This window comes from Mytilus californianus, unplaced genomic scaffold, assembly GCF_021869535.1.
Source record: "Mytilus californianus isolate M0D057914Y unplaced genomic scaffold, xbMytCali1.0.p SCAF_6, whole genome shotgun sequence".
In the NCBI taxonomy this organism is placed as follows: domain Eukaryota; kingdom Metazoa; phylum Mollusca; class Bivalvia; order Mytilida; family Mytilidae; genus Mytilus; species Mytilus californianus.
The window spans coordinates 84,887,998-85,032,176 of record NW_026262712.1 but is presented as its reverse complement, the minus strand read 5'-3'; the positions used below and the strand labels follow the sequence as shown (position 1 = coordinate 85,032,176).

Below are 144,179 nucleotides of genomic sequence, written 5' to 3'. Positions count from 1 at the left end.
AGTATTTTTTGAATAGGTAAATTCATGGCAATAAGTAAAAAATCGTCATGTAAGGGCAATAAATCTTTTAAGAACGAATAACCAATTCCAGTCACAGTTACTTGTTTGAAGATTTTCTCATGCTGGTCTTGTTACTGCTGTCTATACTTTCTGCTTATCTGTTATTATAATATAATAGTGATCATGAACAAAATCAAACAATCATAAATATTAATATGGAGATTTCAATATTCGTTGAGAAAATTAATCAAAATATTCATTTTCAAAGATTGAATAGCTGATTATTTTTGCTGTTCCAAGGTGATACTAAAATGCTTTATTTGTAAAAATAAATCATTTAATGGCAATAACTATAAAATTTGAAATGTTTAGCCTTAATAGATGTTATTAGATCTTGAAATTCTGAGCAATTTTTACCTTACGAGAATTTCTTTACTATGACACAATGTACCGTGACAGTTCTTCAAGACAATTTAAGACAATTACTTGCATTTTACAATTATATCTATTTTTAGACACGACAGTCATGTTTTTGAATAATCGACACAATTTTTAAACTGTATATTCTAAGCTTGGTCTATATGGAACAGATGTTTTCAGAGAAGACCATTTTTTCAAAGGTCTTTTTGAGCTAAAATGGTTTGCTTGCACATACTGGTTGTTCATTTTTATCCGTTGGATACTAATTTTGTTGATTTCGTTGGTATAAGTAAACCACGAGTTTCAATGTTTAACGAAGTACCAAATTTATTTTGGCTTATATGCAGACTTTATAATTAGCAAAAACACGAAATCAAATATCCCTGAAAATTCAATTTTGTCTGAATCCATGACAATAATATCCATCAAAACAAACTGAATCGACAGTAAACTCACACCTTTTCAAAACGGGGGATATTTGAAGCTATTGTTTTATTCTAAATAGAAAATCCTTGTACTATTCGAAGATCATAACAATTTTGGGATCAAGGTCATGCTTTTCACTCTAAATGACGTCTTTATACTAAATCTTTTGGATGTTGAATGTGTACTGATTGATATTTTAGATACATGATGTTTTTATTAGTTGAAATAGGTTTTGAACTAGTAGTCAGTAAGTGTATTTTTTTTTGCGGGGATGTGTAAATAACCTGCCACGTCCAGTCTGTGTTTTTGTTCCTTGTTTTTCTGCTTTGTATTGATCTGATGAGTCAAGCCCTTTTCAATTGATTTGTATAGTTGTTCACATGTGGTGCTGTTACACTATTGTCCCAGGTTAGGGGTATGGTTGGGCGCCCGCAAATATGTTTAACCCTGCCATACTCTGTATGTGCCTGTTATTGAGTGGTTGTCGTTTGTTGCTGTATATCATATTTGGTTTTTGGTTTATTGTTTTGTACATCAATCAGGCCGATTGTTTTCTTGTCTGAATTGATTTACATTAGTCATTTCGGGTCCTTTTATAGTTGACTATGGGGTATGGGTTTTGTTCATTGTGGAAGGCCTTACGATGACCTATAGTAACTGTTGTTAACTTCTTTGTTAGTTGGTTTCTGGTTGGGAGTTGTCTCATTGGCAATCACACCACATCTTATTATTTTTATACCAATGTTAAATACAAGAAGTTTGAAGCACTAAAGCAATAACATTGAGAATGGAAATGGGAAATGTGTCAAAGAGACAACAACCCGACCAAACAGCAGAAAACAGACGAAGGCCACCAAAGGGTCTTCAAGTATGTAAGTGGCTTATAAAGTATGGAGATGTTATGATCGTTTGGAATATTTTATTTGATAAATTTTTTTGACGAACTTTAGGTTGACTTACCGTACCACGTCTTTCGAATTATTTTATATGAGTGAAATGATCTATGATTATCATAGCTATATCATAAATGTGTTTGGTTTGTTTGTTCACAATAAAAAATGTTTGAAAATACATCATGGTAATTGCAGATTGTTTTATTTGTGTAGGACAGCTTTTTGTAAATATGAAATGTTTGACTTTACTGATTTTTACTTGAGTAAGAGAGAGAGAGAGAGAGAGAGAGAGAGAGAGAGAGAGAGAGAGAGAGAGAGAGAGAGAGAGAGAGAGAGAGAGAGAGAGAGAGAGAGAGAGAGAGAGGGGGGGGATTCCAAATTCGAACAACTTCAACGAGGAAAAAGTGTAAAAGTGTTTTGTGCTGATGCGACGTTAAGCAGTTACATATCAATCAACCAATCAGTCATCTTGTTCTACAAGTAAAACTCATCCAGTTGTGAAACTGATTCTTTTTTGATACTTGATAAAACTTATCACAGATACCAGACTATTAAATCATTACACCAGAATCGTGATTTGTTTGCATAAGACTCTTCAATGGCATTCAATCCCCCACTAACTAGTACAGGACTTATAACTTATTGTTCTGGTGAATGAACATGGTTTAAATAGGAGTACCTCCTCCCGTTTAACAGACAGAACGTTTAAACTAGAAAATAGCAGAAATCAAAAACATTACAAATGAATTTATTTATTACGGATATGTCGTATATCTTTGTCAAGTATAAGTTGTATTCGATTTCCTGACTTTGTCACACAATGAAAAATACGTTATGCGAGATGATTCATAAATCCAGTCTTCACCAGTTATCATTAAAGTACAAATATGTAAATGTGTATCCGGGCGTGAAAAACTTTGTTACTTTATAAAGGATACTTTTCATTGACGACAATCTGTCCACATTTTATTGATAATAAAACTTGAATTATGATGAATGCTAATGATCATACATACGACGAACCTACTGAAGAGAGAGTATATACACAACTTGCATCCATTTCAGGTGATTATCGAAAGTATGATGACTTAAAACCATCAAGATCGTATCACTCATATTTTGAACCTCAACCAGATCCTAAACCAAATTATGTATGCAAAGATGTGAAAATCAAATTTTGGATAGCATTCACTACTGTTATTATCATAGGATTAGTAGCTGGGCTGACGTACATTGTGATTCAGTCTCGCTATAATACAGAAGTATGTTTTAAATCTAACAACAGAGGAAATTCAGGTTTTCGGGTATCAGAAATTAGGACAAAATGTCCAAATGACTGGAAGACATTCGATGTGTGGTGTTATAAAGAATTTTCAGAACGTCGAACATGGTTTCAGGCACGTGATTATTGTCGAAGTATCGGAACTGATCTAGTTAGTGTTCATAACGAAAGGGAAACCAATTTTCTAATTACTTATTTTACACAGACTTTTCAGTGGTTAGGACTCAACAATTTTCAAAACAATGGGAAGTATGTCTGGAGTGACGAAACAATTTTGAATTATACTGATTGGGGAAAAAACGAACCGAATAACTTCAATAATAACGAGAACTGCACACACCTTTTTAGTTTAAACCCTAGAAAGTGGAATGACAACAACTGTTTTATGTCGTTGAGATTTATATGCAAAATGCAAATTCATCCAAGATGTGGGCCTGGGGATTGGATATATTACAATAATTCTTGTTATTCATATGATACATTACTTGTTGTTGATTTTACAGAGGCCCGTACATTTTGTAGGAACAATGGTTCAGATTTAGTTTTCATTGGGTCTAAAGAGGAATATAATTTCATATTAAGTCAAACTTCTAAACACCAAGGTGCTGATTTTTGGATTGGATTACAGAAACAAAGGAATCAGACATACAGATGGATAGATGGCAGTCATCCTACGTACCTCGCCTGGGGTATAGATGAACCCAAAACAGATAATAATTCATGTGTCAAATCATCTACTATGTATGGAAATTGGGAGGGTGATAGTTGCAGCAATCAAAATCGGGTTGTTTGCGAGAAACAATTACTTAGAAATAAATAAAAAATATCACTAGTTAGAAAACTGAATATTTGTACAAAGTTTTGAAAATCAAAAATATATTTTACTGATGCATACTCGTTTTTTACTTGAAATCTTAAGAAAATTTCTCGTTAAGTGATCACAATATGACGCAATGTTATTGAACGAAGACCATTACATATTTCATTGTGTATCAATGGAATAAATAGTTGCTAAAAGTAATACAACGAATACATTTGAACGGTAAGCGTTTCTTCAGCTGTAAATGCATGCTAGATAAAGAACGCCACGAAACAGTTAAACTATGCACCATGACTGTGTATAACAACAATATATTTCCTTTGAAGATGAAAAACAATGACGTCGAATCAAATAATAAACTTGGTATCTTTGGTGTTTTGCCGGAATCTTCTACCTGAAAATAATAATTTTGCAATATGAATTAACCATCATTACTGTAGAATCGAAAATCTGAGTTAAGATATAATCGTATGGTTCAAATGGATTTAGCCATATACTAATGGGCGTGTACCTAGTTAACTAAACCATATATTTTTGGTTATTGTTTGTCTTTGTTAGTATGTTTTATACTTTCAGAGGAGTCTTGGTTAGTGGTTTATGTGATCTGTTGTACTGTTCAAAGGTAACCAAACTGATCAAGGTGTAATACCATTAAATCATAGTACGTCACCTCTGGTTGCATACGAAAACGTGTCAAAAAATATATTCCCATGAATCTGACAGTTGTAGGAAATTAATCCTACATTTCATTGCAATAAAAATGATTCTGAGTCATAGACATATATCTTGGGTTTTTCAAAGGACCATTTTTTTTTATTTGGTGTTTCGATAGAATATTTTGGAAACTTGAGGTTACATGGTTACTAAAGCTTGAACACAGGAAAAAAGGGGTGAACATTTGATTGGTTAACTTCCAGTGATGGTTATCATCTTATATGCAATGAAATGTTATGTGAAATTTTGTCTGTAGTACTGGACAGGATAAAACTTTACTCATGCCAAGTATTTCTTTATTTGATACAAAGATAAATTCTGCACAATCTTTTGAAAAGTGCAAATTTAACAACGACTAATAGGGAAAAAACAATGGTTGTATTATACTTTAAACACATATAAGCCCTGCCTGATATCAAGTGGGCAGACTGATCTTGGTTTATCAACCTAATTGCGTTCATATATCGGAGGTACTTGATTATCAGATTAATACTTGGCCTCTTCCATATCGACCCGATTAACATTCAGGGACTCCCATATGAGCCATAGGATTTATTGAAAGGTCACTGATTCATCGGTTTGTATATATCGTATTATACATATTGAGAAGATATTCTAAAGTTTGTTAAGCTTGTGTCTTATCCTTCATGCTCAGTAACCCCTTTTAGATTGCATTTAATTGATAAATTTAACAACACTTACCGTTATTTTGATGATATTTTTTCTTTAAATAATCAAGAATTTTCTGAATACTCTGCCGAAATTTACCCATAGGAACTTACTTTAAATAACTCAAATATAAACGGTAATTACTGTCCTTTCCTAGATTTAAATATTTCAGTTTTACACGGGAAACTCTACTAAATAATGTACGACAAAAGGGACGACTTTATTGTTAATTATCTTTTTTTTGGATGGTGATTATACACAAGAAGATGTGGTATGATTGCCATTGAGACAACTCTTCACAAGAGACTAAAATAACACAGTTATAGGTCACCGTACGGCATCCAACAATGAGCAAATCCCATACCGCAGTTGGAAAAGGCTTAGCTCATCAGATGGAAACAAAATATAAAAATACTTCTAACAAAAACACAGAGTGCATGTGGCCGGGGACTTGTACATCCCAACAACAAACAGACACAAAGTACAGATCTGAGAGTACTCAGCTAGTTTAAAGCCAATAACAACTAATAAAAAAAAATCATGCATCTAAGACTAAATAATCAATCAGTACACATCCAACATCCAATGAATTTAGTGTAAAGACGTCATAAACAGTCAGAGAAAAACATGATCTTGCACAATGCCAAGATATAGGTATCTACAGATTGTAGAACCATGAATGTGCATATGAATATAACCATAATATTTAGTTTACTTTTAATTTACTGATAACAAAATCAATATTAATACCAATAAAAACAATATTCAAAGATCTAATTACAGTGTGGAATTGATAGTTTGATTTTAATTTACTAATAACAAAATCAATATTAATACCAATAAATACAATATTCAAAGATCTAATTACATAGTCGAATTGATAACCTTTTAGAATAAGTTTATTTAATAGATCGATAAGTTTACCAGGATCTAAATTCACGGGCACGGTAAACAACATCTCCAAAAAAAGTGGAATGTGCTATCCCGTTTGAAATAAGTTTTCTACAGGTACAACCAAACTTCAAAACCAAATCTTTATATCTATGGAAGAATTGAGTAAAGGTGTTAAGTAATTTGTGGTAACGAAATCTCTGACTTAATAATTTACCAGTAATATATAGATTACTTTCTTTAGAATACAAAACGTCACAACAGACACGAGCATAGCGAACGGGTTGTGATATATAAACACCGTAAGATGGTGCCAAAGGAACATCACCATCCAAAAAAAATAGAAAAAATTTACAATAGGGAAATGAAAGTCGTCCTTTTTGTCGTAAATTTTAGTGTGGAGTTTCCCGTGTAAAACTGAAATATCTAAATCTAGGAAAGGACAGTTATTACCGTTTATATTTGATTTATTTAAAGTAAGTTCCTTTAGGTAAATTTCGGCAGTATATTTGGAAATTCTTGATTATTTAACGAAAAAATATCATCAAGATAACGGTAAGTTTTGTTGAATTTATCAATTAAATGCAATTTTGACGTGTCTTTACTGAGTTTGGTCATAAACTGAGATTCATAACAGTACAAAAAAAAAGTCTGCTATTAAAGGGCCGCAATTAGTGCCGATAGGAATACCTAAAACCTGTCGATAAACTTTGTTGCCGAAACGAACATAAATATTATCAAGGGGAAAATTAACAGCTTCAATCATCTCATCACACATCCAGTAAGTATATCTAGCATATTTACCTTTCTCATTAGAGAAGAAGGCTTTAAATGAGTTGCAGCAACTATATTTCCATTCAGATTTACTAAACGACCATTCAATTAAATAGGAAAACTTTTGTTTGATAAGATTGTGTAGAAGTGTAGTGTAAAGAGTTGAAAAGTCAAAAATGGCAACAGAATCAAAAGGACCATCAAAAGCACGTAATTTATCGAAAACATCCAAAGAATTTTTTACACTCCAAAATAGGTAATTCCACTATTTCATATATAAATTCATTGATAGTATTTAAGGAACTAGTTAAAAGCACTGAACGATTAGTTGTAGAACACTTAATAGAAGCCGAGATGAAACGATATTTTACTGGTTTTTTGTAAAGTTTAGGTAACCAATGCATAGTAGGAACCTTCAAATGTTCAGAAGAGGCCTTCAGCTGTGATTTGGTTATGATATGTCTGTTTACTATATGACTCTCTGTGGAGTGCACGGACTTGAAGGAATTTTAAGTTTTTAGGAATGTCCGTGTAGTATTTACGGCATACAATCACCACATTGTTGGCTGCCTTGTCGACTTGAACAAACACAAACCGATTTGAAAGTTCTTGAAATTTATTTCTTATTCTAGAAATAGGCGTATTATGTACTCTGAATTATTTTCAGAATGTGATATTCGAATATCCACAACATTCATACATTTATTTAAATAAGAATCAAGAGACTCTTTATCAGATTTTCCCGGTGTACACAAATTTTTACAATACGATGAAAAAGGGTCTTTTGTGACCTGACGATACTGTTCACAATCTATTTTAGATGGAGGACGATATTCTGGTCCTTTTTTTCAAAAGGTAAGTTTCCTTTGGCACCATGTTAAGGTGTTTACAGTATATATCACAACTCGCTCGCTATGTTTTGGATTTCAATGAACGTAATCTATGTATTACTTGTAAATTGTTAAGTCAGGGATTTGGTTACCACAAATTACTTAAAACGTTTACTAAATCCTCCCATAGATACAAAGATTTGGTTAGGAAGGTTGTCTGTCCCTTTGGAAAACTCATGTCACACGGGGTAGAACATCCTAATGTTTAAGGAGATGATGTTAGCCGAGCCCGGAAATTTAGATACGTTCCGGGTAAACGTATTCCTTTGAATAATCTTATTCTTTTGTCATTCGGTCTCTGGTTGAGAGTTGTCGCAATAGCAACCATACCACCTCTTCTAACTTTTATGTATTTCATAATAATAATATTTTAATCAGATCTGAGAGATATTTTCTACACCTAGTAGTACGATTAAACTGTTAAACAAAGGAAACATTTCTAAATATATATCTTCTAATTTGCGACATAACTAATTAGATATAATGATATTTTCTTAATGATAGCAAGTAAGGGACGAATAATGCATTTGCAATTGACGATTTGGACATGATTGAAATTTAAATATTTCCCGTAAACCAGAAAACAAATTCTTTTGAAATAATTATGAACAAAAACATTACGAGTGTACTATAAAGATGAAAGATAGTTCAATCACGTCAGTGTTGTTTTCTGGACGTCGTCACGGAAATGTACATTTGTAATTTAAAATATTGATAAAATCTTAAATGTCACACTAGTGATAAATGTACATATATTCAAGTCTGGGGCGCATTGTACAAATGAATGTTGTTTGAGGTCAACACTATGTCCGAGAAAATAGATGTAAAAAATATTCAGCGATCAATCAAAAACCATAAGTAAAAAGGACCACGAACAAAACGAAAACAAATCGGCATGACAAACAACAGTCAACTAAACGCTTAACGTAAAACTATACACCACGAACCCCACCAAAAACAAGGGATGATTTCAGGTATTTCGGAAGAGTTACCAGTTCATACTTCATTTGTGACACCCGACATATTACAACTTGCAAGTTACAATTCGACGATAAGTCGCAATCTATAATGTCATTATCGATGGAACGAAAAGGGTTGTAGATATGACAAGTGACAATATCAATAGCAATCAGCCAAATCATGATGGCGTCCATAAACGTTCGAAAGGACGACTTCAACTTTACCATTTAGAAACCTTGGTTCAATAAAGACTTTGTCTACATATTACAAGGAAACATATATCAAGGAAATTATGATAGGAATCGGAAGCAGCAGAATATTGTTACCACTAGGTGATGTGTACTCAATATGCTGATGGTGGTAGAATTTTGATACATAGAGATATGAATGGGAAATTAAAATCCTCTCTTTTGACATAAATTTTAGTAATTGTCAAGTTTAGAATTTCAAATTGTTTGGCATTGAACATCACTGATGAGACATTTATTGTCGAAACGTGCATCCGGTGCAGTAAAATTTGTACCTTTAATGTTATCACTACCATTGGGTCGATCAATACCTTTGCTGGTGGACTGTTAGTCTCCGAGGTTTTCACCAGCCCAGTAGCCAGTACTTCATAAAATTTTGCCAAAATATTTACTTTGACCCTTTGACTTAAATATAAAAATTTCTAAAAACTTGAACCACACACTTTATCGGAAAAAATTCATTGTATATATAGCAGTTTGACAAACACAAATTTTAATCATTGAGAAGCTTAATATTTCCTTAACGATAGAACGTGATTAAAACGTCCAGCTGATTTTTACAGAGTTGTTTCCCTGTAGTGTTATGTACCACATTAATTAAATAAGTCACATTAACAATTTCTGTATAATATTTGAATAAAAATTTGTACTATTCTGAAAGAAACATGAAATTACTTTTGAAATTGCTCTAATTACAATATGCAGTACTAAAGAAACCAAGGCAGCCAAATAATGTAAAATTCTGATTTTGGAACATTATTATGTTTTTTCGTTGTATGATTTGACATTAAGGGTTCTCCATTAGTTTTTCAAGTGTATTAGCTTATCAGTTAACACACAGGAGTCAGTTTCACAAAAATAACTTGCGACTACGATTGATCGTAAGTCAAGAACAATTCAGTATACTTACGATCAATTTTAGTCGTATGTTTTTTTGTGAATCTGCCTCTTGGTTCTTTAGAAAAACGTAAGGAATAAGTTTTTTTTCTATATTTATTATTTATCATTCTGCTGCATGATGGCATAATGATTCCTTTCGGGATATGCAATTTATAAGAATCTACCGTAAAACAGAGTTTTAAAGAGTCATGGACATACAAATTTCGTCTTTGTTGTAAAAACAATTCGTCCCATATTGTGATACAAAATAAGTGAAAACTGTACTATCGGCATTGATGATATGGCATATATGAATTGGAGGCAATATCAGTTTAGCGATGTTCATATGAGATGGAATTTTAAAATGTTTTTTTTTTAACAGTGAAACTATGATTTTCAAAATAAGAGAAAGAAATTGATACTTTCGAAATGTACAATCATGTAATAAATGTTTACAAATACATAGTATGGCAACAATAGGCTGAATAGTGATAATCAAGAAATCCTGAAAAATATCAAAATTGTTCTCTACTGAAAATCTATTAGTGGTATGTACAGGCATGACTCATTGTTGTAGAATGACCCTCGTGAATTGTATTGCTTCAAAAATCATAATAATATAACACACAAAGAAAACTTGAACTAAGATGAAGAAAGCACACGCAGTTGTCTTAATGAATATTTAATTACTCGGAAAATGTGTATCTCTTCAATAATGTACTAGTTAAAACCCTTTACTACAGACAACACAATTGGTAAAAAGAAAAAAGTAAAATAACAAAAATACCGAACTCCAAGGAAAATTCAAAACGAAAAGTCCTTTATCAAATGGCAAAATCAAAAGCTCAATCACATCAAACGAATGGAAAACAACTGTCATATTCCTGACTTGGTACAGGCATTTCCTTATGTAGAAAATGGTGGAGTAAACCTGGTTTTATAGCTAACTAAACCTCTCACCTGTATGACAGTCGCATAGAATTCCGTTATATTGACAACGTTGTGTGAGCAAAACAAACAGACATAATAGGTAAATATGTCAAAAAATGGGGTATAGCAGTCAACATTGTGTTATAATCTTAATCACTACAAAGGTAAATAACTATTTCAACAAAGATTGTGCAACACGACTCCTTTAAAAAATCGAGAATGAACTCAGGTCCTCCGGAATGGTGAACAGTATTTTATTTAAATGTCTTTGGATTCAATATTGTCACATTTTGTGTTTTTGTAAAGTTCGTTGGTAGTTCCAGAGAGCTGTTGTAAGTCAAATATCGCAAAATGTCAAAAGGAAGCCGAATTGCGGGTTGAATTTCCATCTCAACTATATAGTGAGGTATATAAAAATACACTCTTTAGCTAATAATGTCACGATAAGTACCTTTGGTCAAGATAATTCAAATTGTAAAGTAACAGTTTTGATGCATGCCACACGTGTTTGCGTATGAAGGCATACCTATTCTGATTGATCATTATCACGTGAAAAGTTAAAAAAAAGTACTAAGATGAATATCTAATTTACAACAAAATTTCGGTAAACTTTGCGGTCGTATATTGCAATTGGTATGACGTTGGCGTCGTCGTCGTCGTCGTCGTCGTCCGGCGTCGTCGTCGTTGTCCGAAGACACATTGGTTTTCGCACTCTAACTTTAGTTTCAGTGAATGGATCTCTATGAAATTTTACCATAAGGTTCAGTACTACAAAAGGAAGGTGGGGATTGATTTCGGGGGTTATGGTACTAACAGTTAAGGTATTAGGGGCCAAAACTTCCAGACATAACTTGTGTGTTAGTTTATGGATCTCTCTGACATTGTACCACAAGGTTCCATATCACAAAGGGAATGCTGGGATTGATTTTGGGGGTAATTGCCTCCAAATTTTAGGAATTAGGGGCCAAAAAGGGACAAAAAACAAGCATTTTTCTAGTTTCATGACAATAACTTGTGTGTAAGTGTATGGATCTCTATGAAATTGTACTACAAGGTTCCATATCACAAAGGGAAAGCTGGAATTGAGTTTGGAGGTAATTGCCCAAAACTTTTAGGAAAAAGGGGCCAAAAAGGGATCAAAAATAAGCATTTTTCTAGTTTCCAGACAATAACTTGTGTTCAAGTGTATGGATCTCTCTGAAATTGTACTGCAAGGTACCATACCACAAAGGGAAGGCTGGGATTGATTTCTGGGGTAATTCCCTGAAAAGTTTAGGAATTAGGGGCCATAAAGGGGCAAAATAACAAGCATTTTTCTAGTTTCAGGACAATAACTTGTGTGTAAGTGTATGGATCTTTATGAAATTGTACAGCAAGGTCCCATATCACAAAGAGAAAGCTGGGTTTGAGTTTGGGGGTAATTGCCCTTAATGTTTAGGAATTTGGGGCCAAAAAGGGACCAAAAAACAAGCATTTTTCTTGTTTCCAGACAATAACTTGTGTTTAAGTGTATGGATCTCTCTGAAATTGTACTGCAAGGTACCATACCAAAGGGAAGGCTAGGATTGAGTTTTGGGGTGATGAATCATAAGGGGGTTCAAAAAATTTGGGGGGTGGATTTTTTTTCCCTTTTTATTCTTTAAAATTTTCAATTTTCAATTGGTTATTTCTGATTTATATATAAAAGCAAATAATAATGATATGGTTTGAATAGGTAAATTAAATTTTTTTAAGTTATTAGACCACATTCATTCTGTGTCAGAAACCTATGCTGTGTCAAATATTTAATTACAATCCAAATTTAGTGCTGTATCAGGCTTGAATGTTGTGTCCATACTTGCCCCAACTGTTCAGGGTTCAACCTCTGCGGTCGTATCAAGCTGCGCCCCTGCGGAGCATTTTATTATTTTTTTGTCAGAAAAAAGGGATAAGCTCAGAATATTTCAGCATAGTGTCGTCGTGTCTAGCTTGAATTAGACTGTCCAACACTATATTCAATAAGTATAGTATCCTTTTAGTGCAGTACAATGTTAGCTTGAGATTCACCATTGAACATAAAAACAAAAACACAACGTAAATAACGGTATGTGCAGAACTGCAAATTGGTTTCAGCTCACCTCACTTTAAGTTAGTAATTATCATTTACACACAGTTTATCATATATTCATTTATGGTGCGTTTAGTGGACCAGATAAATGAAGTACTTGTATATTTAAAATAATTTTAAAATGTTTGAAGTATAAATTAGGCATTCCAACTAAATTTTAAAAGATTTAAAATGGAATAGCAGCTGTCCCAAGTCAAGAGCCTGTTATTCAGTGGTGGTATTTTGTTGCTGTATATCATATTTGTATTTCGTTCATTATTTTGTACATAGATCAGGCCGTTATATATATGATTAGTTTTCTCGTTTGAATTGTTTTACATATGTCATTTCGGGACCTTTTATAGCTGACTATGATATATGGGTATTGCTCAGTGTTGAAGGTCGTACGGGGAGCTATAGTTGTTAATTTCTATGTCATTTGTTCTCTTGTGGAGAGTTGTCTCATTTAGCAATCATACCACATCTTCTTATTTTTATATTCATAAAAAAAATGCATCATTCTGTTACTTCACACAGATTTCGAATACAACAAAGGCATACGATTTTTCTATTTCGTTTCATTTTGTATTAGGTACCTTGAGCAAAGAGAACAACAAAAACACAAACAGTTTTTAACAATATTGAACTGAGTTATGCCGCTTTGTCAGACCAATATCACTTTAAACAACTGAAACTGAAACTGACGATATTAGAAAATTACACAATTTTTTAATTTTCGTCGCCTCAACCCGCCTCATCATATCTTTACAAAACTTTAAATATTGTTAGAATATGCTACCATAATATGTTACGATATTTATCGTGAACGTTGCTTCTCTTTGCGCTCTGCATAGTAACATTCAAACCCATCAGTTAAAAAGTTAAGATACAAACATTATTGGAATGTCTATATAAATACTACCTGATAATGTACGAACAGATTTCTATTTTTATGTTTTTTGGGGGGATTACGATGATAATGTGCAATAGACAATATCTAACTGAAATAGTTATGTACAGCAAATTACGCCAACACAGGCGATGCTCAAATGTTCCATAAATTAAGGCGACAGTAGTTTACCGATGTTCAAATCTCATAAATCGATTAGGAACAGACAAATCAAGGTAACAAACAAAAACCATAACAACATAACCATATCTTTCAATTTACGATCAGGTAATCTGTGAGTCTCTTTTACCAACTTTTCAATGACAATAAGCGACCAATTCGTTTTTGGATAGTAATGACAAACCTTAATAATCGTTAACTTAAGAGGAAGAAAATACCAAAATCATAAGTGGAAGAAAAACAGACAATATTCTGGTCAAAAAGAAACACTACGAGCCACAACATGAAATATGACAGGATTGTGGCTACGACGATTAGATCATATGCGTTGTCATCTTTGTCACAGATATTCAATAACGGTCTTCCAAATCATAATGGTGTCAGTTAAGACTTCGTATGGATGACTTCAACTTTACTATTAAAAACCTTTGATTCAATAACTTCCTTGTAAACAGCAACCCTATATCCAGGAAATCATAATAGGAAAAGCAAAATTTTAAAAATCATATTAACTTGGAGGTATATATCCTTTTCTTGATTAAAGTCTTTATCTTGAATAAAAATATATCCTTATAATTCAATAAAGGCAACAGTAGTATACCGCTGCTCAATAGTCATAAATCGATTTAACTGAAACAAATCCAGGTCACGATCCAAAACCGAGGGAAACACATCAACTATGAGAGGAAAACAACGGAACAACATAAACACTGAACTGCTACAAAAACAAACGCCAACATACATAGAAACGGACTATTTGATAACAGGACGTTTTAAGAAAAAATGGTGGGTGCAACCTGGTTTTATGGCTAGTCAAAACTTCCGCTTATATGGCAATGTTAAAAATACCGCTAAAATGACATTACGTGACAGGAATACATTACAACTAAACACAAGAACACCAATCCTTATTTTATTTTGTATCGGTTATTTGTGACATTTCATTTTGACCTGAATGCAATGCCATTATGGTATATGGGTAAAGCTATTTAGATTCAATATTTGTTTTGTCTTCATCTTTCCTCCAGATCCGGGATTTTCAGCGTATTTACAAACATTTGTGGGATATTTATAAGAAATTGCTGTTTCACTTCGTCTTTCTTATATCTTCATGCACCATAAAACATGCCTGAAACAGAAAACGTCTAGATATCATAAGTATGTTAATATTCAGCAATAATGAAATTACAATCTTTTGAATCGGTTGATGCATACTTCCCTATACAAAATAGACTTTAACAACTGTTGTAATTACTTCTTTAGGGTTGTCATACGGTGATACTGGATTGGTTTATTACAAATAGTGATGTGTTGATAGGAGTAGCTGGTGGAATAGCATGTTTTGGGGTAAGTTTGATGTATTCTATTTTTTATGAAAAAAAATTCAAAAACGAAAACATTTATCCCTTTAAATATACATGTAGACTATAAAGATGAGAAGATATTATTAGAACAACAAAACATATATTATGGGTGATGAATTAAAAGTTTGCAGATAAAGAGGAAATCTTATTACACAAAAATGTGTACATTATTATAGTTTGAACCTTAAAGGAATACAAAAATACCTTTATAAGTGTTATAAAATACATGAACATTGATTATACCAAATATTTTAAGATTTTAACCCCATCTTTTTTCATTACTGAGTCTTTAAAACATCCATGTTAAATCTGCTACAGAAAGTCATAAACAACTCTTTACCGATACAGATTGACTCCATGGCATTAGTTAAAAGCGATTAACAAAATATTTCAAGTCAAATCCTATGACATGATATTCGGGATTGCCTTCCATTGATCATACATAATATGCTAGGCACTAATAATTTAAGCATAAAAACATACATATATTTTTGTTATGTTATTTTTAACATGAATGCACTGTCACTATGAATTATACATGTAATTGAAATATTTTATTTTGATTCTTATTATCAGATTTAACATAGAGGTTTTATAAGATAAGGTGTTGTATGTACTTTTCAATTGAAAATATCCAGCACCAACATATAGACATTTTATTTTTTTTTATTTCCTTTCATTTTACAGATTCTTGGAATAATATTTGCTTCTATTTTGTGCCGGAACCGGACAGAATATTATGACTGGGAATGATAATGGTTTACTGTGTGTTCACTGTTAAGTGTATTTCTATTGTGAGAAATATTCTTTAAATTTTGCTGCTGCAATATACATTGGGCCGAAATTTTGTACAGCGATATCAATCATCAGCAGTAACAATTGTTGCTATATAAATGGTATTCTAAGAGACTATTTGTGAACACAAAAATATTTTGTGCAAGGCATTATAATTTAATCTTTTGATTATATATGGAACAAAATGTTAACATACTAATGGAATATTGATACTCAACAAGCATTATTCGTCGAACTTCATGTAGTACATTAGATGCCTTTGTTATCAAAACTATACGTAATATTCCTATTTGTGTAATATCAATGGAAGGCAGATGTCTTGTGTTTAATTCAGGATACTCGGTTAAAAAACCGATTGTCTATTCGAAAATGATTTTTTTATTGTTTTGCTTTACACTGTTTTTGGTTAGTTTCGCCATTACATGTAATCCTTCTAGTATGCTTGGATGGATTTTTTCAACATAAATATAACTATTCTATCATGCACTTTTATTTAATGCTCTAAACATTTATGTTTTTGGTTTTGAACATTACTAACGAAGAACACGTGTTATTCGTTTTATTAGTATATATAAAATGATAATTTATTTCATAAAAATTCATAAGAGGTCTTATTATTAAAAAAATATATTAGGATACTTTTCTAATAAGGTTTTGATTAACAAAATATCTTAATAATGTTTTTGGTCAACCTATCTTCTTACGAATCAAATCCTACACATAAAATGCCCTTTTGATATCCTTATAGAGATTATATGTTATATAAACAGGTTATTAGTTGAGTTTGAATTTAATTTTCCTAATGATAAAAGAAGATGCAGGATATACGCCGATGAGACATCAACCCAGCACCGGAAAACAAAAAGTATGAGGTGGTCAACATATGGTGTTCAACAATAGGCAAGTGTGTCTATAATATAATAAGCTCAAAATCAGCAGACCTTAAAAATGTTTTATATTCAATCGAAGGAATATCGAAAGGTCTACTAGTTTAGGGAATCGAGAGATGTTTTTTTGTTAATTTGTTGTACATATATATTTCGTTTCCTATTCCGTAATTTGTTTGACTGCCAACGCCCATGACAGTTAGAAAACCAACGGTATGATGCATATAGCATCAATTCTCAAAATAGATACATCGACTTTGTTCGGAACAGATCGTAAAACGGTGACATTTTACGTTTGACACCATAACTGGTATTTATAATAACCTTTATTCCTTCACAAATTTGCATAAATGTGTTTTATTCAAGATACAGTTTGTAGAAAGAATTTTTGTACTGCTTTGTAGCAATTTATAGATTCTCAAGTAAATGCAGCACCCTTGGTTTCTAGAATGGCTTTGAATACTTTTGTTTTTTGCAACATTTTTTATATACATGTACATATATCATTTTCGTCAGAAGATATATTCATATAGTTTTCAGGTTTGATATGCAAGTGAAGGCTCTGATTTATTTTCAATAAATGTTTGCAATACGGTGTTAAATAAATCTTAATTTATGCAAATTTGACGTTGTAATTTGAAAAAAATGTTATGATCTTATGTTAGACATACAATGTACTAAGGAACCAAGTTATTCTTTTTATCTGATGACTGACACGTCGTTCTTATATGGAGACCATATTTAAGAAAAATATGTACCTGAGCACGACTGTACCAATAAGTGGTAAACAGTTGACTCACCATGGTCTCAACATTATTTTGTGAATACCTGACACTGTTTTGCAATTTTTATTCACAAAAAGTCCCGAATTTAAAGATTTAAAACAAATTGGGCTTTCATCTTGCTTAAGATCTTTTTATGATGTTTAATACACAACAATCAATTTATCAATTAGTTCCTGCGTTATGTCTTTAACACTGCTATTTGCTTTGTATGTTTTTAACACGAAGTTCTTTTTCCATCTTCGACTCTCGGTTGCTGCTTTGGTGTATTCTTACTTTCTTTTAGAACATTCAAAAGTACGTTTTATTTCATTCTGAATGGTTAAAATCGAGACACAGCTTCATACAAAACGCTATCGTAAAGTTCCGCTGCAAAATTTTGGAGACAATGCCCAGTAGACAAACAATAAAAGTAGAACAAAGACTGACAGCACCATGACCAAAATGATAAAAACAAACACACAACATTTCACAAAATATTACAATTAAAAATCGATGTTGAACTCGTTTGCTCCGGAATAGTCAGCATATTCTACTCAATTAATGACACAGATAACACAGTAGATTGGCCACTTGATATAAACTCATCATAGATACCAGGGTATTACTGCTATAATGTACTTGATATCCTGACGAGTAAAAAGTAAAATAACAAAAACACCGAACTCCAAGGAAAATTCAAAACGGAAAGTCCTTTATCAAATGGCAAAATCAAAAGCTCAAACACATCAAACGAATGGAAAACAACTGTCATATTCCTGACTGGGTACAGGCATTTCCTTATGTAGAAAATGGTGTATTAAACCTGGTTTTATAGCTAGCTAAACCTCTCACCTGTATGACAGTCGCAAAGAATTCCATTATATTGACAACAATGTTTGAGTAAAACAATGTTTGAGTAAAACAAACAGACATAATAGGTAAAAAATGTCAAAAATTGGGGTACAGCAGTCAACATTGTAATATAATCTAATCACTATAAAAACAAATAGCTATTTCAACAAAGAAAAACAAATTAGCATAAAGACACTCTATTAACAAAGTACATAAGCAAAAATAAAAGATAAGAATACAAAATTGGCCATAGCACAATAACACAATGGCGGGATGTATAAGTACTGAGCCACGCCAAAAGTATATTACCAAAAATGAACTTAAAAGTAAAGGTTAAAAATATACAATGACATATAAAAAGACCACTATAACACGTAAAAAGTTATCAAAGGTACCAGGATTATAATTTAATACGCCAGACGCGCGTTTCGTCTACATAAGACTCATCAGTGACGCTCAGATCAAAATAGTTATAAAGCTAAACAAGTACAACGTTGAAGAGCATTGAGGACCCAAAATTCCAAAAAGTTGTTGCCAAATACGGCTAAGGTAATCTATTCCTGGGATAAGAAAATCCTTAGTTTTCGAAAAAATTAATTAAGACGATAAACAACGTCAGTACCTAGAATCTATACTTTAAGACCATCATGTATTATTTCTGAACTTGATACGGAATATTTATCAACAAAGTCTTGGTATCTTCCAATGAACCTATTTAGAAAAAGGAAGAGATGTTCTTTGACATAACCTTGGCTCATCAACTTTCTGCTCAGACACTGGTGACGTTTCATAAAGTCAGTCTGAGTAGCAGTTGCAAGCTCTTGAATACTGAATGAGTTGGGAAATGTGTATCCCATATGCAGATAATAAGTGTAAGTGTTAAAAAATTGTGATCGAGATACCCCTATCTCTATCACAATTTTAAAAGACTTTTCAACAATGTTTTTACGTATTTTGTCTCTTTGTAATCTTAGAATATTTATGCATCAGTTATTATGCAAAGCAATTAATGAATGGCTATTATTTATTTTGAATTTATTGAACCATAAAATTAATTTTTGACTCTTCACATTGAATAATCCGCGAAGCGGATTATGTAAAATGTGAAGAGTCAAAAATTAATTTTATGGTTCAATAAATTCAAAATAAATAAAAGCCATTCATTATAAATAAATTTCTATCAAAGAGTTTTTTATATTATTTATATTAACAATAACAACGTACACACATGTTGGCGTATGAATACAGAACGTGAGAGTGGGCGTGTCGCCATAAAAATTGACAACATTGAAAATAAAGGTAATACTTTTAACCAATCAGAAGACAGTAAATACACCAAATGTATATGATTAAAAGAATCTGTCCAAATTGGAAAGTGAGAAAATACCTTGTTATTGAACACAGGGGTCAAATTTATGTTGCGGAAAATGATGACAAAAAGTCGGCATTTAATTTCGAAGATGAGAATTAAGTACTCAAATATCTGCAAAGGCATTCAAAATTTTAAGCAGACCATTTTTAAGTTTAAAGTTTTAAGTTCTAATATCGATTTTTTTAATTTTTAGGTGAAAATACGATTTTTGAAATAAACAAAAATTGCAAAAAAAAAAAAATCGCGTTTATGCCTTAAATCAATGTTTTGATAAGAAAATAACACTCTGTAAATTTTAGACCAATTGGGCAATTATTTACCTAGATACAGTGTGTACAATTTCATTATATATGAAAAATACATTGCCTTGTATCGTTTCTTTTGTTGACTAGTATTCATTGAAGGTACACAACTAGAACCTTTAAAAGTAAAGTTGAGGTCATCTTTTTGAATGATTTTTACGGATGCTTTCATGACTTGGTATGACACCGAGTATGTACCTTTCACAAATACAATAATCCGACCCTCCTATCCTCCTTCAGGACGTTTTAATGCACTTTAACTACCCAAAAGGGGGAAGTGTAATTAGAGAAGCTGGAACTGCTTACTATTCCATTAACATGAAGGGACATGTGGCGTTGTGTTTTACTACTTTCGATGGTCACTTCTCAATTAACCTTCACTAAAAAAATAATACTGTGTTTATGTTGCCCTAAGCGACAGTGAATCAATCAAAGTCTGCTGAAACAGTATAGATGTTCTTCAGTTTCTGGAACAAAAAGATAAAAGTGCTGTTTGGTGTACATATTGAACTTTACATACAGTTTTAGTTCAGTTTACAAGATATATGAGGTTTTGGGGTTTTCAAGTGAAATAAAAAAATCTCCCGTTTTTCGATGACCGTCCTGTTGATATGTAATCTGGAACAGTTTTGTCTTTTGTCGTTTCTTGCGCGGGAAATTTGCTGGATATCCATCTGCATTGTCAGCCATTCGTTCATTTAGAATTACAGGTAGAACAATGGGCAAGAATTATATATTCATGAATGTTTGAAATGTCGTTCTTTTCATCCCAGAAACGAAAGATGGAAACTTCAGAATAAAATTCAATATAGAAATCGGTTTCATTTCAAATGGCATGCAATAAAAAAGAGGAATAAAACGAAACTATCATAATTAATTACTGTGAAATATTTTTTAATTACGTTCAAATTGCTATGATTTATTGTGACTATAAGCTATGCTGCAGTTAAAAAAACTGACTATACGGTATGGTTTTGCTCATTGTTGAAGGACGTACGATGACATATATTACATCCATGTCATTTACACTCTGATAGATAGTTGTCTAAGTGGCAATCATACCACGTCTCCTTATTTTTATATCGACAAAGCTGCACAAGTTTACAAATGTTCCTTTTAATATGGTCATATGCTTTGATTACTCAGAAAATAACGCCAGTTTAAAAGTTTTATTTGAACAAAGCTCCGAATAAGTCGGTTCGTTTCCATTTTTGTGTTTGAGGCGTTTGTGGCCTTATTAATAAATAAATGCTTGAGGAAAAAGAAAGTAATATTCTTGAAATTTAAACACTGGTCGATTATTAAAAAAAAGAATGTCTTCTATGTATTTTAATACTATCATTAATCTAAAGATAATAGTATATTTTACAATATCTTGAAATATTCATATCAACATAACAAGCAATAAACTATTTAAGCTTTTCTGTTTGATATAATTTTCATTTGAAGTATGATATGTTTACTGGAAAGTTAACACAATATGTTTGATCTGTGTTTAACAAAAATATTAAATGCGTTTATAAAATTGTTTTGCTGAAGCATGTCAACACTCTGATGTTATCATTTCAAGGCATTCAATGTTAACTTGAAAGTTAACATTATATGAATGTGTTTGATGTGCGATTTAAAAAAAAGGAATAAATATTTAAAGGGCATACCCAGTTTTTTGGTGAGGTGATGTACGACTATTAATCAAACCAAAATGGATCGTCAATGTTTGGTTTTCCATTCGTTTGATGTGTTTGAGCTTTTGATTTTGCCATTTGATAAACGACTTTCCGTTTTGAATTTTCCTTGGAGTTCGGTGTTTTTGTTATTTTACTATTTTCTTCCTTTGCTTTTTATGCCATTGTGCTGTCTGTTTTTATTAGACTAATGATTTTCGATGGCCTCCTTGGTGTTCTTTTCTCTTTTTTCCAATGGTTATTGTACAGTTTTTTTTTATCGATACGTTAAAATGTGTTATCAACAAAATTTGATCATAATTTCAGTAAATTTAGGTAGTACTAGTTTACCGATGCTCAAATCTCATCAATCGATTAAGAAGACAAATCAAGGTATCACACACTAAAAATTGTTTTTTTTTAGAGAAACATAAAAATTTAGAATAATACATTAAACTATATCTGGAATGAAAAAATAGATAATATATGATGATGGTTATAAGCTATGTACACGGAGGTTTAAGTATGCTTTATATTGAAAGTCGTGTTGAAGCATTTAAGATGTCATGGATATATCGAATATTAAATAAAGATATTGCCATTAAGACGCCAATACCTATTAATTTAGGCAAAAATAGTTTATTGATATCCAAATCTCATAATTCGATTTAGAAGATACAAATCAAAGTAACAAATAGAACCTGAGGGAATCGTATAAACTCTAAACGGAGCGGGAGCAGGTGCGCTGACAGGGTAACCCAGGCGGATACCCTGTTGAAATTGAACAACAGAAATGGAACACTTTATTAGTGAAAGTGAAAAAGACCAAGTTCGTATATCTGTTTCTATGGCCTTTAAAAGTTAAATGAAGGTGCATAATTTAGGATTTTTATGCGTCTTATATATGTGTTTTACTTAAATTATAGTATGGAGCTTCGACATATTTGTTATCTTTTAAATTAAAGACAAATTTTTACAAAACAGTCGATTGTGGTAGGTGCAACTACATGTGGATCTTTTTTGTGCATAAGCATAAATTCCGCACAAAAAAAATTCAACAGAAAGATAAAAAAATGATCTTTTTAAAGAATAATTTGCATCTCTGCCACCGGCGACAGTTTTTTTGGGAAAAAATCCTAAAAATGGGCAATAATTTCATCGAAAAGAGAAAGTCAAGTACAACTTTTAATGTTCAGGCGTTCAGGCGATTTTGTGTTGACTATTCTGTCTTGAAAACGCATAAAACAAAAATATTTGATACATCATCTCGCTTCAGATTCCATTTTTTTTTTATATATATTTAGGGTACAGGTTGAAATAATAGTTTTAAAATTCACAGTACTAAAAAAGGAGATATATGGGTCAAGCAAACTACCTTTCTAATGAGTCATAACAAGTCATAACAGTAGTTGGGTTTGAATAATAAATTTTTACTAAAAGTACTTGACGACAGACTTTACAAGTGAAGTGGATTTTGAAAATGCATAACTTCAAAAAAACTTGTGTGTGTGTGTTATCTAGAGTTATTAGTCTTTTACCTCTAAAATTGTAAGTATGCCCTTCCACGAGATATTTAATTAGAATTTTTCAATTTTTTTGAACTTTTCGAAAATTCCCCCTGACAACCGATCAGACAATAGTTTTAATTTGACTAAAGGCATAAAAGTACATTAAATGATGCCCGATAGCCAGTAGATACATTTGTCTTTTAAAATACAACCTGCATAAAAGGATCGTAATGATGCTATGTGGATAAATTTATCTTTTTTCTAGAGCTAAATTGACAGCACATCGTTCCTACAATGGCTTTCATTTTTACGATTGTAAAAACTAGGAGGCGTAATGGGGAGATAATTTTGACGAAAAAGAATCAAGATTGAACCGTATCTCCTGTCATGCCAATCCATACTCAGGCAAAATGTCACAAGCCATAGAATTACAGATAAGACAACTGGTCTGGTATTTGAAGACGTAATACTGTGAAAACTATAAATCACTAAAACTTATTTGTTGGAGCCTTTGTCAAATTTACTACTAACTACAAAAATTTATTTTTGCCGTCTTTGTCAAATTCACTATCGACTACAGCTAATATTTTTGTGCGTCTTTGTTAGATTTATTTGTATGTTTGTTTGAATGTTTTAGTCAGTTGAAATGTATGTCTGTGATGTATGTTTACACAGTTTTGGCTCCTGGATCCCAATTTACCTATTATGTCTTTTTGATAATCTCACCAAATTTTGTCAATAATACTCGAGTGACATAAACCATAAAACTTCATTTTTGATGCACACACCTAACATACGGCTAAATCATATACCATTCGAAAGAGTATCTTTTTTGCCCGGTCGTCAAATATTCGTACGGTGCAATTTCTGTCAAATCACATTAAAAGGTCAAGGACGGACAATTTCTTATTTTACAAGACGTCAGCATTTTTTAATATTTTATCTTCTAAATAATAAAATTCTGTATTGAAATATGAAAAACTTTTAGAACAGAGACTATTAGTCAATTATCAAACGCACTTTAAGATATAAATGACGTATTTTTAATAAATAGCGCCTTTTCCCATAAATTCCAGCTAAAATGATAAAAATGAGGGAAAACCAAATATTTGTATGTGATTCAATTGTTAATCACCATAAAACCAAATAACATATTTCATTTAGTGCTTAGGAAGTTTTTGACATCATAGAATTACTGCAATCACGCTTCTTGTTGATTACACAGCCAATCATAACAACCAATTCAGTTGCCCAAAAAAACCACCAAAAATCACCATCTGCAAAAAGCTGTTCTACGTTAAAAAAAATTGTATGTAGTCAATTTTAGGTTGAAGAAACACATTAAAAAATGCAAAAATGTTTGAAGGAACTAATGCATACGGGATGCATGCTTTTAATGACGCTAAAGTTTGATATTTCAATGTGTAGTTTATTTGCCAGCCTATCAAAAACTCTTCTGTCTTATCTTGTTATTTTGTTTTTAATTTTAGTATTATCATTCTTGGCTGATTCAGCTGCATCGTACATTGGCGAAAAAACTATACACAATTATATTCTAGGCACTGAAAATGTTCTGTGTGCTTGTCCGAAGAAGGAAACCCTATCAAACTACGTATTTTTCTTTTAAAACATTGAAATATTGCAGTTACATGCAGTTGCATGTTGTATTTTGCAAAACCTTTCGGAATTTTAGGTCTTCATTGCTCTTCAACTTCTCACTTTATTTAGCCTTTTTAACTTTTTTGATTGTACACTTAAGTGTCTTTTGTAGACAAAACGCGCGCCTATCGTACACAAGTTAAGCCTGGTATCTAGGATGAGTTTATTTACAATCACTGGGTCGATGCCACTGCTGGTTGGGGTTTCCTCCCCGAGGGAATCAGCACTTCTGCGTTGACATTAATTATCACTGATATGGTCATAATTATAAATTAACTGTTTACAAAACATTGCATATTTTGAAATACTACAGATTTTCTACCCCAAAATAGATTTGTCACACTTACATTTCAACCAATCATCACCAATATAGGAATAAGAAGATGTGGTATGATTGCCAATGAGACAACTCTCCACTAGAGACCAAATGACAACTATAGGTCACTGTACGGCCTTCAACAATGAGCAAAACACATACCACATAGTCAGTATCACTAAGAACTTTTTTTTTAAAAGTAGGCATTTTCTGACAAAACATAGCATTTTTCATGTTGATGCGTTAAGCCCTCGGCTGATGACCTGGCAGCGATATTTTTTTACGATTTTCACACTTTATTTTCATACTACAGGAAAACGAGACTAATTGTATTCGCGTTATTTCTCTAATCACATTGGTTGTCAAAATTTGTTGGTTAGAAGTTATGTCCTATCTCTTTTTCCAAAACTAAATTATAAAGGAAACCCAATCAACTTTATCCAAACAATCACATAAATAAGAACCACCTTTTTTATTTCTTCATTCCAATGATGTGCATGCTATAATCTGTTCGTTTGGTTTTCTAATGGTGCAAAGATCTCATAACTGCAATAACTGTCTGATATTAGTTGACAAAAACAACCATACAAAATAGTATGTTTAAATGTTAGAAAAACAAGCGTAAACAATGAGATAACTTAAAAGCAGGACTGTAATGATGAATTTGAATTCCTTGCTATTTAACTCTATTTGAATGTGTTAATCATGAATAAAATTACTTCATGTACAATCTACATATGTGCACGTCAAAACTTTGAACTTACTAAAATTTATCAAGCGATGTAGGAGGAGTATTGCTCATCACAAAGTGTTTTTAGTCTAATGGATGGACATATGAATGGAAAAATACCCAAACAAATGGGCGTAGGGACAAGATGATTCCTACATTTCCGATAAATACACATATAACACCTTGACCAAAGCGTTAAATGAAGGACAGAGAAACAACAGTCCTCATGACACTACACCGAAATGTACGAACACTAACTTAAACCGGGGGTAATTGAAGTTGCTCAGGAAGGGTTTTCTTCCACAATATCAATTTTCAGTCATATTTGATAAAACAACTAATATAGTATGTAATAATGTGCTAACATAAAGAAATAGCCGGATTTGTGATTGTAAACAGTATTCATTTGAATATTGAACGAGAATAAGCTTCTCAACACGTCTTCCACTTTCGACAATCGAACAAGCATATTTTTTCTGTATATACCTTGTATATTCCTTAAGCACCTTTATTACCTCTTTTTTAAATATGGTAAATTATTATCTCGTAATATTGACAACAATCGATGTGTTATCTAAACAATGAAAAGCAAAATAATCCCTATTTGCTGATGGTGGTATTTAGGGCAACTGCAAAAGCTTCATTAAAAGGCTGATTCCTGACCATTATTTTATTAATTGAAGATTGAAATGACGAAAACAAATCCCTTTACCAATAAACGATAAATTTATTTAATTTTTGACCTATTAATGTTGATACTTAAAGAAATACATATCATTCGAAATTTGTATTAGCTGATTAATGAATACAAGCATAAGATGCATACTGTCGAGCAAAGCTTTCTTTATTGGTTTGATGTGTTATTGTCATTGTCACTACATAAGTTTAATTTTTTTTTATATAATAGATACATTTTTAATAGTATAATATCATAATGATGTTATTTTTCCATTAACCAGCATACAACATTTGATGCTGAGGTAATATCTCATGTTAGTCATACTCATAAAAAAAGTGGCAGCAAAAACAAAGAGAACAATTACAAAAAATTATATAAGTCGAAAAACCAGATAATTTCATTGCAAGAAGAAAAAACAACAAAAAGAAAAACTATATTCTACAGAACACTACCCGGAAAACTTATGACTGAGCATTACTAATCTAAAAAAAACCTGGAATGAAATCAGGTACACTGGAATGGTAGGCAGATCCTGATCCACTCGTGGCAGCCATAATGTTGATCATGGCTAGTGAAAAGTTTGTGTAACGTCAAAATTCGGTGATGTTACAATGGAGGAAGGGAGGACATGATTTTGGCAACAATTTAGTTAATGGAGTTTAGTTCTGAATTGACCGTGGTCACTTTTTATACTTAAGTCAAGATATGAAGCCGACAAACTGTATATGTTTTATCCTTTATTTCAAGTTCGATGGGATGCGTTCAACATAGTCACCAAACTTTGAATTATTTCGTGAGAGTGATTCATATATCTAGCGTGAATGTAAAAGGTAATACTAACTTCTTGCATACTTCTTGAGTAACTCCTCTCGGAAATCTGCCTCCCATAAAACAGGTCAATTAAAAGAGGAACATAGTTGGTTCCAATAGGAAAGACGGTTGTCTACTGAAGATGCTGCCTTCAAACGAAGCACCTATGTTCTCAATCTTAAAGCTTTGAATTTCGAATATAGTTTCATTTTTGTTTAACAAAACACTTTTATCTTGCAATTTAATAAAATTTGTAGGAACATAAGTTTTAAGTCATACGGCCATGGTTGATTTCATTACTTGGTGTCCATCGTCGTCCTTTTTTTTTTTACACTTTCTCAAATATTGTCACGTCTGAAAACAGGGGACCAATCTCTACCAAACTTGAACTGAATAATTCTTAGGATGTATTATATTAAGTCTGTGTTGTTTGCCTAAGTCATTTATCAATATGACCACTCTGTCTAGAAATAAAACATACGGATGAAAGGAAATTAATTGTTTTCTATCTTGAAAACCATAATATATTGAAAATCAGTCGCCAGAAAGCTATAAAAATGATCAGCACTACAGATATATGTTCTGCACAGGCGAAAGATTCAGGCTATCAGGATCCGCTTGTTCATTTCGAGTGCAATTTTAGTTTAATGAAAAAAAAACTCTTATCTTTAAATGGAGCAAAACATTTTCTCTCGAAAATACGATACAGATGATGTAGCTACTTTTGAATATTTGTTACATTTCAACTGTCAAAACTCTTATCCCGAAAAAAAAAGAGTGCGTACAGAAATTCGACCTGTAGCTGTTTAAAAAAAAATACGTACAATTACTACGCCACTGCCAGCACTCGGTCCTTAAAAAACGGCTCTCTACACAGAGATAAACTAAAACTTATCAACACTCAATTAGTTTAAAGCTACATGTTAATAAATGTCTTGCAAATTAGGGCTCTATTCTTAGTTTCTTAATTTCTGTGGTTACTACTCAACAAACATCTTACGTTTTTAACTCGTAGTAGCTTTTAATTATGTTAACACAAAGCTTTAATTTATTTCCTTATGCAAAATGCTATTTTTGATCTCTAAATCTACTGCAATGCAAAATCTTAAGGTTATACTTATATGTACCAATCATTTTATTGATAACTTTGAAGGCTCTAACATAACACATTTCTGGGCTGCATTTACTTTCCATACTGGCGCCCATAACTTGTGTCAGTCAACATATCTAAAATATGAGTTCTTCAACTTGGTAGCTACTTGTTTCACTGTTGGTTAATTTTATCAGATAATCATCTTTTCCTGCATTGTTATTAACAGGTTTTAGCTTTAACCTTGTTAATGAACCAGCACGCCATTCTCACAAGTGACAAAAGTAATGATAAGATTTGTAACTGCGATCACAGTAATAACCATAACACCTAATGCACAACAAAATGCAAAATCCAGCTGTGTGTAATGATATAATATAAAAATAAGGAGATGTGGTATGATTGCCAACGAGACAACTATTAACCAAAGTTCAACTAAGTTTTTTTTCAAATAAATATTACCGGATCCGATTGATATATGTATTTTTCTAAGTCAGAAAAAAATACTTTTCTTTTTAGCTGAAGTTTGTTGTATATTTTAGCAATACAAGCAATCGACAAAATGTAAAAGTACATTTAACAATTTGCACAATATATAACATGTAAAGGTACGACAAATGAATTGAAAATATCAGCTGTAATTCGGATATAAAGCTTTCATATGGAGATAATTAAATTAGCCAACAATATAGCTTTAAAAGCTATAAAACTGATAGCTATTTGCATATTTTAATTATCTTTTATTACATTGATCATCTTTATTAGTTACACATACGTCTGTATGTTAGCCTATTTTTATTTAAAGTAGATTGCAGCTTAATGTCAATCAAAATCTATGTAGCATATGTTTAGTAGAAAACACAATTTACACAATATATCAATTTCATTTCAGGAATAAATATTCTTTATAGACAAAACTTAATTATGGAGTACACGATTCGATAAGAATAAAAAAAAAGGGATGGTATATCTCAATGAGACCACAACAGATACATGTATCCTAAAGACATATAGAGTATTTTTGTTTAAGTTAAGATGACAAAACATAAAGAAAACACATAAGTTTGATATATATTATCAACAAACATCTTTGAAAGATTACATGTAGTAGCTACATAAGCACCTTCGTTAAATTAAACGTTTGAAACAGATTTTATTTATACACGACACGTGCCTGTATCAAAATATTTATCAGATTCGCTCGAGTCCATAATTTTAAAAAGCCTAATACATTCAACAATAAAGACTTCAGAATCTACCTAAAAAGAAATTTTAAGGCGCCATCCAGATGCTCGACAAATCAAAATAGTTTTAGTACAATTACATAAATTAAACATATCCTTGAATTTGACAGTTGAAGGAAATTAATCCTACATCTCATTGCCGTAAAAAATTCTGAGTCATAAACATATACTTTGGGTGTTTCAAAGCACCATTCTTTTTTTATTTGGTGTTTCTATAGAATATTTTGGAAACTTGAGGTTACATGTTTACTAAAGCTTGTACACAGGAAAAAAAGGGGTGAAAATTTGATTGGTTAACCTCCAGTGATGGTTATTATCTTATATGCAATGAAATGTTATGTGAAATTTTGTCTGTAGTACTGGACAGGATAAAACTTTACTCATACCAAGTATTTCATTATTTGAAACAAAGATAAATTCTGCACAATTTTTTGAAAAGTACAAATTTAACAAAGACTAATAGGGGAAAAACAATGGTGGTATCACACCTATTAGAGGAAGCTGCACATGTACCTTTGACCTTGTATGTACTCTCTTTTGTTAAAATTTCATGCTATTTAAGTGAAATATTACAAAAATGAAATATTCTGAGTGGATTGAGTTTCAAAAACACATTTAAGAGAAAATTGCCTTGAAATAGGACTCTACCATGAATATTAGTAGACAGAGCAAGCCATAATTCGTGTTTTGGGGAGCTTTTTCTGACTTTTTCTCCTGATTTCTTACATTTTGCTATAATAGAAAACTTTTCCTAATTCATACTTTAATATATATACAGTTATAAGTGAATAAATTATTTTTGAAGTAGTAACAACACATTATTCACTAAAGGGTAAGCTTTTTATGTCCCTCTCTGGAGCGCGGCGTAAATTTAAATTTTACGTAAAGACTTATTGAAACCTCTATGGAGTCAGTTGACTTTTATATGTATAGTTCAATCAGCTTGAATACTTCAATTACTCATTTATCATCACATTTCTTTCATAAATGTGTGAAATTTACCCCGCATTTGGATTTATTGGCCTAAAAAGTTAAAATTTTGAGGAAATGAGAGGTATAAATGGACCAAAAGGGACCTTATAATGAAGACAATGAGATCCATTAGTGGTATTTATCATCCTAGAGTCATCTTTTGTATCATATTCAACTGTTTGTGGGCAGATGAGATAAATATATGATCATTTATTGGTCCACACTATATTCTATCATGATGCGGCTTGATTTGGGTTTTTCGAAGAAATTTTGCTCGAATCGCTGTAGATGTCGTCTTACATTATACTAGACTTTTCTCAAACTATTGAACTGATTATGACAAAACTTGATAGTAATGCTTGAAATAACTAGTATTACAAAGGAAAAAAATCACATTAAGTTCATTCAACAAAAAAACCTTCTTTAGGAAATACCACCAAATTCTAGTACGTCACATCCCGTTGCATACGAAAAAGGTTCGAAATAAAATATTCCCTTGAATTTGACAGTTTGTAGGAAATTAATCCTACATTTCATTGCAGTAAAAAATTTCTGAGTCATAAACATATACCTTGGGTGTTTCAAAGCACCATTCTTTTTTATTTGGTGTTTCTATAGAATATTTTGGAATCTTGAGGTTACATGGTTACACAGGAAAAGAGGTGTGAAAATTTGATTGGTTAACTTCTAGTGATGGTTAATATCTTGTATGCAATGAAATGTTATGTGAAATTTTGTCTGTAGTACTGGTAGTACTGTAGACAGAATAAAACTCTACTCATGCCAAGTATTTCTTTGTTTGAATAAAGAAAAATTCTGCACATTTTTTTGAAAAGTGCAATTTTAACAAAGACTAATAGGGAAAAACAACGGCGGTATTACACCTAGAGAAGAAATTAAGTGTTTAATTTGTCACATTTAGAATTAAATAAGTAATAGCTTTCTAACTAAGTAACCTTTTATATGAGCTGCGTCGGATAAAAATCGACCTTATGCAACTGGCGATAGTTACACCATGTACATATACATGCATTACGTGTACACTATGATTGATTGGGAAATAAAATTCTGACATTTAAGGTTCTTTCAAAATATTCAAATCAGAAACGGTTCAAGCATTTGCATGCAAATTTCTCCGTCGAATAAAGCGTACTACATGTATATGTTTTTATTTGCATAAGGTCGATTTCTATCTGACGAAGCTCATATATAAAGTTTGATTTTGATTAAGTTATAACAAATGTAACATCTATAAAGGTAATTTCTTCTAGCATTATTTGCTACTTTTTTTGACTTTTCTGTTTTAAATGCTCTTCAACTACGTAATTGATTCGGCCTTCCAGCTGTTATGATTTAAACGTCATTGATGAGTCTCATGTTGACAAAACGCGCAGCTGGCGAACCAAATTATAAACCTTGTATCTTCGATGGGTCTTATGTAGACGAAACGCGAAGCAGTATGTATTACACCACATGCTTATCCTGACTTTGATTAGGCATTGTATTGTCATGCTAAAATGGGCACATAGTCATCAAAAGTCATTTACAACTCTAGTGCCATTCTACTTTATAATACATCTACGGGTATAGTTTATACAATTCATGTTCTTTGGTAAATTGCAATTGATGAATTCACCTCTAGATACGTTTTGGGTAGTTGGGTTGCTGCTTCATTGGCATATACCGAAAAATCTGTTTGTTAATACTGATGAAAGACTGTAATAATAATTTAGACAAGAATTGAGCAATCTCAATTAGTAGTGAATATTTTCAGAACGTTTCATATGCATCTAGTCACCTATGAATGGTTGTCGAACGAACGACCAGACATATTGATCTATCCACACCCCTGTGTAATAACAACCATTAAAGTGAAAGTTTTACATTTAAGCTGATTTAATCTAACAAAAGCTACATTTGCATCTCTGTATTATTTTTAATTAAACATCAGATTAAATAACATGGACATCCACAAAAAAGATGATTTCTTATGAACAATTGATATACAACTTATTTTGTAATATATTTATTTTTGATTCGTTAGTGTATTTTGATACGACGATGTCCACGCTAATAACTTATTCGCTCTTCTTTCTGGTTTTTTTTAACGCATCCATGTTCTAATCCCAACAAAGCATAAGGTAAACTTGCGTGACTCCACAAACGTTGTATTTTGAGCGAATCTGGGATTTAAAATCATTTTTTTTGTAGGAGTTCTTCGGTATGCAAATAAATCTTCTTTAAAGTTATTCGATGTGTATGTTTGAATTGTTTAAATCAAAATTGTAGCCTTTCGAACGTGTCTGATATGTCATCTATTGTTTTAAGAATATAAATAGTTCTTTCATGGTACATATATATCGATGGATGGAAAAATATTAAAAATTGTATTCCATGTTGACACAACCAAAGAGCATGAAATGAAGGAATTCTGTCTTCATGGAATATGACAACACAGTGGAACTTGTCTACATATAGTCCTGTTTGAATACAAAATCATCAATATTCCAAGATTCTTCTTTCACACAAGAATGCTCCTTTAAAGTATAACCATACATCATGCCATTTATAGCCATCATATCTTTTCATACCAATGGTTTCTCCAACGCCATTTAAAGTCATATCAGGCTGAGTGGGGTGCCAATTAAAATAAGACATAATTGACCCATCGTTATAGTACCAATGTAACTCTGCTGTTCGATGATATCCTTGGAACATAATCCATGAAGTAATTTCGAACTGATCTAGAAAATTAAAACAACGACAGCAGTAATTTACAAGCAATATCCTTTAACTTTACGTTCCGCTATATAGATGATGTTCTCTCACTAAATAATACAAAATTTGGTGACTATGTTGAACGAATCTATCCCATCGAACTAGAGATAAAGGATACTACAGATACAGTTAAGTCTGCCTCATATCTTGACTTACATCTAGAAATTGACAATGAGAGTCGGTTGAAAACAAAACTTTACGACAAAAGAGATGATTTCAGCTTTCCAATTGTGAACTTTCCATTTCTATGTAGCAACATTCCAGCAGCGCCTGCATACGGAGAATATATATCCCAATTGATACGATATTCCCGGGCTTGTATTTCCTATCATGATTTCCTTGATAGAGGATTGCTGCTCACAAGGAAGCTATTAAACCAAGAGTTCCAAATGGTGAAGTTGAAATCATCCCTTCGTAAATTTTACGGACGCCATCACGAGTTGGTTGACCGTTATGTAATAACCATTTCACAGATGATATGGGATATGTTCCTTATGTCGTAACTACAGTACACTTCCCTTTTCACGAATGTGACCTACCGAGTTAGACTATTTACCGGATTTGTAATAACATAAGCAACACGACGGGTGCCACATGTGGAGCAGGATCTGCTTACCCTTCCGGAGCACCTGAGATCACCCCCAGTTTTTGGTGAGGGTTCGTGTTGCTTAGTCTTTAGTTTTCTATGTTGTGCCATCTGTACTATTATTTGTCTGTTTGTCTTTTTATTTTTGGCCATGGCATTGTCAGTTTGTTTTCGATCTGTGAGTTTGATTGTCCCTCTGGTATCTTTCGTCCCTGTTTTATTTGTTTTGTTTTGTGTTTTGTTTTTTTCTTGATTTATTGTTCTTATTATATTGAATGATGCATTCATATCAGGAGACACATTCTCTGTCGATGTATCCTGTCTCGCTCCATTTTGCAATTAACGCATCTGTTAATGTTAATTTACAGTAAATTTATCTTTGACGAAAAACTACAGTCATCTCTTATGTTCCACACTTTAATGGGATCTTATGTACATAAGTCTATTTATATACATCAAACAGAATACTGACTATTTATTTGTCATTCGGACGTCAAAACTGATTTAATATTTAAGAAGGAAATGTTTAGTATTACATTCGTTTTTGATTTGTTTTCAAAACAGTAGAAGTAGACAAGGAACTATGTATAAAATGACTTATATTTGAAAACATTAATGTTAATATTAAGTAGTGAAATTGATTCCGTTAATGCTATTTCTGTTTGATAATTATGTTTATTTAGTCAGTTTTAATCGTGTGTCGGATTGCTAATAGTTGTTACAATAGTTAACTCGTTTATTAGAAACAAAATAAAAACAACACACATTTTTTTTTTAATTCTGGAATTATGAGGGGGATAGTGGTTAAACTTCAGACAATATTATATTTTAGGATCATTTTTACACTCCTCAGTTGTATTTGCGGTAAAATTCCTATGTATAAATAGTTATTTAATATTGTGGATACAGACCAAGACAAAACGTAATAGAGAAGGTAAATATTTCGAATCATTATTTATGAAAAAAAAAAACTGATTTTAATCCGATTAATAATAATCTAAAGCTTGTTATAGATATTATGAAATAAAATGTTAGGATTGATAAGAATTAAACTATTATATTTATAAAGTCTACATATATCAAAGCATAAATATGAAACTTATAGAAAAGATACATAACATGAGTTTTAAAAAATATACTTTTGGGTTTTATAACCAATAACTAGAAAAAGTCTAAGATTTTGAAATTTCAACACTATAAATCTTAAACAGAGTATTTTTTTTAATGTCGAACTGATAAGAGACGGTGTGATAGATTTGAGGGAAGTCGATTCAATTACTGCATGGTCTCGAAGGTGGGAATCGATGTATGGTTTGAAGACAAAATATCTTCAAACGGGTAAAAAAAAAACGAGATTGAAACAAGTTTTCTTTTTAAGAAATACAAACCAAGAAAATCTGCAATATGTTGTTGTTTCTTCTCTGAATCAATTTTCATAAGTTCACCTCCTTCATTTTCACAGATAGGACTATAATCAGCATATGATAAGGAAGCGTTTTCCGGGTGGAGCTTGTAGCAACTGTTAAATATTTTGCTGTACACATAGCCAGATTCTCTGGAACAGCGTTCTAATGAAGGAAAATACACAATATGTTTTACACATTTACGTGTTTATACGGTCTCCTCAATTTAAACACTAGTTTTATAAAACAAATAAATAGTTCAGGTTACTGTAAATTCAGAAATAATGCGTGCATTTATAATTGCGAATCATTGACTACTGGTAAATATGCGCAATTTAATTATTGCGATTGCAAACATTTTATGAAGGAAAATTACTACTGAAATTATGAATGCGAACCTGATACTGTCTCATTGTTTTCATCAATATAAACATTACAATGGTTTTTCAATTTACAGTATCCAAATTTAATCAGGAAAATACTGCAATGAGACGAAAAAATATAATGTTTTGCATAAAAGAGACATGTTTAATAGCAAAATTGATACAATTGTTGTTTGCAAATATTTTTCCCTCAAAAACTTTATTGTAGTCTACTGCTCCATCGCTGATTATAGTCAAAGTTAGGACAACAATAAAACTGTTTATCCTTCCGGAGTACATAAGGTCAATCCAGATGTAAGGTTGGGTACATGTTTGTAGCGTTTTAGTTGTCTGTGTATTTTGATGGATTACTGTCTGTCCATACAAATGTACACAAATAAAGGATATTTAGTTGGGATCAGTGTTACCTTCTCATTAAAACTGAAAGTATGTCTCTGGTGATGACATAGAACAGTTGTAGATGTTGAGGAAGCCAGGAGCGGTTATTTGTATTCCCCCTTTAGGAAATATTTTACATGCTAGGTTTGAATATAGCAGTCTTGGATTTATGAAAGTTATATCTCCATGTTTAAATCATAGTTAATCAAAAGCATATTGATTTTATTTAATCTTGTTAAGTAGTATATGAATTTTATTTTCAATAATTAAATAATTGATACTGAGAAGAAAATAATTATAAGTTCGATGAGCAGTTTTAGGTGTGTATAGAAGGTAAATATTTGGAATACAAAACGACTAAATCAATTTCTTAGATAAGTGTTGTTACCGGAGTTTCACCTTATTATACAATTGTATCTTTTCATACAAATGGGTTTTAGTTTTGTAATGTTAAATTTTATATACGCTAAGGCCGTATAATATGCATATGCACGAGCGTAACGTTTAGCTGAGATATGTTAACGCAATACGATCGATAAGTGGGTATATTATTGCAGAGAAATGGGAATTTTTGTCGCCTATATTTATATCCACGTCATTCAGACTCTTAAAGATAGTTATCTCTTGGGGAATTATATGACATCCACTTATTTCTATATTTTTGTGCGAGTACATCCACATTTGGTAGTGTTAGTTAGTTCTGCAGTTCTGTATGCGAATCCACGCTCAGGCAAAATGTTACAATCGGGAATAGAACACAATAGGTAATAGGACAGATTATACCACTATTTGGGTATCTGAAGATCAAAGGCAGGGACATCATGGCACTAGTATGTGAATACATAGACATGGTGTATCGGTCAAGCAATTCGTAATGGTGCCGATTTCAGTCGTTTTTCCACATTATATCTATTTGAGCAGCTATGAGCAACTATAGGTCATCGTACAACCTTCAACAATGCTGACAGCTTATTACGTATAGTCAGTTATATAAATTTGTCTGAACATTTGTATTAAGTCTTCAATATATCACGTTTGAAGCAGCATAACAAAAAGGACTTTATCTGAATAATAAATTCCATTAATGCTTTGCCTTCCTTTCTACTATCGTCTTTTTTGGCAACTTTTCTTATGTCAATTCCATTGTAATAGCTATATTTTTGTCTTACTTAAATGATTGTATACAGTACAGCCGAGTATAAGTATGTCGACAAGTAACACTAACACTTATTCAGATACTTAATGCTTATATACCTTATTTAACAAACGTTTCTTACCGTCTAAAATTAGATAATAGTTCCACCCAGCAGCACTTTGTCCTAATGCTGATGGTCTCTTTATGTATCCAGTGTTAATGCAAATGCACTTTTGCGCAGCTCCATTGTAAAACATAGACATTGACTCATCTATCATAACACAATGCGATGTGCATGCAGCAAGACTTCCATGACCTAGTTGAAAAATAGGTTCATCGATGAACCAATCTTTCAAATGTACTTGATTTTCTCCTTTCAGGACAGCTGTACCCTCCAACCAAGGAAAGAAAATCAAACTGAAGCAACATAATAGCATTAATGCGCCTTTTTCTAACATCCCCTTTTAAATCAAACAGCTTAATCAATGTAAATGTTATATTTTGTATCAATCGGTTTCCGAATAAACTTTCAGATCACATTAAATTGATATATAAGAAAGTGGTCGTAGTACGCTTTGTTTTTATTTGAAAATAGTTCATGTGCAATCTAATTCGACATTAGACACATCCCCGCGAAATGTTATTCTTTCGCTGATTGGATATTTATGTCTTTGAAATTGTCATTGAGAAACTCTTCGTTTTTTTAAAGAATTTATATGAAAGCTATCATTTACGTTAAAAAAGAGTAAATGAAATGTGAGAAGGGATTACAAAGGCTTATACTGTTACCAAATGATTTTCATTTTAATCTAATTTTTTTGAATAATTATTGTTAAAACTAAACGTAATTTGATATAGATGTGTTACTTACTTTTCAATTTCCTGTGCTTTAAAACATAGAAATACTTTTAGTTCAAGTCATTACTAGATCGTATTAAATACTAGTGAAATATTACAATGATTTAAACCGAAAATCTTATTTTTGCTTATAGATATTTCGATGATTCAATTCCGTTTACAATGAACCTTTTATTTCTTACCTTTCCATCAAAAGTTTATTTTTCTGTTCATGTGCCCAGAGTGTTTTGCTCTAAAGGAGTTTGAATTTTTATTTTTATTTGTACCGAAAATACCAATTTCGTTCTTCATTTAGACCTTATATCTATGATATTTTTGACCTTATGAAGGTTATTTCAGAAATACGTATTGAACGCACCAAAACCAAGTTGTATCAAATGTTTAAAAAAAAAAAAAAATTAAATATCACGAAGAAACTGATGCTATTTGATTATCTGTCTCAGAGGATATCATCTGTACAGTAGCCGATGCTTCGATATTGAAACCATACTCTAGATTTCAACTTTCACGTAATGTTTTTCAATCGGTACGCAAGTGGGATTTTGACTGCAAATTACAAATAAAAAAAAATCAAAATCACATTAATCCGTAACCTATATTATAAGAATGAAATCCCAAAGCAGTCTGATATAGTGAGTGAGCAAACAAGAATAACAAAAGTACCGAACTACAAAAAGCACACATTCGTTCAGAAACATTAACATAAATCTTCATTTGTTTTTTCATTTCATTCTTCTTTTCTGCGATTACCCTCTGTTTATAGTGGGGTTGTAGTTACTTAATCTTTAGTTTTCTATGTTGTGTTTTCTTAACTTGTTCGTTTTTTCTTTGTATTTTGGTTTATAGCATGGCGATGTCAGTTTATATCGACTTATGAGTTTGAATTGCCCACTTAGTTACTTTTTCCTCTTTTTTCGTTACGACTATGGATATAGTGTTTGGGAAGTTTGCAATTCAGGTAAAATACTTATGTACGATATGTCAAACGAACACTTCATTACTCCGTACAACGATAAATCTATAACAATTGAAATAAAAAGTTAAGAGGATGGCATCTTCCCTGGGATGTACACACAGCTGAATTTACGATTTTCACAACGAGTACTGATTCGGATGTAATCTTGATTTAAAATGTCAGACACAGTAGTCACCAAGAACAATTTGTCGTCTGAAATATCTGGTGTCTCATTATATCAAGATGCCACAAACAAAGGCAATGCTCAATTCAGCTATAAGACATATTTTACTTTAGAAACACTGTGTAAAAATCTGCAAAACCTGTTAAATTTTGATGCCTTATTCACCAGTAATTTGACTTACACAGCTGAATATAGGTGGCACGGTAGTATTTACATTCCTGCAGAGTTCATGTTGCTTTTTTGTGTACTTAAGACAATGTATCTGAACACTGTGCTGAAGGTCGCCTCCGGGTGCGGGAGTTTCTCGCTGCATTGAAGACCCATTGGTGGCCTTCGGCTGTTGTCTGCTCTATGGTCGGGTTGTTGTCTCTTTGACACATTCCCCATTTCCATTCTCAATTTTATTTTGGGCAGTGTTAGAAAGTGGTGAAAATTATAAAAAGGCTATCATTATCCATATGGGTCAGGAAATACTACCGGGAGTTACAATGATCTGAATTAGAAATCGACTAATCTTTTTTCCGAATTAGAATGTTAATTTTCCGGGTTGGTGTATGTCAGTGAAACGAAAGGCAAAACTAAACAAAACAAACGGTCGCAGATAAGACATTAACAACAATGTTCGTTGAATGTGATGAATATTTTCAACTTTTCTTATTGGCGTAGACACAGTCATATCATCGTAATTATAAATCTCTTACTTATCATTTTGTCTATATCAATGACCCACCACCATATATGCAGAAGCTGTTTGATGTTCATCAAATTTTTCTAATTTCGAGCCCTCATTCTGTGTTTTGAAACCCATATTACAAATCCCCTTTTGAAATATTATAAATTTTACATATATATTATCTTGGATATTGCCCACTACAGATTTTTCAGACCAGCTAACATTGCAAAAGATATATGCAAGCTTCGGGAAATACCTTAGACGAATTAGATTAGAGACAAAAATAAAGTATTATGAAAATTATGGAATTTGTTAAACAAAAAATGCAATTGGGGTATTATGAAATGGAATTACAATACTTTTTAGTGTGCAAAATTTTACTACAGTTTACAAAATAGATCTACTGAAAACTGATACCACAAAATCCCATGCGAATACGATCAAACAAATGAAATAGTTATACATATTTCATCCTTATACACACCCAATGAAATAAGCTTGAGTGTTTATTTAATTTTTCATCTTTATATGTTGTGCTCAAAATAGTATACCCCATAGCCATCATAGCTTAAAGAATTAGAGCTATGCAGAGGAAGGCAAACGTGGAAGTTTTAAATTTGATTTAAATTCAACCTAAAGGTGGCTCTAAATAATTTGGTCTGCTGTATAAAGGACATTTTATCAACGATAAAAATATAACACAAGAGATACATGTTTTATAAACTGATCTCTTAAGCATAAAAATTGTAACTGTGGCAACATTATTTTTTGTATTTGTCAGGAATATCTTTGGTGCGATATTTATTGGGATCACCACCATTTTGTCCATGTCTGTTAGCCTCTTGGTCTTTAGCGGAATCAGCAGCAAATTCATTGTATCCTTCGTCACTTACTTTCCCAATTATATTTTTCCCTTTTTGAAATGCAGTTTGATATGTCTCTCTTGCATCACTAAAACATAAGAAAAAAAAAAAATACAGATACAGTTTAAAAAAAAAAATTTTCTTACGTATTTTATATTCTTATTTTAATTGAGGTGGACTACTCATTATCGATTTTTTATAATATAAATAAATATCACAGATGAACAGGCCTTGCTAGATTAGCAATCATCAAACATCGTTGATTGCTGTCTGCCAAATTTGCTTTGGTTTATTGTTTAAGCATATAGACTTTAAATTCATTTTCTTCAACAAAATATGTGATCTTGATTTCAATAACTGCGAGTACTCTTCGATCGGGATGTTTTGTGTTTTTGGTTTTTGGTTTTTATGCTTAGTACCGGTCTGACAAGTGAAGCCCTTTCCAATGGGTTATTGTTGTTATTATGTTGTGTTGTTACACCACTGTCTAAGGTTAAAGGAAGGGTTAAGTGCTCATAAACATGTTAAACCCCGCCACATTGTTTATGCGCCTGTCCCAAGTCTGAGGACTGTAATTCAGTGACTGTCGTTGGTTGTTATCTGCCTCACTATTTTTCAGTTTGTTGTTGTTAGCATGAACCAGTCCGTTAGTTTTCCTCTTTTTTATTCACATTTCGTCCTTTTGAAGACTTTTATAGCTTTCTATACGGTATGGCTTTTGCTCATAGTTGAATGCCGTACAGTACCATACAGTTGTTTACATCCTCGTCCTTTGGTCTCTGGCGGATGGTTAACTCATTAATATTAACAATCATACTAAATCTCTATATTTTGATAAATATGATGTTTAAGGGAAACACTTATATAATTGTAGGTACATGGAATTGAAAAATATATATTTCCAACTAATAGAGTTATGATCTTTTTCTTATTCAGGTGAACATAATGTCGTTGGTTCATGTCTGTCATATTTATTTTTCGTAAACTGTTTTGTTATAAATTAGGCCTGTAGTGTTCTCAATTGAATTGTTTCATATTTTTCATGTCGGGGCCTTTTATAGTCGACTATACGTATGGGTTTTTCTCATTGAAGGCCGTATGGTTGCCTATAGTTGCTTACATCGACTTCATTTAAACTTTGGTGGATATAGTTGCCTCATTGACAATCATACTACATCTCCTTATTTTTATAATAATGACATTATTCTATTTCTCAATTATTAACACCATTCATATAGTCTTCTCCCTGTTTCGCATTTAACAAAATTCTCCAACGCAGAACTCATATCCACGCCGTTGTTAAACCGTGCATTGCAATACTTGCCTGGTGGGGTATTATATAGATTTTATCAGTGTTACTTTTATTGAAGTATTGAACCGAGTGGTTGAATGATCTATAATAGAGTTTTTGCGAAGGATCATTTTTCATATTTCACGAGGATATAGTTACCTGATATGCTTTGCCGCTGCTTTACCACCAGGACCATGTTGTGCTGCCTTGTAGTTGGCTTTTGCATGAAAGTACTTGTCTGCACCTTTTGCGCTTTTGTCATCCTTTACCATTTGTTTAGTGGCTGTTTTCATTTCCCTAATTATATATTGATATGTTATATATCTTATACGCAATTTTAGACATTATTTCAAGTTCTAGGCAACAGATATATTACACTCAATTTTTTCTCAGCGGTCACAAAGCTCGTCGTCGAAATCAACATTATTTTGAATCAGTAGTCCACAATTCCGACAATAACGTACAATACTCTTTGATGTTTTCAATAGGACTTCTTGTACTAGTGACAGTTTGACATGCCTTCAAAAAATGAGCGGCATGTCGACGTACTTTAAATATGCGTATTGTAATATATTGTAATATTAAAGGCTCTCTTCGAAAAAACAGGGAGTGGAATGCCCATTGATTAATTAAGGGGGACATCAAAAAATGATAAAATTAGTCCATTACATAATGCGATCTCGATCATTCTAAAGCTCATGTACAAACGTATATGTTAATTAATATAATCACTCGGTGTTGGAAGTTCAGTTTCGTCACTTTTCGTGCTTGTCATGAGAAGATATTTAAGGGGTTTCTATTGTTATCTCATAAAATCAAATAACGACATATTCCATCTCAACCTGAGAACGAGTTGCTCATTTTCTTCTAGCAATGTTTATCTGTTGTTAGATGTTGTACTTTTAATGCTATTTTTAAACGCAGAGTAAAAGTTTATATGTTTGGTGTAAAAATGTTAAGTCATTCATCTTCAAAACAAGATTTCAGAAGGTAATGGGAAATATCAGAGAATCATGATATTAATTTAAAGAAAAGAAGAAAACCCAACACATCTTTGATTAAGATTGAAAATGCAACTGATTAAAAGTCAAATTGAACTCTAAAATTCTTTATACACAAAACAAGTACACCACTGAAATATCTCAAAATGTCCGAATAGAGCCCGTTCTTAAACGCGCACTGGACATAATTTTTATATTTCTATTCAGACTTTCTACGTTTTATCAACCGTTAGTGAACAATTTTTGAAGGTTATGAATCCGTGGCTTCATTACATGTTTAATGCAAAGCAAATTGAATTAACATTTTTGTTTTGTTTAGAAACTACAGTTACTTGTGTGCGAAATAATTTTAATGAAAGCTTTCTGAAGGTATTTGATAGAACGCCCACATTCATGAGGGCGTGACAAATTTTCACTAATGTACAATCAGCTTTTCTGTCTGACGTGCGGTGCTGCTTGAACAGTGTAAATGACATTGTCATAGTTTTATGACATTGTCTAAGAATATAAAGAGACTATTTAACTATACTATTGTGACTGTGTCATCCTGATTCAAAACTTAATTGATTTAGAAAAAGTGCTTTGCAACCGCTGAGAAAAAGTTGATAGATATAAGAAGATGTGGTATGAGTGCCAATGAGACAACTCTCCATCCAAGTCAAAATTATAAAAGTAAACCATTATAGGTCACAGTACAGTCTTCAACACGGAGCCTTGGCTCACACCGAACAGTAAGCTATAAAGGGCCCCAAAAAATTACTAGTGTAAAACCATTCAAACGGGAAAAACAACGGTCTAATCTATATAAAAAACGAGAAACGAGAAACACTTATGAACAACATCAACAAACGACAACTACTGAACATCAGATTCCTGACTTAGGACAGGTGCAATCAAATGCAGCGGGTTTAAAAGTTTTAATGGTACCAAACCTTCACCCTTTTTCTGAAACAATAGTGTAACATCACAACATAGAAAGACACACTATAAAATTTCAACTGAAATAGCTTAACTCAATCAAAGGACATATTAAGGTGTAATACCACCAAATCATAGTACGTCACATCCGGCTGCATACGAAAATAGGTCTAAAAAATATTCCCTTGAATTTGACAGTTGTAGGTAATTGATCCTACATTTCATTGCAGTAAAACATTTCTGGGTCATAAACATATATCTTGGGTATTTCAAAGCACCATTATTTTTTTATTTGGGGTTTCTATAAAATATTTTGGAAACTTGAGGTTACATGGTTACTTAAGCTTGTACACAGGTTAAAAAAGGGGGAAAATTTGATTGGTTAACTTGCAGTGAGGGTTATTTTCTTATATGCAAAGAAATGTTATGTGAAATTTTTTCTATAGTACTGGACAGGATAAAACTTTACTCATGCCAAGTATTTCTTTATTTGAAACAAAGATAAATTCTGCACAATTTTTTGTAAAGTGCAAATTTAACAAAGACTAATAGGGGAAAATCAATGGTGGTATTACACCTAATATGGGAAGCTGTACATGCACTTTTAACCTTGTGAGTACTCTCATGTGTTAAAATTTCTTGCTATTTAAGTGAAATATTATAAATAATGAAATATTCTGAGTGGATTGAGTCTCCAAAACACATTTTATAAGAAAATTTCCTTGAAATAGGACTTTACCATGAATATTAGTTGACAGAACAAGCCATACTTAGAGTTTGGGTGAGCTTTTTCTCCTTATTTATTATATTCTGCTATACTAGAAATTTTTTCCTAAGAAATACTTTAATAAATATATAGTTTTAAGTAAATGAAATTATTTTTAAAGCAGTAACAACAAATTATTCACCAAAAGAGAAGCTTTTGATGTCCCTCTCTGGGATGCGGCGTAAATTTAAGTTTTACGTAAGGACTTATTGAAACCTCCTTGGAGACAGCAAACTTTTATACGGATAGTTCATTCAGCTTGAATACTTCAATTAATCATTTATTATAACATTTCTATCATAAATGAGTGGAAGTTACCCCAAAATTTTTATTTATTGGCCTAAAAAGTAGAAATTTTGAGGAAATGAGAGGTATAAATGGACCAAAAGAGACCTTATAAGGAAGACAAAGAGGTCCATTAGTACTATTTATCATCCTAAAGTCATCTTTTGTATCATATTCAACTGTTTTTAGGCAGATGAGATAAATATTTGATCATTTATTGGTCCACACTATATTCTATCATGATGCGGCTGGGTTTGGATTTTTAGAAGAAATTTTGCTCGAATCGCTGTAGATGTCGTCTAAAATTATACTAGATTTTTCTCAAATTATTGAACTGATTATGACAAAACTTGACAGGAATGCTTGAAATAACCAGTATTACAAAGGAAAAAAGTCACATTCAGTTTATTTAACAAAAAAGTCTTCTTTAGGTGTAATACCACCAAATCATAGTACGTCACATCCGGCTGCATACGAAAATAGGTCTAAAAAAATATTCCCTTGAATTTGAAAGTTGTAGGTAATTGATCCTACATTTCATTGCAGTAAAACATTTCTGGGTCATAAACATATATCTTGGGTATTTCAAAGCACCATTATTTTTTTATTTGGGGTTTCTATAAAATATTTTGGAAACTTGAGGTTACATGGTTACTAAAGCTTGTACACAGGTTAAAAAAGGGGGAAAATTTGATTGGTTAACTTGCAGTGAGGGTTATTTTCTTATATGCAATGAAATGTTATGTGAAATTTTTTCTATAGTACTGGACAGGATAAAACTTTACTCATGCCAAGTATTTCTTTATTTGAAACAAAGATAAATTCTGCACAATTTTTTGAAAAGTGCAAATTTAACAAAGACTAATAGGGGAAAATCAATGGTGGTATTACACCTAATATGGGAAGCTGTACATACACTTTTAACCTTGTGAGTACTCTCATGTGTTAAAATTTCTTGCTATTTAAGTGAAATATTATAAATAATGAAATATTCTGAGTGGATTGAGTCTCCAAAACACATTTTATAAGAAAATTTCCTTGAAATAGGACTTTACCATGAATATTAGTTGACAGAACAAGCCATACTTAGAGTTTTGGTGAGCTTTTTCTCCTTATTTATTATATTCTGCTATACTAGAAATTTTTTCCTAAGAAATACTTTAATAAATATATAGTTTTAAGTAAATGAAATTATTTTTAAAGCAGTAACAACAAATTATTCACCAAAAGAGAAGCTTTTGATGTCCCTCTCTGGGATGCGGCGTAAATTTAAGTTTTACGTAAGGACTTATTGAAACCTCCTTGGAGACAGCAAACTTTTATACGGATAGTTCATTCAGCTTGAATACTTCAATTAATCATTTATTATAACATTTCTATCATAAATGAGTGGAAGTTACCCCAAAATTTTTATTTATTGGCCTAAAAAGTAGAAATTTTGAGGAAATGAGAGGTATAAATGGACCAAAAGAGACCTTATAAGGAAGACAAAGAGGTCCATTAGTACTATTTATCATCCTAAAGTCATCTTTTGTATCATATTCAACTGTTTTTAGGCAGATGAGATAAATATTTGATCATTTATTGGTCCACACTATATTCTATCATGATGCGGCTGGGTTTGGATTTTTAGAAGAAATTTTGCTCGAATCGCTGTAGATGTCGTCTAAAATTATACTAGATTTTTCTCAAATTATTGAACTGATTATGACAAAACTTGACAGGAATGCTTGAAATAACCAGTATTACAAAGGAAAAAAGTCACATTCAGTTTATTTAACAAAAAAGTCTTCTTTAACACCATTGAACATACACTGAACAAATAAATTTGACCTATGACACAATGTAAATATAAAATAAATAAACTAAGGGAAGAATAATAAAAGTAACATGTTATATCGGTAAGAAATGTTAAACAATTAAAGAAAAACAATATGCTCGAGTATATTTGTGTGCTCATAGTAGAAGGACTATTATGAACAACCTAAATGCCTTATTTTGTTTCTGAAAATCTTTCTTCGCCTTAATCTTGTAATTGTTTGATAGATCTCTCTAATAGATTGGTAGCATTTACTCATATTGCAATAATGGAGGACAGTCGCCGATATTAGAATCTTGGACGGCATGATTTCTATGCCAGTATGTTAACTTCTATGAACTTGCATTCAGTAATGCCTAGTATTTTTTTTATACAGTATTACATTTGTTCTTTTATTGTTTTAATCGCATCTGTGATTGTTTTATCTATCACCACATTAGTGTAAACAATATATTTTTTTAGATATACATAAAAGTATTTGTACACTTACCGTTATCAGATTGTTACAAATATACGTGTATTATTGAACGATACTTTTATGATACGTTTTTATTCCATAAATCCAGATTCATCAACACTTACGTATATGTGTTGTGCATCTCTTTTGCGCCATTAACGTATCCTTTGACATACGTTTTTACTTCTTTCGCTTTTGTGTTAACATTATCAATGGCTCCACCAATTGCCCCTTTCACTTTATCAATTACGCTTGCTTTTGGCTTTTCTTGTTTCTGAACTGACTTTGTCGCTGATGAAGAAACGGACTGACTGGAACTAGAACTTCTACTACCACCCCACCAGCCACCGCCACTTTTACGATTTGTTTTTGAAGAACCAGATCTACTCAATGACTTTGATGAGTCGCTACTTCTAGAACTAGAAACGAGAACTTCCACCTCCTCCAAACCAGGCATGTGTGTCATCAGCCCAAACAACCAGGAGTACGACGAAGGTCAGTAATAGTGCACATTTCATGATTAAAATCTACTAAAAAATGGTTTTTAATTCAAGTATTACGTTTGTCAAAATATCATTGAAGTGAGTAATTACTAACATTCTTCAATCGCCAAAATAATGAATGAGGAAAAAATCACCTTTCTTAAAAGATATGGAATGCTTCGTAAACTTGTTTTAACTGTATTTATTTTTATGTGTATTTTTTTTTCGCAGGGCAGACTTTATAATTGCATTTCATACGTATTTATAAGTTTTGTTTGTTCATTTTCTGAAACTTTAATTTGGGTTTCAGTTTTTTGACAAAACAAATAATGACTTTACAGAAGAACCATGAAGCAAAGGTAAGCGCCAACAATGCTGAGGGTTATGAATTAGAATGACACGCAATACGCAATACTTTAGTTTTGAATTACTTTTATTCTACTGTAATATATTGGTTCAAGAAGCATTCCATTGCTAACCACAACTTCCTTGTCATATAAACTCCTGCATTCAAATTTAAAGAGCAATTATGGTAGTTTAGTCAGATGTTAGTAACTGTTATAGTATTAAATGAATTGTACTTCTATCTTTCATTATTCTGTATACCAATAATTGCTTAGCCTTACTGTACGGGCTATAGTGTTCATAAAATATTAAGGTTCTAGCTCCTGGATTGGAATGTTCCTGATAAATGGAAATGCATATCAACAATGTGAACGCATACTATTTATAAATGTTATCCATGATCATGTATACGACATCTTGAAATTAATTTCTTAAAAAAAGAAATTACGATAAGCTTCTTATACGATCAGACAAGTAACAGTCAGTGCACAAAACAAAACGCAGAAAACTAAAGATTGAGCAGCATCAATCCTGCACACTCCTACACAAAACACACTTCGAAGAAAACCTGTTTACCTTTTAACTTAGAAATATATACTTAGTGTAAGGACAATATTGGTCCTTTTAATATTCCAAGATTAAAAATATACTTACTCCTGCAGATATCTTCATAACAATAGTCGAACTTATAATTGTTCATATTTATAAAGACTCAGATCCGTGATATTTTGTGTATCCTGCTTATTTCCCTGTAAAATGTTTCTGAACGTGACAACGTTCCTGTATCTCTGGTTTAAACGCGCCCCTTTTCTTACGTAATTAAAGATATTGCAAAAAGCATGTTTGACATGATAAACAAAAATAAGTGTGTCTTACGTAACTGATATGTTTATTACTATATGTATAACAACTATTGTGGTTGTATTATTTAATCAACATTTATACAAATGCTTTCAAAAAAATGGTCCCGAAGGCGTTACAAATTGTGTTTTGAAATTTAGAACAAAATCATTTTCATTGTTCAAAACGAAAATTTCTTGATGGATGTTTTAGTTATACAAATGAAAGGTATGGAAAAATATGATAGATAATATGTGGTTTACTACTCGTAATTCGAAGGCTTGATGCTGGAAGGCCAGTTGATCTGACGGTCAATAATCCAAATTGAAAACACATGCGAAGGATTTAATTGTTTCTATGTAAAGTGCTTAATATAATTCACATCTTGGATGCATTAATTTGGAAAAAAATATTTAAAGTCTTCCAAATATCAAAGGAGAAGTGAAGATAACAATGGGATATTTAAACTCATTATTAGAAGACAAACTAACAATGCCTAAAAACGAAAAACGACCGAAAGACAAAAAAGTCTACACAACACACCGTAGATAGTGGAGTGACCAAGCCAACAAATTTTCAACTTTAATGGACCACCCTAACTGCAGGCTAAATTATGAATTTTCGTTTAGAGAAATGTTTAAACTTTAAATTTTGCATGGTCGTAGAATCGAAAAATGGTAAAATTTTAGGCCAAAGTTCCGAAGTTGAGTTTTTCCTTAGTGTAAAAAAAAAAATCACAAGGGGTTATAAAAAGTCAGGAAATAATATCTGAATTGTGAAATAGGCAAGATATTACTCCTTTAACGAAAGAATAAACAATAGCAGTTCACTTTCGAGTCAATTTGAAAAAAAATGTAATCACCAAATGCCAATTTTCAGGGAAATTCAGTTGGGCAACAATAAAAAGGCAAAGACAAAACAGGAAATGGCTTTCAATTGATATTTTGTACATTGCATGTACATTTAAAGATATATTTCTGGTTTTTACGTGGTTTCTAAAGAAAGATTCGAATCTATTTTGTTTTTGTTTAATTATATACCGGTTGCAAGCGGCAAATCTTTCACTAAGCAACTGAATAAAATGGTTTAAATGAAGTACTGATAGGTAAACATATATTTTTCTGTTGTGAACATTGAGATTGTATGGACTGGAATTTTGACATCAGCAGCCCACTATGAAATCCTCAGAAAGAGTTGCTGCAAGGTTCCTTTAAATGCAAAGTGCACAACATTTTCAGAAAACAGGGCTTCACATTGTTCCTCCCTGGGTTTAAACATTAAACATAGTCAAAGATGTAACCACCATGCATGAGTTCTATTGTAATATATGTATACGAAATAATTTTCCAATATTTCTGACTTTACATAATTTGTTCAGACATCGTTTTCGTCGTCGTCTTCTTCAGAAATCGCTTTGTGAGTAAGATGATTTCTACTTCCTTCAGACCCTCCACACGATCAACTACTTGGACAAGTCGAACTCCGTGTGTTGCATACACAACTTTTATTTCAAGCACTTTACCCTTGCATGTAAAACAAGGTCTTGAAGGAAATATGATGACATAGGTCCCTCGACGAAAACCGGTATGTGTTCTCAATTCTTAAAGCAAATGTATGATCTTTATAAACAGTAAAGAAATCGTCAATGCCTTTTGTGCTTTTGGATAAGACAAAACCTGAACTTCGACAGTCAAGGAACGCCGCCCATACTTTTGGTTCAATGCTTTTTATACAGTTTATGTTTCTCTGTCAATTGAAAAATGCTTTAAATAAAGGAGACATGAGAGCATCAGAGGGCAGCATTAAATCTGGGATACTACGTTTAAACTGTTCGCAAATAAGAATATGCTTCCTGTATTTCGAGCATAAACTCCAGAGTCAACACATATGTCATATAGCCCAGCTGAAGTCATTAACTTACTAACTGTTGTTATAAAAAAAAGATGAAAGCTCATGACATTCTCATATTCTTATAATGTGAGACTATAAAACGTCTGCCATAGACCATATTTCTTATTAGGCATCAGCATGCAATTGCTGGCCAAACATTTGCACATGATTTTGCTGAACATATCCAAACGTTATTTCATAGTGGTATATATAGTAAAATGTTGCTATGTTTGGTTTATGTGACTAGAGCATAAGGTAGAAACGTATATACAAATTTGCATTCTGATTGCCTTTTGTGAAAGCTGGTCCGAATTGGGGAAAATGTTTTCATTGTTTTCTGCAGAAATAGGTATTGGATCTAAGTTTTGTTTGAAATACGTTGGATAAATATCCAAGACTTGTCCGAAGTATCGATTTTTTCCTTAAAACAAACTGAATCTTCCCGTAAGCATAGGGAAAACAACGTCTATAAGTTGTTTTAGCTTGTCGATTGGTAAGCATGTCATAAGATTGTTATTAGAATCATCAAACGTCAAAGATCTGTCTAGTTCAAGTTAATTTTAAAGGAACTTATGATAGCTTTTGAAGTGTCTGTTTTCTACTGAAAGACAGCCATAAGTTTGGAGTGAAAAGTATTTTTACCATCAATTGTCCCAGCATTGATGTCAACATTAAAAGCTCCCGCTTATATTATATGAACACCTTCAAATGCAGCAATACCATAAGACAAATATGACATGTATGGATTTTGCCTATTTCCTAATTTCCTAAGCTAGTGAGATATTTCGTACTTCGGAGTATCATGCACGAAAGTCATGGGAATTTTGATTGCCATTTACATTATTTTTTTTCAAAACTGTAGTTGTAATGCCAATTTTAGCTGAAATGATATAAAAAAAATAGTTGCTTAATGTAACTATACATTCTGCTTTTGCTAAGACTTTAGACATCTTGTCGTCAGGAAGTTCAGAAGTAAATACCCTCACCATTGTAAGCTTAAACATCAACCAACTATCCACAACAACAACTTCTTAAGCAAGCAAGGAGTGTTGTATGGAAAATTAAATTGATATTTCAGATGTTGTTGGGTAAGTCCCATTTGCTGTTTCTAAGGACTACATTTAAGTAGGAACTATAGAAGCGGCTGCATGTAATGTTTGGTCTCTATTGCTAGTTAGTGTCTCAATTTCAGTTTTAATTTCTGTCAGTATTTATCCATATTTTACATGGTTAGCTGCCTGAAAGGCTTCCGAAATCAGTGAAATACCGAACCCAACATTTGATTCTCCCTGCCCTTTTTGTTTTCCGTATAACGATTGATTTTGCATAATGTTTTTCAAACTTACACGGTAGTTTGGCTGAATCGTACTTTTTTTTCAATTCATGAAGTAGGAAGCATCAGTATTGATCAGTATTTTACCAAAGGAAAAGACATGACAAAAGTCTTCAAGGATAACACAAAACAAGCAATGAGAAGCCTTCTCGTACATGTAAAGCATTCAACTCATCGTTAAATCTTCTTTCTTCGGATTGCTAAGTTGAAAAAAATAACAGAGCAAGCCATGTAGTAAAGGGCCTTGGTTTTAAACTCTTGTGAAAATGGAGTGACTTTATTTTTTAAAGTCGTTTAGATAATTTTATTATTTTTTGGAGCCCTTCGTCAGATTCAGTGAAACGTAGAAATTTGTCGCGTTTGTTGGTTGACCGTTATGGAATAACCGTTTCACAGATGATATCGGATATGTTCCTTATGTCGTAACTACAATACCCTTCCCTTTTCACGAATGTGACTTACCGAATTAGACTATTTACCGGATTTGTAATAACATAAGCAACACGACGGGTGCCACATGTGGCGCAGGATCTGCTTACCCTTCCGGAGCACCTGAGATCACCCCCAGTTTTTGGTGGGGTTCGTGTTGCTTAGTCTTCGGTTTTCTATGTTGTGTCATCTGTACTATTATTTATCTGTTTGTCTTTTTTTTTTGGCCATGGCGTTGTCAGTTTGTTTTCGATCTATGAGTTTGACTGTCCCTCTGGTGTCTTTCGTCCCTCTTTTGTACCAGTTGGGCTTGCAGAACATGCTACATGTAGCAGTCAAGTCAAAAGGCAAGGGCATTTATATGGTCAGAACAGAATAGGATATATAATAAAAATAAACTTGCGAAGATGTCAGCATTAGTGGACTACTATATACGTAGAGGTGTAATACCACCATTGATTTTCCCCTATTAGTCTTTGTTAAATTTGCACTTTTCAAAAAATTGTGCAGAATTTATCTTTGTTTCAAATAAAGAAATACTTGGCATGAGTAAAGTTTGATCCTGTCCAGTACTATAGAAAAAATTTCACATAACATTTCATTGCATATAAGAAAATAACCATCACTGGAAGTTAACCAATCAAATTTTCCCCCTTTTTTAACCTGTATACAAGCTTTAGTAACCATGTAACCTCAAGTTTCCAAAATATTCTATAGAAACCCCAAATAAAAAAATAATGGTGCTTTGAAATACCCAAGATATATGTTTATGACCCAGAAATGTTTTACTGCAATGAAATGTAGGATCAATTACCTACAACTGTCAAATTCAAGGGAATATTTTTTTTCGACCTATTTTCGTATGCAACCGGATGTGACGTACTATGATTTGGTGGTATTACACCTAAAGAAGACTTTTTTGTTAAATAAACTGAATGTGACTTTTTTCCTTTGTTATACTGGTTATTTCAAGCATTCCTGTCAAGTTTTGTCATAATCAGTTCAATAGTTTGAGAAAAATCTAGTATAATGTAAGACGACATCTGCAGCGATTTGAGCTAAATTTCTTCGAAAAATCCAAACCAAGCCGCATCATGATAGAATATAGTGTGGACCAATAAATGATCAAATATTTATCTCATCTGCCTACAAACAGTTGAATATGATACAAAAGATGACTTTAGGATGATAAATACTACCAATGGACCTCTTTGTCTTCCTTATAAGGTCTCTTCTGGTCCATTTATACCTCTCATTTCCTCAAAATTTCTACTTTATAGGCCAATAAATAAAAATTTTGGGGTAACTTTCACTCATTTATGATAGAAATGTTATAATAAATGATTAATTGAAGTATTCAAGCTGAATGAACTATCCGTATAAAAGTTTACTGTCTCCAAGGAGGTTTCAATAAGTCCTTACGCAAAACTTAAATTTACGCCGCGTTCCAGAGAGGGACATAAAAAGCTTCTCTTTTGGTGAATAATTTGTTGTTACTGCTTTAAAAATAATTTCATTTACTTAAAACTATATATTTATTAAAGTATTTCTTAGGAAAATTTTTTCTAGTATAGCAGAATATAAGAAAAAAGGAGAAAAAGCTCCCCAAAACTCTAAGTATGGCTTATTCTGTCAACTAATATTCATGGTAAAGTCCTATTTCAAGGAAATTTTCTCATAAAATGTGTTTTGGAGACTCAATCCACTCAGAATATTTCATTATTAGTAATATTTCACTTAAATAGCAAGAAATTTTAACACATGAGAGTACTCACAAGGTCAAAGGTGCATGTACAGCTTCCTATATTAGGTGTAATACCACCATTGATTTTCCCCTATTAGTCTTTGTTAAATTTGCACTTTTCAAAAAATTGTGCAGAATTTATCTTTGTTTCAAATAAAGAAATACTTGGCATGAGTAAAGTTTGATCCTGTCCAGTACTATAGAAAAAATTTCACATAACATTTCATTGCATATAAGAAAATAACCATCACTGGAAGTTAACCAATCAAATTTTCCCCCTTTTTTAACCTGTATACAAGCTTTAGTAACCATGTAACCTCAAGTTTCCAAAATATTCTATAGAAACCCCAAATAAAAAAATAATGGTGCTTTGAAATACCCAAGATATATGTTTATGACCCAGAAATGTTTTACTGCAATGAAATGTAGGATCAATTACCTACAACTGTCAAATTCAAGGGAATATTTTTTTTCGACCTATTTTCGTATGCAACCGGATGTGACGTACTATGATTTGGTGGTATTACACCTAAAGAAGACTTTTTTGTTAAATAAACTGAATGTGACTTTTTTCCTTTGTTATACTGGTTATTTCAAGCATTCCTGTCAAGTTTTGTCATAATCAGTTCAATAGTTTGAGAAAAATCTAGTATAATGTAAGACGACATCTGCAGCGATTTGAGCTAAATTTCTTCGAAAAATCCAAACCAAGCCGCATCATGATAGAATATAGTGTGGACCAATAAATGATCAAATATTTATCTCATCTGCCTACAAACAGTTGAATATGATACAAAAGATGACTTTAGGATGATAAATACTACCAATGGACCTCTTTGTCTTCCTTATAAGGTCTCTTCTGGTCCATTTATACCTCTCATTTCCTCAAAATTTCTACTTTATAGGCCAATAAATAAAAATTTTGGGGTAACTTTCACTCATTTATGATAGAAATGTTATAATAAATGATTAATTGAAGTATTCAAGCTGAATGAACTATCCGTATAAAAGTTTACTGTCTCCAAGGAGGTTTCAATAAGTCCTTACGCAAAACTTAAATTTACGCCGCGTTCCAGAGAGGGACATAAAAAGCTTCTCTTTTGGTGAATAATTTGTTGTTACTGCTTTAAAAATAATTTCATTTACTTAAAACTATATATTTATTAAAGTATTTCTTAGGAAAATTTTTTCTAGTATAGCAGAATATAAGAAAAAAGGAGAAAAAGCTCCCCAAAACTCTAAGTATGGCTTATTCTGTCAACTAATATTCATGGTAAAGTCCTATTTCAAGGAAATTTTCTCATAAAATGTGTTTTGGAGACTCAATCCACTCAGAATATTTCATTATTAGTAATATTTCACTTAAATAGCAAGAAATTTTAACACATGAGAGTACTCACAAGGTCAAAGGTGCATGTACAGCTTCCTATAAAGAAGACTTTTTTGTTAAATAAACTGAATGTGACTTTTTTCCTTTGTTATACTGGTTATTTCAAGCATTCCTGTCAAGTTTTGTCATAATCAGTTCAATAGTTTGAGAAAAATCTAGTATAATGTAAGACGACATCTGCAGCGATTTGAGCTAAATTTCTTCGAAAAATCCAAACCAAGCCGCATCATGATAGAATATAGTGTGGACCAATAAATGATCAAATATTTATCTCATCTGCCTACAAACAGTTGAATATGATACAAAAGATGACTTTAGGATGATAAATACTACCAATGGACCTCTTTGTCTTCCTTATAAGGTCTCTTCTGGTCCATTTATACCTCTCATTTCCTCAAAATTTCTACTTTATAGGCCAATAAATAAAAATTTTGGGGTAACTTTCACTCATTTATGATAGAAATGTTATAATAAATGATTAATTGAAGTATTCAAGCTGAATGAACTATCCGTATAAAAGTTTACTGTCTCCAAGGAGGTTTCAATAAGTCCTTACGCAAAACTTAAATTTACGCCGCGTTCCAGAGAGGGACATAAAAAGCTTCTCTTTTGGTGAATAATTTGTTGTTACTGCTTTAAAAATAATTTCATTTACTTAAAACTATATATTTATTAAAGTATTTCTTAGGAAAATTTTTTCTAGTATAGCAGAATATAAGAAAAAAGGAGAAAAAGCTCCCCAAAACTCTAAGTATGGCTTATTCTGTCAACTAATATTCATGGTAAAGTCCTATTTCAAGGAAATTTTCTCATAAAATGTGTTTTGGAGACTCAATCCACTCAGAATATTTCATTATTAGTAATATTTCACTTAAATAGCAAGAAATTTTAACACATGAGAGTACTCACAAGGTCAAAGGTGCATGTACAGCTTCCTATATTAGGTGTAATACCACCATTGATTTTCCCCTATTAGTCTTTGTTAAATTTGCACTTTTCAAAAAATTGTGCAGAATTTATCTTTGTTTCAAATAAAGAAATACTTGGCATGAGTAAAGTTTGATCCTGTCCAGTACTATAGAAAAAATTTCACATAACATTTCATTGCATATAAGAAAATAACCATCACTGGAAGTTAACCAATCAAATTTTCCCCCTTTTTTAACCTGTATACAAGCTTTAGTAACCATGTAACCTCAAGTTTCCAAAATATTCTATAGAAACCCCAAATAAAAAAATAATGGTGCTTTGAAATACCCAAGATATATGTTTATGACCCAGAAATGTTTTACTGCAATGAAATGTAGGATCAATTACCTACAACTGTCAAATTCAAGGGAATATTTTTTTTCGACCTATTTTCGTATGCAACCGGATGTGACGTACTATGATTTGGTGGTATTACACCTAAAGAAGACTTTTTTGTTAAATAAACTGAATGTGACTTTTTTCCTTTGTTATACTGGTTATTTCAAGCATTCCTGTCAAGTTTTGTCATAATCAGTTCAATAGTTTGAGAAAAATCTAGTATAATGTAAGACGACATCTGCAGCGATTTGAGCTAAATTTCTTCGAAAAATCCAAACCAAGCCGCATCATGATAGAATATAGTGTGGACCAATAAATGATCAAATATTTATCTCATCTGCCTACAAACAGTTGAATATGATACAAAAGATGACTTTAGGATGATAAATACTACCAATGGACCTCTTTGTCTTCCTTATAAGGTCTCTTCTGGTCCATTTATACCTCTCATTTCCTCAAAATTTCTACTTTATAGGCCAATAAATAAAAATTTTGGGGTAACTTTCACTCATTTATGATAGAAATGTTATAATAAATGATTAATTGAAGTATTCAAGCTGAATGAACTATCCGTATAAAAGTTTACTGTCTCCAAGGAGGTTTCAATAAGTCCTTACGCAAAACTTAAATTTACGCCGCGTTCCAGAGAGGGACATAAAAAGCTTCTCTTTTGGTGAATAATTTGTTGTTACTGCTTTAAAAATAATTTCATTTACTTAAAACTATATATTTATTAAAGTATTTCTTAGGAAATTTTTTTCTAGTATAGCAGAATATAAGAAAAAAGGAGAAAAAGCTCCCCAAAACTCTAAGTATGGCTTATTCTGTCAACTAATATTCATGGTAAAGTCCTATTTCAAGGAAATTTTCTCATAAAATGTGTTTTGGAGACTCAATCCACTCAGAATATTTCATTATTAGTAATATTTCACTTAAATAGCAAGAAATTTTAACACATGAGAGTACTCACAAGGTCAAAGGTGCATGTACAGCTTCCTATATTAGGTGTAATACCACCATTGATTTTCCCCTATTAGTCTTTGTTAAATTTGCACTTTTCAAAAAATTGTGCAGAATTTATCTTTGTTTCAAATAAAGAAATACTTGGCATGAGTAAAGTTTGATCCTGTCCAGTACTATAGAAAAAATTTCACATAACATTTCATTGCATATAAGAAAATAACCATCACTGGAAGTTAACCAATCAAATTTTCCCCCTTTTTTAACCTGTATACAAGCTTTAGTAACCATGTAACCTCAAATTTCCAAAATATTCTATAGAAACCCCAAATAAAAAAATAATGGTGCTTTGAAATACCCAAGATATATGTTTATGACCCAGAAATGTTTTACTGCAATGAAATGTAGGATCAATTACCTACAACTGTCAAATTCAAGGGAATATTTTTTTTCGACCTATTTTCGTATGCAACCGGATGTGACGTACTATGATTTGGTGGTATTACACCTAAAGAAGACTTTTTTGTTAAATAAACTGAATGTGACTTTTTTCCTTTGTTATACTGGTTATTTCAAGCATTCCTGTCAAGTTTTGTCATAATCAGTTCAATAGTTTGAGAAAAATCTAGTATAATGTAAGACGACATCTGCAGCGATTTGAGCTAAATTTCTTCGAAAAATCCAAACCAAGCCGCATCATGATAGAATATAGTGTGGACCAATAAATGATCAAATATTTATCTCATCTGCCTACAAACAGTTGAATATGATACAAAAGATGACTTTAGGATGATAAATACTACCAATGGACCTCTTTGTCTTCCTTATAAGGTCTCTTCTGGTCCATTTATACCTCTCATTTCCTCAAAATTTCTACTTTATAGGCCAATAAATAAAAATTTTGGGGTAACTTTCACTCATTTATGATAGAAATGTTATAATAAATGATTAATTGAAGTATTCAAGCTGAATGAACTATCCGTATAAAAGTTTACTGTCTCCAAGGAGGTTTCAATAAGTCCTTACGCAAAACTTAAATTTACGCCGCGTTCCAGAGAGGGACATAAAAAGCTTCTCTTTTGGTGAATAATTTGTTGTTACTGCTTTAAAAATAATTTCATTTACTTAAAACTATATATTTATTAAAGTATTTCTTAGGAAAATTTTTTCTAGTATAGCAGAATATAAGAAAAAAGGAGAAAAAGCTCCCCAAAACTCTAAGTATGGCTTATTCTGTCAACTAATATTCATGGTAAAGTCCTATTTCAAGGAAATTTTCTCATAAAATGTGTTTTGGAGACTCAATCCACTCAGAATATTTCATTATTAGTAATATTTCACTTAAATAGCAAGAAATTTTAACACATGAGAGTACTCACAAGGTCAAAGGTGCATGTACAGCTTCCTATATTAGGTGTAATACCACCATTGATTTTCCCCTATTAGTCTTTGTTAAATTTGCACTTTTCAAAAAATTGTGCAGAATTTATCTTTGTTTCAAATAAAGAAATACTTGGCATGAGTAAAGTTTGATCCTGTCCAGTACTATAGAAAAAATTTTACATAACATTTCATTGCATATAAGAAAATAACCATCACTGGAAGTTAACCAATCAAATTTTCCCCCTTTTTTAACCTGTATACAAGCTTTAGTAACCATGTAACCTCAAGTTTCCAAAATATTCTATAGAAACCCCAAATAAAAAAATAATGGTGCTTTGAAATACCCAAGATATATGTTTATGACCCAGAAATGTTTTACTGCAATGAAATGTAGGATCAATTACCTACAACTGTCAAATTCAAGGGAATATTTTTTTTCGACCTATTTTCGTATGCAACCGGATGTGACGTACTATGATTTGGTGGTATTACACCTAAAGAAGACTTTTTTGTTAAATAAACTGAATGTGACTTTTTTCCTTTGTTATACTGGTTATTTCAAGCATTCCTGTCAAGTTTTGACATAATCAGTTCAATAGTTTGAGAAAAATCTAGTATAATGTAAGACGACATCTGCAGCGATTTGAGCTAAATTTCTTCGAAAAATCCAAACCAAGCCGCATCATGATAGAATATAGTGTGGACCAATAAATGATCAAATATTTATCTCATCTGCCTACAAACAGTTGAATATGATACAAAAGATGACTTTAGGATGATAAATACTACCAATGGACCTCTTTGTCTTCCTTATAAGGTCTCTTCTGGTCCATTTATACCTCTCATTTCCTCAAAATTTCTACTTTATAGGCCAATAAATAAAAATTTTGGGGTAACTTTCACTCATTTATGATAGAAATGTTATAATAAATGATTAATTGAAGTATTCAAGCTGAATGAACTATCCGTATAAAAGTTTACTGTCTCCATGGAGGTTTCAATAAGTCCTTACGCAAAACTTAAATTTACGCCGCGTTCCAGAGAGGGACATAAAAAGCTTCTCTTTTGGTGAATAATTTGTTGTTACTGCTTTAAAAATAATTTCATTTACTTAAAACTATATATTTATTAAAGTATTTCTTAGGAAAATTTTTTCTAGTATAGCAGAATATAAGAAAAAAGGAGAAAAAGCTCCCCAAAACTCTAAGTATGGCTTATTCTGTCAACTAATATTCATGGTAAAGTCCTATTTCAAGGAAATTTTCTCATAAAATGTGTTTTGGAGACTCAATCCACTCAGAATATTTCATTATTAGTAATATTTCACTTAAATAGCAAGAAATTTTAACACATGAGAGTACTCACAAGGTCAAAGGTGCATGTACAGCTTCCTATATTAGGTGTAATACCACCATTGATTTTCCCCTATTAGTCTTTGTTAAATTTGCACTTTTCAAAAAATTGTGCAGAATTTATCTTTGTTTCAAATAAAGAAATACTTGGCATGAGTAAAGTTTGATCCTGTCCAGTACTATAGAAAAAATTTCACATAACATTTCATTGCATATAAGAAAATAACCATCACTGGAAGTTAACCAATCAAATTTTCCCCCTTTTTTAACCTGTATACAAGCTTTAGTAACCATGTAACCTCAAGTTTCCAAAATATTCTATAGAAACCCCAAATAAAAAAATAATGGTGCTTTGAAATACCCAAGATATATGTTTATGACCCAGAAATGTTTTACTGCAATGAAATGTAGGATCAATTACCTACAACTGTCAAATTCAAGGGAATATTTTTTTTCGACCTATTTTCGTATGCAACCGGATGTGACGTACTATGATTTGGTGGTATTACACCTAAAGAAGACTTTTTTGTTAAATAAACTGAATGTGACTTTTTTCCTTTGTTATACTGGTTATTTCAAGCATTCCTGTCAAGTTTTGTCATAATCAGTTCAATAGTTTGAGAAAAATCTAGTATAATGTAAGACGACATCTGCAGCGATTTGAGCTAAATTTCTTCGAAAAATCCAAACCAAGCCGCATCATGATAGAATATAGTGTGGACCAATAAATGATCAAATATTTATCTCATCTGCCTACAAACAGTTGAATATGATACAAAAGATGACTTTAGGATGATAAATACTACCAATGGACCTCTTTGTCTTCCTTATAAGGTCTCTTCTGGTCCATTTATACCTCTCATTTCCTCAAAATTTCTACTTTATAGGCCAATAAATAAAAATTTTGGGGTAACTTTCACTCATTTATGATAGAAATGTTATAATAAATGATTAATTGAAGTATTCAAGCTGAATGAACTATCCGTATAAAAGTTTACTGTCTCCAAGGAGGTTTCAATAAGTCCTTACGCAAAACTTAAATTTACGCCGCGTTCCAGAGAGGGACATAAAAAGCTTCTCTTTTGGTGAATAATTTGTTGTTACTGCTTTAAAAATAATTTCATTTACTTAAAACTATATATTTATTAAAGTATTTCTTAGGAAAATTTTTTCTAGTATAGCAGAATATAAGAAAAAAGGAGAAAAAGCTCCCCAAAACTCTAAGTATGGCTTATTCTGTCAACTAATATTCATGGTAAAGTCCTATTTCAAGGAAATTTTCTCATAAAATGTGTTTTGGAGACTCAATCCACTCAGAATATTTCATTATTAGTAATATTTCACTTAAATAGCAAGAAATTTTAACACATGAGAGTACTCACAAGGTCAAAGGTGCATGTACAGCTTCCTATATTAGGTGTAATACCACCATTGATTTTCCCCTATTAGTCTTTGTTAAATTTGCACTTTTCAAAAAATTGTGCAGAATTTATCTTTGTTTCAAATAAAGAAATACTTGGCATGAGTAAAGTTTGATCCTGTCCAGTACTATAGAAAAAATTTCACATAACATTTCATTGCATATAAGAAAATAACCATCACTGGAAGTTAACCAATCAAATTTTCCCCCTTTTTTAACCTGTATACAAGCTTTAGTAACCATGTAACCTCAAGTTTCCAAAATATTCTATAGAAACCCCAAATAAAAAAATAATGGTGCTTTGAAATACCCAAGATATATGTTTATGACCCAGAAATGTTTTACTGCAATGAAATGTAGGATCAATTACCTACAACTGTCAAATTCAAGGGAATATTTTTTTTCGACCTATTTTCGTATGCAACCGGATGTGACGTACTATGATTTGGTGGTATTACACCTAAAGAAGACTTTTTTGTTAAATAAACTGAATGTGACTTTTTTCCTTTGTTATACTGGTTATTTCAAGCATTCCTGTCAAGTTTTGTCATAATCAGTTCAATAGTTTGAGAAAAATCTAGTATAATGTAAGACGACATCTGCAGCGATTTGAGCTAAATTTCTTCGAAAAATCCAAACCAAGCCGCATCATGATAGAATATAGTGTGGACCAATAAATGATCAAATATTTATCTCATCTGCCTACAAACAGTTGAATATGATACAAAAGATGACTTTAGGATGATAAATACTACCAATGGACCTCTTTGTCTTCCTTATAAGGTCTCTTCTGGTCCATTTATACCTCTCATTTCCTCAAAATTTCTACTTTATAGGCCAATAAATAAAAATTTTGGGGTAACTTTCACTCATTTATGATAGAAATGTTATAATAAATGATTAATTGAAGTATTCAAGCTGAATGAACTATCCGTATAAAAGTTTACTGTCTCCAAGGAGGTTTCAATAAGTCCTTACGCAAAACTTAAATTTACGCCGCGTTCCAGAGAGGGACATAAAAAGCTTCTCTTTTGGTGAATAATTTGTTGTTACTGCTTTAAAAATAATTTCATTTACTTAAAACTATATATTTATTAAAGTATTTCTTAGGAAAATTTTTTCTAGTATAGCAGAATATAAGAAAAAAGGAGAAAAAGCTCCCCAAAACTCTAAGTATGGCTTATTCTGTCAACTAATATTCATGGTAAAGTCCTATTTCAAGGAAATTTTCTCATAAAATGTGTTTTGGAGACTCAATCCACTCAGAATATTTCATTATTAGTAATATTTCACTTAAATAGCAAGAAATTTTAACACATGAGAGTACTCACAAGGTCAAAGGTGCATGTACAGCTTCCTATATTAGGTGTAATACCACCATTGATTTTCCCCTATTAGTCTTTGTTAAATTTGCACTTTTCAAAAAATTGTGCAGAATTTATCTTTGTTTCAAATAAAGAAATACTTGGCATGAGTAAAGTTTGATCCTGTCCAGTACTATAGAAAAAATTTCACATAACATTTCATTGCATATAAGAAAATAACCATCACTGGAAGTTAACCAATCAAATTTTCCCCCTTTTTTAACCTGTATACAAGCTTTAGTAACCATGTAACCTCAAGTTTCCAAAATATTCTATAGAAACCCCAAATAAAAAAATAATGGTGCTTTGAAATACCCAAGATATATGTTTATGACCCAGAAATGTTTTACTGCAATGAAATGTAGGATCAATTACCTACAACTGTCAAATTCAAGGGAATATTTTTTTTCGACCTATTTTCGTATGCAACCGGATGTGACGTACTATGAGTTGGTGGTATTACACCTAAAGAAGACTTTTTTGTTAAATAAACTGAATGTGACTTTTTTCCTTTGTTATACTGGTTATTTCAAGCATTCCTGTCAAGTTTTGTCATAATCAGTTCAATAGTTTGAGAAAAATCTAGTATAATGTAAGACGACATCTGCAGCGATTTGAGCTAAATTTCTTCGAAAAATCCAAACCAAGCCGCATCATGATAGAATATAGTGTGGACCAATAAATGATCAAATATTTATCTCATCTGCCTACAAACAGTTGAATATGATACAAAAGATGACTTTAGGATGATAAATACTACCAATGGACCTCTTTGTCTTCCTTATAAGGTCTCTTCTGGTCCATTTATACCTCTCATTTCCTCAAAATTTCTACTTTATAGGCCAATAAATAAAAATTTTGGGGTAACTTTCACTCATTTATGATAGAAATGTTATAATAAATGATTAATTGAAGTATTCAAGCTGAATGAACTATCCGTATAAAAGTTTACTGTCTCCAAGGAGGTTTCAATAAGTCCTTACGCAAAACTTAAATTTACGCCGCGTTCCAGAGAGGGACATAAAAAGCTTCTCTTTTGGTGAATAATTTGTTGTTACTGCTTTAAAAATAATTTCATTTACTTAAAACTATATATTTATTAAAGTATTTCTTAGGAAAATTTTTTCTAGTATAGCAGAATATAAGAAAAAAGGAGAAAAAGCTCCCCAAAACTCTAAGTATGGCTTATTCTGTCAACTAATATTCATGGTAAAGTCCTATTTCAAGGAATTTTTCTCATAAAATGTGTTTTGGAGACTCAATCCACTCAGAATATTTCATTATTAGTAATATTTCACTTAAATAGCAAGAAATTTTAACACATGAGAGTACTCACAAGGTCAAAGGTGCATGTACAGCTTCCTATATTAGGTGTAATACCACCATTGATTTTCCCCTATTAGTCTTTGTTAAATTTGCACTTTTCAAAAAATTGTGCAGACTTTATCTTTGTTTCAAATAAAGAAATACTTGGCATGAGTAAAGTTTGATCCTGTCCAGTACTATAGAAAAAATTTCACATAACATTTCATTGCATATAAGAAAATAACCATCACTGGAAGTTAACCAATCAAATTTTCCCCCTTTTTTAACCTGTATACAAGCTTTAGTAACCATGTAATCTCAAGTTTCCAAAATATTCTATAGAAACCCCAAATAAAAAAATAATGGTGCTTTGAAATACCCAAGATATATGTTTATGACCCAGAAATGTTTTACTGCAATGAAATGTAGGATCAATTACCTACAACTGTCAAATTCAAGGGAATATTTTTTTTCGACCTATTTTCGTATGCAACCGGATGTGACGTACTATGATTTGGTGGTATTACACCTAGATGTATTCCGGGAATAACACTTATCCGCTCCAATTTGACTTTTATTGTTAGAAAAAATCTATTTTTAACTTTTAGAAAAAACACGATAAAATATCTTTTTGGCAAAAATTTATCAGTCAAAATCTTATTAAAACATTGTTGAATAAACCTTTTATACAAAAATATCAATACTAACATATTTACTTGGCAAAAACACGAACAATAGTATGATGAATTTCTAGGTGGCACGGTAGTATTTGCTTCCCACGTTTTAGGTTGCTCCTTTGTGTACCCTACTTAGGTGAATACTTATGACACTGTGATTGGACATTGAAATGGATTATCAACCAGAAACATTTTTTTCAAGTATTTTAACCAATAATGAGTATGAAAAATGCCTATTTTTAAATCTAACTATAGACATAAATTTTTGACAATTTTTTAAAAATATTACATTTACTGCGGCCAAATATGATGTAAATGACTGGTTCCCTTAGACTGGTGACAATAGCTAAAAAAGTAAACGGTCATGATGGTGTTTCTCATTTATTTCTGAATATCTGAATGAAAGTACTTCAAGTTACAGTAGGTTTTGGGTCTTGGGGAGTGTTAGAAAGTGATGAAAATCTGTAAAATGTTACTATTGTCGCCTATGGCAGGGAAATACTACCGTGCCACCTTAACCGAGATACATGTCTCCAATGTTGTCATGGTAATTGCCGCTGTATTCAAATTCTTTTCTGTTTTTTTATACATGTAGCCTAAGTCATTAATTATGGAAGCATTCTTTGAAAACATTTTACTTGAATTATGCAGAAAAAGCTCAATTTTACCCCTCGGCAATAAATGCATGCAGTGGAATGGTGCCTGTTCTGAAGCTGGCTATGGCCGAAAGAGAGTAACCTGGCCAGATGGAAAAAAAACTGTTGAAAAGACTCATAGACTTGTATATATGGCATACAATAAAATATTACGTCCTCATTTACAAAATAAAAATGAATATGGAGAACAATTAGATGTCAGTCATCTATGCAACAATAAGAAATGTATCCTAATTGAACATCTTGTGCATGAGCCTCATTGTATAAATATGAACAGAAATGAATGTTTTAAAAATGGAAACTGTTCAAAACTGCACTATCCGCACTGCATGGTATGATACAAAAGGTATTCCTATGATTTTTTAGCCTTTTTTGTGTACGCTTCATGATCACCTCTTGCTGTGTCGGCCAGTTTTTGTCGAATATTTTTTTGGCTCTCAAGTAGCATACCCTTCTCATATTTATTTACCTCCTGATTTTTGGAGTATAAATCAAATTTTGCTTTAGATTTTTGTTTCCTTTTCTTCATATATTTAGCTAATTTTTTATATTGTTTGTGGTTCTCATATATTTTTTGTTCTTGCTGTAGGTGTGTGTGTACTTTTGATCCAGCTGTGACCGGTGCACCAACAGACAAGCATAAAGCCATCACGGATTCACCCGGCCCATGGTTTGCTGAAGATACAGCGCCAATCGCCCTGCCTTGGAAATTTTTACTGAACGTATTACTTCTAGGTAAGGAACGCCTTATAATTCTGTTGACGCATTCAGATTTTTGGGTATTTGTTCCAAGCTTAGTGCGCTCTAACTCTTTTGGGCCGAGTCTATAATTTATACATTTTCTTAATTCTGTCTGCTGTTTTATAGTAAGATTTAATTTGAAGGTTTTAGGCAAATAGATGCTTTTGTTGATCCATGGATCTTCTATCCCCTTGCAAACAAAGGAATTTCTCTTACAGATGCAATGTTTACTTTGATAACAAAGAATTATAGCATCAACTGTGTGAGACAGCTTTCTTTTAAAGGTTTGGAAATTCCCATCACAATGTTTTAATGCAGATTTATATTCAGCATGACATCTTTGGCTTAGATCTAATGCAAATCTGCCAATAAGATCATCTCGCTGTTTTTTAGTCCTAGCCGGCATCAAGTTTGTTAAAATTTCATTTTTCTTTATATGTTTTCTGTGATTGTCAGAAAAGTGTCGTGTATCTATTAGATGCTCTGGTGTTAGTTTTGAATCATAATCAGATGCCAATTGCTCAGCTGCTCTATAGGCACTGCTGTCAGGATCTGTAGTGATGTGTCTTACTTCAAAACCCTCACTGTACAGTTTTGTTAAACTCTCGCTTGCACTCCGCTGCTCGTTCCCAATGCTTTCAACCATTTGTAAATTTTGTGTGCATTTACAATTTTTGTTGTTGATATTTTCATTGCTATGATCCTTCCCATGACTGCACAGTTTATTTTTTGTGACAAGATTAATTACCAGCTTTTTATCTGTCATGTTTTCAACAACAACATAACAACTTTGGGTTGCTGGCTGAAATGGAGTTTTACCAATACCACTGTATAGGGGATTATTATAACATCCGTCGCCTTCAACATCAATATGAGATTCTGGATGACCCCGCATTTTGTTAATTGTTTTGAGTTCAGTTCTTATATTAGCCATATCAGCTTCATTTTGAATTTCAATCTTTTCGATCACTTTGTTGGCAGAATTTTGCATACCCTTTGTTGAAGGAGCAGGAATATTGCCGCTCAATAAAATTTTTCGAAGGCCTGAGGAACCCATTGAAACTTGCGAAAGTCCAACTTGCATGCCATAATTAATTGCAGCAGGCTTTGGACCCTTTTTTGTTGTTTGGACTTCTTTATATAACTTGTACTTTTTGGAAATAAAGTTGCAATTATCACAATTGAGTGTAGCTCTCCATACAAAGCCTCTTTGTTCTTCTTTATTAGTATTCCACTGGAGATTGCCTTTACAGGTTGGACTTTTACTGATATGTTGTCGAAAGCTTTCATTCCACATTTCACTGCTTTTTTGTAAATGTACCAGTCTGTATGTGTCTTGTTCTGCCCTACCGTAACAAAAAAAGTGTTCAGGAATAGTGTTAAATTCTATTTAAATGGAAATATTGAAGTTTTTCAAGACTGAAGTTTTCAACGAGAATTACCTCCCTTACACCAGATGTTTAAAATAATGTAAAAATATATTTTAACAGCTAAACAGGTATAATTTGTGTAATAAGAAATAGAAAAGAATTCTTAAAGTATTAAATGTATTAAGTTTGACAATTATTTTTATTAAAGTTTGCTTTCTTTTCATAAAAATAATTAAATTGATTTTATTTTTGGGGTAAAATAACAGTACAATTCAGTTGATTTTTATTTTGTCATTCCCCTATTTCTTAAGTAAATCTTTAAAATGGGTAAAAAAAAATAATATTAGTATTTACCTAATAATATTTTCAGCCGTCATTGTTTTACAGTCCAAAAATGAAGAGTCCTGCTTGGGTCTTAGAAGTACAGTAGTTTCAAAGTTTTCGGGCAGTTCATTATTGGCCGCAACCAGCTGCACACTTGTAGGAATGCAATCCACTTTTTTTTGTGTTGTCTTTTTAAGTCTCAAATAAGTCCTCTTAACATCCTTAACTTTAAGGCCTTTGGAACTTCCATTTCTGTTTGAATCAGGTTGTTTTAAGGTTGAAAAGTGTCCTTTTTTTCTTTTAGTATTGCCTTTCATTGTTAAATATTTCACAAATTTTCATAAAAAAGTTATCTTTGCTTACAGTAAGAGAAATTTAATTGGGTTTTTGTATCATGAAAAGGTCAGGACAGGTGGAATTGGATCTGTCAATAGCAGCATAAAGGTTGACTCAGTATCTAGTTAGTCAGAGTGTGTTGAGTGATTTATAGTGCCAGAAAGTAATAGATATATATACCTCTGACATCATACATCCAATAAAATGCCATTTGATTAATAATTTACCTCTAATTGACATAAATGCATTTAGTTATCAACTATTTTAATATTACACTAGAAATAAGCACTTTACTTGTCACTTTTTATATGAAATAGGAATAAATACTTTGAAATTTGACAAAAAAACACCTGAAATAATCACAAATAAGGATACTAAAAGGCCTCATGCTGGCCTGAAATGTGACCATCAGTCTCCATTTTGCCTTTAATTGAAGTGCATTTCATTTCTTCTTGAAATAAAACAGAATAAGATGCAGTGTACATTGTATTTAATGTCAAAAAATATAAAATACTAATTAGTCTTAATTCTTCTTTTTCAGAGTTGAAAACTGGATTTCCGCAGCATATGGCTAGTCGTTTGATTTCCCTCAGTTTTCATGGAATGGATGTAAGAACAACTTAAGATTTCTCAGACAGTTTCAGAAATGATTATAGATAGTGAATAAAAGATATCTACAGCATATTCTTTTAATTAAGTGGTGGTTAAGGTGGCACGGTAGTATTTGCTTCCCACGTTTTAGGTTGCTCCTTTGTGTACCCTACTTAGGTGAATACTTATGACACTGTGATTGGACATTGAAATGGATTATCAACCAGAAACATTTTTTTCAAGTATTTTAACCAATAATGAGTATGAAAAATGCCTATTTTTAAATCTAACTATAGACATAAATTTTTGACAATTTTTTTAAAATATTACATTTACTGCGGCCAAATATGATGTAAATGACTGGTTCCCTTAGACTGGTGACAATAGCTAAAAAAGTAAACGGTCATGATGGTGTTTCTCATTTATTTCTGAATATCTGAATGAAAGTACTTCAAGTTACAGTAGGTTTTGGGTCTTGGGGAGTGTTAGAAAGTGATGAAAATCTGTAAAATGTTACTATTGTCGCCTATGGCAGGGAAATACTACCGTGCCACCTCTAAAGCTATTCGTCAATGAAAAGTAAATCTACATCGTATCGGTAGCAGAAAAAAATCCGGAAATTCATAGAATTTTAATGTATATTAAAATATGTCGAAAGACGTGAATTTAGTAGAAAAACCGAGCCGGAGAGGTCTCATAACTGTACAAAATGAAGTTTTATTACTTGTTAGCGCAAAAAATTTGGAAGATATCGATGCAATGTAAATTTACAAATGTTGTAACCACTCCGTGGAAATAGAACAGAGTGCATATTCTTAAAACTGAGTGAAAACGAACAAAAATAAGGCAAAATAGAAGAAATTATAGTTTTACAATATAAATTAGTACTTAAACTCTTCATAAAATGCCAAATCAAGAGCTTGATGACCATAAAAAGCAACAACAGTAAAAAAAGTTTGTCGAGTTGCATTTTGAATGAAACATGTCTTTTTATTTCCATTTTATGAAAAACTGCACCGTAGGAAATGGCTACGACCGGATAAAAAAGTAAGATTAATGTATAAGTTGTGCAAAAAAATCATTTTCAGACTGCAGTTATGCCGGTCCATTGAAGTCGTAAAATAAGCACCTTTTTCTTCATTTGTCACTCCACTAAGACAGATAAGGACGTAGTTACACGAACCAAGTCAACAACAGGGGATTATCGCCGGTGATTCGGGTGTGTTAGCAGATCCTGATCTTACGTGACACTCGTCATGATAGTCTTTTAAAAACGTTGATAAGTTATATTAAGTAAGTAGACATCATGTTTTAGCGGATTGGCAATTGTCTCTTATATACCATAAGAGATCACCGAATTTGTTACCATCAATCTTAAAATAATGTACAGAAATATCTCCAAAAATGAACAGGTATACGCTCAAATTTCTTCCTCGCCCAGGTAGTATCAGATCTGTACATTAAAAGAACTTATAAAAAAGGTAATACCAATGTTGCCTCGTTGTTTAAATAGTAGTCTTGAATGGATTTAAGAATTTGTAATTTTCTGGGGTAAAAAAAATCCCAAACTTTTGTACTTCCTTATACCAATGCACTCTTTTCCCCCCTCTGTGACATTTGTTATATAAAAGCAAATCTTAACTTGTGTGAAAAATGATAACCAATGAGAAATCAAGATCCATAATCCGGAAAAACAGACTGCCATAAGTAAAGAAAAATATTACAAGACGGACAACGGTAAAACATTTCCTAAAAAAGTGTATTTATTTTTTTATTAACCAATCAATTTTAAGACCATGAGCATCAATATCAGTCTAATACTATTCAGTAAGTTAGGAAAATATCTCGACTCCCTCCGTATACCAACTTCATCTGCGTATAGAGTAAACATTTCTCAACTTCACGATATTAAAGAGCTTGCAGCTGCTACTTATATTTTGAAAAAACCGTAAGTCTGCGGAAATGATTTATAATAAGCCATGATGGATTGTCAAAGAATGTCTCGTCCTTTTTTTCAAAAGTTCATCGCGCGGTACCAAGAACTTTAATAAACATATTCAGCGTCAACACATGATACTTGTTGGTCTTGACTTAAAAATATGTGTGTAACATTTCATGACATTTTCAGTTTTATCTTTATTTGAATTTGTATGATTAAGTTCCTTTTGGTCTTATGACTCTTGCCGTGGCTCTGTATTTGGCATTCCTGATGCGATGGATCAAGAGGGGCGAAGCGCATGCACGAAATTTGTATTGTTTTATTTTCATTTTTTTGTACCCTCGTATTTATAGTACTTTGTCAGGATAGTCTGTACATGTCATGATGATTTTAGCTCACCTGGCCCAATGGGCCAAGTGAGCTTTTCTCATCACTTGGCTTCCGTCGACCTTCGTCGTCGTTGTCCATCGTCGTCGTCTATTAACTTTTACAATAATCTTCTCCTCTGAAACTACTGGGCCAAATTTAACCAAACTTGACCACAATCATTATTGGGGTATCTAGTTTAAAAAATGTGTCTGATGACCCCGCTAAAAATAGAACATAGGGTAAAAATGCAAGTTGTGTCTATTATTTTGAAAACCGTTTTGAATAGAGAAAATCTGACGAAGTAAAAATGTTCAGAATGTTGAGCTTTACCAATTGTCCCTAAACTTCAAAATTGTCAGACGACTATTTATAGGAGTTATTGCCCTTAAATGACAAATTTTACCATTTTTTTTCATTTTTGCCTCATTCTTGAGATACAGAGAAACATTAAACCGCAAACATGATCAGCAAGACAAGTTCTACAGATAAGTTTAAATGCCGAAATCGTCAGCCGACTCCTTATTAGAATTATTTCCCTTTAATGAAAATTTTTACCAATTGTTTGCGTTTTTGCCTTATATCTTAAAAATTGTAATAGATAGATAGAAACTTGAATAAACAAAATTGATGAGTAAGACAAGATCTACAATTAAGACAATATGGAGGAAATTGTCCGACGTCTCCTTGGAATTATTGCCCTTTAATGACGATTTTTATCATTTTTTGGGGGTTTTGCCTTACATGATAAAAATTATAATAGATAAATAGACACTTTAAATCACAAAAATGATCCGCAAGGCAATATCTACTTACAAGTCACATTTCACTGATATAGGTAGTAGCTGTAACTCTTTATAGGAGTGATTGCCCAGCCCCTAAAATAAGGATTTTTGTTTACCCTCTTTTGTTTATTGAGCAAAACCTTAAGAAGATAGTCTGAAACTAAACAGACTAAATGATCAGCAAAACAAGATCAACAAAACAGAGATTTTTGTCATGAATTCTATTCTCGTCTACAATGTTGGAGATTGTCCTTTGTTGAATATGCACATAGACCTAGGTGAGCGACACAGGCTCTTTAGAGCCTCTAGTTATATACTGTACTAGATCATTATAACATACTTTGAGAGAAAACTTTAGAGTCCTGTTTGCACATTATTATATTAGGCAAAGAGACTGATGTATACAGAGTAAATGTTCATAGGCTGTCTATTTTCATAAATTTTGACACCAGCAATAAATTCAGGGTTGTAAAATGTTTGTGAATGTAAGAGGCTGCTATGAGTAACACAATGAACACATTAAATACGGATTAAATTGGTATCTAATGACGGTTGACTATTCAATATTGAACGTATCACCGATAGTTTAACTAAATGTTATACCCATAGAAGTTTTGATGCAATTCAAATTTAATTGACCGAAACTTAGAAGTAATAACATAAACGGTACAAATTGTACTGCACCAGATGCGTATTCCGACCATTAATGTATCTTCAGGGATGCACACAATCAAGGGTTCGAATTGACTTCTCTAAATCATAAAGCTGCAGGATGGTATTTCTATCAAATCGTAACTTCTAAATCAATCCAAAAACATTATTCATATCAAACTGATTTGCCGTGTCTCTTAATGTTCATATTTTTGCAAAAAACCTCCTTCTTTCTAACATTTGATACCGAATCAAAGATATTGCCAAATCCGGACAAACAATCAAGGGTTCGAATTGACTACCCTAAATCATAATGCTGCATGATGGTATTTCTATCAAATCGTAACCTTTAAATCAATCCAAAAGTATTGTTCATATCAAACTGATTTGCCATGTCTCTTAAGGTTCATATTTTTGCAAAAAACTCCTTCTTTCTAACATTTGATACCGAGCTATGTGAAACATTTTTATTTTCATTTAACCAATCAAACTTTTACAGTTTTACGGAAACATGTACAAAGGAGTTAGAATGAAATGTTAAAGGAACATTTGAGTGATTCAGACAGAAGACCGGATGCAACGACATTACTACTTTTTGTCTGTATGGTTATTTATATTCATTTCGATTGATTTTATATATTTATATTACTCTTAAAACGGATGTGTGAGACTTAAATTAACTAATAATTTTCATAGCAAAATATAAACTTATAATGTTGTGTGTATACGACGTAACAAAGGGTGTGTTTTTTGTGATAAGTGAAGTAGGAAAATCTAACTTAAGCGTGTATTTGTGTCATAAGGTTGTTAGGTCAATGAATTATTTAAAATACTATATAAACAATGACTTAAGTCATGGAAAAGCGCAATTGTTTGTTAATTTATATTTATAGAAATTTAGTTCCCAGAAGTACATACCTACGCATTCGGAAAGAATTGTTATGTAATTGTCTACTTAAAAATGTGAATGTATATAAGTGTGCGCTAAAAATTTTAAACCTTGCATATCATGGGTATCAATATGATAAAGTATGCATACTATGGAAAATAATTTGACTTATAATGAATACCAATGATCATATTTACCTGAAACAAACTGACGAAAAAGGATATTCACATCTGTACACATTTTTTTATCATTTTCAAAGTTATGAAAACTTAGAACAAAGTAGTTCAATTATGATAATGCTATTACATATTCCGAACCTATACAAGTTTCGGAAACTTTTCGTTTGTTGATACGGTTGAGCAATTGATTTGTCAGGTTTTATGGACTTCCACATTTTTTGAATTTACCTTGGAGTTCGGTATTTGTTTTAAAAGAGATGCGAAAGATAACACTGGGACTTATTTTTTTTTTAATAAAAAAGGGCTAGTATTTGAAAGTAAAATTATTCATATCTGATGAAAATTTCGTATAAGACTATGCATAGCGTTCACTGCCATAATTATATGTACATGTTCAAAAACAACCGGAGTGACATATGCTCTGTTAAAATTTCGATACAGTATAAAATGTTGTACTCATTCTTAGAGCAGCGTTAATGATGGTGATAATAGTAAATAAAGACAACAGAAGTATACCGCTGTTCAAAAGTCATAAATCGATAGAGAGAAAACAAATCCGGGTTACAAACTAAAACCGAGGGAAACACATTAACTATAAGAGGAAAACAAAGGAACAACAGAAACACTGAAGTGCAACTAAAACAAACGCCAACATACGTAGAAACGAACTATTTGATAACAACTACCATATTCCTGACTTGGTACAGGACATTTTAAGAAAAAATGGTGGGTTGAACCTTGTTTTATGGCTAGCCAAACCTCCCGCTTATATGGTAATGCTAAAAATATCGCTAAAATGACAACACTACGTGACAGAAATACAGCACAAACGGTAAACGTTTTCGGATATCTGAAGTTGATACAAAATCTCCAAATGTCTGGAAGAATTCAAAAGGTGGTGTTACAAAGACGTTACAAACGGCGAACATGGTTTCAAGTGCATGTCGAAATATTGGAACTGATCTAGTTAGAGAAGGAAACTAATTGTCTTATGAAAATTATTTGAATGACTTGTCAGTGGAGCGATGGTACTATTTTGGATGATACTAATTAGAATTCATTTGAACCGAACAACTTATATAATAACTACACACTCCGCACATTTTTCTACAGGACGCAATATATGGAAAATGAAATGACAAAAACTGATTTATTGCATTCATATTTATATGCAAAATAAAGGCAACAGAAGTATACCGCTGTTCAATAGTCATAAATCGATTAAGCGAAAACAAATCCGGGTCACAAACAAAAACCGAGGGAAACATATCAACTATAAGAGGAAACAACGGAATAACAGAAACACTGAACTGCTACAAAAACAAAAGTCGAATAATTCGGAGATGTGGGTCTGGTTTATAGGTATATTACAATAATACGTGTTATAAAGTTGCTACGGCATATGTTAACTTAACTTGTGACTATAGCTTCTGTAAGGACAATAGTGCAGATCATTGGTTCGAAAGAGTATTACAACTTCATAATACGCCAAATAACGAAGCAATCAGATACTAATTTTAGATTGAATATAAGAAATTTAAGAACCATCATACAGATAAATAGATGGAACTAAACCTGTTTACTAGTCATTGGGTTCAGATGAAACTAAGGTGAAACATATTACATGTAGCACATATCTTCCATGTGGAGAAACTGGTACGATGATTATTGCATAAACAAAAATAGTTGTATTTGTGAGAAACAATTACTTTTAAAGTATATATATCAATATCATGAGAGATAGGTCATATACGTCAGTATTGTTTGTCCGGAAGTCGTCACGGAAATGAAAACTTATAATTTGAAATGTTGACAAAATCCTGATAGTCTGATATGGTATGATAATCTGAGGCGCAATATACAAATAAAAGTTGTTATAATTCAAGTTCAAAACTCTGTCTGAGAAAATAGATGAAAAAAATACCATGGGGTCAATTAAAAACCATAAGTAAAAAAAGACACTACAGACAAAAGAAAAACGACGACGCGATAAATAAATATCAGTCTACTAAACACATTATATAAAATTACAGATTGAGCAATCACAATCTCACCGAAACAGTTTCTACTCCACCAGTGGCACCCAACATATTACGAGCGCATCATTTATCCCCTCGGTATCGTTCGCCTGTCTTTTAAGGATAATGACTATCCTAAAGGATTGATTTGCGATTTTAATCATTTGATTTATTTGTAGATCTTGTACAACTGATCTTTTTTACTTCTGCAAATTTCTTTTGATCTAATATAGTTTTCAAGATAGTATTTTTGAATAGGTAAATTCATGGAAATAAGTAAAAAATCGTCATGTAAGGGCAATAAATCTTTTAAGAACGAATTACCAAATTCAGGTCACAGTTACTTGTTTGAATATTTTCTCATGTTGGTCTTGTTACTGCTGTCTATACTTTCTGCTTATCTGTTATTATAATATAATAGTGATCATGAAAACAATCAAACAATCATAAATATGAAAAACATGGAGATTTCAATATTCGCTGAGAAAATTAATCATAATATTCATTTGCAAAGATTGAATAGCTGATTATTTTTGCTGTTCCAAGATGAAACGTATAAATGCTTTAATCAGTAAAAATAAATCATTTAATGGCAATAACTATATAATCTAAAATTTTAAGACTTAATAGATGCTATTAGATCTTGAAATTCTGAGCAATTTTTACCTTACGAGAATTTCTTTACTATGACACAATGTACCGTGGCGGTTTTCAAGACAATATAAAACAATTACTTGCATTTTACAATTATATCTATTTATAGACACGACAGTCATGTTTTTGAATAATCGACACAATTTTTAAACTGTATTTTCTAAGCTTGGTCTATATGGGACATATGTTTTCAGAGAAGACCATTCTTTCAAAGGACTTTTTGAGCTAAAATGGTTTGCTTGCACATACTGGTTGTTCATTTTTATCCGTGGGATACTAATTTTGTTGATTTCGTTGGTATAAGTAAACCACGAGTTTCAATGTTTAACGAAGTACAACATTTATTTTGGCTTATATGCAGACTTTATAATTAGCAAAAACACGAAATCAAATATCAGTGAAAATTCAATATTGTCTGAATCAATGACAATAAGTTCCATCAAAACAAACTGATTCGACAGTAAACTCACACCTTTTCAAAACGAGGGATATTTGAAGCTATTGTTTTTCTAAAAAGAAAATCCTTGCACTATTCGAAGATCAGAACAATTTTGGGATCGAGGGATGATAAGACAGGGCTAGTAATCCTAAAATTGTAAATGGATTGGAAATTGACTAAGATATAAGGACACGAGTTCCAGGATATTTAACATGTTTAAAAAAAAAAAAAACTCGAATATCATTTAAATCACTGCTGACGATATAACAGGGCTATTAATACTCCATTTTCACTGAACTAGTACACATTTTTGTTAAGGGGCCAACTGAAGCCCGCCTCCGGATGCGGGATTTTATCGCTGTGTTAAAGACCCATTGGTGGCCTTCGGCCTTCGGCTGTTTTCTTCTCTTTGGTCGGGTTGTTGTCTCTTTGACACATTCCCCATTTTCATTCTCAATTTTATCAAATGTAAATGAATTTATAATTTACTAAGATGTATTTGAAAACACAAGGTCCAGTGCATTAAACTTGTTTGATAAAAAAACAAATCGAACGGCATTCAAATTACTGTTGTTCCTTATCTTGGTATTAACTGTATTGTTTTTTTTTGACATCAAAGTTCATAACTTTTAAACTGCCATTACGCACTCATCACTAAATATCCTTGTAAGTAGATCTTTGAATATTGTGAATATTCTTTTATTTGGTATAAATATTAATTTTGTTATCAGTAAACTAAATCCAAACAAAAATTATCGTTATATACATATTCATAAACAGATTCACGGTTCTAGATTTTGTCGATACCTGTATTTTGGCACTGCACAAGGTCATGTTTTTCACTGTATATGACGTCTTTATACTAAATCTATTGAATGTTGAATGTGTACTGATTGATATTTTAGAAACATGATGTTTTTATTAGTTGAAATAGGCTTTAAACTAGCAGTCAGTAAGCATATTTTTGTTGCGGGGATGTGTAAATAACCTGCCAAGTCCAGTCTGTGTTTTTGTTCCTTGTTTTTCTGCTTTGTATTGATCTGATGAGTCAAGCCCTTTTCAATTGATTTGTATAGTTGTTCACATGTTGTGCTGTTACACTATTGTCCCTGGTTAGGGGTATGGTTGGGCGCCCGCAAATATGTTTAACCCTGCCATACTCTGCATGTGCCTGTTATTGAGTGGTTGTCGTTTGTTGCTGTATATCATATTTGGTTTTTGGTTTATTGTTTTGTACATCAATCAGGCCGTTTGTTTTCTTGTTTGAATTGATTTACATTAGTCATTTCGGGGCATTTTATAGTTGACTATGGTATGGGTTTTGCTCATTGTGGAAGGCCTTACGATGACATATAGTAACTGTTGTTAACTTCTTTGTTAGTTGGTTTCTGGTTGAGAGATGTCTCATTGGCAATCACACCACATCTTCTTATTTTTATGAAAATGTTAAATACAAAAAGTTTGAAGCACTAAAGCAAGTATGTAAGCAGCTTACAAGTATGGAGATGTAATGATCGTTTGGAGTATTTTATTTGATAAATTTTTGGGACTTACCATACCACGTCTTTCGAATTATTTTGTATGAGTGAAATGATCTATGATTATCATAGCTATATCATAAATGTGTTTGCTTTGTTTGTTCACAATAAAAAAAATGTTTCAAAATACATCATGGTAAATGCAGATTGTTTTATTTGTGTAGGACAGCTTTTTGTAAACATGAAATGTTTGTCTTTATTGATTTTTACTTGAGTAAGAGAGAGAGAGAGAGAGAGAGAGAGAGAGAGAAGGAATTCCAAATTCAAACAACTTCAGTTTTTTAAAATGAAACAAAGCGAGGAAAAAGTGTTAAAGTGTTTTGTGCTGACGCGACGTGAAGCTATCAACCAATCAGTCATCTTGTTCTACACCTAAATCTCATCCAGTTGTGAAACTGATTCTATTTTGATACTTGATAAAACTTATCACAGATACCAGACTATTAAATCATTACACCAGAATCGTGATTGGTTTGCATAAGACTCTTCAATGGCATTCGATCCCCCTATAACTATTACAGGACGTATAACTTATTGTTCTGGTGAATTAACATGGTTAAAATAGGAGTACCTCCTCCCGTTTAACAGATAGAACGTTTAAACTAGAAAATAACAGAAATCAAAAACATTACAAATGAATTTATTCATTAGGGATATGTCGTATATCTTTGTCAAGTATAAGTTTTATTCGATTTCCTGACTTTGTCACACAATGAAAAATACGTAATTTGAGATGATTCATCAATCCAGTCTTCACAAGTTATCATGAAAGTACAAATATGTAAATGTGTATCCGGGCGTGAAACACTATGGTACTTTATAAAGAATAATATTCATTGAAGACAATCTGTCCACATTTTATTGATAATAAAACTTGAATTATGTTGAATGTTAATGAGCATACATACGACGACCCTACTAGAGAGAGTATATACATAACTTGCATCCATTTCAGATGATTATCGAAAGTATGATGATTTAAAACCATCACGCTCGTATCACTCAAATTTTGAACCTCAACCAGATCCTGAACCATATCATGTATGCCAAGATGTTAAAATCAAATTTTGGATACCGTTCACTACTGTTATTATAATGGGCTTAGTGGCTGGGCTGACGTACATTGTGATTCAATCTTGCTTCAATACAGAAGTATGTATTAAATCTAACGACAGTGGAAATGCAGATTTTCGGATATCAGAAATTTGGACAAAATGTCCAAATGACTGGAAGCTATTCGATGTGTGGTGTTATCAATAATTTTCAGAACGGCGGACATGGTTTCAGGCTCGTGATTATTGTCAAAGTAACGGAACTGATCTAGATGTGGGCCTGGTGTGTGGATATATTACAAGAATTCTTGTTATGCAATTAATACATTACTTTATTCTAATTTCACAGAAGCCCGTACATTTTGTAAGAACAATGGTTCAGATTTAGTTATCATTGGGTCTAAAGAGGAATACAATTTCATAATAAGTCAAACTACTAAGCATCCAGGTGCTGATTTTTTGATTGGATTACAGAAACTAAGGAATCAGACATACAGATGGATAGATGGCAGTCATCCTACGTACCTCACCTGGGGTATAGATGAACCCAAAGCAAATAATGATTTATGTGTCAAATCATCTTCCATGTATGGAAATCGGGAAGGTGATAATTGCAGCAATCAAAATCGGGTTGTTTGTCTGAAATGATTTCTTAGAAATGAATAAAAATATCACTAGTTATATTATATTAGAAAATTGAATATTTGCAAAAAGTTGTAAAAATCAATAATAATTTTCACTGATGCATACTCGTTTTTACTTGAAATTATGAGATAATTTCTCGTTAAGTGACCACAATATGATGCAATGTTACTGAACGAAGACGTTTACATATTTCTTTGAGTATCAAGGGGATAAATAGTCGCTAAAAATAATACAATGAATACATTTAAACGCTAACCGTATCTGTTGCTGTTAATGCATATTAGATAAAGAACGCCACAAAACAGTTAAACTAAGCATTACAACTGTGTATAACAACAATATATTCCTGTTGTAGACGAAACACAATGATGTCGTTCTAAATGATAAGCCTGGTATCTTTGTTTTTTTGCCGGAATCTTCTACCTGAGAAAATTCATTTTGCACTATAAATTAACCATCATTACTGTAAAATCGAAAATTTGAGTTAAGATATAACCTTCAAGTTTAAATGGATTTAGCCATATACTAATGAGCGTGTACCAAGTCTGGTTAACTAAACCATATATCATTCGTTGTTGTTTGTCTTTGTTTGTATGTTTTTTTTTCGGAGGAGTTTGGGTTAGTGATTAATGTTGTCTGTTATACTATGTGGTATTTTTTGGCGTTTCCCGTTATTTCTCTTTATGTATTAGTAACTTAGTAACTACTTTACAAACGAACAAAATAAAAAAAAGTAAGTCCAAATCCCTCGTACCTCAAAATATCACAAAATAAAAATGGTATTCGCGCTGAAAAGAACAAATAAAACAAGGATCTGATAGGATACACGTCTTTCATGCAAGGCAGGTAAAACTTTATTTTAAAAAATATTCCAGGAACCAACAGGGTAGATAGTGTTGTTTAATGGTAACCTGGTTGATTAAAATTATATACGCCCTGCCTGATATCAAGAGGGCAGAATGATCTTGGTTTATCAACCTAGTTGCGTTCATACATCGGAGGTATATGCTTATCAGATTATCAGTCTTTTCCATATCGCCCCGGTTTTCATTCGAGGACTCCCATGTAAATAAAGGAAACAGTAGTATACCGCTGTTCAAAAGTCATAAATCGATTAAGAGAAAAAAAATCCGGGTTACAAACTAAAACCAAGGGAAACACCTCAAATATAAGAGGAAAACAACGGAACAACAGAAACACTGAACTGCAACAAAAACAAACGCCAACATACATAGAAACGGACTATTTGATAACAACTGCCATATTCCTGACTTGGTACACAGGCAATTTTTTCCAACGTGATTTTAACATGGGAATCACGTGATATTCACGTTGTCCACACCACGTGAGTACAACGTGAAAAGAGCAGAAACGTAATATTCACGTTGTGAGCACAACGTGAAATAAACGTTCGTCTCACGTGATATTCACGTTGTATATAAATCCACATAATATCAACGTGATAATACAACGTGATATTCACGTTTAATATAAAGCCAAGTGATATAAACGTGATAATACAACAAGACTTTTATGTGAAGCAGCCACTAGGAAAAATGAAATATCGTCTTTGTTGCTCTCATTGACATATCATTTTTTGTTCTTGGTCATCTCTATTTGAAGATGTTTCTCTGGTTCTTTATGGTAAAAGTACTGTAAAAGTGAGTTATACATCACTAAATTGTCTTATATTGATTATCAGTTACCTCATATGCATGTTTTATCAACCTGTTATCATCCTGAATATGTATGTAATATTTGTGGCTGGATGTTAAGCATCCATTAAAACTTATATATATATATATATATATATATATAAATCCAAATCTTATTTAAACCATGAGACTGTTTCTACATGTTTGAAACCTTTCGAATCTTCCTGTTAGTATTTCTTTTTTTGTTTGTTTGAAATTCTTGCTTTATAATCGCGTTTGTTTGACAATTCATAAAAAATCTAAAAGTATGAATACCAATGTCAAAGTCAGCTACATTTTAAATTTATACAATGTTTGAAAAGAAGTCGAATTCGAAATTGCACAACAAATAATGCAAAACCAAATGTATACCAAACAACAATTCAATACAGACTAGCTATTTTACAATGTTCATTCTTCAAGAGTTGTGTCCCTTGCAGGTTTACCATGACAAATCTAAAAATAATCAGCTTATGATTAAAAAATTGTCCCTAACAGAGGCATATGTTACCAAATGTTAAAAAAAACAAAACACTTTCCACATTAAATTCAATTATATTTATATTTAAGAATATTCTAAACAGTTAACATTTGAAAAGTTACTGAAATAGTAACAAATAATATTTGATTGTTCCGTCTTCTAAATGCTCCACTCTTTTGAAAGTTTCTTCATCTGAAAGGATAAAAAAAAGAATTTTATTTACTGTTATAATATTATCTTATTTAAGCATACATAATGAAAGCTTTATTTTACTTCTAATATGAGTGTTGCTTTTGCTTTGTAAACAACAATGTGATAAAATTCTCAATATATCTATAGTTTACAACCCTATTAAACATTATTATTATATACATATGCACTTTCATGGATCTACAATCTGTCATTTCCTGTATCTTGGCATTGCACCAGGTCATGTTTTTTTCTGATTGTTTATGATGTCTTTACACTAAATCCATTGGATGTTGGATGTGTACTGATTGATAATTTATTCTTAGATGCATTTTTTTTTTTAAGTTGTTATTGGCTTTGAACTAGCTGTCAGTATCTGCACTCTCAGATTTGTACTAAGTGTCTGTTTGTTGTTGGGATGTACAAGTACCCATCCACGTCCACTCTGTGTTTTTGTTGTATGTATTTCTATTTGTATCCATCTGTTGAGTGCAGCCTTTTTCAACTGATTTTTTTAGTTCGTTCTAATGTTGTGCTGTTGCACTTCTGTCCCAGATTAGGGGAGGGTTGAGATCCCTCCCAACATGTTTGACCCTGCCACATTCTGTATGTATGTGCCTGTCCCAAGTCAGGGGTCTGTAGCTAAGTGGTTGTTTGTTGTTACATATTTGTTTTTTTCGTTAATTTTTTCATACATTAATCAGGCCGTTAGTTTTCTCGTTTGAATTGTTTTACTTTTGTGATTTATAGCTGAATATGCAGTATGGGCTTTAGTCATTGTTGAAGGCCGTACAGTGACCTATAGCTCTTAATTTCTGTGGCATTTGGTTTCTTGTGAAGGGTTGTCTCATTGGCAATCATACCACATTTTTTTTATATGTATCATAACTAATGTGGTGATTTGCCTGTGTAAAATTGAAATGAAAACTAGACAAAGTGACTCCACTCTGAAGTAACTGTATTATAACAAAGTCAATGTATGACTTTCTTTGAGATATTATTGTGTCTGGGAGACACAATTGATGCCCCCGCAGATGCAAAGTGTTATTATAAAATAACTATAACATTTAAATTAACGCTTACACCCAAAAAATGACAAAAGTTCAACTATCTCCCAAAAGAGTAAATATTAATAAAAATCAAAACCCTGACCACATGCACACCTTCAATGTATGTACAAACAGCCAGCAAAGTGAAAAATTCCTAGCATTCAAACTGTAGGAGGAGTTATCTGGAAACGCTCCTCTTATGAAAGTAAATACTCCAAAAATTGACAAAGTTCAACTATCTCCCAAAAGAGCAAATATTAATAAAAATCAAAACCCTGACCACATGCACACCTTCAATATATGTACAAACAGACAGCAAAGTGAAAACTTCCTAGGATTCAAACTGTAGGAGGAGTTATGCGGATTAACTATATACCCATAATGGGACGGACGGACAGGGGTAAAACAATATGCCCCCCAACTTTCAGTTGCGGGGGCATAAAAAAAACATGACTGAATGTACAGGGCCAAATAATCTCCATGGAAATGTGATGTGCCAATACTAATACAACTGAATACCAAATATCATTGGCCCATCACTAAAGGTTCCCCTTAAACTGACAAACATTTTTGGGGCCCTTTATAGATTGCTGTTCGGTGTGAGCCAAGGCTCTGTGTTAAAGACCATACTTTGACCTATAATGGTTTACTTTTACAAATTGTGACTTTGATGGAGATTTGTCTCATTGGCACTCATACCACATCTTCTTACATCTAATCACAAACTTATATGCTAAGTGACTTTAGTATTTCATTGTCCGTATCATTTCACGGTATGTATAAAACTTTTTTCTTTTTTTTTACATTTCTTTTGTTGTGTGATATCTAATAAATTTTGTATATATATATATATATATAGGCAATCGCCAATGGCAGTCAGTGGGGTTTAAGAACATCAGTTGTTCGACCTGTTAGTCAAATGCGTTTTGTTAAAATATACTTTTTCACTTTTTTGGTCTTTTGGCAAATGTTGTTTGTGCTGTATTTAGACCCCTCTACCAAGAAATTTGTTTTGCATGCACATGTATAAAAATTGCGGTTTTTATCCAACGCAATCATAGGTTTGAACGTCGTTTTCAATTTAGACATGTTTATATTTTTTTGTTTGGGCTTGTATTATATTTTCCTTCGGGTTTATCTGATCCGTTCATCCTATTTCGACTCTTTAAAATTCAAGAGTCTATCCTAAATTGAGGTAAATTTTATGGCCTTCCAAATACTGTTTCGATCCCTAACATCACTGAAGAGACATTAATTGTCGAAATCCGGATATGGTGTACTAATTTTTGCACCTTTTGTTTGCGGTATACCATCTTTTCCGCATATTTGTTTTCTGTTTGGTATTAAATATTAATTTTTAAAGATCCATTTTGTTACATCTTGTGATCCGTTTATTTGGCAATCGCCAATGGCAGTCAGCAGGGTTTAAGAACATCAGTTGTTCGACCTGTTAGTCAAATGCGTTTTGTTAAAATATACTTTTTCACTTTTTTGGTCTTTTGGAAAATGTTGTTTGTGCTGTATTTAGACCCCTCTACCAAGAAATTTGTTTTGCATGCACACGTATAAAAATTGCGGTTTTTATCCAACGCAATCATAGGTTTGAACGTCGTTTTCAATTTAGACATGTTTATATATATATATATATATTCATTATATCTCAATTTCCCTTAAAATGACCTAATCACAAACTTATACATTGTTGAAACAGCACCCCTAGATCTAGCTTTTTCAAGGCAAGACAAAAATAATGAAAAAGAGAAGACAAAATTTTGTTCTTTATGTTTCTTAATTTTTCAATGTCTGTGTTGTTTTTACTGGTACTGTCTTGTCTATCCTTTTCATTAAAAATTTGCAAATTTCAAAACTTCACATTAGGTCAAGATTTATTGATTAATGGTTGAAAATTTACATTACTGATGCTTATTGAATATGGTGATATCTAAGTGTTAGATTAAGAGTCAATAACCAATCTGCTAGTTGCCTGATGCCTAATGACTTAGTATAACTTGGCAAAGATATTTTTTTGGAATAACACGATAGGTTTCACATGTGGAGCAGGATTAGCTAACCCTTCTGCATTGGCAAAGATATTTTTTTGGAATAACACGATAGGTTTCACATGTGGAGCAGGATTAGCTAACCCTTCTGCATTATCTGAGATCACCAAGATATTTAGTGCCGTTGTGGTGCTCAGTCTTTAGTTTTCTACATTGTGTATGCAGTTGCTTGTCTTTTAGTCATTTTTATACGACCGCAAAAAAATTTTGAGGTCGTATATTGGTATGACGTTGGCGTCGTCGTCGTCCGGCGTCGTCGTCCGAATACACAATGGTTTTCGCACTCTAACTTTAGTTTAAGTGAATGGATCTCTATGAAATTTTACCATAAGGTTCAATACCACAATAGGAAGGTGGGGATTGATTTTAGGGGTTATGGTACCAACAGTTAAGGAATTAGGGGCCGAAAATAAGCATTTTTGTAACTTCCAGACATAACTTATGTGTTAGCATATGGATCTCTTTGACATTGTACCACAAGATTCCATATCACAAAGGGTCAATACTGGGATTGATTTTGGGGTTAATTGCCTCAAAATTTTAGGAATAAGGGGCCAAAAGGGGGCAAAAAACAAGCATTTTTCTAGTTTCATGACAATAACTTGTGTGTAAGTGTATGGATCTTTCTGAAATTTTACTACAAGGTTCCATTTCACAAAGGGAAAGCTGGAATTGAGTGTTGTGGTAATTGCCCAAAACGTTTAGTAATAAGGGGCCTAAAAAGGGGTTTAAAATAAGCATTTTTTAGTTTCTAGACAATAACTTGTGTTCAAGTGTATGGATCTCTCTAAAATTGTATTACAAGGTACCATACCACAAAGGCAAGGCTGTTATTGAGCTTGGTTTGGGGGGAAAGGGGGGTGGGGGTGATGAATCATAAGGGGGGCGGGGGTCAAAAAAGGGGTAATTTTTTTTTTCCTTTTTTTTGTTTAAAATTTACATTTTAAGTTAGTTATTTTTTATCACGAAGAGAAAGTAGGAATTGAGTTTTGGGGTTAATTGCTCAAACATTTATGAATAAGGGGCCAAATATTGGTCGAAAATAAGGATTTTTTTAGTTTGCAACAAAAACTTGTGTTCAAGTGTATGGATCTCTGTGAAATTGTATTGCAATGTACCATACCACACCATGTTTATGGCTCTAATGTTTAAGGAATAAGGGGAAAAAAGGTTAAAAAACAAGGGTTTCCATTTTAATAGACAAATAATTGAGTAAAGAACATTATTTAAAAGCAGTGTAAGGTTGGTAATTCAAACTCATTTAAATATCTCATCTACACTGCTTTTAAATTATGTAAATTGGAAATTTGCCAATAACTTTATTGTTAATAAATGCATTGGAAATTTGCCAACAATTTTAGTGTAATAAACTTCATTGGAAATTTGCCAATATAAAATTTTGCTGATGAAGGTTTTTTGTTTACCTTTAGCCTTGACTATGAAGTCATTTTCTATTTTTATAGCCTTATGATGTAGTTGAATTATTTAATACTTTTATGATGTGTTTAAATGGGGTTTTATCATGTTTATGGTTGCAAATTTATTGTTTTAGTATAATAAACTCCATTTAAAATTTGCCAATAAAAAAAATTTTTGTTTATTTTTAGCTATGATTATGATGTCATTTTCTATTTTACTTTTATGGTTGCAAAGAAATTTTTATTTTTAGATATTACTGTTAAATGATGCTGATTAAGGTTTTTGCTATGTTTAGCCATGACTATGATGTCATTTTCTATTTTAATATCTGTTATGATGTATTTAAATGGGCTTTTATGGTTACAAAGGAATTTTATTTTTAGATATTACTATAAAATGTTGCTGATGCTGATTAAGGATTTTGTTTATTTTTAGCCATGACTATGATGTCATTTTCTATTTTAATACCTTTATGATGTAATTTCCATTTTTAGATATTACTGTTAAATGATGCTGATTAAGGGTTTTTTGCTATGTTTAGCCATGACTATGATGTCATTTTCTATTTTAATATCTTTATGATGTATTTAAATGGGCTTTTATGGTTACAAAGGAATTTTATTTTTAGATATTACTTTAAATGTTGCTGATTAAGGATTTTTGTTTATTTTTAGCCATGACTATGATGTCACTTTCTATTTTAATACCTTTATGATGTATTTAAATGGGCTCCCATGTATTTAGATTTTTGATTATTTATACATGTTACCAAATTGGTCCACATTGAACAAAAACGGTCCAAATTTCAACTTTATTACATTACATCAAACATTGAATTCTACATATTCTTTGATATATTGAAATTAACAAACAATTTAGTTTATGGATATTCCACCATAATAGGTAAATTAAATTTTTTCCAGTTCTTACACCACATTCATCCTGTGTCAGAAACCTATGCTGTGTCAAATATTTAATGACAATCCAAAGTCATAGCTGTATCAAGCTTGAATTTTGTGTCCATACTTGCCCCAACTGTTCAGGGTTCGACCACTGCGGTCGTATCAAGCTGCGCCCCAGCGAAGCATTTTATTTATTTTGTTTTATGGCGTTTGTCAGTTTGTAAATCGACCTTTGAGTTTGAATATATCCCATTGGTATCTTCTACCCCTCTCGATTATTAAAATCTACTATTCAAATGTCATTTAATTGCATCAACATGATAATCCATGATGAAGGTTTCATATATTAATAAATAAAAAAAAACTTTAACCAAAGACTGAACTTTAAATATAGCGGACTATACATTATGGATTTTTCTCATTGTTAAAGGCTCTATGGTTGCCCATTATTGCTTACATCCACTTTCTTTGAACTTTGGTGGATAGTTGTCTTATTGGCAATATCATACCTCATCTCCTCATTTTAATATTTCTATTATCACCAGTTTAATTCGCCCTTTCAGAATCTAAATAAATGCATTCTGTTCTGGGTAATATTTTCGAAGCGTACACCAAAACGTTGTGATTGGTTTAAAAAGTTCTAAACAATAGAAATTCAACCAATGAGGTAATGTTATTTTCATTTTGGTGTACGAACAATTAGATTACCCATAATCCTTTAGATTCTGAAAAAGGTGAATTATTTCTTAATTATTCTTCCTTTGTCTAATTTGTACAATATACAAATAAGATATTAATGTATTTACTTACATGTTCAGCTATCAACAAAAAAGGCTTCCTTTTAAAGTCTGACTTGAATAGTGAAGGTGTAGCCTAGATCTGTTTTACTATGAAGCTGTAAATTAAAAAAAAAATAACATCATTATGTCAATATGTGCTTAGGAACAGGATCAAACAAAGCAATAACGAGAAGAAAGGCATACATACATCTGGAAGTCTTAAAAGATTTTTTTTAGATCTCAATCCTTTGAGCCTTCTATTTAAATCTGGGTCAATGAATTAAGAAATACTCAAATAGTTCATAAAATGAAAATAAGCCAAGAAAATGTTTTACTAAGGGCTATCAAAAAGTATAGTATACAGTTTTTATAAACAAAATGAAATTCTAGATATTCCTCAAGGTTCTGAGCATCAGTTTCAGATTACTGTTCAATTTTTATGTCAAAATCTTTTAAGCTATTGTTGCTGTCAACATGGTCAAATCTACAATTACCGGACCCTCATAACTTTATATATTTTAATTTGAATGAGCTGTCAACAAGACAATATATGAATTACTGAAACTCTAATATTCAATTATTATAATATAATTGACAATATATTATTATCTACTTGAAAAGTAATGTTTGATGAGATTATAATCTTAATTTCAGGCATGCAAGTATAGAAATAACCTGCAGTATGAAGGATTTAATCAATATTTGGTTATGTTTTTGTAACATCATTTTTGAACAATAAAGCCAAAAAATGTATACACATATTTGCTGTCTCCTGGCAGAAAGCTAGGGTAGATAGATAAAATAATTGTATTTTTTATTTTTATTTATTCTAAATTATTAATTTACTATATACAACATGTTCTGAACTTAAATGGTGCTTTACCAAACAAATTTTGACTTTTACCAGTACTTTACAAAAAAAAAAGCCAGAAAATACGCAAGTAAATTGAAAGGGAGACAAAAAAAAAAGAACTTTACCATATTCTGACCTAAACATCAAACTTTATTTTAGTATACTTGAATAGGAAACATTTCTTGTTTTACTATTAAATTACCTTCAGCTTAATAACTTGATTACAACCAAAATACTACAAACTTCTGTAGCCAAATGTGATTCTCTGAAGCACTGCTAAAGTATCATGTACTTTATCCATCTTATATCATGTGTATATATATACATGACAGTATATATTTGCCTCAAATTCAGATTTTTTCTGGAAAAATAAATATTCAAATAAATGTACATGAACATGAACTTTAGTCCACATATTATGCCTCCTTCTACTGACTGACAAACAAATGGCACATAATCATCTTTAGTAATGTTAATAATATGAACAGTATATACATGTAACATGTTATCATTAAAGATTAACATCATTGCATAGGGATTTTATGCTGAGTGACTTAAATATTTCTTTGTGTGTATGTATAAATCTTTCTTTTTTTCTTTCTTTATTTTACATTCCTTTTGTTGTGTGATATTTAATTAATTTTGTATATATATATTTATTATATCTCGATTATATGGGGCCAACTTGGACGAGTATTCTAAGTAGTCGAACTTCTGTATCACCAGCCAGCAGCCAGTCAACACTAAGGTTGTGAGTTCAAATCCTGTACGTGGCAAGTGAACTTAACTCCAATCTTAATGGACTAGGATTGTCAGTTTTCCTACCAAAGGTCATGGTTCTCTCCAGCTTCCTCCATCAATAAAACCTGGATGCCACAAAATAGCACCATAGTGTTAAAAGTGGCGCTAAACATCAATCATTCAATATCTCAATTATGAGAAAATAAAGACATCAATGAATCAATAAATGTCCATTAGTTTTGTTTTTTTTTATTATTAGCATTAACAGTAGTTTTTTTGGTATAATGATTCCAATTATGCAATCTAATTGTACCACACAGTGTGTTAAAAATTTAATAAACAGCTGCGATAGGACTGCACGATTACAAGCCCTCCAAATTCATATCAAATTTGTTTAAAGTATAAAATGAAATGTTGTAGAATCAGACATGATTTTATAAGTCATTTTTTATTAGCTCACCTGGCCCGAAGGGCCAAGTGAGCTTTTCTCATCACTTGGCGTCCGGCGTCGTCCGGCGTCGTCCGTCGTCGTCCGTCGTCGGCGTTAACTTTTTACATTTTGAACTTCTTCTAGAGAACCACTGAATGGAATGAAACCAAACATGGCATGAATGTTCCTTATGAGGTGCTGACCAAGTGTTGTTACTTTGTAGCCGATCCATCATCCAAGATGGCCGCCAGCGGGGGACTTAGTTTAACATAGGACCCTATGGGAAATGCATACAAATGACTTCTTTTAGAGAACCACTGAATGGAATAAAACCAAACATGGCATGAATGTTCCTTATGAGGTGCTGACCATGTGTTGTTACTTTGTAGCCGATCCATCATCCAAGATGGCCGCCATCGGGGAACTTAGTTTAACATAGGAGCCTATGGGAAATACATACAAATGTCTTCTTTTAGAGAACCACTGAATGGAATGAAACCAAACATGGCATGAATGTTCCTTATGAGGTGCTGACCAAGTGTTGTTACTTTGTAGCCGATCCATCATCCAAGATGGCCGCCAGCGGGGGACTTAGTTTAACATAGGACCCTATGGGAAATACATAAAAATGTCTTCTTTTAGAGAACCACTGAATGGAATGGAACCAAACATGGCATGAATGTTCCGTATGAGATGCTGACCAAGTGTTGTTACTTTGCAGTCTGTCCATCATCCAAGATGGCCGCCAGCGGGGGACTTAGTTTAACATAGGACCCTATGGGAAATACATACAAATGTCTTCTTTTAGAGAACCACTGAATGGAATGAAACCAAACATAGCATGAATGTTCCTTATGAGGTTCTGACCAAGTGTTGTTACTTTGTAGCCGATCCATCATCCAAGATGGTCGCCAGCGGGGGACTTAGTTTAACATAGGACCCTATGGGAAATACATACAAATGTCTTCTTTTAGTGAACCACTGAATGGAATGAAACCAAACATGGCATGAATCTTCCTTATGAGATGCTGACCAAGTGTTGTTACTTTGTAGCCGATCCATCATCCAAGATGTCCCCCAGCGGGGGACTTAGTTTTACATAGGACCCTTTGGGAAATACATAAAAATGTCTTCTTTTAGAGAACCAATAAATGGAATGGAACCAAACATGGCATGAATGTTCCTTATGAGATGTTGACCAAGTGTTGTTACTTTGCAGCCGATCCATCATCCAAGATGGCCGACAGCGGGGGACTTAGTTTAACATAGGACCCTATGGGAAATACATACAATTGTCTTCTTTTAGAGAACCACTGAATGGAATTGAACCAAACATGGCATGAATGTTCCTTATGAGTTGCTGACCAAGTATTGTTACTTTGCAGTAGATCCATCATCCAAGATGGCCGCTAGGGCGGGGGGGGGGTATGGGGCTTAGTTTAACATAGGACCCTATGGGAAATACATACAGATGTCTTCTTTTAGAGTACCACTGAATGGAATGAAACCAAACATGGCATGAATGTTCCTTATGAAGTGCTGACCAAGTGTTGCTACTTTGTTGCTGATTTACTGTTCAAGATGGCCACCAGGATATTTTATTAAATAACGGGACCAATATTAATCAAAATTTGGCCTCAATCATTATTTGGGTATCTGTTATGATTTTTATCTATCTTTACATGATTTCTAAAACCAAAGTAGAGTCAGGTGAGCGACACAGGCTCTTGAGAGCCTCTAGTTTTTATTTTTTTAAAGGTAACAATGACAAATGAATGAGTTGCATCTGATGTCATGCCAAGTAGTCATATTATATTGGGGTGGTTGTAATTTCCTTAGAATTTCTTTAGAAAGATACTTCATTAAGTAAAATTAATTTTTATATTACGGGTGGTTGGTGTAAAAAAAGACCCTGTTAGATAATTCCTGAATAGCTCCAAGATATATCTATTGTTCATGTTGTTTAGTCACTTCTTAGGTACATTTGTATATGTACCGTATATATAGTTAGTTTTTTTAGTTACACATTTAAATGATTATTCGATTCTTATCACCTTTTACATTTGACTTATCAATTTTTGTATGCATTACATAACGTCCTTCAGTTGTCCAGTGGCAAATATTTAATGCTAACATTCAGAACATTTTGTTCTGCAAAGTTACTTAAATATCATATGTAGCATTAATGTACAACAAATTAAATCTATTCTTCCTCTGCACATATGTTGCAAGCCAAAAGGCATGTTGTTCTTTTTAAAGCACACTGTTTTATTAAATGCATTACATTTCATAGAATGGAAATAGTGCATACATATCTGTTGGAACTTTGCTGAATTGTCCTGGTAACGTTGAACTGGACATCTCTCCCTGTCATTTTCTTTCTCATGTCTGGAATTTTCAAACAGATCCTCCATACTTCGTTCATGCCCTGCTTATTATCTGTCATATAGAAAAAAGAAATGCATAAATTTTAAGTATTTTTTTACACATACAGTTATTGTCATAGTCTGTCAAACTTTAAATTGGGAAAATTACAGTGAACTACCAAAATTGTGTGGTAAATATTAATAAGTGGAACAATGAAAGGTAATTGCCTGATAATTAACTCAAGTGTCATTCTATGATCATGAACAATCTTGACATATATTTAACTGGTGAAATAAAATGAGTTATGTGGTGTATGTCTATGAGACATGTGTAGTTTATATACCACTCCAGACAGATAAGTGTAAGTGATCAATACATGTAGGTCCTCAGTACCTGCAGCTGAATGTTAAAAAGCCCCTATTTATTTATTGAAGTCTTGTAAAAATCAAAACCCACATATATTTATGTCTAAGGATGTTCGTTCCTCATGTTTTTGAGTTTTTGCCAGATATTCAGAATCCTCTGGCTTTATCCATGATATTCTGACATTAAAAAAATCCCAATAATCTCTACTTTTCTTTTCATAATTTTATTTTGAATAGATATATAAATATAAAGTAATTTATCTATAAATATGAACTTTAGTTCTCTTTCATACTGGTGAAGTAAATCAGAGACATTATATATGATGTCTCTGAGTCAGTCTGAGTAAAATTGAGAATGGAAATAGGGAATATGTCAAAGAGACAACAACCCAACAAAGAGCAGATAACAGCCGAAGGCCATCAATGGGTCTTTAACGAAGCCAGAAAATCCCGCACCCGAGGTGGGCCTCAGCTGGCCCCTCCATAATAATGTGTACTAATTGAGTAATTCAGTGAAAATGGACGTCACACTTAACTCCAAAACATATAAATGAACTAAAATTTAAAAACAAACAAGACTAACAAAGGTAAGAGGCTCCTGACTTCGGAGCGGCAAAAAAATGCGATGGGGTTAAACATGTTTTGTGAGATCTCACCCCTCCCCCTATACCTCTAGCCAATGTAGAATAAAGAAACACACAGCAATACGCACAGTAAAATTCAGTTTAAAACTTAAAAAAAAATATTTATTTTTTACAGAGATTAAATTATATACAAAACATGCTAGTCAGCCTAGTGCCTGTGGTAATTTCTTTCAAAAGTTGGGTATTACTATTAGTGTGATCATTTGGTCTTCATGATTAACTCATAAAAATCATACGGCCCAGGCATGTATAAATGTTGTCAGGACAGTAAAATTTTAATGAAAAAGGACTCACAAGTCACAAACCATAGGCCCTAAATGATTTAAATTTAAAGGAATTTAAAAGTTTATGACGGGTTTTTCCAATTTTCAGGCAGTCAAGTGTTTCATGAAGACTGTATTTGTTCAGGGAATGGTACGTTTTAATTAACTATTGTACACATACCTTCATAACGGGGTTGTTAAATAAAATATACCTGTTATATCTTCAAGAGTATCTGCATTACTTTCCATTGCCACTACTGTGGTGTCAAAATTGGTGTCGTCCAAATGTGTCGTCTGAGACGCTCGTTTCTGTGAACCGTACGGGATAATTCTCTGAGAGACGAAGCACATCAATTCTCATTTAAACTGAATTTACCGATTGTATTTCATGTTTAAATATTCAAATAATTAATTAAATTAAATATTTAAATTATATCAAGCTACCAGCTGGATAACAAAACAATGTTAATAAATTGATTCCGCTTCTGGTGGGTTACACACCGATTCCGAAATTTTTCAAGGTGTGCGGTATTTCCCGCGGTTATTTTTGGCAAGCAATCTCCATGTCAATGTGATAACAGTCCATATGAAACTGACAGACTTACAGAGTCTGTGTACTGTACAATGACGGAACTGTAGAAGTAAAAAAAAAGTTCTGTCTCGGGTCTACTGTACTGTGTACTTGTGACTTTAAAAATATGCAGTGCAGGTAAGTTCGATACAGTTTTTTTTCTGATTTTTTTTTACCCTACGGCTACACTAAAGTTTAGTTAAAACATATATTTTATTTAAATAACCTTAACACAAATTCGATAAGACACAAGTCAAACCGATTTATGAACTCTTTTTCCATATTCAGTGGTGGATCCATAAATGACATAAATTTTAATAAAAGGGGGTGGGGGATGGCATTGATTGTCTAAGGTAAATCCCACAATTAAGGGGGGCATTGCATGACTGCCTAAGGTTAAGCCAACAAAAGGGGGCATTGACTGCCTAAGGTTAAGCCCACAAAAAGGGGGGGGGGGCTGAGCATTAAATCTGTCTCTGATATTAGTACAGGTGAACATTAGGGGAATGACACACTTTTGGGTTGTGGGATATCGAGGTTAAAAAAAGGGGATTTTTCATATTGGGGGTGAAAAAGTGGGGATGTGGGATTTAGTTGGATTCTTCAATCTTTGTTTTGATGACAGGATAATTCTCTTCTCTTGTTAAACGATATTTTCAGTTGTAATTTCTCCTTAATTTGTACTTCAGGGGGTTAAATCTAATTGATGATATCATGTCAGTCAGCTTTGAACAGCTGTCTTTTATTTTATGTTTAGCTTACACATTTATGACATTACTACAAACTTGAGCTACATGTAAACAAATATTTAAGAGTAATATTTCTATTGTGTAATAAATAATACCATTATAAAAATGAAAGATTTTTTTCCATCAATTGAATAATTTGATATGTTTTTAGGGATACAGCAAGTTCCCAAGTTCTTAGTTAATGAACAGAGAAAATTGTTGAGGAGCTCATTGGGGAAAAAAAAGAAATTAACAAAGGAAATGTACTTTTTCAATAAGGAGAAGAAGTAAAAGCAGCAGGTATTATATACTTATTTTATACTTGATTAACTTGGCTGTAACGGTCAAACGATTGAGATAAATAAATGAAAAGAAATGTCATCTATATTTCAATGAATTAGCACCCGAACAAACAACAAAACCAGTAGAGGCATCTTTTGGTTAAAACAAAAGACTTCAATATACATTGTATGTGTCAATACAAATGTAAAATAAATAGGATGTGGTAAGATTGCCAATGAGACACTCTCTCCAAGAGACCTAATGATACAGACATTAACAACTATAGGTCACTGTATGGCCTTCAACAATGAGTAAAACCTATAATGCATAGACAGCTATAAAAGGCTACTAAATGACAAATGTAAAACAATTCAAATTTGATTGTCTCTGCTCGTGAATATTATGTACTGGGTACATGTATCCGAGATTACCAAAGAATGGTCTTGGGCAGATATCCTGAAATGACTAAAAGGTTAAAGATATAAATAAAGGCTATATATATTAGCTTGTCCATGCAGCCTCATTATCTAAGCAGACCAAGAGAACTTGTATTATTGTTTTTGTCCCGTCAATCTGACCGTCACAAAATTTTCTTCAGTATTACTGTAAACTTTGTATCAGGCATGCATTGAGTTTTGTCATTCTTCAGTGTTACTGTAAACTTTGTATTGAGTCTTGTCATTGTACATATACATTTAAATATATAAATGTCTAAGCAGTTTCTTATTTCATTGGGTATGGTAATATATCTTGGATTCAACCTTCAAAACTTCAATTTTCATCCTCATTTGCTTTTTCATCACTTCTTCCTTCAAATCCCATAAATGTAGTTTTTATTGTCGAGCCTGCGACTTTAGTCGCTGAAAGCTCGACATAGGGATAGTGATCCGGCTGTGGCGGCAGCAGCGTTAACTAACTTCTTAAAAGCTTTATATTTTAGAAGGTGGAAGACCTGGATGCTTCATAAATTGTATATAGATGCCTTATGTTACAAAGTTTCCGTCTGTCACATGTCCATTGTCCTTGACCTCATTTTCATGGTTCAGTGACTACTTGAAAGAAATGTTAAGATTTTTTGTAATGTTAATTTCTCTCTTATTATGAGTATTGGATAACTATATTTGGTATGTGCGTACCTTGCAAGGTCCTCATGTCCCTCAGACAGTTTTCACTTGACCTCGACCCCATTTCATGGATCAGTGAACAAGGTTAAGTTTTGGTGGTCAAGTCCATATCTCAGATACTATAAGCAATAGGTCTAGTATATTTGGTGTATGGAATGATTGTAAGGTGTACATGTCCAACTTGCAGGTGTCATCTGACCTTGACCTCATTTTCATGGTTCAGTGGTCAAAGTTAAATTTTTGAGTTTTGGTTTTTTTTTCTAATACTATATGCAATAGGTCAACTATATTTGGTGTGTGGAAATATTTTATTATGTACATATCAGTCTCGCAGGTTTTATTTGACCTTGACCTCATTTTCACAGTTCATTGTTCAGTGTTAAGTTTTTGTGTTTCGGTCTGTTCTTTAACTATAAGCAATAGGTCAACTATATTTGTTGTATGGAAGGATTGTAAGCTGTACATATCTGCCTGGCATGGTTCATCTGACCATGACCTCATTTTCATGGTTCATTGGTCAATGTTTAGTTTTCTTGGTTAAGTCTGTTTTTTAGAAACTGTTAGCAATAGGTTAACTATATTTAGTGTATTGAATGATTGTAAGGTGTAAAAATATACATACTACAAGTATTTCTCGTTTGGTTTATATGACCTTGACCTCATTTTCTTGGATCATGTTAAGTTTATGTGATAGTTGTAGTTCAGCTTTATATTTAGGACTATCAACATAATATCAATGGTTAGTAAAGAAGGCGAGACATTTCAGGGTGTGCACTCTTGTTTTTATAATATACATGATATATTTATACAGTCGCAAATTTAAGTTAATGGATCTTTATGACACCACAAGGTTCCATACCTCAATAGGAAGGTTGGATTGATTTTGGGGGTTATGGCCTTAACCATGTTAACAGTTTAGGCATTAGGGGCCAAAAATAACACTTTGTTTATTTTTTGTACATGTATAAACTGCTTTTTTCTTGACCAATTTCAATTGTGTTTAATTCAAAGTCTTTATTTTATTTTTTCAAACCTTGTTACTTGTATATAGATTTGGCCTCCTTTTTAAAATAGGTCCACATTGAGGTCCCTAGGGTACAAATTTAAACTTTGTCGTTTGAAGACATATAAAATTTAATAATTTATTGGTTCTATTATATGAGATATCTAACTGTTAAGTTAAAATTTTAATTTTGAGCCCTGTTTTTAAATTGGTCCCCATTAAGAAGCAAAGGGTCCAAAAGTAAACTTTGTTTGATTTCAACAAAAATTGAATTTTTGGGGTTCTTTGATATGCTGAATCTAATCGTTTAGTTAGATTTCTGATTTTGGGCCCCATTTTCAAATTGGTCTATATACCTCTGTGGTCAGTCATATCAAGCTGAGCCTTGCATTTTATTTTCAAATTGGTTAACTTATACTCATGTTAGAATTAAAAAATTTTGTATGTATAAAATCGAGAATGGAAATGGGGAATGTGTCAAAGAGACAACAACCCGACCATAGAGCAGACAACAGCCACCAATGGGTCTTCAATGCAGCGGGAAACTCCTGCACCCGGAGGCGTCCTTCAGCTGGCCCCTAAACAAATATGTATACTAGTTCAGTGATAATGGACGTCATACTAAACTCCAATTTATACACAAGAAACTAAAATTAAAAATGATACAAGACTAACAAAGGCCAGAGGCTCCTGACTTGGGACAGGTGCAAAATTTATGCATACTCAATTTAATATAATATTATTATCCTATTGTATACAGAAGTAAAACTTGTGTCTGATCCTATTTAAGTCAATTGTTCGAATAAAATAATCATAAACTAAAACATTCATATGATGTAGTTTTGCATCTTCTATTTAGAGCATGTTCAGTACCAGTAGAATTCAACGACAAAATTAATAAGCTATTATTATAATTTCTTTGTTCTTACTACTTTTCTTATGTTTGCAGGGAAAATTGACACAGAGTGATACATCTTCTATGAATAAAAAGAGGAAATAAGTGTCTGCAGCAGTAAATCATTATAACAACAAGACTGTGAAAAGACGATATCAGAACATGAAATGAGTTTTATTTCTTTTAAAAAGAATTGTTACGGAATATACCTCTTGTGATTCTAATGAAAACCATTGTCAACTTGAAGTAAAGGAAGATTTTATAATTTGATAGAACAGGAAATAAAGGAAGACTCATTTAGAGCATAACAAAGCACAATGTATATTTCTAATTAGTTTGTTAATTCAGAATAACCCTGGTGAAGGAATTATAGTTTACAGTAAACAACATACAATACACTTACAATTTCATGTTTTGCAATTGGTGAATTTTTATGTTGTACTCAGGTAAAATTTATATGACAGATGCATTACCTTAAATATTCACTGAACACATGAAAATCCAACATAGCCATTGCAAAAATAACTTGCACTTACATGTACATATGTTATTCATGTGATATTAATATGAAATTCACATCACGATCATGTGAAAATATAGATGTGAAATAACACAACTTTTACACTTTAAAATAATGTGAAAAAATCTAAATGTGAAATTAACACAATATTTACACGTTAAAATCACGTTTAAAAATTTACGTGTGAAATTAACACAATATTTACACGTTAATATCACGTTAAAAAATTTACATGTGAAAATAACGTTACGTTTAAATGTGAATATCACGTGAGCAGATTAAAACGTGATTATCACGTGAGAATCTTGTGTGTGTCAAATACAGGTGATATAAACGTTTAAACGGTGTGATACACACGTGGAAATAACATAGTTTTCACGTAATGAGCACAAACGTTAAACACACGTTGGAAAAAATTGCCTGTGTACAGGAGATTTTAAGAACAAATGGTGAGTTGAACCTTGTTTTATGGCTAGGCAAACCTCTCGCTTATATGGCAATGTTAAAAAATATCGTTAAAATGACAACACTACGTGACAGGAATATAGTACAAACAAACGAAAGAACACTCAGCACAGAGAAATGCATAAATAAATAATATAATATAAAAATAAGGAGATGTGGTATGATTGCCAATGAGACAACTATCCACCAAAGTTCAAATAAAGTGAATGTAAGCAATTATAGGCAACCGTACGGCCCTCAACAATGAGAAAAACCAGTACCGTGTGGTCGGCTGTAAAAGGCCCCGACATGAAAAATATGAAACAATTCAATTGAGAAAACTAACGGCATAATTTATAACAAAACAGTTTACGAAAAACAAATATGACAGACATGAACCAACGACAACCATTGAACTAGAGTCTCCTGACTTGGGACAGGCACATAAAGAATGTTGCGGGGTTAAACAACGTTTTTGAGCGCTAAAGCCTACCCCTAACCTGGGACAGTGGTGTAACAGTACAACATATGGACAAACTATAAAACTCAGTTGAAAAAGGCTTAACTCATCAGATGGATACAAATAGAAATACATCTAACAAATTACAAAGTAGACGTGGACGGGTACTTGTACATCCCAAAAACAAAAAGACACTAAGTACAGATCTGAGAGTACTCGCAGTTACTGACAGCTAGTTCAAAGCCAATAACAACTAATGAAAAAAATCATGTATCTAAGACTAAAATATCATTCAGTACACATCCAACATCCAATGGATTTAGTGTAAAGACGTCATAAACAGTCAGAGAAAAACATGACCTTGTGCAATAATAAGTATCGACAGACTTTAGTACCGTGAAAGTACATATGTGTAATATTTCGTATGGTTTTAATTTACTTATAACAAAATCAATATTTACACCAATAAAAACAATATTCAAAGATTTAATTACAGTGTTGAATAGGTTACCTTTTTGAATAAATTTATTTAAAGTTTACCCGGATCGTATCTAAATTTCCGGGCTTGGTTTACAACATCACCGTAAAATTTAGGATGTGCTATTCCGTTTGAAATAAGTTTTCTACAGGTACAGCCAAACTTGCAGACCAAATCTTTGTATCTATGAAAGAATTTAGTAAAGGTTTTAAGTAATTTGTGGTAACAAAATCCCTGACTTAATAATTTACAAGTAATACATAGATTTCGCTCATTAAAATCCAAAACGTCACTACAGACACGAAAATAACGAACGAGTTGGGATATATAAACACTGTCAGACGGTGCCAAAGGAACATCACCGTCCAAAAAGGGAAAATTAACAATAGGGAAAGAAAAATCATCCTTTTTGTCGTAAATTTTTGTGAAGAGTTTCTGGTGTAAAACTGAAATATCTAAATCTAGGAAAGGACAGTTATTGCTGTTGATATTAGATTTATTTAAAGTAAGTTCCTTTGGGTAAATTTCAGCAGTATAGTTAGAGAATTCTTGATTATTTAACGAAAAAATACCACCAAGATAACGGTAAGTGTTGTTGAATTTTTCAATTAAATGGAATTTAGACGGTTCTTTTCTGAGTTTGGCCATAAACTGTGATTTATAACCGTAAAGGTACAAGTCTGCTATTAAAGGGACACAATTGGTGCCCATAGGAATACCTATAATCTGTCGATAAACTTTATTGCCGAAACGTACATAAATGTTGTCAAGGAGAAAATTAAGTGCTTTAATCATCTCATCACAAATCCAGTAAGTATATCTAGCATATTTACCTTTCTCATTAGAGAAAAAGGCTTTATATGAGTTGCAGCAAATAAATTTGCAACCAGATTTATCAAACGACCGTTCAATTAGATAGGAAAACTTTTGTTTGATAAGATTGTGTGGAAGTGTAGTATAAAGAGTGGAAAAGTCAAAACTGTCAAAAGGATCAAAAGGATCATCAAATGCACGTAAATTATCTAAAACATCCAAAAAAAATTTTACACTCCAAAAATGGTTAATTGCACTGTTTTCATATCTTTTATTACAAAAATTAACGATAAGTTCTTTGATAGTAGTTAATTATAAGGAACTCGTTAAAAACACAGAAAGGTTACTAGTAGAACACTTACTAGAGGCCGAGATGAAACGATATTTTATGGTTTTTTTGTTTAGTTTAGGTAACCAATACATAGTGGGGACCTTCAAATGTTCCGAGGAGGCCTTAAGCTGAGCTGTGGTAGTGACATGATTATTTACTATTGTACTCTCTGTGGAGCGTACGGCCTTGAATTAGTTGAATGTATAATTTCATTCTTAAGGACTTCCATGTAGTATTTACGTCATACCACCACCACATTGTTGGCTGCTTTGTCGGCCGGTACGAACACAAAACGCTTTGATAGTACTTGGATTTTGTTTCTAATCCTTGAATTGTGCGTATTACACACTCTTTTATTTATTTCTAAATTATTTTCGAAATGTGTTATGCGAATATCAACAATATTCATACATTTATTAAAATAGCAATCATTTGACTTTTTGTCAGATTTCTCCCGTTTACAACATTTTTTACAGTAGGATGAAAGAGCATCTTTAATACCTGACGACACTCTTCCCAATTTATTTTCGACGATAGTCCTTTTTTCAGAAAGTTTATAACCTCTCGGTCTTGAATGATGTTGAGGTCCCCTGTACTTACGTGACCATAGGGATCATATCTAAACTTCGATGTTTCACAGTCTCATATTGAAGGAGCATTATTTTCTATACTGACATCTGATGTAACTGACGTATAATTAAAAATTAAACTTCTACTGTTTTTTTTATACGAATAAGAAATTAACGGTGGCTCAATGTTAATAAAATGTGGAGGTATAAAGTTTTGAACGATAGAGTCATGAAAAATTCTAGACAAATTAATAAAATCAATACCTCTATTAATGTATTTTATTTTTAGAAAATACTTTTTATGATCTTCAGGTTTGTCAATTTGAGGGAACAGTCTATGGTAACAAAAAGATGTAATAATCCGTGTACTCTCATATTTTGGACTGAAAAACGATATTGTATCACACTCGTTATAAATATTATGAAATTTACTAATTGGTATTTGACCCAGTTTGCATAATAATTGATGTCTACCATTGTTTTAAAATATAGATAAAAAATCATCAAGTGTAAAATTAGATTGCGGTTAATGCGTAGTACATTACAACATGTAAACCACAGAATAACAACGGACATCTCCCATTAACGACAGCACAGGACACCACAAACTGCTCGTCACATGAATGGATCAACGCCACAAAAAGTGACGTATTTTTGTGACGTATATATAATCTTGAAATTCATACAACTATATGGAACGAGATCCATAAATTCACAGTTATTTCACAATACTATTCCAAATAATTATCATGATTATGACAGTCTTGAAAGGCTATTTTAAATTAATGCTGTGACGACGTCATAATTATTTGGACTAACACAATACTTTATCCATGGAAAATGGAAATCAACTTTACTATACTGAGAATTCAAACCACAAACGATAAGACATAACACAATATCGAGCCGTACTTACAAAAGAAACATCATAACTAAATACATGAATGTTGGATGTATAAATACCGAGAAACGTCCAGTAGGATGAAAGAGCATCTTTAATACCTGACGACACTCTTCCCAATTTATTTTCGACGATAGTCCTTTTTTCAGAAAGTTTATAACCTCTCGGTCTTGAATGATGTTGAGGTCCCCTGTACTTACGTGACCATAGGGATCATATCTAAACTTCGATGTTTCACAGTCTCATATTGAAGGAGCATTATTTTCTATACTGACATCTGATGTAACTGACGTATAATTAAAAATTAAACTTCTACTGTTTTTTTATACGAATAAGAAATTAACGGTGGCTCAATGTTAATAAAATGTGGAGGTATAAAGTTTTGAACGATAGAGTCGTGAAAAATTCTAGACAAATTAATAAAATCAATACCTCTTTTAATGTATTTTATTTTTAGAAAATACTTTTTATGATCTTCAGGTTTGTCAATTTGAGGGAACAGTCTATGGTAACAAAAAGATGTAATAATCCGTGTACTCTCATATTTTGGACTGAAAAACGATATTGTATCACACTCGTTATAAATATTATGAAATTTACTAATTGGTATTTGACCCAGTTTGCATAATAATTGATGTCTACCATTGTTTTAAAATATAGATAAAAAATCATCAAGTGTAAAATTAGATTGCGGTTAATGCGTAGTACATTACAACATGTAAACCACAGAATAACAACGGACATCTCCCATTAACGACAGCACAGGACACCACAAACTGCTCGTCACATGAATGGATCAACGCTACAAAAAGTGACGTATTTTTGTGACGTATATATAATCTTGAAATTCATACAACTATATGGAACGAGATCCAAAAATTCAGTTATTTCACAATACTATTCCAAATAATTATCATGATTATGACAGTCTTGAAAGGCTATTTTAAATTAATGCTGTGACGACGTCATAATTATTTGGACTAACACAATACTTTATCCATGGAAAATGGAAATCAACTTTACTATACTGAGAATTCAAACCACAAACGATAAGACATAACACAATATCGAGCCGTACTTACAAAAGAAACATCATAACTAAATACATGAATGTTGGATGTATAAATACCGAGAAACGTCGAATAGCAATGCGAATTCACACTCGGCAAAACAGTCATATTCGGGAATAGGTCACGTTCGGTACTTAGCAGACAGACGACGTTAGCCCAAGGATTTAATTAATTGTCATTAATTAATCGTATTAAACATATGGAAAAGAAATTCTAAAGTTTGATAAGCTTGTGTCTGATGATATGTTTCACAAATAAGATATGTTTTATCAGATCTGAGAGATATTTTCTACACCTGGTAGTACAATTAAATGTTAAACATCGGAACAATTAGTAAAAAGATTTGTGCTGACTTGCCACATATCTTGTACATAAAAATGTACTCTTAATATAAGCCAGTAAGCGATGAATAATGCATTTGTAATTGACGATTTGGACAAGAAAAAAATCATTTGAAATAATTATGATAAAAAACATTACGAGTACACTATATATATGAGATGTAGCTAATAAACATCTATGTGGTTTTTTTCCGGACGTCGTCAAGGAAATGTAAATTTGTAATAAAAAATGTTGATAAAATCTTAATTGTCACATTAGTCATAAGAGTACAAATATCAGAATCTGATGCGGATTGTATAAATGAAAGTTAACGTTGTTATAATTCGAGATCAACTCTTTCCCCGAGAAAATAGATTGAAAAAAATATTAAAGGATCAATCAAAACCCATAGGTAAAAAAACCACGAACAAAAAGAAAACAAATCGACATGACAAACAACAGTCAACTAAACGCTTATTGTAAAACTAGACATCACGAACCCCACCGAAAACTAGGGATGATTGCAGGTATTTTAAGAAAGGTAAGCAGTTCGTACTCCATTTGTGACACCCGACATATTACCACTTGCAAGTTAAAATTCGACGATAAGTCGCATTCTATTATGTCATTATCGACGGAACAAGAAAAAGGTTGTGGGTAAGGCAAGTGACAATATCAATATTGTTCAACCAAATCATGATGGCTTCTATAAAACGTTCGAAAGAAAGACTTCAACTTTACCATTTAGAAACTTTGGTTCAATAACGCCTTTGTCTATATATAACAAGGAAACATATATCAAGGAAATGATGATAGAAATCGAAAGCAGCGGAATATTGTTTCAAATAGGACATATATACTCAATATGATGGTGGTGGTGGAATTTTGCTACATGGAGATATAAATGGGAAATTGAGATCCTCTCTTTTGACGTAAATTTTAGTTGTTGTCAATTTTTGAATAAGTTTGGAATTTCAAATAGTTTGGCATCGAACATCACTGACGAGACAGTTATTGTCGAAACGTGCATCCGGTACAGTAAAACTGGTACCTTTAATGTTATCACTACCATCGGGTCGATCAATACCTTTGCTGGTGAACTGTTAATCTCCGAGGTTTTCACCATCCCAGTAGCCAGTACTTCGGTACTTGCATGAAAATATGTTTTTTTGTTATTAAAATTTGCTGTTACACAATTATTGAAATTATTCTAAATAAAGGAATATATCTCACTTTCGCAAAGCTCTGATTCTTTGTCTTGGCTTTGGCTGTACTTTTTGTCCTTTTTTGATTTTACTAGCTCGTCAATGTTTTTGTAATAAGTTTTTGATTTTCAGATATTTTGTCCTCGAAGCACCACTAAAAATAAATTTATTGTCGAAATACGCATCTGGTGCAGACAAAATGGACACCGTTAATGTTATAACTACCACTGGGTCGACAACTCTGGTGGTGGACTGTAAGTCCGAGAGGGTATTACCAGCCCAGTAGCCAGTACTTTTGTACTTGCATGAAAATCCGGATATTGTGTTATTAAAATGTGCTATTATAAATTTTTTGAAATTATTTTAGTTTAAGGAATATATCTCCCTCGTGTTAAGCTTTGATTCCTTGCCCGGCTTTGGTGTTACTTTTTGGTTTAAGTATCTGTTCATTTTTTCAAAAAAGTTTGGATTTTCATATATTTTGGCCTCGAGCATCAGTGAAGAGTCATTTATTGTCGAAATGTGAATCTGGTTTAGTAAAATAGGTACCATGAATGTTATTAATAATGTAAGTTTAGATATGAAACAGACCTAACCTTTATTTTACTTCAAGTTCAGATAGGGATGGGATAGATGCAACCTTCACATTCACCAAGCTTTAAATTATTCAGTAAGATGACATTTTCTATACTGGAACTTTAAGTTAAAGATGTAAGCCAGTTCTTTTTTATAATTTTTCTTGAGAAGCTCCTGTAAAAAAATTAACAAAAACAAACGTCGGCTGGAAGAATGGAAAAAATGGTTCCCATATGAATTCCGATTGTCTGTTGAAAAACACGTCTTCTACACAAATTAGCTGTTCAAAAATTTCAAGCAATTTTCAATGATCTAGGTAGTTTCAGAGAACGATTTAACCCCTTCCTAAAAAAAAAAACATCTGCATTTGCTATGGCCATTCTTAGGACTTGGGATAACTTTTTGCTCAATTGAGCTAAGTTATGAAAGGAAATCGCTTCTAAGTACTTTTTAAACAAACAATTTTGTCATTTAATTTGCATACAACGATTTAACTAGTTTCCGAAAATTTAAGTTAAAGGGTTTTTAAAATTGGAAATATTTCATTTTTCATCACCGATAAAAGACAATTGTGCTTCACATACAAATGGTGAAGCACCTGCCTAGCCCGCCAGATCGATATTTTTTTTGTAAACAATCAAAAAGTACACAAAAACATCCAAACATTTAACTTCTGCAACAAGAGTATTTAATCGTACAGATAAGTTCAAGTATTCAAAAATGTCATGAACATTTACGATTCTTATTGATTATCTGTATACATTATTTATAGTATAACTAATCGCCGTATTCTGATATAAAAAAAATATGACAACGCGTAACCGAACGACGCATGGATTAAACGAGTGCGCAACACAAGTGTAATCATTAGCGGCGTTTGGTGACAAGTTGTCTTATTATTTATTCAAATACGGCGATTATTTACTTTTTACTATACAGAAATAGAATATTCGTTATTTGGAAAAACTTTACATTATCATTGATGATTTCAGTATACTTTTTGACATATATATATATAAACGTGTATTACACACAGTTGCTATAATGAAAAGTCATCACTTCGAGATGATTGATGCAGATTTCGCGATTATTTGGAAGCAAGAAGTTGTTTTAAATGCACACAGACTATTGATTGTTGATATTTGACACACTTTATCCTTGATTTTTAAGTATCAAGGCGGACATCTTCAGTTGGAAGTCTCATGTGAGGGTCCAGTAAAAGTCTCGAGAGTGAACGTAAACGAGTCGCTGTATTTTACATGAGATATTATTGGAATTTACAACAATGAGAAATGCATATAAATCACCATTATCTATTAGTATGTAACAATATAAATTAATATTTCGCAACTATATTTTATTTTTCAAGATTATAGTCAACAAGCAAACATTAGTACTAACTCCCTAACATGTCAGCCATGCTTACGTATTTGTAGATCTGGTCTTGGTGATACTCATTTCTTTTCAAAGTTTATCTCTATCTATAATAATATTTAAGATAATAGACAAATCGCAAACAGGCATTAACTCCAATAAGGAGTCGATTGAATATTTCTGTCATATGACCTTTTAATATATCTGATATTGCTGATCACTATGACTTTTTTGAGATATTTGATGAAACGACAAATCGGAAAATAGATTGTAATATAAAGACAACAAGTGCAATACAAGACGTATTTCTCAATATTGACTTGTTAACACTTTTGTTATCTAATGTTTGGTTTTTTTTTGATAAAGATTTCAAGATAACTTTCCAAAACGCTAATAGATAGGTAAACATCTTTTTTAGTGTTATAACTCATATCAGGAGTCAATACAAGGTTTATGTTATCTATACTACTCAAATATCGAGGTCCAATTTGTTAGCCGGCATGACTCAAAACGACAAATTAAAGAATTCAATTTTATATATAACTAATATAGGACTATGGTGTTGGCTAAATATTATGCCATTCCAGGCCCTTTTGTCTTCCACATAATTAATATTTCCAATATTTAACATGTTCCGGGTCGAATCTGATAACGATACCAATAGTATATGTCTTCTTCCTCACTTACATGTAGTAAATTCCTCCGTTATCGGAGCATCCGTGTCACACGGTATTGAAAGCCCTTAATTTCAATACTACTTATTTAAAAATCAAAAATTAAGAAATAAAATATTAAAACAAAAAGAGTATATACATTCCTTCATATAATATTATTGTCCTAAAAACATACAGAAATGTAAAAACCGTAGTTGAATATTATTTAAACCTATTAGTGCAAGTGAATTAAAATCCAGGCTATAAGTATATGTAAGAGAATGAAAATCCCTTTCTTCCTGAATAAGTACGAGCGTTAGCGAGTACTTATCATGAAGTAAGGGATTGTCATTCTCTTACAAACTTGGAATATTGTAAAGTGCTCAAGGCTCAAATGATCTCTTGATTAGTTGTATTCAAGAATTAGTTTCATTGTCAGTGCAATGTTTATAATTGATGCATGACTTTCTTTTTCGGCATGTCATTTATGGATGAGTTTTAGTGATGTAAGGACTTTCTTATCATTTGGGAAATATTAAAAAAAAAAAATGCGTTATAGATAGTACTGTGAATCAACAGTAGAAAGAAAAGATAGGAATTGTATATGTTTCCTGATTGTGCGTATGAATGTAAATCATGATATTTGTTTAGTGAGGAATTATCCTTTTTTTTATTTACTGTTTAAATCAATTTGAGTTACAACTAAATTTGATTTCACAGCCAATATTTTGGTCCAGTTTTTTACATCAAATACTATTTCATTATGTCAGGGAAATGTTCAAATAAAATGCCGTTAAAAGATAATGTTCAAAACTTAAATTGAATTCCCTGTTTTCCTATTTTATCGGAATATTGAAAATAACTATTCTTCCCAACCGCTGATCCAGTAGTCAAAGTTTTTGAAAGCTAAAGATTTAGGTTATTTTTTTATTTTAAAGCTTTTTGTTTCTTTTTTGCATTGCTTAGATATACTTTTATCTTTTTAGTAATTTGAAGTTATTAATATTTTCATAATAACATTCACGGTACCAATTTTACTGCACCAGTAAACTTCAACTTACTTTGAGTTTTTTGTTTGTTTCACAATTCAACTTTTAGTCACTTTCAATCACTGTGTGATAAATCCTTTCAATCTGATAAATATGCTTCGGGGTAGTTGTAACTCATTCATAGAAACTCTTTGTTTTTAACTGTAAATAGACCCAAATAATAGGATAATCCCTTACTTAGAAAATGATTTACATTCATTCTTCACAATTAAGAGGCATCAAATCCTACAATTTCATTGGTCGAGAGCACTTTGCTATATTCTAAATAAGGCGTAGGTACTTTAATTGAGTCACGGATCCGCGATGTCGCGGGTGTGTTCTAGTACTAATTATATGTACATCTTGTCTTGTTGACCATTTTGTTTTTACATTTTCTTTCTTTCAAGATATTTGTCAAGATAATGCTATTGACTAAAAACGAAACAAAAAACAAAAAAAGGATAAAAAATCGGCAAGGGTCCAATTGTCGTAACCTCAGCATGTCCTCTTTTCCTCGACTGTGACATACCGAATTACACTTATCAGCGAGTTTTTATTACACGAGCAACACGACGGGTTCCACAATTGTAGCAATATCTTTTTTCCGGAGCACCTGAGATCACATCCAGTTTTTAATGGGATTCGTGTTGCTCTGTCTTTAGTTTTGTATGTTGTTTTTTTTTTATATTGTTATTTGTCTTTTGGTCGTTTTACGGATTTTCCATGACATTGTCAGTTCGTCTTCGACTTAAGAGTTTTACTATCCGTTTGATATCTTTCGTCTCTCTTTTAAGGATAATGATTCTTAAAAACGGCTGATTTGTTATGTAGATCTGGTACTGCTGATTTTGTTTGCTGATGAAAGTTTCTTTTTTTTAATAATAGTTTGAAGATTTTATCATTGTTAAAAGATAAAAAAATCGACTTCAAACGGCATTAAGTTTTTAAAAAGTGGATTTACGATTTCTGTCATAGTAACCTGTTTGCTGATCATGTTTTGTGGTTTTTGCTGTCAATAAGGAACAATAAGACTTGGCTAGTAATCCTCAAATAGTAAACGGATTTAAAATTTACTAAGATATTTTTGAGGACACGATGACCATCAGCCCACCCATCGTCGCACTCATCCGCCTGGCATCCATACTATTAACCGGTTTTGGACATTGTGTAACCCGGCCAAAAACAGATAACAAACGGGCACTTTTTAACAGTTTAAAATCATAAATATACAGATACAACGAGAGAGAGAGAGACAGAGAGAGAGAGAGAGAGAGAGAGAGAGAGAGAGAGCATTCCAGAACAAAACTGAAACGCCGGGCCCACGACGAAAACTTTTTATAATGTAACAAAACAAAGGAAAAAAATACAGCTGTTTTAAGAAGAAAGAGCAGAGTAACTAAATAAAGCAGCATATCCAACATCTCTGACAATATTGTTAAGCGGATAGTGGTAAAGAATATGGAGACAGAATAGTATAATAAAAAACAATTGAAAAATGATTAGAAAGCGCAAACATGAACGCATATCAGCGAATGGCCAAAGCACTGTTTACGGTAGGTCGGACATCCAATTTTGTCAATATAACGGAACTATAAACAACTGTCATACAAGTGAGAGGTTTAGCTAGCTATATACATATAAAACAAGATGGAACCCACCATTTTCTTCGGAAAATGTCTGTACCAAGTCAAGAATATGACAGTTGTTTCAAACTCGTTCCGTTAATTGATAACGTTTGATTTTATCAGTTTTATGGACTTCTTCTTTTTGAATTTACCTTGGAGTTTGGTATTGTTGTTATACTTTTTTTTATACAGAGATACGGTTTACTAGTAGTTTATATAAAGTGCATATCAATGTAGAATCGACATTTGAAGCAAAGCCCAATCAAACTTATTGCTAATATTAACCAACTGAATATTGTTTGAAAAATGTATATTTGATTATGGGCATCATGTTCTTTCGTCGCAATATAGCCTTTTCTTGACGCGAAGTTTAGCAGTTACAAATCAATCAATCAATCATCATGTTTTACAGCTGAAACTATATTTGAGCAACAAGTACTTAGGAAAAGGATTCTATTTTGATACTTGATAAAACTCATTTAAAATACCAGACTTATCAAGCATTATGCCTGACGCGCGTTTTGTAAGCATAAGACTCATCCGTGGCACTTATCCTTACCATAACTTAGTATCATATGTTTAACTTATTGTAAATTGGCGAAAAAAAGACGTAAGAATAGGATAAACTCCCAGATAACAAAAAAAGTTTCAATGAGAAAACAACAAAAATGAATAAATACAACTGAATATTATTTATGATGGATAAGTCATACTTTCAGTAAAGTATAAGTTTAAGTTGATTTCCGAACGTTGTCACGCAATGAAAAATGTGTAATTTTGAGATGATCCATAAAATCCCGTCTTTCACACTTGTCATTAAAGTACAATTATCAACTCGAGGCAATAATGATTTGTAATATCTACACAAAAATGTAAAAGTGCATCCGCGTGTGTAATATTGTGTTGCTACTTTATAAAGGTAAATATTCAATGAAGACGATATAGCCACATTTTATGGAAAATAATTGAAATATAATGAGAACTAGTGATCATACATACGACGAACCTACTGACGAGAAAGGATATACACAACTTGCATCCATTTCAGATAATTATCGAAAGTATGACGACTTAAAGCCATCAGGCTCGTATCACTCATATTGTGAACCTCAACCAGACCCTCAACCATATCATACGCGCAAAGATGTGAAAATAAAATCTGATATTTCTTATGTTCATGATAAAAAATCAAAGTGTCTCATAAAATTTTGGATAGCGATAACTACTGTTATTATAATAGTATTAGTAGCTGGGCTGACGCACATTTTGATAAAATCTCGCTACAATACAGAAGTATGTATTAAATCTAAAGGCAGTGGAAACTCAAGTTTTCGGATATCTGAAATTTTGACAAAATGTCCAAATGACTGGAAGACATTCGATGCATGGTGTTATAAAGAATTTTCACAACGGCGAACATGGTTTAAGGCTCGTGACTATTGTCGAAGTATCGGAACTGATCTAGTTAGTGTTCATAATAAAAGGGAAACTAATTTTTTAATAACTAATTTTACACAGACTTCTCAGTGGATAGGACTCAGCAATTTTCAAAACAATGGGAAATATGTCTGGAGTGACAGAACAATTTTGAACTATACTGATTGGGGAGAATCAGAACCGAATAACTTCAATAATAACGAGAACTGCGCCCAACTTTTGAAACCCGACTCTCAAAAGTGGAATGATAACAATTGTTTTATGTCGTTGAGATTTATATGCAAAATGCAAATAAATCCAAGATGTGGGCCTGGTGATTGGGTATATTATGAGAATACTTGTTATTCTATTGATATGTCAGTGGCTAATTTTACTGAAGCCCGTAAACTTTGTATGAAAAATGGTTCAGATTTAGTTATCATTAAGTCTAAAGAAGAATATAATTTCATAATAAGTCAAACTACTAAGCACTTGTTGGGTGCTGATTTTTGGATTGGATTACAGAAACTAAGGAATCAGACATACAGATGGATAGATGGCAGTCATCCTACGTACCTCACCTGGGGTATAGATGAACCAAAAGGAGATAATAATTCATGTGTCAAATCGTCTACCATGTATGGAAATTGGTATGGTGATAGTTGCAGCAATCAAAATTGGATTGTTTGTGAGAAACAATTACTTAGAAATGTATAAAATTATCATTAGAACTCTGTTCTAGTTATAAAATATTAGAAAACTGAATATTTGCAAAAAGTTGTAAAAATCAATAATAAGTTTCATTGATGCATATTTGTTTTTACTTGATTTCATACCTTAGGTTCTCGTTAAGTGGCCACAATATGATGCAATGTTACTGAACAAAGATACTTACAATTGAGTATCAATGGGATAATTAGACGCTAAAAATAATACAACGAATTAACTTGAACGCTAACCGTATCTTTAATGCGTGCTAGATAAAGAACGCCATGAAATAGTTAAACTAAGCATCACAACTGTGTATAACTACAATATATTCCTTCCGTAGACGAAACACACTACTCTCGTACTAAATAATAAGACTGGTATCTTTGTTATTTTTTACCGGAATCGTCTACCTGACAAAATGTATGGATTTAGCCATATACTAATGGGCGTGTACCAAGTCCGGTTAACTGGACCATATGTTTTTCGCTGTTGTTTTATTTGTTTTTATGGGGTTTTTTTCCGGAGGAGTCTGGGTTAGTGGTCAATGTTGTCTGTTATACTGTGTGATATTTTTTGGCGTTTCCCGTTATTTCTCTATATGTATAAGTAACTTAGTAACTTCTTTACAAACAAAAAAAATAAAATGAAAATTCGTCCAAATCCCTCGTATCGCCCCCTCCCCCCAAAATTAACAAAATAACAATTGATTTACGCGCTGAAAAGAACAAATAAAACGAGGATCTGATAGGATTTACGTTTTTCACGCAAGTCAGGTAAAACTTTCTCTTAAAAAATTTCCAGGAACCAACTGCGTGAATAGTGTTGTTCAATGGTAACCTGGTTGATTAAACCCATATTAGCCCTGCCTGATATCAACAGGGCAGACTGATCATAGTTTATCAACTTAGTTGTGTTCATACATCGGAGGTATATGATTATCAGATTATCCGCCTTTTCCATATCGGAAAAAATAGCTCATAAACGTCAATGTTGTTTTTCCTGGACGTCGTCACGGAAATGTAAATTTGTAATTTAAAATGATTGTCACATTAGTCATAAAAGTACAAATATTAAAATCTGGGGCGCATTGTATAAACGAAAGTTGTTATAATTCGAGGTCAACACTTTGCTCTAGAAAATGGATGGAAAAAATATTCAGGAATCAATTAAAAACTATAAGTAAAAAAGACCACGGACAAAACGGAAACAAATCGAAATGACAAACACCAGTCAACTAAACGCTTACGTAAAACTATACACCACAAACCCAATCGAAAACTAGGGATGATTGCAGGTATTTCGGAAGGGTAAGCAGTTCCTACTCCATTTGTGACACCCGACACATTACCACTTGCAAGTTACAATTCGACGATAAGTCGCATTCTATTATGTCATTATCGACGGAACGAAAAAGGGTTGTGGATAAGACAAATGACAATATCAATAGCAGTCAACCAAATCATGATGGCATCTATAAAACGTTTGAAAGGAAGACTTCAAATTTACCATTTAGAAACCTTAGTTCAATAACGCCTTTTTCTACATATATCAAGGAAACATATATCCAGGAAATTATGATAGGAATCGGAAGAAGCGGATTATTGTTACCACTAGGAGATATGTACTCAAAATGCTGATGGTGGTAGAACTTTGCTACATAGAGATATAAATAGGAAACTGAAATCCTCTCTTTTGATGTAAATTTTAGTTGTTGTTAAGTTTTGGATTTTTCAATGGCCTCGAACATCACTGATGAGACATTTATTGTCGAAACGTGCATCCAATGCAGTAAAATTGTTACTTCTAATTTTATTACTACCATTTGGTCGATCAATACCTTTGCTGGTGGACTGTTAGTCTCCGAGGTTTCACCAGCCTAGTAGCCAGTACTTCGGTACTTGCATGAAAATAGGGATATTGTGTTATTAAAATTTGCTGTAATGAAATTTTTGAAATTATTCTAAATAAAGGAATATATCTCATTTTTGCAAAGCGCTGATTCCTTGCACGGCTTGGTTATACTTTTTGTACTTTTTGGTTTTACAAACACTCTGGTGGTGGACTGTAAGTCCCCGAGGGTATCACCAGGCTAGTAGCCAGTACTTTGGTACTTGCATGAAAATCCGGATATTTTGTTATTAAAATGTTCTGGTATAACATTTTTGAAATTATTTTAGATTAAGGTATATATCTCCCTTATGCAAAGTTTTGATTCCGTGCCCAGCTTTGGCCTTCTTTTTGTCCTTTTGGGTTTCATTAGCTCTTCAGTATTTTAAATAGGTTTGGATTTTCATATATTTTTTCCTCTAGCGTCACTGAAGAGACATTTATTGTCGAAATGCAAATCTGGTCTAGTAAAATAGGTACCGTTAATGTTATTCTTGATGTAAGTTAAGATATGAAACAGACCTAACCGTGTATGCGGAATCCTTTACTTAAAGTTCACTGGGATAGATGCAACCTTCACATTCACCAAGCTTTAAATTATTCAGTATAATGACATCTTCTATACTAGAACTTTAAGTTAAGGATGTAAACAGTTTTTTTCTATATTTTTTTTTTTGAGAAGCTGCTGTAGAAGAATTTACAAAAATAAAAGTGTGCTGGAAGAAGGGAAAAATTGGTTCCCATATGGTCCGGGTACACAGTTATCGTCCTTTGATTTTCGTTGTCCACGAATATAGTCCCTAGTGTGGACAGTGTGTTACTTGTCGATTTTTTTGATACCTCTTCCAAATTTATTTCTCCATGTTTTATGACTCAAATAGTATTTAGGGGGGTGAAATGACACTGTAAAAAAAATTGGGTCATGAATTTTAAAGTAAAGTAGTGATTTGGTCCAGCTGAAAAATGTTAAAAATTAGCACTTCGGAAGCTGTCAAAAGATTTGAAGACCCCCTTAACATGAAATTGTCCATATTTTGAGTTAGAGCCGATGAAGTTTTCTATAATTTGATATAATTTGTCCCAAAAGTAGTACAACACACTGTAAAAATATTATTGAGAAAGCGCAGGTGGGATTTTTTTAATTTTCATTTATTGTCTAAAAGAAATGCACTACGAAATAACTGTGTACTCGGACCTAAGAGGTGAAATCAGGAAATATAGAATCTGTACTTTGGCAACTTCCCTGATTTGATGGTGTCAATTTATCAAATAGCATAAAACTAAAGGATTTAAACTTTTATTTGATAGAAAGTCTGCAAAAATGACCAATTTTGGCATTTTAGGGTCAAAATAAGCATTTCATAGCTTTTTCAATTTTAATGCATAAGTGGCATTCTGACTTTCTATCTGACAGGTTTTTATGTGTCAATATTTGTGTTTCTATGCTTCAGTCCAGTTGTATTACTCATTTGTGAACTCTGAATCTACAGAAAAGAAGATTATCTCAGACAATATGTGCAAAATGTGTTGTATATATGATCCTCGTCTAACGCCCTGTTTGGATCAAGTTAAATGTGAGGAGCTTGGAACATAAAAGTTGAAGTCCATTATAAAGACCTCACCAAATTTGTATAAAAAGCACTTAACAATGTCTTTTGTACCTGTTTTATGTCACATAATATCTTTCTTTTCTTCTGTAGGATAGCAAGTGGTTCAAATATAAGCCTGTTGAGACTAAAATTGCATGCATGTTTTTCACTAAAAAGTGAAAAATCTTTGTATCAGACCATACTGTCTGCAAAAAAAGTTGAATGCAAGAGTCTTTTTGTGCTCAGATTTATTGTATCATGTCACTTGAGTATAGAAATGATAGAAAAGACACAAAATTTTATTTCCTATAGCTTCAAAATGCATTTTTAAATGTAAATATGTGATACGGCCTAAATTGACCCTAAATTATTTTCAGTCTTACTTGGCCTAAGACCCTTTTAAACTAATGTGATATGTTATTTGTAAGTTTTCTTTCCATTTAAAGTCCATTAAATACATATGTAAGGATTATTTATAACCAAAAAGCTTTACAAATTTAAAATTGCTGGAAAATATTACATCTTCATGTAAGGCCGCCCTTAATTTGAAAACCTCCATTTTTAGCCACAGGCTCATATAAATATGACTTTTTAATAATTATGATAAGTCTGATAAATCAAATGAGTACTCTATTGCTTTTAATACATAATATATTATATATTAAGGCATTTCAAATGTATTTTTTTTGCAATATTTTAATTTTTTAAGCCCCAAATGTTGATAGTTGAAAATTTTCAATTTTAACGTCTAAATTTAACATGCAAAGTTGAATATAGAATTAGTCATATTGTCTATAATATATATCCTATTGCCATGAAACTTTGTAAGCAGTCATTATAATTTAATAAGCTTTAGTCATACCAAGTGTCATTAAGATTTATCAACTTTTTCCACCCTATTAGGTCCGGGTACACAGTTATCGTCCTTTGATTTTCGTTGTCCACGAATATAGTCCCTAGTGTGGACAGTGTGTTACTTGTCGATTTTTTTGATACCCCTTCCAAATTTATTTCTCCATGTTTTATGACTCAAATAGTATTTAGGTGGGTGAAATGACACTGTAAAAAAAATTGGGTCATGAATTTTAAAGTAAAGTAGTGATTTGGTCCAGCTGAAAAATGTTAAAAATTAGCACTTCGGAAGCTGTCAAAAGATTTGAAGACCCCCTTAACATGAAATTGTCCATATTTTGAGTTGGAGCCGATGAAGTTTTTCTATAATTTTGATATAATTTGTCCCAAAAGTAGTACAACACACTGTAAAAATATTATTGAGAAAGCGCAGGTGGGATTTTTTTAATTTTCATTTATTGTCTAAAAGAAATACACTACGAAATAACTGTGTACTCGGTCCATATGAATTCCGACTATCTGTTGAAAAAGACGTCTTCTACACAAATTAGCTGTTAAAAAAAGTTTCAAGCATCTTGGTAGTTTCAGAGAACGTTTATATCCCTTCCAAAAAAGGTATCAGCATTTGCTTTACCATTCTGAGGACTTGGGATGACTTTTTGCTCATTTGTGCTAAGTTATGAAAGGAAATCGCTTCTAAGTATTTTTTATACAAACAATGTTGTCATTTGCATACAATGATTTTAACTAGCTTACAAAAACTTAAGTTAAAGAGTTTTAAAAATATTTAATTTAACACCACCGATAAAATACAATTGTACTTCACATACAAATGGTGACGCACCTGCCCAGCCCGCCAGGTCGATATATTTTTTTTGTAAACTGCTTAATATCTTGGCAGAACTCATTGTAGAGAAAATAATCCCAGAAATTGATGTTTAAATCGGAGAATTAGGCAAAATATTTGAAGTCCTTTTTCTGTGATGTCATGTTTCACTTGATAACAATCAAAAAGTACACACAAACATCCAAACACCTAACTTCTGCAACAAGAGTATTAATGGTACAGATAAGTTCTATTATTAAAAAATGACATGAACATTTACGATTCTTATTGATTATCTGTGTACATTATTTATAGTATAACTAATTGCCGTATTCTGAAATAAAAAATATGACAACGCGTAACCGAACGACGCATGGATAAAACGAGTGAACAACACAAGTGTAATCATCAGGGGCGTTCGGTCACAAGTTGTCTCATTATTTATTCAAATACGGCAATTAGTTACTCTTTATTATATAGAAACAGAATATCAAAATTCTTTTCTGTGTAACTGGTGTTATTTGGATTAACTTTACATTATCATTGATGATTTCAGTATACTTTTTTGGCATATGAATAAATGTGTATTGCGCACACTTGCCAAAATGGAAGATCGTCACTTCGAGATGATTAATACAGGTTTTGCGATTATTTGGAAGCAAGAATTTGTTTTAAAAGCACCCAGACTATTAACTGTTGATATGAGAAACACTTTATCCTTGATTTTTAAGTATCGAGGCGGAAATCTTCAGTTGGAAGTCTCACGTGAGGGTTCAGTAAAAGTCTCGAGAGTGAAGATAAACGAGTTGCTGTATTTCACATGAGAGATTAGTGGAATTTATCTTAACGGGAAATTCATATAAATATCCATTATTTAATAATAGAAATTTATAGTTTTGCATATTTTTCAAGATTATAGTCAACAAGCAAACATTAGTATTAACTCCCTAACATATCAGCCATGCTTACCTTTTTGTAGATTTGGTCTTGCTGATACATTATTGTACTCATTTCCTTTCAAAGTTTATCTCTATCTATAATAATATTTAAGATAATAGACAAAACGCAAACTGGCATTAACTCCAATAAGGAGTCGATAGAAGATTTCTGTCATATGACCTTTTAATATATCTGATATTGCTGATCATTATGACTTTTTTGGAGATACTTGATGAAACTATAAATCTGAAAAAAACATTGTAATATAAAGACAGTAAGGGCAATAGAAGACGTATTTCTCAATATTGACTTGTTAACACTTTTGCTGTTTAATGTTTTAGTTTTTTTGTTAAAGTTTTCAAGATAACTATTCAAAACGCAAATAGATAGGTAAACATCTTTATTTAGTGTTATAACTCATATCAGGAGTCAGTATACGGTTTGTTTCTCCCATTTATTTGTATTGTGGTCCTGTCATGTGATGTTGTCGTTTTGGTGTTGTGTTTGACGTTGCAGTAAAAGCGGGAGGTTTGGCATGCCACAAAACCAGGTTCAACCCACCATTTTTTTCTTAAAATGTCCTGTACCAAGTCAGGAAAATGGCCATTGTTATATTATGGTTTTTTTCTGTGTGTGTTACATTTTAATGTTGTGTTTTTGTTGTGTCGTTGTTCTCCTCTTATATTTGATGCGTTTCCCTTAGTTTTAGTTTGTAACCCGGATTTGTTTTTATCTCTATCGAGTTTCGAACAGCGGTATACTACTGTTGCCTTTATTTGTGTTATATTAATTAAAAGAACATATTGTCTGGTTGATCATTTTGTTTTTACAGTTTCTACCTTTCAAGATAGTTGTCAAGAAAATGCTATTGACTAAAAAAAAAAAAAATAAAAAAAAAAAAATGATAACACATTGGCATGGGTCAAATTATCGTAACCACAGTCCGTTCTCTTTTCCTCGATTGTAATATACCAAATAAGACTTTTCTCCCGAGTTTTTCTTTCACGAGCAACACGGCGGGTTCCACAATTGGAGCAAGATCTTTTTCTGGAGTATCTGAGATCACCCCGGCTTTAAATGGGGTTCGTGTTGCTCTGTCTTTTAGTTTTCTATGTTGTGTTTTTATATTGTTTTTTGTCTTTTTCTAGTTTTACTGTTTTTTCCATGGCATTGTCAGTTTGTCTTCGACTTATGTGTTTGATTATCCGTTTGATATCTTTCGACTCTCTTTTAAGGATAATGACTCTTTAAAAGGGCTGATTTTTTTGTAGATGTAGATCTGGTACTTCTTATCTTTTTTGCTGATAAAAGTTTCTTTTTATCTATTATAGTTTAATTTTTTTTATCATTGTTAAAAGATCAAAAATTGTCATTAAACGGCATTAAGTTTTTAAGAGTGGACTGACGATTTCCGTCAAGTAACATGTTTCCAAATCTTCTTTTGTCGATCATGTTTTTTAATTTTTGCTGTCAATAAGGGACGATAAGACTGGGCTAGTAATCCGCAAATAGTAAACAGATTTCAAATTTACTAAGATTATTTTGAGGCCACGATGCCCATCCACCCACCCATCTTCGCACCCATCCGCCTGACATCAACATACTATTAACTGGTTTTGGACTTCGTCAAACCCGGCCAAAAACAGATAACAAACAAACAGAGTTTAACAGCTCAGTTTGAATATTAAAACAAAATTTATTTTAATCACAAAATCACGACCAGAACTTTTTATAATGTAACAAAACAAAGGAGAAAAAATACATCTGTTTTAAAAAGAAAGAGCAGAGTGACTAAATAAAGCAGATTATCCAATATCTCTGACAATATTGTCAAATTGATAGCGGTAAAGGATATGGAAACAGAGTATCATAATAAAAAAAATGAAAAAATATTTAGAAAGAGCAAATATTAACGAATATTAGCGAATGGCCAAAGCACTGTTGACAGTATGTCGGACACCCAATTTTGTCAATATAACGGAACTATAAACAACTGTTATACAAGTGAGAGGTTTAGCTAGCTATATACATATAAACAAGGTTTAACCCAACATTTTACTGAAATGCCTGTACCAACTCAATAATAAGACAGTTGTTTCCAACTCGTTCCGTTGGTTGATAACTTTTGAATTTATCAGTTTTATGGACTTATTGTTTTTGAATTTACCTTGGAGTTTGGTATTTTTGTTATACATTTTTATACAGAGTTACGGGTTACTTGTAGTTTATATAAATTGCAATCAACGTATGATCGCCATTTAAAGTATAGCCCGATCAAACTCATTGCTTATATAACTAATAGAATATTGTTTGAGAAATGTTTATTTCAGATTAATACATCGCATCATGTTCTTTCGTTGCGATATAACCCTTTTTGGATGCGAAGTTTCGCAGTTACAAATCAATCAATCAATCATCATGTTTTACAGCTGAAACTATATTTACGCAACAAGTACTTAGGAAGAGGATTCTAATTTGATACTTGATAAAACTCATTTAAAATACCACGCATATAATTTATTAAGCCTGACGCGCGTTTTGTGATCATAAGACTCATTCGTGGCATTTTTACTTACCATAAGCTAGTATCAGACATTTAACTTATTGTAAATTGGTGAATAAATACGGTAAGAATAGGATAACATCCCAGTAAACATAAAAAAAAGTTTCAATTAGAAAACAAAAAAAATTAAAAAATACAATAGAATATTATTTATGTTGGGTAGGTCATACTTTTAGTCAAGTATACGTTTAAGTTGATTTCCGAACGTTGTCACGCAATGAAATATGCGTAATTTTGAGATGATCCATAAAATCCCGTCTTTCCCATTTGTCATTAAAGTACAATAAATCACTCGAGGCAATAATGCTTTGTAATATCTACACACAAATGTAAATGTGCATCCGCTTGTTTAATATTGCGTTGTTACATGTACTTTATAAAGGTAAATATTCATTGAAGACGATATAGCCACATTTTATGGAAAAAAATTGAAATATAATGAGAACTAGTGATCATACATACGACGAACCTACTGATGAGAAAGGATATACACAACTTGCATCTATTTCAGATAATTATCGAAAGTATGACGACTTAAAGCCATCAGGCTCGTATCACTCATATTGTGAACCTCAACCAGATCCTCAACCATATCATATGCGCAAAGATGTGACAATAAAATTGGATATTTCTGATGTTCATGATAAAAAATCAAAGTGTCTCATAAAATTTTGGATAGCGTTAACTACTGTTATTATAATAGCATTAGTAGCTGGGCTGACGCACATTGTGATAAAATCTCGCTACAATACAGAAGTATGTATTAAATCTAAAGGCAGTGGAAACTCAAGTTTTCGGATATCTGAAATTTGGACAAAATGTCCAAATGACTGGAAGACATTCGATGCATGGTGTTATAAAGAATTTTCACAACGGCGAACATGGTTTAAGGCTCGTGACTATTGTCGAAGTATCGGAACTGATCTAGTTAGTGTTCATAATAAAAGGGAAACTAATTTTTTAATAACTAATTTTACACAGACTTCTCAGTGGATAGGACTCAGCAATTTTCAAAACAATGGGAAATATGTCTGGAGTGACAGAACAATTTTGAGCTATACTGATTGGGGAGAATCAGAACCGAATAACTTCAATAATAACGAGAACTGCGCCCAACTTTTGAAACCCGACTCTCAAAAGTGGAATGATAACAATTGTTTTATGTCGTTGAGATTTATATGCAAAATGCAAATAAATCCAAGGTGTGGGCCTGGTGATTGGGTATATTATGAAAATACATGTTATTCTATTGATATGTCAGTGGCTAATTTTACTGAAGCCCGTAAACTTTGTATGAAAAATGGTTCAGATTTAGTTATCTTTAAGTCTAAAGAAGAATATAATTTCATAATAAGTCAAACTACTAAGCACTTGTTGGGTGCTGATTTTTGGATTGGATTACAGAAACTAAGGAATCAGACATACAGATGGATAGATGGCAGTCATCCTACGTACCTCACCTGGGGTATAGATGAACCAAAAGGAGATAATAATTCATGTGTCAAATCGTCTACCATGTATGGAAATTGGTATGGTGATAGTTGCAGCAATCAAAATTGGATTGTTTGTGAGAAACAATTACTTAGAAATGTATAAAATTATCATTAGAACTCTGTTCTAGTTATAAAATATTAGAAAACTGAATATTTGCAAAAAGTTGTAAAAATCAATAATAAGTTTCATTGATGCATATTTGTTTTTACTTGATTTCATACCTCAGGTTCTCGTTAAGTGGCCACAATATGATGCAATGTTAATGAACAAAGATACTTACAATTGAGTATCAATGGGATAATTAGACGCTAAAAATAATACAACGAATTAACTTGAACGCGAACGGTATCTTTAATGCGTGCTAGATAAAGAACGCCAAGAAACAGTTAAACTAAGCATCACAACTGTGTATAACTACAATATATTCCTTTCGTAGACAAAACACACTACTCTCGTACTAAATAATAAGACTGGTATCTTTGTTATACCTGACAAAATGTATGGATTTAGCCATATATTAATGGGCGTGTACCAAGTCCGGTTAACTGGACCATATGTTTTTCGTTGTTGTTTGTCTTTGTTTTTATGGTTTTTTTTCCGGAGGAGTATGGGTTAGTGGTCAATGTTGTCTGTTATACTGTGTGGTATTTTTTGGCGTTTCCCGTTATTTCTCTTTATGTATTAGTAACTTAGTAACTTCTTTACAAACGAAAAAAATAAAATAAAAATTCGTCCAAATCCCTCGTATCGCCCCCCTCCCCCCAAAATTAACAAAATAATAATTGTGTTACGCGCTGAAAAGAACAAATAAAACGAGGATCTGATAGGATTCACGTTTTTCACGCAAGGCAGGTAAAACTTTCTCTTAAAAAATTTCCAGGAACCAACTGCGTGAATAGTGTTGTTCAATGGTAACCTGGTTGATTAAACCCATATTAGCCCTGCCTGATATCAAGAGGGCAGACTGATCATGGTTTATCAACTTAGTTGTGTTCATACGTCGGAGGTATATGGTTATCAGATTATCCGCCTTTTCCATATTGGATTCCTTGCACGGCTTTGGTTATACTTTTTGTACTTTTTGGTTTTACAAACACTCTGATGGTGGACTGTAAGTCTCCGAGGGTATCACCAGGCTAGTAGCCAGTACTTTGGTACTTGCATGAAAATCCGGATATTTTGTTATTAAAATGTTCTGGTATAACATTTTTGAAATTATTTTAGATTAAGGTATATATCTCCCTTATGCAAAATTTTGATTCCTTGCCCGGCTTTGGCCTTACTTTTTGTCTTTTTGGGTTTCATTATCTCTTCAGTATTTTAAATAGGTTTGTATTTCATATATTTTTGCCTCTAGCGTCACTGAAGAGACATTTATTGTCGAAATGCAAATCTGGTCTAGTAAAATAGGTACCGTCAATGTTATTCTTGATGTAAGTTAAGATATGAAACAGACCTAACCGTGTATGCGGAATCCTTTACTTAAAGTTCACTGGGATAGATGCAACCTTCACATTCACCAAGCTTTAAATTATTCAGTAAAATGACATCTTCTATACTAGAACTTTAAGTTAAGGATGTAAACAGTTTTTTTCTATATTTTTTTTTGAGAAGCTGCTGTAGAAGAATTTATAAAAAAAAAAAGTGTGCTGGAAGAAGGGAAAAATTGGTTCCCATATGAATTCCGACTATCTGTTGAAAAACACGTCTTTTACACAAATTAGCTGTTAAGAAAAGTTTCAAGCATCTTGGTAGTTTCAGAGAACGTTTATATCCCTTCCAAAAAAGTTATCTGCATTTGCTTGGCCATTCTGAGGACTTGGGATAACTTTTTGCTCATTTGTGCTAAGTTATGAAAGGGAATCCCTTCTAAGTATTTTTTATACAAACAATGTTGTCATTTGCATACAATGATTTTAACTAGCTTACAAAAACTTAAGTTAAAGGGTTTTAAAAATATTTAATTTAACACGACCGATAAAATACAATTGTACTTCACATACAAATGGCGACGCACCTGCCTAGCCCGCCAGATCGATATATTTTTTTGTAAACTGCTTAATATCTTGGCAGAACTCATTGTAGAGAAAATAATCCCAGAAATTGATATTTAAATCGGAGAATTAGGCAAAATATTTGAAGTCCCTTTTCTGTGATGTCATGTTTCACTTGATAACAATCAAAAAGTACACACAAACATCCAAACACCTAACTTCTGCAACAAGAGTATTAATGGTACAGATAAGTTCTATTATGAGACTCGCTTTATCCTTGATTTTTAAGTATCGAGGCGGAAATCTTCAATTGGAAGTCTCACGTGAGGGTTCAGTAAAAGTCTCGAGAGTGAACATAAACGAGTTGCTGTATTTCACATGAGAGATTGTGGAATTTATCTCTACGGGAAATTCATATAAATCACCATTATCTACTAGTTTATAATAATAGAAATTTATAGTTTCGCAAATATATTTTATTTTTCAAGATTATAGTCAACAAGCGAACATTAGTATTAACTCCCTAACATGTCAGCCATGCTTACCTATTTGTAGATCTGGTCTTGCTGATACATTCTTGTACTCATTTCCTTTCAAAGTTTATCATAATAATATTTAAGATAATAGACAAAACGCAAACAGGCATTAACTCCAATAAAGAGTCAATTGAAGATTTCTGTCCTGTCATATGACCTTTTAATATATCTGATATTGCTGATCATTATGACTTTTTTGGAGATATTTGATGAAACTATAAATCGGAAAAAAAGATTGTAATATAAAGACAGTAAGGGCAATACAAGACGTTTTCCTCAATATTGACTTGTTAACACTTTTGCAGTTTTTACAATGTTTTAGTTTTTTTGTTAAAGTTTTCAAGATAACTATTCAAAACGCAAATAGATAGGTAAACATCTTTATTTAGTGTTATAACTCATATCAGGAGTCAATACACGGTTTGTGTTATATTATTTAAAAGAACATATCGTCTTGTTGATCATTTGTTTTTACAGTTTCTACCTTTCAAGACAGTTGTCAAGAAAATGCTATTGACTAAAAAAAAAAAAGAAAAAAAAAAAAAGGATAATGCATTCGGCATTGGTCAAATTATCGTAATTACAGTCCGTTCTCTTTTCCTCGATTGTAATATACCAAATAAGACTTTTCACCGAGTTTTTCTTTCACGAGCAACACGACGGGTTCCACAATTGGAGCAAGATCTTTTTCTGGAGTATCTGAGATCACCCCGGTATAAATGGGGTTCGTGTTGCTCTGTCTTTTAGTTTTCTATGTTGTGTTTATATAAAAAGAAAGAGCAGAGTAACTAAATAAAGCAGATTATCCAATATCTCTGACAATATTGTCAAATTGATAGCGGTAAAGGATAGGGAAACAGAGTATCATAATAAAAAAAATGAAAAAATATTTAGAAAGAGCAAATATTAACGAATATTCGCGAATGCCAATGCACTGTTTACAGTATGTCGGACAGCCAATTTTGTCAATATAACGGAACTATAAACAACTGTTATACAAGTGAGAGGTTTAGCTAGCTATATACATATAAACAAGGTTTAACCCAACATTTTACTGAAATGCCTGTACCAAGTCAATAATAAGACAGTTGTTTCCAACTCGTTCCGTTGGTTGATAACGTTTGAATTTATCAGTTTAATGGACTTATTGTTTTTGAATTTACCTTGGAGTTTGGTATTTTTGTTATACATTTTTATACAGAGTTACGGGTAACTAGTAGCTTATATAAATTGCAATCAACGTATGATCGCCATTTAAAGCATAGCCCGATCAAACTCATTGCTAATATTACCAACAGAATATTGTTTGAGAAATATTTATTTCAGTATGGATACATCGTATCATGTTCTCTCGTTGCGATATAACCCTTTTTGGACGCGATGTTTAGCAGTTACAAATCAATCAATCAATCATCATGTTTTACAGCTGAAACTATATTTACGCAACAAGTACTTAGGAAGAGGATTCTAGTTTGATACTTGATAAAACTCATTTAAAATACCACGCTTATAACTTATTAAGCCTGACGCGCGTTTTGTCAGCATAAGACTCATTCGTGGCATTTTTACTTACCATAAGCTAGTATCAGACATTTAACTTATTGTAAATTGGTGAATAAATACGGTAAGAATAGGATTACCTTCCAGTTAACATAAAACAGTTTCAATTAGAAAACAAAAAAAATAAAAAAATACAATAGAATATTATTTATGTTGGATAGGTCATACTTTTTGTCAAGTATACGTTTAAGTTGATTTCCGAACGTTGTCACGCAATGAAATATGCGTAATTTTGAGATGACCCATAAAATCCCGTCTTTCCCATTTGTCATTAAAGTACAATAAATCACTCGAGACAAAAATGTTTTGTAATATCTACACAAAAAAATGTAAATGTGCATCCACGTGTGTAATATTGTGTTGTTACTTTATAAAGGTAAATATTCATTGAAGACGATATAGCCACATTTAATGGAAAATAATTGAAATATGATGAAAACTAGTGATCATACATACGACGAACCTACTGATGAGAAAGGATATACACAACTTGCATCCATTTCAGATAATTTTCGAAAGTATGACGACTTGAAGCCATCAGGCTCGCATCACTCATATTTTGAACCTCAACCAGACCCTCAACCATATCATATGCGCAACGATGTGAAAATAAAATCGGATATTTCTAATGTTCATGATAAAAGATCAAAGGGTCTCATAAAGTTTTGGATAGCGTTAACTACTGTTATTATAATAGCATTAGTAGCTGGGCTGACGCACATTGTGATAAAATCTCGCTACAATACAAAAATATGTATTAAATCTAAGGGCACTGGAAATTCAAGTTTTCGGATATCCGAAATTTGGACAGAATGTCCAAATGACTGGAAGACATTCGATGCATGGTGTTATAAAGAATTTTCAGAACGGCGAACATGGTTTTAGGCTCGTGACTATTGTCGAAGTATCGGAACTGATCTAGTAAGTGTTCATAATAATAGGGAAACTAATTTTCTAATAACTAATTTTACACAGATTTCTCAGTGGATAGGACTCAGCAATTTTCAAAACAATGGGAAATATGTCTGGAGTGACAGAACAATTTTGAATTATACTGATTGGGGAGAATCAGAACCGAATAACTTCAATAATAACGAGAACTGCGCCCAACTTTTGAAACCCGACTCTCAAAAGTGGAATGACAACAATTGTTTTATGTCGTTGAGATTTATATGCAAAATGCAAAACAATCCAAGGTGTGGGCCTGGTGATTGGGTATATTATAAGAATTCTTGCTACTCTATTGATATGTCAGTGGCTAATTTTACTGAAGCCCGTAACCTTTGTAAGAACAATGCTTCAGATTTAGTTATCATTGGGTCTAAAGAGGAATATAATTTTATAATAAGTCAAACTACTAAGCATCCAGGTGCTGATTTTTGGATTGGATTACAGAAATTAAGGAATAAGACATACCGGTGGATAGATGGCAGTTATCCTACGTACCTCACCTGGGGTATAGATGAACCCAAAGATGATAATAATTTATGTGTGAAATCATCTATCAAATATGGAAATTGGTATGGTGATAGTTGCAGAAATCCAAATCGGGTTGTTTGTGAGAAACAATTACTTAGAAATGAATAAAAATATTACGAGAACTCTGTTTCAGTTGTGAAATATAAGAAAATTGAATATTTGCAAAAAGTGGTAAAAATCAAAGATGTTGATCGTTTTTACGTGAGATCAATAACATAATTTCTCGATAAACGACCACAATATGATGCAATGGTACTGAACGAAGACACTAACATATTTATTCAGTATCAATAGGCCATTAGTCGCTATAATTAATACAACGAATAAACTTGAACGCTAACAGTATCTTTAGCTATTGTTGCATGCTAGATAAAGAAAGCTATAACAATGTACAACTAAGCACTACACTCGGTTTAACAACAACGTATTTCTTAAAAAGAATTATCGATTCTTTTGAAAATCTTAAGTCGAAGTAGAACAGACAACAGCGGGGCAAAAGAAAAATACAAAATTCCCACAGGATAGCTTACAAACGTTACACGCAAAAATAAAATAAAATTGAGTAGTGACAACGCTATCTCCACTAACTCCGCTGAAGGCCAGGGTTGAACTCACGTGGTCAAAAAGGGAAACAGTTCATACTTAATAAGTCGGACCCGATTGACAAAGAGTAGAAATTAACTTATTATTAATGGAGACACATGTGATGCATTAAAAGAAGTGCATCTAGAAAATAATCCAGTCTAAGATACTAATGAAAATGACCCTTTGTATATTTGGTGAAACGCGTTATAAATAGCATATAAAAACGATTTACTAACATAGAAAACACAAATTCCTTTTTGAAAGCATTACTTCATACGCCGTATCAAAAATTCCTATAAGTTGCCGATAGCAATCTAACAGAATTTTCCGAAAATTTAATCTAGGCCTTACACACAACTTTGATTTTATTTACTGTTTATGCAATGTGCTTGGAATTTAAGCGGTCGATATTTGTCTGTCTGTCTGTTTGTCTGTCTGTTTGTTTGTAATATATCTACAATCCTTAAGTCCTCAGAACGTACTGAATGGATGTTAAACGAACTTATGATATGTCTTGTGAGGGTTGTGAAATTGTGCACCATTCATTTGTTTTATCTATTGAGGGTCTTCAGGGGAACCTTTGGACCAAAAAGGAGAAAATCAGTAGTGGTGTAGTGTAACTACTTGCGGTCCGCATCCTCTGCAGCCACTGAAGGGTTTAATGTGAAAGTTATATGAGATACTAATTAAATATTTTGTTGTGCATTATATATTTAATTTCTATAAGGTGGGCCCCAGAGGAGAATTATTGACGGGTCCAAATAGGAGTAATACCATTAATTTAGGATAACACCTGATAAACCACAATTCCTTCCAAACTAATATTTTTACATTGTGTACAATGATCATTTGCCGAAATTTGATTTTGTTTGTATTTTGTAGATATATTAGGGTTTATGAAAAAAAAAAACAAATGGCATTCAAATATTTTTGCCACATATATACACTTTTAAAAATATTTTGGCTGTTTCGTAAAACAAATATAGGAAAACATTTTATCCTCAAGTATTAACATATTTTGACAGTTAAAATACAGTATTAAAACATATTCTTAGCAATAAAACAGTAGCATATAGATGGCACTCCATAAAGAGACTACCATTGAATTTTTTTTTTAATTTGTTTGCATAGAGAGTAGTTGCCAGGAAGGTATCATATATGCATTATTTCAGGTCAATATGATAACATTGCAGACTGGCTCTAAAAGTTTAAGAATGAGTGCTTTCACCAGTCCAGTAGTCTTCACTTCTGTGTTGACATGAATTATCATTGATATTGTCATATTTATAAATTAACTGTTTTCAAAACATTGAATTGTTGGAAATACTAAGCATTTTCTATCCCAGGAATAGATTACCTGAGCTGTATTTGGCAAAATATTTCGGAACTTTTGGCCCTCAATACTCTAACTTCTTACTTTATTTGGGTTTTTACTTTTTGTGTCGAGCTTCACTGATGAATATTTTGTAGACGAAACGCTCGTCAAAATTATAAGCCTGGTATTTTTTAAGTGTTTTTCTATATATCTACATACATTTATTTAATAAATGAGGTTAACTTTTAGTGAATGCAAATATTCTTCGATATGAAATTTCAAGTTTTAGTATTGTTTAATATGTCACTGTGATTGTATCGTGAATAATATCGATATTTTAAAATTAAATGCTTGTCCTTAGCTGGTACTTAATTCTCCATGTTTCTGTGTACCTATTATTGTTTACCTGAACCAAATAAAAGGGAAAGGATTGCGTTCTCAAAAAACTTGATCAATTTTGACCTATGTGTTTATCGAAAGTCGAAAATGTGTTTATCGAAAGTCGAGAATCTTGCCAGTGGTTGCCCTTGTTTTTTTTTAGCTTTTGTCTATTTATAATTTGGTATTGTTTGTCTTTTCATCGTTCTTGGTTTTTGCCATGTTAGAGTGTCTCCCTTCGACTTATGAGGTTTGATTCTCCTTTTAGAATCTTCAAACTCTTTTTGTAAGATATTAGATAGTCTCTATTTAATGCATACACAAAATACCAGAATTAATTTAGAGCTTTTCAAATATGTAGGAGTTTGTCAATTGCTTAAGGCGGCATTCACGGTTTGAATTGAATGTCTATTTTAAATAATTTGATTTTTTAAGTTTCTGTCTCAATAACATATATACAACATGTCGATTTTATACATATTTCTACTTTTAAGATATATCTGAACAATGTTAACTGCACTTTTTGACAAAACTGTATGGTTTCTAATGAATAATAAAGTGTTTCGTGACTTTGATAACATTCAAATATTTATAATGTAAAAATATATAAATTAATTACTTTTTAATTAACACATAAAAGCAATACTTATAAAGCCAAACAAGTGAATTTCTAATTTGAATAACAACCCCTGGAGCCAATGTAAATCATTACATTCAAAGATGTTGCATACATAAATTATACCATTAAGCTTTGCACCGTCAAACATGTATCTTTTGACATTTCAGTAACTTATCAAGCGTGTTAACCATATATGTTAATAACATAAACTGTTATCTAAATACAATTTACAATCATTGTTAGAAAGTATGAGATATATATATTATCTTAAATAAATTGAAACTGCATTGACACGGACGTTGAAGAGAATACAAAAGCGATCTCGACGGATACACTGTAATTGAATAATATCATAGCTCGTCATAGGCTTTAAGTACTGGGAAGTAAAATATTTGTAAAGAGCTGTGGGATAAACGTCACTAAAACAGCAACTTAACGACACAAGCAATACAAACATCTGGAGGTCAACATACAGTTTTAATAAATTCAATTGTATAGTATACGAATATTTAAGTTAATTGGAACACATGAACTTGTACAGTAGAATTAATAATTACGAGAAAAAAAAATGGGGGGCTCTTGGTCGCTCAAGCCGACCTTCCTCAACAGAAAACTTATATTATTGAAAGTTTCTTTTAAAGTATCTGTATATAAGTTTTGTATCATTCAATACAACGTTTAATGAAGTAAATATATCATTCGTTAATTTCAGGGGTTAAAAACTATATCTTTAATCCGGGAAATGAAAGTTGTCTTTTGGTTGACTGATGAAATCTGTGGTTTCCATACTAGTCATAAAAAGTACAATTTTATTATCCGCAGGGCGAACAACGTAATTTTGTACATAACAATGTTAATTATATCCGCTTATATAAAACTTTCCTATGAGTATCGCATCACTCATATTTTGAACCTCAACTAGATCTTGAAGCATATCAAACACGTGAAGATTTGAAGGTGAAATCGATATAAATAGGCAGAGTTAAATCTGTATACATTTTATTTAGATTTGATTGGACATTAATAAAATAATCAAATTTAACTTTCTACAGGTTGAACTCCGCCTACCTTAATTGTTTGCAGATGTCAATATTAATGACAATGCTTGAGCAAACGTTTATACAAACAAAGCAAGCAAGCCAACCAAAGTCTTAATCTACAAGCATTAGGAAATTAGCTCCAATTTCACAAATAATTTCTGTTGTCTGTATTTTATGATAAATAATTTATACGTGTATTTCAAATAAGGGTTGTAAAAGTTACCGTATTATGTATAACAGATTTACAATAAATGGATATTGTGTGGATTGGAGGAATCGATTTATTGTGCAATCGTTAATCACAAAACATGTTTGTTATACACTTAAATTCAAAATGCCGTTAATCCGGTAAAAAAACATGTCCATTTAGTCCTTATCCTAAATAAAATGTGTATGGTAAATGTTTTTCGTCTTTGAAAAAAAAGTATTTGCAAATTTTAAACGTAACATCAACAACAAAAAACATGACATCACTTTATAAATTTCATGCGTCCGAAGCACTCTTCTGGATTTACCTTCATCCGGACTGATCAACGCCGAATACACGTATATTTTATGTCAGATGATTCATTTCGTTAATTTCGTTATCTTTCGATACTTTCCTCTTAAACTAAATAATTACTTCGGGGAATTTATTTATTATTGTCGTGCGAGTTATTTTTTGAAACTTAGACAAGCGTCTATTTTCTTAGCTTTGAAATATTATTAAACAATATAATTCATTTCAAAGAGTGGTGCGTCTGAATACCAAGACGCATCAGTGCACCGGAAACATATATACATATGTATATGTCTCTGAGTGCACTTAAACTCTGAAACAGCACTAAGACCGTGACGGGACAGTGTTAAAACTAGAAATAACATACCATCGGATAGAGCTTTTCATTAAAACAAAATAACTTAATTCTAAGTTCAGCAGCTACATGTATCTATCTTTTAACATCTGTTTGTAAATGCCTTTTCTTTCATTTTAGTACCAAACTTAAATTTTGATTTCAAAAATAATTTTCATGATTCAGAATACACTATAATTAGTCGAAAGTGCATCATAGGCCTACTTGGCTGGCTGATTATTTTGTATTATAAAACATGTATTTATTTGTTTATTCAGGTTGCACTATAATAAATATTTTTTTTCTTCTTCTTCTTCTTCCTATAGTAATTGTGGAATAATTTAATATTTTCCGTCTTTAAAGTTTAAGTTCGATGGCACGTGCCAATAACCAACAGGTCATAAAATCAATAATCCATAAAGTATTAAAGAAACATGGCTATTTTACAATTACACCTGCCATGGTATCAATGCTCCGTATGTGTAGTTTAAGGTTCTTACAAATTGTATAAAAGATTCTTTCTAAACACTACAGACGACATAATTAAAACTACACGAAGATAGCACTAAACCGCAATTAGAGTAGTTATTCAAAAAAAATATACAATAATGACAAGTTTAACTAAAAAAAAACATAGGAAGTAGCATATATTTCTATGTATGCATAGTCTAGTACTTTTATTACAGCGGTATAGTTGTTTTAAACAGATCATATTATAGTTTAAAGGAGCATTATTTGTCAAATTCATGTTCATCGATTTGACTCAAATTCTCATATTTATGATATTTGATTTATAACATATTAAACGTATATTCAAATTATAAAAAGTCTGAAATAACCAACTTACGATGCATGGACTCGATAATATGTAACACTATTTCGTATGTATTTTAGTCTAGACGCCATTTAATTAACAATCAGGTGACCTCCGAAGACTGTCGACGGTCATATAACCCGATAAAGACATAAATATAGAGATAAATAGATAAAGAACGCGTGCAATTGGATTTTTTTAAGGTCTGTTAGATTTTGCATTATAAGTTAAAAAATATGTAAATCATCGTTTTTACCTGTATAAGAATGAGTTTTTATGGATCGAATCAGTCAACCAAATGGTTTACTCTTGTTTCACTTTCGATGGTGACATTCTTTTCTTTTTTAATAGCTGAACACGCCTATTTTATGCGTAACCCATCTCTAGCTAAGGGATTAAATAGAAGGTCACATGAATACGGATTCAATGAGGTCGAATTATTCACTTGCAAGTGAATAATTCATCAGCGATGTTTCTTAGCTTATTTTGACAAAATTGAACCAAACTGGCCGCTAAAAGTGAATTAGTATTTCACTTTTTCACTTGCTATAATAATTGAACAAAAAAAAAATCATATTTTATTTTTTTTTTCATATCCCTTTAAGATTTGAAATTACGGCAGATAATCCTTCGCATTGGTGAATGGAGGTTGAATAAATTTGAACCATAAAAAGGATAAATATTTCTTGGTGCCATGGAGGTAATCAATTCTGTGGTATCTTTGATAGTATGTTTCTCTATCAAAAATGTATACTAGTAATGCTCGGTATTTACTTCAAATGTATTCAACATGTAAAAGTTTTTAATTCTTTCTTGTTGACTTTCTGCCCTACCTTCTAATTGATACATTAATCCAAAGAGTACAAACATGTAATGCATACATACATAATTCGGCTCTGGGTTATCATGTTAAAGAAATACCAATATGATGATTTTCAATTTTTTTTAGATTGAATTATGTAAAGTGATGTGTGTATCATATATACATTTTGTATTAGTTTTCATGACTTCCCAGACAGGTTGTTACCTTTGTTTCCAGCACACCCACACTAATAAGCTTTGATTTCTGTTTAAATTTCATCTTTAGGAAATATCTAATTTTGCTATATGATTTATCATAAGTTTCAAAATCTGCAGCAACTAATCCTGCCTCTTTAAATGTCAAATGAAAGTAAGGTATTGTCACTCTACTATGGCATGAAATAATGAGACAACTTTTCAAGTGGTATAGTTATCTAAAATGATATTAACATGCGGTAATATTGACGACTTATAATTGTCAGTGTATATAAAGTGCGAATTCTGAAATACCATATTTACTGTATCTGTCATGTATTTCTGATGTAGAATGATAAATAAACAGATGAAAAAATTATAATTTTTGAATAAATAAGAAATCATATATCAAATATATTGTATTAATAAATTCATGATACAGGTACATCAATGTAAGAGATGCAGACGGGTTTATATCGCGTCTACAGCCACCCAGGTGGGAAATCAATACACAAATAAGTAAATCTTAAGAATATTTCACGAACAGAGCGTGCAGGAGATTTAAAAGCAGCAGTTAAGTTTTATTGTCAGAAAAGTTTACCTTTTAACATAATTATTAATGTTGTATAACTTAAAAGGTTTTGTCATTCAGTTTGTTGATATTGAGTTAAATTCCACTTCTGCTTTCGTTATGAGATTCATGTTTACTGTTGAATAATGATACACTACTTTCATTTTTACTGTAGGATCGATTCATTTCTATTGTATATGCGGTGCATTTTCATAGTAAGAGTATTATTCATTTTTCATTAAATAGATTCTTAATTCAGGCGACTTGCTCACAAACTTGATAAAGTCAGAAGGATTTGATTATGAGTGAAAGTCTAACGTAAAAATAGCATTTATTGCTGAAATATTTTTTCAAATAATTTGTCCGATATATATGAAGGGCAATATTTATCCAATCCAATCGAATATAAACACCTTGGACAGTTCAGCGCATACACGGCCACCGAAACCTCTACTTAGGTTGTTGGTTTCGGTAGATATATCTAGTGTACTATACATCACATACTAATGAAACGTGTACAATTCTTGCCAGATATTTATAAAATTTGGTATTGCCCTTGGACAGATAAAATATGTGAAACGCGGGGAACATTGAAACTCTATTCTTTTATTCTCACCAAAATCAATGCGAACAGGAGTATGCATCACTACGGAGCCCCTGAAGTGCCATGTAAAAAAATATAAATATTTTCGTTTGAGATTTATTCGGGTGCGCACCAGTTTAAACACGATCTTTAAACTCGTGCGCATAACTTTCAAACAAAGTTTGACTGACTCCATACGAACTTGCGCACGAGTTTGAAAGTCCTGCGCACCATTTTAAACGTCGTGCGCACCATTTTTTTAACTCGTGCGCACGATTTTTTAATTTAGTGAGCACAAGATTAAATCTCCGGCGAACGAAAATATTTATATTTACAGAGCACTTAACGTGCGCCGTACTATACTCCAAAAAAAAAAACAAACAAAAAAACAATAAATAAAAAAAAAAACAAAATAAAACTGGAGCAATAACTATTCGTTTTGAATTTTTTAAAATTTATTTGATAAATGTTTTTGTCCTATCACCACACAGAGATTGAACATGGTAAAATTAATTAGCGTACACATTATTTGAGAACACCCTGTAGCTTACCTTTATGATTTGTAGTCGTACTCGTACTCGGACTCCGAGTCTGACAGTCGTTGTAAATCTTTAATAGCAAGTTTGTTGTCCCTGAGATATCAACTATTGCTCGAGGCCGGGGTATTTGGATTTCTTTGAAAATTATGTTTGTCGGTATAGTAAGCACTTTATGACTGGTTATGGGGATATTGGCAGTAAATAATAAACTGTTTGCTTTGAAAGATCAGAGAATTAATATATAAGGATGCATGACTTAACCTAATTTTTTATATAAGATGTAGAAAACGGACAACAATTCTTAATGTGGGGCATAATCTTATACACATTTAAAATATATTTCTATATTACGGATTACAAATGTGTCGGGTTTTGAACACTAAGGAATGTCAGAGGCTCACAGAGGGAAAATAATGTCGTACATCCGTCAGTAATACATTTTTAATACAAAATCACGCAATTTACATTTCAATTACTAAAATTTAATGTTTTAAAGTGTTATTATACATTATTACATACATGATAAAATTATTTTCACAGCAAATTACAAAATCCTTCACTTATGCGGAACATATAAGTTGGGTTTTTCAATATATGTTTTGTAAAAAACGAAGCCACACACACATACAAACACAAAACATGAAATCTAAAATTTTTATTGAAAACATTTTCTGAACGGAAAAAAAATTGTCAAGATAAAAAAGGTGCATTTAAATGGATTACTAAAAATATTAAGAAACAATAAACATGTTATGAATATACATGCTGCATTGTGAATGTTTAACAAATACCTGCACTGGAAAAAACACTAAGACAGGGGTAATCCGTAATATATGTGTAATTCAGGTCTCAGACAGGGTATATACTGTGACATTCCCGGCTTAGGGCTTATACCCACTTCGCCTTCGGCTCAGGGGATATAAACTCTAAGCCGGGAATGTCACAGTATATACCCTGTCTGAGACCTGAATAACATATATTATTATGAAGATAGTTTAATTTTTGACAAGCTCATATACTGCCTTACAAGGGAGCTCTATACAATATAACAGACTTGTTAGTCTGAGACTGATTACTTCAATGATTACGTTTAAAAGATAAACCGACGAGACAGCAACCAAACGACACAAATAACTAGCAGACATCTAGAGTGCAACATTGTAATATGTGAAGCTCTATATCGCACCGAATCAAAAAACGTGAAACTAATAACAGGAAATTTCAACTAATGCTGAAATAATTGTTAACATTTTTTCATACAATGCACTTTCACAATTTTACAACAATTGTAGGAAATACTTGAACTTTGACAGTTGTTTGATTCAAACAAAGAAAACCACATGACAGAAAAAACAACGAAATCACGAGATGGATGACAAAAATAGATACCAATGATGAAACATAAAAGTCAAGTATTGAGTACAGATGTATCAACTTAAACTTTTAACAATGAAGAAACTAAAGCATTAAAAATCCTATCTGAAAAAATGAAGAGCTCATAAGGTTGTAACATTCTTTTTTATGCCCACTTACGATAGAATGGGATCTTATGTTTTCTGTTCTATAAGTACGTTCCATATATGATTAAGGTTTTGGTTTAGGTAGGTTATCATGAAGGTGTGGTCTCATTAAATTGAAATTATAGTACGGTGACATGTAAGGTGAATTTTAAAGTTTAATGAACCGAAATACCACACGGCTAATTTTGGTCTTATTTTGAAGATAACTATAAAACCCTTTGATTAAGGCATGTCGTAGAGTGCACAAGTGATGCAGATTTTTTGAAAACTGTGGTCAAAGGTCAAAAGTGGGGATTTTAAATAATCGCAATTATTTGAAATTTTGGACAATTTCTTGGTGGTCCGTCATGATGACTGAGAACAATTTTCTATGGAATCAAGCTCTGGGAATGTCGCACAAATTCAGTTTGTCATATTTATGCCTGATTGCCAGAGATTAGTGATGTATACCCCCGCTTCCAACATATAAGAAAATGAAAAAAATATCTTTATCTACGAAAATTATCGACAAAAAATATTTATATTTAATATTTAGCTATGCCATTATATATGATAACATATAAAGATATTTTTGGGAAAATTTTGCTAACATGCCATAAAGAACAAAGGATAAATAAGTATTGTAAAGTTAACATCAGGTCCATGATTCAATGAAAAAATGATAAAATTCATTATTGATTATTTACACTTGAATGTTGGAACTATAAAAAATAAAATTGAGAATGGAAATGGGGATTATGTCAGAGAGACAACAACCCGACCAAAGAGCAGACAACAGCCGAAGGCCACCAATGGGTCTTCAACGCAGCGAGAAAATCCCGCACCCGGAGGTGGTCCTCAGCTGGCCCCTAAATAAAATTGTGTACTAGTTCAGTAAAAATGGACGTCACACTAAACTCCAAAACATATAAATGAACTAAAATTAAAAAAACATACAAGACTAACAAAGTCCAGAGGCTCCTGACTTGGGACCGGCGCAAAAATGCGGCGGGGTTAAATATGTTTTGTGAGATCTTAACCCTCCCCCTATACCTCTAGCCAATGTAGAATAAAGAAACACATAGCAATACGCACAGTAAAACTCAGTTCAAAAGAAGTCCGAGTCCGATGTCAGAATAGGTAACAAAAGAAACTAAGCAAAATGACAATGATACATAAATGAACAAAGGACTACTAGCAGTTACTGACATGCCAGCTCCGGACCTCAATTAAACTGATTGAAAGATTATGTCCTCATCATATGAAAATCAAATACAATACCTCCCGTAAGGGGTTTAGTATTATACCATCATAAAATATATGAGAAGAACATAACCCGTATGATGCCAATAACTGGTTTTAGAATAAATGTGTTTATTTCCGATGCAAAGACCCTATGAGTGAATCAATATTAATACCAAAATATGCAATCCTTAATGACTTGACAACAGTATCGTAACTATATCCTTTCCGAATAAGTCTGTTTAAAGATTTGGTTAGCTTTTGAGGTGAATGCCGACATTTTTGTGCTTTGTAAAGAATATTACCATAAAATATTGGATGTGTAATACCCGAACGTATAAGATGTCTGCATGTTGATTTATATTTACGAATGATGTCCTTGTACCGATGATAAAATTTGGTAAATGTTTTGACTAGTTTGTGATATCGAAAACCCTGGTTTAATAATTTTTGAGTAATACAGAGATTTCTTTCGTTGAAATCAAATACGTTGTTACATACACGAGCGAATTGAACAAGCTGAGATATATAAACACCATAAGATGGTGACAAAGGAACGTCACCATCTAAAAATGGATAATTACCAATAGGAAATGAAAAATCATCTCTTTTATCATAAATTTTGGTATTAAGTTTCCCGTTAAAGATATAGATATCAATATCCAGGAAAGGGCAGTGTTCATTGTTAGTATTAGCTTTATTTAAAGTCAATTCAGCAGGATAAATCTCTTAAGTGTACATACTGAAGTCGTCATTATTGAGAGCCAATATATCAACTTAATATCTAAAAGTGTTATTAAATTTTTGAATCAGATGTTGTTTCGATGGGTCTTTGCTGATTTTAGTCATAAATTGTAACTCATAACAATACAGAAACAGGTCCGCAATATGTGGTGCACAGTAAGTCCCCATGGGAATTCCGATAACCTGACGATATACGGAATCTCCAAACCGAACAAAAATGTTATCTAGTAAAAATTCAAGGGCAGTTATAGTATCAAAGCAGGTCCAATTGACATAGTTCTTTTGTTTGTTGTTACTAAAAAAATTACCTAAAAGAGTTTGAACATACCGACTTTTTAAATGCCCATTTAATCAGGTGTGTGATTTGTTTCTTAATAGGATTATGAGGCAAAGTGGTATATAGGGTAGAAAAATCAAAACTTTGAACAGATTCGAAATCACCAATATAAGCATGCAATTTATCAAGTACTTCCAACAAATTTTTGACACTCCAAAAGTAATTAATTCCACTATTTTCAAAGCCTTATTTGAACAATTTATCACCAGGTTTTGTATTGTACCAAGTGCACTAGTAAGTATAATAGATAGTTTAGTAGTGGAACAATGGCTTGCAGACGAAATAAATCTATATTTGTAAGGAGTTTTGTGCAGCTTCGGAAGCCAGTACATAGTTGGAACGTTCATTGTATTTGGTTCTGCTTGTAAAGAGGTAGCTAAAAGTTTATGTTTGTTACAGATGTCATTTTCCGAAAATGGAATTAGTTGGAATGTTGGTGAATTCGTGATTTCCTTTTGTAGAACTCCAATGTAAAATTTAAGTCAAACAATAATGATATTGTTAGCAGCCTTATGAGCCGGGACAAAAACATATTCCTTGGTGAGTTCTTTTAGCTTATGTTTGATACGAGAAATTTGGCTATTATGGTTGTTGTTAGGAGTAAAATGATCTTTAAAATGTTGAATACGTATATCAACTATGTTCATTACCGAATTAAAAAAAGAATCTAATGATTTCTTGTCAGCTTGTTCTCGTTTTATCCATTTAGAGCAGTAAGTACGTGGTGAGTCGTGGATGATGTTATGACGCTCATTCCAATTAATAATTGACGGGGGGCGATATTTAGGTCCTTTACTGAGGAATGATTTCAACTCTCGGTCACAAACAATGTTAAGGTCTCCTGTTATAACATGGGAACTTGGGTCATAAATGTATTCGGAATTACTGCAATTTCATGAGGTAGGTGTTTTGTCACTAATATTAACATCTTTACACACTTTGCTGTAATTAAACACATATTTCCAGGTAGATTTTTTGTAAACATAACAAATAAGAGGGAGTTCAGTATTATCAAAATAGCCAGGCATTTGTTTTTTAACAGAATGATCATTAAAAGTACCGGCAATATTTACAACATCAAAACCTTTATTGACATATTTGATTTTAATAAAATGTTTTTTGTAATCTTCAGGGCGATCAATTTTGGGAAACAATTTAGAATAACAATATGCAATTATAATTTTGACAATTTCATACTGAGGATTGCAATATGGAATTGTGTTGCATTCCTCCAAAATTTGATGTAATTTATTAACAGGCAAAGAACAGAGCTTGGTTAATAGATAATGTCTACCGTTGTTTTTTTAAATAGAAATTAGGTCCGAAATATTTGTATTGTTATTACGAAATTTTCTTTGATTGCGATTTATTCTACGCCCATGAGATCGGTTATTACGAACTGTTTTAGAAACTTTATCCAAAATGTTAACAGAATCTGTTCTAGATATATTACCAATTCCATTGATATTGTCACTAAGACCGAGAGGATAGACTGTCTGTAATTTTTTAATCCAATTTAGTTCAATTATTTTCCGTGATCGTACAAATTTTTAATGAAATTCCCCAGGCTGCTTATTAACTACTTCTAAAGGTTGAACTGTTAAATATTTAAAAGGATGATTGTGCTTCTTAAGGTGTTGATAAATGATACTTTTGAATTGATGGGTTCTTTTAAAACGATAAAAGTGTTCTTGCGTGCGTTTAGATAAATATCGTCCAGTTTCACTTACGTACTGAATACCGCATCCCGGTTTGTTTCATGCGAGTAAATATATAATACTGTTAGTTTTTCAAGTGATATCAGTTTCAAAATTTAAGGAAAATGTGCGACCATTAAAAGTGGACCTTATCGTATTGTTGGTGGAAAGACGGGGACATGGAAATCATTTTGTTTGGCATAACACTTATAGATAGAAGGGTAACCATGAATTTTGTTATTAAAAT

At 32.1% G+C, this 144,179-nt stretch overlaps 3 protein-coding genes, 3 long non-coding RNA genes and 1 pseudogene across 6 annotated transcripts; 5 read left to right on the top strand and 2 right to left on the bottom strand.

Moving 5' to 3' along the window:
• The first annotated feature begins 2,731 nt into the window (after positions 1–2,731).
• Positions 2,732–3,915, top strand: LOC127706645 (C-type mannose receptor 2-like). Its single transcript, XM_052211300.1, has one exon. The coding sequence runs from the start codon at positions 2,732–2,734 to the stop codon at positions 3,839–3,841; it is 1,110 nt and encodes a 369-aa protein (XP_052067260.1). The 3' UTR covers positions 3,842–3,915.
• Positions 3,916–40,957: 37,042 nt separating this feature from the next.
• LOC127706522 (uncharacterized) lies at positions 40,958–48,216 on the bottom strand (annotated as a pseudogene).
• A 17,778-nt stretch (positions 48,217–65,994) lies between these two features.
• LOC127706535 (uncharacterized) lies at positions 65,995–70,021 on the top strand. Its single transcript, XR_007984529.1, has 2 exons — positions 65,995–67,305; positions 69,883–70,021. It is a non-coding gene; the product is annotated as an uncharacterized LOC127706535 (long non-coding RNA).
• A 13,303-nt stretch (positions 70,022–83,324) lies between these two features.
• Positions 83,325–95,805, bottom strand: LOC127706529 (uncharacterized). Its single transcript, XR_007984501.1, has 5 exons — positions 95,536–95,805; positions 93,996–94,123; positions 90,716–90,874; positions 89,692–89,776; positions 83,325–83,454 (listed from the first exon to the last, which is right to left on the bottom strand). It is a non-coding gene; the product is annotated as an uncharacterized LOC127706529 (long non-coding RNA).
• A 125-nt stretch (positions 95,806–95,930) lies between these two features.
• On the top strand, positions 95,931–100,346 carry LOC127706537 (uncharacterized). Its single transcript, XR_007984531.1, has 3 exons — positions 95,931–96,032; positions 96,795–96,922; positions 99,981–100,346. It is a non-coding gene; the product is annotated as an uncharacterized LOC127706537 (long non-coding RNA).
• Positions 100,347–113,112: 12,766 nt separating this feature from the next.
• Positions 113,113–124,760, top strand: LOC127706510 (macrophage mannose receptor 1-like). Its single transcript, XM_052211174.1, has 2 exons — positions 113,113–113,213; positions 123,460–124,760. The coding sequence occupies exon 2, from the start codon at positions 123,516–123,518 to the stop codon at positions 124,671–124,673; it is 1,158 nt and encodes a 385-aa protein (XP_052067134.1). The 5' UTR covers positions 113,113–113,213; positions 123,460–123,515; the 3' UTR covers positions 124,674–124,760.
• Positions 113,183–114,514, top strand: LOC127706511 (macrophage mannose receptor 1-like). Its single transcript, XM_052211175.1, has one exon. The coding sequence runs from the start codon at positions 113,270–113,272 to the stop codon at positions 114,425–114,427; it is 1,158 nt and encodes a 385-aa protein (XP_052067135.1). The 5' UTR covers positions 113,183–113,269; the 3' UTR covers positions 114,428–114,514.
• Positions 124,761–144,179: the final 19,419 nt, after the last annotated feature.

What these genes read in the sequence shown, in the direction of transcription:
- LOC127706511 (XM_052211175.1), top strand. Translation starts at nt 113,270, where the DNA reads ATGAGAACTAGTGATCATACATACGACGAACCTACTGACGAGAAAGGA.
- LOC127706510 (XM_052211174.1), top strand. Translation starts at nt 123,516, where the DNA reads ATGAGAACTAGTGATCATACATACGACGAACCTACTGATGAGAAAGGA.
- LOC127706645 (XM_052211300.1), top strand. Translation starts at nt 2,732, where the DNA reads ATGAATGCTAATGATCATACATACGACGAACCTACTGAAGAGAGAGTA.